Genomic DNA, 104,795 nt, shown 5'->3' on the forward strand with positions numbered 1-104,795 from the left:
ACATCAAGAATCCTTCCTTCTCTTGAAGATTTCACAAAGGTACTCTCTAAGAAGCTCCCAAATTCTGTTTTGTTCTTCATTTACTCTAGCTCATCATCATCCCTCAAAACAGCAGTAGTAATGGGATCTAGAAGATCCTCAAGGGACAAGGGAAAGAGGAGAGTTGTAGAAGAGTTTGATCTCACTCTTTTTGATTCCAAAAACCATGCTGAAAAATTTCTCTCCTTCGAACTAAGAAGCATCAATAAGGGAAAATACGTAGATCTGAATGAACTAAGAGATGTAGAGACTATCCATTGGTTTGCAAACCTAAATCTACTTCCCATTTTGCAGATCAACGAACCCATTTATCCTAGACTAGTTAGATTGTTTTACAACAACATGCAAATAGATGATGAAGAAAGGATATCAACCTATCTCTTAGGACAACACATCTCAATCACTGATAGATTCATTTGTGATATGATAGGTATTCCCATGAAAAGCATAGGACTTTACTTTAAAGGATCATGGGATGAAAAAACTATTGAAACATCCTACGTTGAAGCCTTAGGAACAATCCTTGCCAATCCTAACATAGAATCTATTCCTAAAAGTTGTGAACATCTAATGCCCTTTAACACTAAGATACTTCATCATATCATGACTAGTATAATTCTTCCTAAGCAATACCATCATGATGAAGTGAGTCAATTGGAATTAGGAATTATGTACCTAATCATGAAAGAACGTGACATTTGTCTTGGCTATCTGATCCAACAAAACATGTTGGAATTATCTACAAAAGATATGATGCTCCCATATGGTGGAATAATTACTAGAATAATGAAAGCTTACGACATTCAAATACCACTAGAAGAAGAAGTAATGAAATCAGATAGATTCAGCATAATAAACAAAAATCTACTTCACCGACTAAGATGTCACTATAGAAACGGTAACTGGGTTAGAATGCCTAGAAGAACTGATCCCCCTCAACCTGAACCTGAACCAGAGCCGGAAACCCCAGTCTTTAGGAGTACCCACTCTCCTCCGATCTGTCCCTTTGAGGAAACACATCCGGTTGAGCAAACTCACACATCATCCATCGAAGATATCGGGATTCGGATGGACCGATTTGAACAAAGACAAGAACGGCTTGAACTTCGACAAGATCAAATCCTAACCGAGCTGCAGCAAATCCATCGACAATTTGACTCTTTACTAAGGCACTTTAATCTTCCACCTCATGAATAAGCTTGTATGAACATATGATGTTTTTGATATGACATGTTGTAAACTCCTTATGTTATTCATGAAAGACTTTGTCTTTATGGTTACCTGATATGCTGTACATATGTTACCCTGATATGGTTATCCTTGTTTAAGCATATTTGCAAACATCTCTTGTTGTTTATCTCGGTTTTTGCACTGAAACTAAAAGGGTTTAAAAGCCTATGCCTTGAAAAATATGAAGCAACATACCAATGTAAGTTGATAAGTCAGTAGTATGACATTGATATGGTTGCTATTACTAATATGATTGCTATGTATCAAGATATCAAACAAAAATTTGCATCGTACGAGCTGATATCTTACCATGTGATACAATGCTACACTTGCTGAAATAAAAATCTTGCTATGCAATATGATACAATACTACACTTGCTAAAATAAAAATCTTGCTATGCAATATGATACAATGCTGAAATAAAAATCTTGTTATGCAATATGATAGAATACTGCACTTGAAATGATTGTGTTACTATATCAAAAGCTTAACACTCAAGAATCAAAGACATTGATATTAGACATCACTCTATACGAGATCATGTCACTAATCATGATGTAACCATAGAGTTTATTGATACCAAACATCAACTAGCTGATATCTTCACAAAACCCCTATGTGAAGAACAATTTGATTACATAAGAAGAGAATTAGGAATGTTGATGTGTCCGAATACTTAAACTAGTTAAAATCATCCTTCGGATGTTATTACTATTACATGCCTTGACAACGCTTGATCAAATAACATGTTGCAAATTATGTGACAAATATTTTTAACCAAATGCATGTAAGAAGTTCATTTTTCGGTTTGTATGCTAAAAATGGGATGTTCCTGTACACTCTTACAAAAATCTCTTTGTAAAATGACTTTCCTCCGTCAAGCAAACACAATAAAGAGATATATGTGTCATGACTTCCTTTATATACTTGATAATGCTATCATGATTTTTGTTGATGACAAAGGGGGAGAAACATATGAATTGATAAACACTATGCCATAGTTGAACTGTCATAATCATGTCTATGTCATAGTTGCAAATACTTGAGTGATGCTATAAACAATGTTATGCCATCCTTGCATCACCAAGAGATATGTGAACATGTGCTATAGTTTGCATCATATCTTAATTTGATATTTTATATTGTGAAGAAAATGCAAACTTGCTAGAAAATCTCAAATGTGTGCATCATGTAAAAAGTCCTTCGTAGCTTTATATGTTTACATGATGAACAGTTACAAACACAATCATACAAACTTGATGATGTATGTCATGCCTTGACATGATTTTTGAAGAGATACATCATGATGGGCATCATGATGGAAGCATTGATAAGTTTAACTGATCTAACTTATCAATACGTCACTTGAATTCTTCGGTCTTGAATTCAAGGTTGACTTATCTCAACTATGGCATTTAGATAGGGGGAGTTAAGGACAACTCCTTTATCAATTGATTGTCATCATCAAAAAGGGGGAGATTGTTGAATCTCGGGTTTTGATGATGAAGTCAATTGTCATTTGTTATCTAATCTATGTGTTGAGATAAGTGTGCAGGATTAACTACGATAAGAGTAAGACAAGCAGCAGGTGTTGCGCCGGAGTCAAGATCAGTATCACGTTGGGAGTTCGAGAGTTCGACGGAAGTTCGGACGGTCGTCGGAGGTTCAGCGTGAACAGATCCGAGAAGTCCAGAAGCTTGCCAAGCGAAGCTCGTCGGAACTCGCCAAGTGGATCATCGCAAGTCCAGGAGTATGCCGGATGTCCGCAGAAGGATCACCGAGGGTTATCGGTTGATCGACGGAAGTTGGCCGGAAACTCGCCGGAAGAAGCGATTGACGCATCGGAGCAAAGCTGCAGAAGTTGTCTTAGAGTTAATCGTAGTTAGCATGATGATTAAGCATGAAAATGGGAGGTGATCCCATTAGCTTAATCTTGGGGCAATTGGGCCCCTGAAAAGATTCAAAGTGGGCCGAATGGAGTGAACCATTCGGACCCTGATTGCACCAGGAGGTGCAACCGCCCCAGCCAGGAGGTGCAACCGCCTGGGCTGTGGGGTTGGGAGGTGCAACCGCCCCAGCCAGGAGGTGCAACCGCCAGGGCTGCGAGGCTGGGAGGTGCAACCGCCCCAGCCGAGAGGTGCAACCGCCCAGAGCTCAGTCTTCGAGCTAGACTGGGCGGTGCAACCTCCTCTGCCAAGAGGTAGCACCGCCAGAGCTCAAGTTTCGAGCTCTGCCAGGTGATGCAACCACCGAGCTCAGTCTTCGAGCTCTGGCAGAGAGGTGCATCAGCCTGAGCTCAGTCTCGAGCTCTGCCAGGTGATGCATTCACCGAGCTCAGTCTTCGAGCTCTGGCAGAGAGGTGCATCAGCCTGAGCTCAGCTTGGAGCTCTGCCAGGTGATGCAACCACCGAGCTCAGTTTCGAGCTCTGCCAGGTGATGCAATCACCAAGCTCAGTCTTCGAGCTCTGCCAGGTGATGCAACCATCGAGCTCAGTCTTCGAGCTCTGGCAGAGAGAAGCAATCGCCTGAGCTCAGTCTTCGAGCTCTGCCAGGCGGTGCCACCTCTCCAGTCAAGAGGTGCAACCGCCTGATCCCAGAATTCTGGGATTTGATCGATTTGATCGTTTTGAGCTCGAATTTTGAATTGGGTTGGGGCCTATAAATACCCCACCCATTCAGCACTGAAAAGATACAGACCTACACCGAAATCTTGATCTTTTCTGTGATTCTAAGAGCTCAAAAGTGTTGTAAAGCCTTTAAGTCTCCTCCTTCTGTTCTTCAAGTTTTCAGTTGTAAAGTGAGGAGAGAAAGGTCTGTAAAGGTTGTCTCCTGAGCCTGTCAAAAGGAGAGAAATTGTAAAAGGGAAGTTTGGCCTTCGCCCATTGAAGGAAGGCACCTAGTTGACGTCGGCAACCTCATCGGTGGAGGAAGCCAAAAGTGGAGTAGGTCAAGGCTGACCGAACCACTCTAAATCTCTGGTTTGCGTTTATTTTCGAGCACTTTATCATTACTGCAAACCTCCCTCATTACTACTGCTCTCTGCGCTTTCACGAACAAGTTCCAAGTGTTGTTCTTCCGAATCTGCATTCAGACGTAAATTCATATTTTCATACATTACAGTTTACGTTTACGTTTGATTCTGCAGAACTGTTTTTCGTGCTTTTACGAACGAGCTTCTTTGCAGTTTACACTTACACTTTAATCCTATTGATAACTGCAATCTGTCCTCTATGATTTTACGAATGATTTTCAGCATTTAGACGTAAAACTGCATTCAGACGTAAATCGGTTTTCCTCGCTCAATCATCAGATCTCAGTTCACATTTACATCTTGATTCCAACTGCATACTGCCTTCTGCAAGTATACAAACAAGTTTTTGAGTTTAGACGTAAATCTGCGTTTAGACGTAAAACTGCGTTTAGACGTAAATCTGCGTTTAGACGTAAAACAACGTTTAGACGTAAATCTGAGTTTAGACGTAAATCTGAGTTTAGACGTAAATCTGCGTTTGGACGTAAATCTGCATTTAGACGTAAACTGCGCTTAGACGCAAAACTACACTTAGACGCAATCTGCGCTTAGACGCAAACTGCACTTAGATACAAACTGAGAATTTGCTTTTGCATCATAACAGTTTTTAAACGAACGCAGCTTTTGGTTTTTAAATCATTGTAAGATTTCCGCTGCACTAATTCACCCCCCCCCTCTTAGTGCTCTCGATCCTAACAGAAGCAAATGCCACGATGACATCGGTGACATTCCTTCAATGTAGTTCTTATTGAGCCCATGACTTCAAACCATCGAGGAAACTGAACAGCTTATCCTTCTCGGACATGTCATGTATATCTAGTATTAGTACAAAAAATTACTTCAAGTAGTCTCGAATGGAAGTACTTTGGCAAAGTTGTCTTAGTTTCCTCCTTGCGACGAACTCTATATTCTCAGGTAGAAACTGAGTTCTCAACTCCTGCTTTAATTCCTCCCATATGTCCACCCGACATCGACTTTGTTGGATCTCCTCCCAATGGGTTCGCCACCAAAGGTTTGCATCCCCATTCAAATACATGGTTACTATTGAAACTTTGGTTTCCTCAAAATCAGGCATCGTAGCTCGAAAGTATTGTTTCATGTCGAACAGGAAATTCTCGAACTCTTTAGTATTCCTGACACCCCCATAACAATACGGCTCGGGTGTTCTCAAGTTTTGTGGCGGTCTAATGCGAGTGTTGCTTCCTCCCGCATTCAGTGCTCTTGTGAGCATGGTCACTCTGGAAGTGAGTTCTACCACGACTTCGTACAGATGTTGCACGAAGTCTTTGGTGTCGTTTGATAGTCGGTCAACTAGGGCCTCAACATTGTCGATCCGGGATTCAACTTCTTCTTGCGAGCTCTCTACCCCAAGAAGCCTTCGTTGGCCATAGTAGAGTTCCTCTAAACTCGCTTCAAGAACATCTAAGCAGATTTCCGCCACTATGAGTCTCTCCTTATGGCTCTTTTTCCTAGTTGGCACTCCAGATTGTGCCTCCTCTGCTCGCGGAGAGTAGCCAACTTTTTGCTCATCATGTTCGTTACCGCGCTCCTCTTGAGTGGCTCCAACAGCATGAGAGCGAGTATGCACTTGCAGGTCACCTGCGGTTGCTTGGGGCAAGGGTTCAGCTTGCCCTGTCTTGCTTGATTCATCACGATGCCATGGCAAGATTACGAAGTTCCTTCGCTACTTGCTCAAATTTTTTACCCGCTCTAATACCACAATGTCACAGACTTAACTAGAATTGCCTAAGTCGTGATGCACCCTTGCAGCAAAGACGCGAACTTAGCTTGAGTTGCCTAAGTCGCCAAACACCCTCGCGCCAACTTCTCGGACTTAGCAGGGATTGCCTAAGTCATGACATGCCCTTGCGATATGTGTCCGCAAAGGGTTAGCCAATTTGCAACCTTACTTAGGTCCCGAAGGACCTGTAAAAGAGAAAGTTGATTAGTTTGAAAACGAGCGACGGACAAGTCCCGATGTCTCGTGGAAAGAGAAACTTTATAAGCAATTCAGCGAGCACCTTGCGTGTATAAGAGAAAGAGGGTAAGGAGGAAAATAAGGACTTTAGAAGGTAGAACAAACAATTGTAATTCTATAAACAACTACTCACCTGGTGCTGGGCATGAAGGCAAGTTCCTGTCAAGAAAACGTGTGAACTTGTGAAGATTGTTCAATACTCGACAATATATCGAAGCTCTATCCAGCCCTATGCCACTCACGGGGTTCCAGGGTACTGAGATGGCTAACATTTTGGTGTGCAGCTGCAGCTTGCAGAAAACAAGTCGTGGCATGTAAAAACGGAGCCATTTTGGTATAGTTTGACCCGGTGCGATGAGCGGTTACACTACAGTGTTGCAACCTATTCGAACATATATTTTTATAAGCAAAAAAACATATAAAACCAAGGCAAAATAGGCTGTCATGTCTCTGTACAAGTATGCAAAAGCGATGAACGGTTCGTTGAACGAAGTTGTTGCGAATGCACGACAACCATTCGTGACATTATGCTCTTTAATTTGATAGGTGTATCTCTCCCCAACAAACTCGATTATTAAGAAATATGATTTTCTTTGACATCTTCATTTTTGAATTCAATCAAATATGTATAAGTTTAATTTACCATAAGATAGAGGTCATATAAATTATCGTATACATAATATATTTTGAAAAGTATGTTTCTAATGATATGATCGTCATGAGTTAAGAATGAGCTAAATATGAATATATATATTTTTTAAGTATAAAAATATATGAATTATAATGAAAATATATTATATATATATATGATGACATGCAGAGAGTATACCTATTTTTTATGATGTGCGATGTGGGAGTGCATGAATATATTACAACATACAATACACATATGTTATAACTTACAATGTGAGACTATACGTATATATCATAATATATATTATAACGTGCCGTATAGGAGTGCACATGTATATATTATGATATACGGTATGAGAATGCACATATATATATTATAATGACATATGATGTGAGAGTACATGCATATGTTTAATATAGGGCATAGAATTTAATAAATTTATCATTTTTTATATATGGATATAAGCATTTTGAGTTATTTCAAGATAGAAGCTTATCTCTTAATTTTGATAGTATGTTGTAGGATTATACCCGTTAAAAAAATCATAAGATGAGGTGTTTATTATTAATTATTTTATGACGATGATTTTAAAATATGATATACATAATATGATACATGCTTACTTGAATAAATCTTTAAAGGCTTATACTTAAGTGATTACTCACTATATATTATATTTTGTGTTAAAGGCTTATACTTAAGTGATTACTCACTATATATTATATTTTGTGAATAAGGATATTAGTATTCCACCCAAGTGATTAGGTAAGGAAGTGAATATATATAAGCTCGTACCAATGTAGATATGGATGATGACCTATGGATATTTTGTATGTATAAATTTTGGATATGTTATGCTTGAGTTTTCTTTTATTTAGACATTATAATTATGTACCTATGTCAAAAATATTGTATATGTGTACAGGGCGAAATCCTATCAATTTTGTTTAGTAAATTAACATATTTTAATTTTAATATTATATATTTTTATTATATTTATATTGATAATAGTAATAAAAATTAAAATATAAATCTTTTTTTTAATCATGCATGTAACGTATGGATGGAATTAGTAGTAAAATGATATAGGAAAAAACTACAAGTGACGAGCAAAATAAACATTATGTCTCTTGGATTGTATTGCTAATAAACATTATAATATTATATTTTTAAATTTATAGTTAATTTGATTGAGATTAAAAATCTATTTAGATAATTTATAGTGTCCTAAAGTAGGCTTTATTATATTTTCATTGTGATGAGCAAAATATTATAACAAACCAAAAACAATGTAAGAGACCAACATAGTGTAACAAATAAAAAAATTATTGAAGGATGGTTTAGATATTAAATTAGGTTGTTTGAGAAAATACAAAATGAGGGATATCAATTCGAAAATACCAAAAATATGAATATTTTTTAAGAAAATCACACAAACTAATATATATATATATATATATATATATATATATATATATATATATATATATATATATATATATATATATAATATTTAGACACAGTTTTATCGTCACAAACAAAAATATTGCTCTATAACTCAGATTCTAATAATTTTATTATGGCAGAAATAATTTCTAAATTTAAATTATTAAAAAATAATCTACTATATCCTTAAGTGACTTGAATAAAAAGGGACAAATAAATGACTTGAATTCATAAGTTGCTTTAATATCATGATAAATACTTTGATGATGTTGTTGATAATTCTAAAAACTTATGTTGGATTGTATTATCGCTTAAGCTTGTTCAATTCCCGCTGCATTTTTATACTGCTTTGGGAAGTGCTTTGTATCTTTTTGTCTTCTCAGTGAGACACAAAAGTGGGTCAGATACCTTTTGCCACTCTGCTCCATTGACATGCTGAATCTTATCACTTGATATGTTGACTACATGTCTCTTGTAGTTGTATTGACCATATGTCAATGTCAGCAATCCACATACTGTATGTAATTTACTTTTGGAATTACATATATTAAATTTTACTGGTAATATAATTTGAATTGACTTCCAATCTGTGGACTCATCATTTAATTTTTCATATAATATTATATATAATTTAATTTAAATAAAATTGAGTCTCGATTGTAACGAAGTATAAATCATATTTAACATTATAAATAAGAGTATAATCGTTCAGTCAATTTCAAACACATACGATCGAAATTGATATTAGCAATAAGTATATATCTTAAACAAATACAATAAAATTATCAGCCGCTTTACTTAGCATAATGATGACATATGCAGATTATTTTGAAGATGTCGGTGGAATGACGTACAGTACTGAATTGATAGCTCTCACATGATGCCACGACCCTTCTCTCTCTCTCTCTCTCTCTCTCGCTTGCATGGATTATACCATCCCAAATATATTACTCATTTATTTAACCGTGTCAGTGTGACCTCCACGAGTGTGTCTCCGCATGCCATGGCTGATTTGATGTGCCTCGGACTATGCCAGCCCATGCATGCCTTCTCTCCGCCAAACATGGCCATTTGGTTTGGAGCCGCAGCTAATGACCCGAATCACCCATCCATCTGCATATTGAGCCACCAAAAACCTTATTTTTGAATTATTTGTGATAATAAGTATGTGTTTATTTGTTAGGATTATGTCTATTCAGCTCATTATCCAATCACATTGCGCCACGTTTCACGTCGTTATTATCGAGTTCCAGATCTGAAAATGAAAACTCTATTCTTACCTCCTGGACTCTCACTTCGTCGCTCACCTACAGAGCCCCAACAGTTGGGTCCGAGTGGGACCCAACTAAGGTCTGCCAATGACCACAGGGGTAAATGATGTGGCTGATTCGCTGAACGTGGAACGTGTTTGCTGTGTGGTTAACCCCCGGGAGACGCTCTTAATCATATTGAACGACTTTTTCGGGTTCCAGAGCCCCAACAGTTGGGTCCGAGTGGGACCCAACTAAGGTCTGCCAATGACCACAGGGGTAAATGATGTGGCTGATTCGCTGAACGTGGAACGTGTTTGCTGTGTGGTTAACCCCCGGGAGACGCTCTTAATCATATTGAACGACTTTTTCGGGGCACAGAAAGGTAGGAAAATAAAGATAACATAAATACTTTTCTACCCACGTATTGGTTACCCGCCGTAGTACCGCCTTTTCATTGGAGAAAGCGTTGGCCATGTCGTTGTTTCTTCCAATTATAAGAAACTTAAGGAAGTGGGTATCTGTCGAACGGGTAGAGGAAAGTATTTTTTTTGGAAGAAAGGAACCTCACCTCACGTCATCATTCGGCAACCCCAAATCCATATATGTTTCACAGCCAAAAGCAAATCAATAGAATAATATATATACATTATATATATGTACGTATATATGAACTGCCATAAATAATAAACCAGCAATAGCACTCGGTTGACACTGAGTCAAGATCTTTCCAGTTTCCGCTCTTTCTCGCTTTCGACCCCTCTATCTCCACGATCGAGCGGCGATGAAGGGGAAGAGCCTCCCGATCATCACGTTCGAGCACAAGAGGTGAGTGATGAGCAGCGATCCATCTCTTTCTTGTTCTGATGATGGTCATGGGGCGATGGATCGCGCCCACGTGTTGATCACGTCGCGGGCTTATCCTCTCCGCGATGCGCGCTCTCGTTCCGCTCCGATTTGTTTTGTTATCTGGGTCTTTGAGATTAGAATTGGGTCAATGTAGTTCCCGATCTGGGCTTCTGCGCTCTGGATCTTTTGTGTCTTCGTGTTGGGTTTTCTGGATTTTCTCTTTTCTTAATTCGAGCGTGATCGTGAATTATTTGTTCGCGGATCGACATCCTAGATCCCCTTCTGGAATCTAGGGTTTTAGCTGGAGTGGTAGATTAGTCGATGGATGTTCTAATTGGAGCATTTTTATGGTGCCCTGTTTGCATTTAGGATTCCCTTTTCTATGGCAGTTGAGTTGAGGTAGAATTAGGTTAATTCTTCTGTTGACTCCTAATTTCTTGAATTTTTATGGGATAAGGCTTCAATTTTGAAGGATTTTTTTTATTTAATCTGTGTGTTGTTCTTAATTGCGGGAGATGAGAACAGGGATGCATATGGATTTGCAGTGCGGCCTCAACACTTGCAGAGGTACCGGGAATATGCGAATATTTACAAGGCAAGGGTTCCATCACCAATTTCTCCCGTTATATATATTTTTTTTTTGGCGGCATTGATGTCGTGGATCAATTTAGGACATCGTACCGTTCTTGATTCCAGGAGGAGGAAGAAGAGAGATCCGAGCGATGGAACAAGTTCCTTGAGAGGCTGGCTGAGTTTGAGAGTACGCCCAACAATGACTTGTCCACAGGGGAAAATAAAACTGAGGCACATTTGGAAGCGGCTGAAGTGCCCGAGAAGGACAGCAGCCCTGATGAGCTTAACGAGTGCGATGGCAAGGAGGAAGTTGGATCCGGGAAGGAGACAACAGAAAATCAGAGAGGAGTTCATCAGGCCCAAATTTGGGCCCAGATCAGGCCTTCCCTTAGTGCCATTGAGCAGATGATGAGTCATCGAGTAAAGAAGAAAAAGTTCATGGAAGGCAGTGAACAAGTTGCCCAGCGGAGTAGGACGAACCTTGCTCCTATCGAAGAGTCGAGAGCCTCCGAAGACTCAGATGATGAGTTTTATGATGTGGAGAGATCTGAGCCAGTCCATGAAGCTTCTTCTGGAGATGAGGGAAATTTTGATTCCAATATGAATATGGCTAGTCAAGGGATACCTGAAGAGACAAAGGAAGAATTGGAGTGCTTGGTCCGTGGGGGGCTTCCAATGGCTCTTAGAGGAGAGGTGTTTCCAGTTGTTATCTCTTCATTGCTTGTTGCTACCACTGGTTTTTGTGTCTCCACTAATCTATGTTTGTCATTTTCCTTGATTGTAGCTTTGGCAAGCTTTTGTTGGTGTTGGAGCTCGCAGGATAGATGGATATTATAGTAATTTGCTAGGTCTAGAATCTAAGACAGATGCCAAAGAAGTTGATGCTCCACTTAAAGCTGACAGTGAAAACAAACCAACACTACCTCTGGGAACTGAAAAATGGAAGGGACAGATCGAGAAGGTATCTGGCAACATGGTGTTCAATATCATTAGGTGATATGGCAATTTAATGCTGCTGAATTTCGTATGACTTGCTTATTTTCTCGTTACAGGATCTTCCCAGAACATTCCCTGGTCATCCTGCTCTAGATGAGGATGGGAGAAATGCTTTGAGGCGGCTACTCACTGCATATGCTCGACATAATCCATCTGTTGGTTATTGTCAGGTAATTTTGCTTCTTATTCTTGTTTTATACATTTGTTTGGTGTTATCATTCTCTTGTGAATAGTTTTGCCATGAGTTTTGCAACAAAGCCTAGGAGCTCTTATATAGTCTCGAGATTCTGTTTTTATGTTTTCACTCTGAGCTTTTTCTTCACATGTTAGCACGCTTTGAGTTTGATCAACCATTATTGTTCTGCAATTATGTGGATAAGAATCACCTCTCAGCTATTCCTTTATATTATTTCAGTGAGCTTCCAGTCATATTCCTTCGAACTCGGGTGTTGCATATCTAAATAGAGCATGTTTATTTTGTGCTCTGCAGGCGATGAATTTCTTTGCAGGATTACTACTTTTGCTGATGCCAGAGGAAAATGCATTTTGGTGGGTCTTAGGTTTTAATCAAGGATGTCCCTTGCATGTGCAGAAGAAAAATCATATGATTGATTTAAATAATTCAGCAGTGCAATTAATGATCTTGTTCTTTAGGTATATATAGCTTAGAAAAAGTACTGATCCTAAGTTTCTTGAAGTACCACAGGACTTTGATGGGTATCATTGATGACTATTTTGATGGTTACTACTCTGAGGAAATGATTGAATCTCAGGTGATATGCCATTGCAGTGTTTTTATCTTTTTATTTTTGGCTTTTAGTTCCTAACTTATTAGTCATTTTGCATGTTCTCTTTTGCATAATGGTGGGTTTTGTTGTTACATTATGACATGACAATACATACACATATGTACCAGGTGGACCAACTTGTTTTGGAGGACTTAGTTCGTGAAAGATTTCCAAAATTAGGTCCTAGCTCCTTGTACTTTTACTAATATCTTTACTGTCTTTAAAAGATTGTGCTGGAAAAATATCAACAAATGTAAATTCACAATTTGTAATTCACATATATTTTCTTTTACTATATTGCAGTGAATCATCTGGATTATCTTGGAGTGCAAGTTGCATGGGTTACAGGACCCTGGTTCCTTTCCATTTTCGTGAATATGCTTCCCTGGGAAAGTGGTCAGGTTTTATTTGATTTCATATGTTTTTCTTCTGTAGTTTGCAACTATTAGGTTATCTCTACATAATTTTCTCTATTACTATCTTTCTTTTTACCATTCTTGTTTCATATATTTCAGGATTGTGATATGTAATATGTTTATTAACATCTTGTTTGATGTTTGAAAATCACAGTTCTTCGTGTCTGGGATGTGCTATTGTTTGATGGGACTAGGGAGATGCTTTTTCGAACAGCACTAGCTTTGATGGAGTTATATGGTACTGGTTAATTTACTCACTTTTGTTACCTTTTTTACTATATGAGAACAACTTGTGGCATGGAATATGACCAAGCACTGTGTTTCTAATGCATATTTCTAGGTCCTGCAATTGTGACAACAAAGGATGCAGGAGATGCAGTTACATTATTGCAGTCACTTGCTGGTTCTACTTTTGACAGTAGCCAGCTTGTTTTGACAGCTTGCATGGGATATCAACCTATAAATGAGGTGAGACTACAAGATTTAAGGAACAAACATCGACCATCAGTGATTGCTGCCATGGAGGAAAGGTCCAAAGGACTTCGTGTTTGGAGAGACTCTAAAGGTCTTGCATCTAAACTATATAGTTTCAAGCGTGACAATGGACCACTAGTATCAGAAGCAAAATCAAAAGAAAATGTAGGTGAAATGAACACCAATGGAGATGTAGAGTCCATGGAGTCTGATTCAGCAAAATTGGATGGTATTCTTAGTACTCTGACAGTTGATGCAGAGTTGGATTCTCTACCTGATCTTAAAGAACAGGTATTGCTTCTATTTTTTCCTGTTATTATGTGTTTTTACTAATTTCAAGATTGAGATGATCAATAGTGCAACTTAGAGAAATAGATTAATGATGCAACTACTACTTCCAACACAGGATAGGCGGTGTGCACTTTTTATGGCATCTTCAGGACATTTAATACATAATAAAATTTAAAAGTGGTTACTGCTTAGAAAAATAAACTACTGTCAGTGCAAAAAGTGGTTACCTAAGCCTGAATGCTGGATCTGGTTCTCTGATGTGCTCATTCTGAAGCACAGTTTTAACTTCCAATTTGAGAAATTGTTGCTTTCTTTTAGTTTTTTCAAAAAAAAAAAAGATCTATGACAACTGTTGGATAGTGCGTTGTCTCATTTTCTTTATAAGTCTCTAACTTTGCTATCTTCTTATATATTTTGGAATAGACAGGTGTAACTGCCACATCTAGTGATGACTACCAAAATTCTTACTTTTGTATGATTGTCATTCTAAATCAATCAAATAATATACATGTCGAATAGGACAACAAAACATATGGTAATGTATTATCATATAATTAGGAGAATTACGAAAAATATAAATTGTACTAACTTGTGCTATGGGGAAAAAACACTAGAATCAAATTGAGGCAATCAGGTGTTATCTGCTAACAATGTCTTACCAAAATTATTTTTTTCTATAAAAATTATTAAAGCTTGTAATCTGTCTTTTAAATCTTATTTACGAAAGTTTAGAAAAAGAGTTTTCTTATTAGTCAACAAAAAAACATGCTACTTATTTTAATATTTTGTGGCTTCTTTCACTTAATATATCAAGTTTGAATTGTGTGATATTTAGCATCTCCAAATTTCACCAAGTTAGAGCAGTAAATAAGAGTGTAGGCCATCTACTTGGTTTACCTTGGTCGTCAACCGTGGCTAAGGCCCAAGGACTGAAAATAGACACATTGATTATCTTTAGAAACATGATCATCTGCCTAATTAGCTTTCAAGTAACTGAAATTAATTGGAAACGAAGACCAAGCTTGCCTACCATTGTAATTTCTTTTGTTGAAATGGGCACTTCATATGAATTATCTGTCAAGTGTAGTCAAAATATAACAAATAAAGAGCATATAAGGCTGAAGGTTTTAGAAGGCATTTTTCCTGATTCTTTTTGTGAAGTTGAACTGAAGGGTCTTGTGCCTTTAGCAGGCCTTATTATTTTGAGTAAAAAAGTTTAGAGGACCACTTGGAATCATTTGAATTTCTTCTGTATTCCTTTATTTTTAGGCCACATGGTTAAAGGTGGAACTGTGTAGATTGCTGGAGGAGAAAAGATCTGCTACCCTCAGGTTTGTGGTTTTTAACATCTTATTGATAATCATATTAGAAATCTAGGATTTAGAAATTTCATCTTAGCTATTATGTTAAAATGTAAGTGTTTGATACCTATTTTTTCTACTAGAGTGAATGATATTGATTTTATTTCATGATGAAATATGTTCCTATAACACTTAATCTGGAGCAATGATCCTCGTTTTTATCAATGACTACATTAATACATTTTTCAATTATATGGAATTAAAGTTCTTGTTCTTTTCCAAGAGCTGAGGAGTTGGAGACAGCATTGATGGAGATGGTGAAGCAGGATAATAGACGCATTTTAAGTGCAAAGGTAATGTGAAATATAATGTTGTGACGACTAAAATTGTCTCTTGCTCATGGCTAAAGTAGTTCATATTCTTATGGACTGTATATTTAAACAAATATATGCCCATGGATTCAAACTGAATAGTACACAGTTTACCAATGCATCAAAGAGCACTGACACTTCAAAAATATTACAATTTTTTCCTACAGTGCACCATTGGTACATGGCATTGCGATCATAGACTTGTCTGACCTGGTACTATACAATAATGTGGTGTGAACTGGTATTGAAATCTTTATTCATATATACTTGTACATATAATGAACTCATATATGCATATATGCATATATATGTTTGTTATGTTCCATAGATAGTTGCTGCCAGCCATCTGTTTGGCGGTAAAGCTTTTTTTTCTCTAGTTATTCTTGTGTTTATCACATATGCTGGGTATATCTTTTCAGTTTCTTGGAGACAATATAAAATAAGAACAAATGTTGGACCAAGAGAATCTAATTTTTGCTATTACTATATATAGTCCACTAACTGTATATTGTTGAGCTACCTATCTATAGGATTGTGACTCCAACCCTATCTCCTCAAAATCAATCATGGAGGCTCTAAATTGAAGATTGGCTCCCTTGAACATGATCCATGGCATTTAAAAGCCTAGATATGAAATATTATGTTATTTTTTAGTAAGGTTTAATAGCTCTATTTGCTATTGATTTAGGAACTATGTTAGGCTGGTCAATGTTTTTAAGGCGAGGCGAGGCCCGAGCGCCTCGCATAGGGTCTGGGCGACACGCTTCACTGAAGCGCTGCTTAGGCGCTTGACTGAGCCTAGGCGCCAGGCGCCTCGGGTGAGCACCCTATTGAATCCAACAAGTTGACTATTTTTGACTATGGTTCGATTCAATAGTGACTTAGTTGGTTCAATCGAACCAACTAAGTCCAACCTTAGGTTTTGCCACTACGTCCTCTGCAACCGACGGAAAGGTCCAATCTTCCACTTCCACTGTTGATAAGTCCTTCGCCAATTTAAAGGTCTAAATCTTCATCCTTCACCGTTGCTTTTTTCGTGTGCAGCTCCCTCTTCTGTTGAGGGATAGGTTGCAGCTTTCTCCGTCGCTATTGTCGTCATCTGCAGCTTCCTCCTCCGTTGTCATCGCTGCCATGGTCTGAAGGTTCCTCCATCACCTTTGCCCTCTCCTTCCCTATCTTTCACCATCGGTGACTCCTCTTCTCCCCCCCTACTGTGCACTGTTATAACCACTATTAACAATGGATTGTTAATCCTTAGAACTGATATTAAAACTATTGTTACCATATTTTATATTATATATTTTTGTATATTTTAATATTTTAGAGCACATCGTTTTGCTCTGGTGGGCACCTAAGCAAGCACCTAGCGTCTCGAGCGTTTTGGAACTTTGGTGCCTAGCGTTTTTAAAAACACTGAGGCTGGTACATACTTGTTGGTATGCCCAAAAACATTAAAGTTTTATTCTAATATTGAAATATGTTTGTATTATAATATACTAGTATACCATAGTTCGTGGTATGCCCAATACACTGCAAGATTCATAACCATGATTTGGAACATTCTCTGTGGTTATAACAGCATTGGATATATTATGAGTTATAAATATTTTATAGGAAATAACACAAGTTGAATTATTGTGTCTATTCATACAATAATGATATATAATTTATGCATCACTATATTTAGATTGTCTTCTCTGAGAAAAGAGTTGATATGCCTACAACAAGAAGCTCCAAGTATCTGGGGTCAGTTCTATAGATCTTCTCTATTTCTCGTTTGGGTATTGCTGATGGAGGATTGTGCTGAATTAGGGATCAGTAAAGCAATGACTAAGTTTTGCCCTTTTGCTGCTGTTGGCTGGTTTTGTTCGTCCTCTCTGGAGAGTTAAAGTTCCATTAGACATATCTAGACTAACGTAGCTGATCAACACTGAACCATTATTAAGAGTTTGCTCAGAAAGAAGCATGTTTCTGATAATGACCAAATTAATTAAACATGTAAATAATTTCTTAGCTCTGAGCCTGGTCATCTTCATTTGGGAAGGATTAACTTAGAAGGTGGAAGTCACCTTAAAGATCCCTTTTTGGTTCACTCGGTGGCCTGTTGCGGTTTAAATTGTGTGTGTGCCATGGAAAAGAGGCTGTCCCAAGCCAAGATAGCTGGTATCCTAAAACAGTTTTTTTTCCCACATTTCGGTCCAATTTCTTGCATTACATACATTTTATCTTTGCTATAAATGAAACGATCCCCCTTCAACCTATGGCAAAAGGGTTGGGCAGATAATCTTAAAGTATGAAATAATGGTTACATGCGCTGGCTATTCAACTTAAACATATTAGTTCAGAGTTCAGACATTAATTATCTCAACATTCTTGGTCTTTTGATGTTTAAACTGTTGATGCCTAAGTGGACCTTCTTAACACCAAACAAATTGCTATGCCGAACATCACCTACAGTCCTCACCTATTGCCCCCATTTAAGATCCGTATGCTCTGCTGTTAACGGCAGAGACTCCTTTGCCTCTTTGGAGGCACAATAATATACATCACATGCTTGTGATGTTTTGAAGTTCTGTGATATCATATTTCAGTTTGACTAGTTCCAACAAGAGTAAATCATGTCATGTTTCTACAGATCTTTGACTAACTAAAGTATTAGTATCTTCTTGGTATGTGTAATGCATCATATACTTGAATGATTGTACCATAAACTCTTAGGGTCTATGTAGACATAAGTTTTCTACATTCAGAAGATTGGACAGGAACAATTGTTGATTATGGGTTGTAGTGCATAGGAGGCTTATAATAGATAATCCCCTGGTAATCTTTTTCAGGAATAAAAGATCAGATTTCAAATCGACCAATTAGTAGTCCATAAAACCTTCTTTATTTGCTTTTACATGGTAAAGAACTGTACTATATCAGATATCTTATAAAGGTGCAATCACAAAGCCAAGCAGACTATTGAATCTGGCATAACTTACAATTGTATCATTTTCGTTTTATATCAAAACCTGATAAATTGAATTGCTACTGTTATCAGGTTGAGCAGTTGGAGCAAGAATTAACTGAGTTGCGACAGGCTCTAGCAGACAAGCAGGAACAAGAGCGTGTCATGCTTGAGGTGTGTCATACTCCATTTCTACCTGTGTATTGATCTATGATTCTCCTTTCGTGCTTTCTGTATTTATGGTTTTATAAACTAATGGTTTTTTACTTATGAAGGTATTGATGCGGGTTGAACAAGAACAGAAGGTCACAGAAGATGCTCGCCTCTTTGCTGAGCAAGAGGCTGCTAATCAGCGTCAAGCTGTCAATGCCCTCCAGGTTCTTTCTCATCTATGGTGTTTATGCATTTTGATCCAAATACTACTATCTCTACTTAATTTCTAGGTGGAAATAGATACGGTGACCATAAAAGGGCAGAATACCTTCACCCAATTTTGAATTGTCGAAACAAGAACTTTACGTGAGAGTAGAAGCCCCAAAAGGGGAATTAGGAATTTATTTGATAGGAGATAATAGTGTTTTCCCTTGGAGATGGAAAATTCGTCCACCCGGCTTCATAAATTTGCAAATTCTTCCTCAGCTAGTTAAAAGAATGAAATTGGTTGATATCATGACGATACTAGGTAGTATAGATATCAGTTATGGTGTTGTTTTCAGAATAAAAAATCCATGATGTATGCCAAGAAGTGCCAGTTTTGCTTGGAAATAGGATATAAAATATATGTAAATATCAAGATTGAAACTTGTACTAGGACAGTTTCTTATTTGGTGGTTTCTGTGGAAGTTGGGCATCTTAAAGGATGTAAAACTGATGTATGTTAGTTATGGCCATTTGGTAATTCTTTGCCATTGCTTGGTTCTGATTGAATATGCAATGATATTCACAGTGTTTTGTGCATCTTTCAGCTTGCTTGCTAAGGTTGTAAAGAAAAAGAAAAACGTCATGCTAAGGTATATCTGGCATGTGCTGGTCTGGGTTATAGAGATGGCCTGACTTGTCATATTATCGTCAGTTTTTGCATAGCATTTACATCTTTGTTCTTAGCATTCCTGCCACATTGGTTTGAACTTCAAGAATCTGTGAAACAAAATGTGATAGTCCTTTGAGATGTGCAATACGGATAATACTACAAACAAGGCTGGAACTGAAAGCTAAAGTGTAGTTAAAACTTGTATAATTGTTTTATCTAGCTAGAACTCTGAGCCCTATGGGAATATTGAGCTTCCTTCTACTAGTTGCCTGAAGAGTAAGCAAAGCAACCACAAGACTGACTCCTTAATTTTTGTTGTCAATCTTTTAACAGTTAGCTGACAAAGTATACATAATCTACTCTTTTCTACTACACCTAAGTTCGAACTTCTAACTTTTTGGTACCAACATACCTTTCGTACTACAACCAAGTTCTGACTTCTAATTCCTGCATTTGTAAATTCTTTGGCAATTGTTGCTGCCATCCTAAACCTTTATTGCATGAAAATTTTGGTTCTTCTAATTTACGTTTAGTTCTCTTTTATGTCAGAATTGTCATCTAAATCTGACTATTCTATTCTATCTCGACTTTCTGGTCTTTTTTACCCATTCATCGAGATATATGCAGGAAAAATATGAAGAAGCCATGTCATTACTTGCACAAATGGAGGACAGGGCAGTAATGGCAGAGACGATGCTAGAGGCTACATTGCAATACCAGTCCAGCCAGCTTAAAGCATTAAGCTCTCCAAGGTATGTGTGTTGAACCACTGGTAGCCAACTCTGCTTTTACTCCCAATACTTTCTAGATGAGCATCTCTTTCTGTTGACTTGTTATTACCCTTGTTTGTCAGTAAAGCTAGTCTATGATACTTGAAATTATCATGATCTTTTGATCTTTGTGTGGTCCTGTTCTTTTTTAATTTTTATTATCATTTTACAGCATGAGGGCATACATGCAGTGTCGTGCCAATCCTTGATGATACGTTTAGATCATTCACACTGCTTTCTCGGCTCAATTAACTATTTGATGTAAACACACTGTTCATGGACAGTTGTCTTTGTGATGTTCTTCTTGTCAGGACACCAACTGCGGATAATTCACCTGTTCGAACAAGTCAAGACACATCTCAGGATATCCCTCCTAGAAAAATAAGCTTGCTTGCTAGGCCATTTGTACTTGGTTGGCGCGACAAGAACAAGGTAAATCCTGTAATGTTTCACATCTCTGAAAGTTTCAATTTCACTTGATACATTTGCCTTCAGATACTTTGTTTATGATAGATCGAGTATGATCCATATATTTCCAGGGCAAACAGAATAATCCTGAGGACTCCACTGATGCAAAGCTCAACAATGACGGGGAACAGAATGTGCAAACTCCGAAGAGAGATATGAATGGGCATCAAGAGCCAGAGAAGTGAAACTTGGGAGACGGTGATTTCACCACCTGTTTAAGTTGCAGTCACATAATTCCTTTTCTATATTTATCATAATTATCAATTAGTTATGATTTAATTTCAATCATTTGCCCTAACCTGTTGTGCCCGCCAAGAAGGTGAGAGAGAGAGAGAGAGAGAGAGAGAGAGGGATTTGTGTGCTTTCTTAGACTTGTAGGTTATGTAATTCTTGTTGTAATTTACTGAAGAAATAGTATATATTATCCCATCCATTGATTGATCATGAACAATAAATTGTGAGCAAAGGAGATAAAAAGAGAAAAAAAAAAAAACATTGCATCTCTGCTCCAAGTTATGTGAGCCAAACTAGCCTAGCGAAGGCCGAAACTACTACGAAGTTCGACGGAGTTAATTATTGCTGGTTTGTAGCCTCTTTTAACTTTTTAAACAGAACAATGTTTAACTATGATGTGATGCTCCCTTGACTTGCTACAGGAATCTCCCTGGAGGATATTGAATTGGGAATTCCGATACTGCAATGCGTTGTGGTGTTAGTATGTTGACATGTGAAGCGGCGCCTCGAAGGATCGTGTCCCATCCCTGCAGGCCTTGTTGACACTTCAGGTTTGAACCATTCGATACCTCCGATACGAAATGCCAAGGTTTCAAAAGTTCTACCCATTATTGAGCACCCACTGTGCCAGGATATACTTTTTTTTTTTTTACCATTTGGAATTGTAAATTTTGAAGTTTAAATCTCAACAAAAAAAACAAATAAGTTCTTATTAGAAATTTTAGGAAACCGACGCGTAGTGTATCGTGAGAATATTTTCTAATACCTCCTTTCCCCGAGAATCCATTGCATCACTTTTCCTTTCCTCTGATCCTACATAGCCAGGGACAACAGTGTGCCTTGAAGTGTCCTGGCCGCCAAGCATGACTGCTTTGATCACGGAGATAAAATGGACATGGCTCGTGTTCTGTCTGACAGTGAGTCAACCAATTTAATTAGCTCGCAGAACAATGCACAAGAAGTATGTGCATCGTATCACCATCAATCACAGGATACAAGACTTTTTATCATCGTAGAAGCACAAGAAGTATGTGCATCGTTGGACGTTCAAAATACACATCAAGAAGAGCCACATTCAATCAAACTACCAATGTGACAAAAGAATGCCCCAGGAACAATTGAGTTTATTAGAAGATCAGCAACAAGCAAAGCACTTACTGGGCATATGTTGAGATGATGATATTACTGTGATTTGGAAAAGCAAAAGCCTCAGCAGGTCCTAAATGATAGGCATTACAAGGGGGATACATGAATCAACTACAGGTGCTGAAAACAACATCAGAGACAATCGTGTGAACCCCAATGCATTAATAGAAAGCTCCAACGGGGAAGAAGGGGGAGATCAGCAACTGGAACAGCTTCTTAGTCTTGACGTTGTACGCACAAAACCGAAACAAGCTAGAAACGTAACAGAAGCTGTAAGTCATGCTAACGACGATCCACCGTGCCATCGTCTTCCATAATGCCATTGTTTGCATGCCTGCATCAACAATGAGGGCAAAGCGTGTCAATTCCAAATGAGTTAGTACTTGCCAAAATCAACGATCCCAAGAAAATACTGCACAGAGATTTGTGTGAGATGATTTGCACATGAACAGCTTCAAAAATGTAAAATGAAACCATTAGGCTGGCTTTTTTATAGTCAGACCAACTAGGTTCAGTTTAATTAATTTTAAAAGAACAGTCACAATAATACATAGGAATATTCCTTTGCAAAGACAGCTCCAGCAAAGGCCTCAGCATGCACAAACAAAGAAGGCAATTATAAAGTTATTGCTGACAGGCAGTTGCATCGTGACCCACTAAAGTGACAAGAAAACTTCATGTGGTGAGACAATCAATAATGTTCAAACCTATATTCATGAACTTCAAGGTGCAAGAACAAACATGTAATACGGCAGAAAATGTCACAGGACACTAACCTCCAAGATGTTGTCAAATTCCGTGCTTTTCTGTCGAGCTGAATGTTTTCTAAAGCATTTGCAGCTCGCATTACATCTTCTGAGATCTCAGCATCATATCTCCACATGTAATCGTCCTTCCTAGTCGTAGGAACTGAGGAACTTGACTTTCGATCTGGAACCATAAAATGAAAGACAGGGTAAGCAGAAAAACGAGAGCACAAATATACAAAAACCTTTTAGTTACCTGATGACTGAGTAAGAGGGATGGGCCTAGCATCAACCATAAAAAAATCCCATCAGAAAGGTCCCAAAACAGAAGCTAACTAAAAGTTAAACTTACCTGTCCAAAGAAGGTAAGCCTCCGTGTGCAGCAGATGATGATGATGAAAATGGCCTTCGGACATTCCTGGCCTCCCCGCTAGATAGTGACTCTGTCTCTGAATTGATTAAACTCCCTCCTCCGGCCATCCTATTTTGGGTCAAATTCTGTGCAGCAATTATGATAAAGAAGCAATAATCATCATAAGAATCCCTAGATAACACACTTATTAATTCCACTGTAGACAGCACCAGACTAATGCTAATATCAATTGCATTCTACAAATAAACAGACACTCATACTGCCATATATATTCCAAATTTTAACATCCCGAGATTGAGACATTCAAGATGAAGACATGGAGGGCATGCAATGACCATAATAGTGTAGTAGGGTACATCAAGAGATACAACAGATGTTACCAGAATGTGGCTTTAGTCTAATTCAAGATCTTAAAATTTTAGCACTGTTCATTATCAATACGAAGGATTTGCCCTTTGCGACCTATGTGACCAAGATTCCAGTCACAAGAATAACCTCTCTAATTGTAGGGATAAAGCTGGCTATCTTGGCCTTCACTAGGATTGGCAGAGCCTCATGTAGTGTGTTTGCCCTTTTGCTCTTTCAACTTGCAGCCTAGCAGAAAGTCAAAATCACACATTGTTTTCCTGGAAGAGTCTAGAGATGCAGGTTATCAACTCCCTGCAGCTATCAGCAAGATGGAAGTGAACGAGGCAAATTTTCTTTAATAAGGATTCAACGTAGAATCATTTAGGAAATCTAGCTTCGAGTAGAGAAACAATTAAAGGTATTAAAATTTAAGAGGCTCCAGTTTTCACATGCACCCAACATTATGAAGGTTTAAATAATTTTGAGAGATCAGAATAAAACACCAAAAAATCACAAAAAGAAATAAAAGAAAATCCAAGCTGAGCTAGCATAAAATTATATAAATCTTTCATCCTGGGACCATTTTATGTCTCAAAGAGTTAATGCTTCTTGATGATAAAACATAAGTATTAGAAACCAAAATATTCATCTCCAGCTATCAGTGCAAAATATAAAGATGTTATACATTTGTTTAAGAACAAGTCTTTCTGCTTTTGCATTTCAACATTTGGAGTACAAATACTATTTCCATTGTTTTACAGGAAAAGCTTATACTACTCATCAAATGAAATGGGCTAACTTTATCAGGGTGATTCAGTCCATCTAAATAGCTGAATGTGATAATCTATCCGATGATACATACACCAATTAGTTGTTTAGTGCTCTTCCCGTTATGTACCAATTGGAGTATCTATCTCGCTTTTTGTTATACTGTTATCCAAGGTGATTTCCGCGCTGAAGGCTTTTGTGACAAAGCAAAGGTAGTCTTGGAACTTGTTTCGCAATGCACCTTCATGATATGCTTGAATAAATCTTAAAACATTTTTCTACAGAATTGGGAACTTCAAACTGCTTTATGCATCTACTAATACAGGTGGCTTAGATGTACATAACATAGAAAATGTCAAGTGTTTAATATCAGAGCTTTACAAGGTTGGGTATATCTTCTGGATGGCTGGATCATGAATACATCATCTTAAATGCCATTTCCACAACACTTGAAGCTGAAAATAACACTTGACAAATGACGGCCAATTGCAACCAAAACAGCTCAGGAGGGAATGATCAATTTATCTTATAATGATGAAAAAAATATGGCATAAAGTAGATCATAATTTGTAAGATATTTCATCCAATAATTGTTATCAAGATTCTTTTTAATTATAAAAGCAAAAGAAAAGAGTTGGCTAGGACTAGTATAAATACATTTTTACTTCAGGAAATCAACGTAATTCCAACGACAGTGTAACTCAAAAGGATCATGAAAAAGAATAAAAATCACATAGGGGCACCAAACCTCATATTTTAAGTATCCTTCAAGAACTTCTAAGAGCAGTGGACCACTATCACCATTCTTGTTCGAATCATACTGATTTTTGTTACTAAAATCTTTCAATTCTTCTTTCCAGAAGTCCTTTTGCTGAAGAGCAAGAATACCATGAACAAGAAGAAAAACAGTAAATCCATGATATCGACATGTGGAACTTCTTAAGACAACAACAAACCAAAGGGAAGTTTACATGATTACCAAATTACACTCGGGCAGATAAACTTTGAGTGTGTGGCCTAACTGGGCCCAGTCCAAATATTCGCAAATTAGTGCTGTTAATAACCTTCCTGCAAGCAACACAACTTTCACAATATCATCCATCTCACCACACCATTATGGGTTTAATTTCTTCAACATGATGCTAACAGTGGATTACAGAATTGTATACAACAAGACCTATTAGATGAATGTGGCAACTTCTGAAGAAAAAGGTCCTCGTGTTGCATGATGTCTGAGGAAAGCCTATATAAAGAGCATTTGTTGCTGGTTTAAATTTCCTGTTACTTTTTAGCAAGACTCACAATCGTACAAACAAAGAGTATGTGCACTTAGCTTAGTTAATTTTGGCTAAACAAATGACTGGCACTTATCAAACTATTCAACCAAAAATCCTTGTATGACTAACTAGGTTTAATAATTAATGAAATCTCCATAAATTAATCTCAAGCTCAAAGAGTAGTACTTGCAATCTAGATGAGATCAGTAAAGTACCTAATGGCCTACCAATAAATCTGTGTAAATTAAAATTATATAATTCATGTCTCGACCAGACAAAACTAATTTCAAATAGATAACAATGCAATACATCAAATCACCAATCAAGTATGTCAAGCCTTACATAAAAACGTATATCTAACATTACTTAATAACTAGAGTAGACGAGAAAATCATATATTAGTAATCAAAAAGAGAAAATTATAACCATTTGCCAATGCCTAGAAGCAATATACACCAAAATAATTCACTCCATGACCAAATAATGAGGAATCAACTGCCCTTACTTGTGGGAGCACTTACCAACTCCAAATTCATCCTATCTGTCTTGCTTATCCAGAAAATATTAATTACTTAAATTAGTTAATATGCTACTAAACAAAGGCTTTCGGTTCTTATTCTCAGCACATAGAAATATCATATTTGCAGAACAGATCCATGAATCAAATACTTATCCACACTTAGGACTGATGTTTCCTAGTAATTGCATGACAGAAAAATAACACGGAACGCAATCCTTTACCCACATGATTCCGTAAAAGAACATGTTTTCATGACAAAAAATTTCAAGGCATGACAAGAGACATAACTAGTTGCCAAAGAGTGGTTCACTTAGTAGAAAATTCAAAACCTGAAGGAGAGGTATGCAGTTGCTTTGCTCGGTCATTGCAGCTCCCTAGTAATGCAGGAGGAACATTGTCATCATTTTCAAGAACTTGATCCTCTTCTTCTATTGCCTCAAATACACTTGCTCTGAGCTCAGCCTAAAATTAAATTCAAATGTAAACCACAGAAACCTTGGCTATCTTAATATTTAAGCTAATCAACTAGAGGTGGTAAAGACTAACACTAATGTCAGACAGTTGAAAATGGAAACACAAAACAGAATTCCTGAAACAACTGACTAATAATGCCGTACTAGAGATGTGGCATTAACAGATGGTACTTTCAACAGTATTCAACTTGAACTTTCTTCAAACTTGCCACCATTAATATGGTCATTGAGGCTGAAATAAAGTAGACAACACAATGAAATGAGGCAAAACCCAGACGCTCCATCAAGGGCATATCCTAATCTTCGGCTTCCAAAAACCTCAACAACACCTAAAATATTCCATAAGTTTATTGCATAATATTCTGGAGCAGCAGATTCCCAAGAAAGGAGTTCTAATGCAAGCCTTAGGTATCAGATTACCAGCTCGAGAACATAAGAGGTGCCCTATCGTTCTAGTTTTCTATCCATACCACGTCCCGAGAACCCAAAGATCTGATGCAGATCTGCAACCAGAGCTTCTCACAACCGCTGGAAGATCTTTTCTACTCCGATCTCATCCCTCAAAGGATTCCCATGTAAATTAACACAAGTTATATTAACGGATGACTCCACGAAACCCCACAGCAACACTGCATTCAAGAGATCCACCTCACCATTTCACAAACAAGATCTAGGGGAATCAAAGACACAACGAAGCCCTAATTCTCACGGGAGAACAACGAGCACCAACCCCCTTCCATCCAGGGGATCGATCATGATCGCGGGGAAAGGGTGAGAGAGGGAGAGAGGGGGCAGAGATTTGACCCTGATCTTGGCGAGGACGCCTTTCTTCTCGAGGGTGCGAGTGACGAGGGTCTTGAGATCCATCATCTCCCTCGCGTAGTCGTCCATCTCGTCGCCCCTTCGCCCTCCCTCCCTACCCTTTTTCGTTGCCTCCTCCTTCCCTCTTTTAGCATGCGAAGGAAGGCGAAGACGCGAGAGGAAGAAACGAACTTATTGCAGGGCGTTTAAGAATGTGGGCTTCGGCCCTCTATATGGAGCTTCGGCTACGGCCGTCATATGCAATTGGGCTTCGCCATTTGGGTTGGGCTCGGATTGAGTCCGGCGACAACTCGTGCCCTCAACATCGGTCTCGTCATGATGACGTATCGGATCTATTTATTAAAAAATAATTTTTTTATTCAATATATCCTATCTTTATTACTCGTTATTTGGTAAAAGAAAGAAAAAATCAAGTGATATGATCAAATCAAACGGTGCAGATGTTGCATTGTTCAAAAGCCACGCTTTCTTATACAAACCATAAAAATAACACTATTAATATATAGGAGTTCATATTTCTAGAGACAAAATTATATTTGTCATAAATATCAGATTCCATATGATTGAAGACCGTCAAATTCTACTCCAATTATTTACTAGAATAAAATAATAACCAATAAATAAATCAATTAGTGGTACAAAATAATAATTTCTTTTTGGACACATAAATTTGAGATGATGTGCTATTCACATAACACAAATGTGTTAATTATGTGATGATAACTTATAACAAATAAAGTTTATGAAAATTCTACTCTAATTACTGGGTTGGATGAAAAAAAAAAACAAAGGAAAAAATCAATTAGTGGTACAAAAGATGATTTTTTTTTTGTTTTGTTTCTAGACACCCAAATTGAGATGATATTTTAGTGTGAAAAATAGTAAAACCTTGTTCTATATGGTATATTTTATATGAATAGTTATGGTGCTAAAGCTTACGGTTAGCATGCCAACCAACCCACCATCACTCCTACCAGAATGGTACCCGCTCAACCACCTTGTCTGTCAGTGGAAGCCGCAAGGTTTATCTCCGGGTCCCACTGTGAAACATCAAGTCTCCAGATCACAGGTGAGGTACATGAGCCGCGTTCATGAAGAGGAAGTATGGGAGTGTTTTATGAACTCTCCAGCCACCTACCCTGCCAGTGGAGTCAGCAACGTTTTTCCGCTGGGTCCCATAATGAAACATCGACGCTTCCAATCACAAGACAGGTACTCGAGTTGGGCAGCGTCAAAATAATGTAAGGGGCCGAGGAGGTTAAAATAGGCATAATGGAATATGAGGCGTCGGTTTGTTAATATAGGGAAATGTCGAGGGTAGTTTTGACATTTTAGTCGTGGTTGCCATTAGTTAAATACCCAAACCGAGTCGTCGCAATAAGATCGAAAGCGTCCTGCGGACAAACCAATCCATCCGCGAGAGAGAGAAGGGTTTCGCTCGTTCTCGACCACCCCTGCGTCCTCCACACCTCGGGCTTGGCCTTCGATCCTCTTCCGATCCTCCCAACCTCGCCTCCCCCAATGTAAGTGGTCTATTGTCGATCCATCCATCTGCTGTATTTCCTCGTCAAAGTATCTCCTCTTTGCTGATCTATTATGGTTCTTATGGAAACGATGACGCAGATTGGTCGCATGTGAAGTTTCTTCGCTTTTCTAGCTGGTTCTGGGTGTTTTGTTCGATCTGGGTGGTGGATTTTTGAGCTTCTAGGGTAGATTATGTGGTTTATCGTTATTGGATTCCATGTGATGGGAAAATTCAGTCAGATCTTTGATTTCGCTTCAATGGGGTTAACTGAATTGTGGGTTGTTCTTTTATTTTTGTGGGTTTTATTGTTTATGAAAGAGAAGATCTGAGAGATCGGTGGAGGAAAAAATAGGGTTTTGTAGGGTTTCTTTTTTGGTATAATGATATTGAGAACTTTCGGAGGCTTTGCAAAGTTAATTATTTGACCCCATGTGACATTTTTCAAGTGTTGGAAGTGATTTTTTTGGATGTTTTATTTTGTTATATTGATGCTTCGAGATTGGTACTTGAATACCTTTGCTTGTTTGAAGGACGACCATGAGTGACGACGGAGATAGGACCTGTCCTCTGTGCGCGGAGGAGATGGACCTGACTGATCAGCAGCTGAAGCCTTGCAAATGTGGGTATGAGGTACGCATGCCTGCTGACCAAGAAACGAGAGGAAATTGGGTTTTGATATTCAGGCACATGTTTGTCTTTTGATGAATTTATGCGATTGAATTTGCTACTATGTCACGTGAAGATGTACATATCCAAATTAAGTTTTGAAATTGAGGCATTTGATTTCCTTTCTATGAATTCTTAGAGACTGAATTTCACGTTTGGAAATCATTGTGACCTTTATCTTGTCCCCAGATTTGTGTTTGGTGCTGGCATCAAATAAATGACATGGCTGAGAAAGAAGAGACAGAAGGGCGGTGTCCAGCCTGCCGCACACCATATGACAAGGAAAGAATTGTCAGGATGGCTGCCAACTGTAAAAGGTCATTCATCTAATTGGTTTTTCTAAAGAAAAAGGAAAAGTATATCATTTCTGTAGTTTCTTAATATAATACGAGTATTTGTATTTTCTTGCTTTTGGATAGGTTGGTTGCCGAGATAAACGCTGAGAAAAAACAGAAATCTCAAAAGTCAAAGCTGAAAACATCTTTAGAAGCTAAGAAGCATCTTAGCGGTGTTAGAGTGGTCCAACGGAACCTTGTGTACATAATTGGCCTACCTGCTAATTTATGTGATAGAAGTGTGCGTGCTCTGTCTCTTGTGCTGTCAGGATTTGTTCTTTAATAAACATAAAGGGGTGTTTTTGATAACTTTTTTTAGGTTTTGCAGATTCTTGAACGTAAGGAATACTTTGGTCAGTATGGGAAAATCATAAAGGTATCAATTTCTCGTTCTGCAAGTGCCCCTTCCCATCAAGCATCAAGTAACAGCACTTTTAGCGTGTAAGTCTTATTTAACTTGATATTGGTATTATTCTCTAGTTGTTAAGTACAAGGGAATTTTTGTTTCTTGTCACTTGGATTTCTCATTAAACTCAGGAAGCTAATGGTTCTAAGCTTTACAAGTTGCGGTTATGTCATGGTGATTTTCTCGCCAGGCTCTAGTTTCTAGATGTCTTGTTTATTGAATTGACTAATTGGATAATATTATTTCTTCAACTTATGTTGCATATTTTTAGTTAATTACATGTCTCGCGCATAACTGGGTTATGAATTCTCGTTTATTGTGAAATGTATTCTTGTCTTTCTCAGTGGAGATCTGCTATCAAATAAGCATAATCACTTATGCATCTATTGGTGACTATTTTTAAGTGATTTGTAGTGTTCTAGATGCCTTCACATGTAGACAGTCACCTAAGTGTCTTTAATATTTAATACATGTTAAGTTTGGGGATTATATTGGTTTATGTGTTGGTGGTAGATGTTGTTTAATTTCTTTAGTTTTGTACTGTGTTGTTCTTTTATGATGCTTTGTATTGTTAACTTAACTACCTACCTATCTGTTTTTTAAATTTACTTAAGGTTTTCTTTTTCAGCTTCATTCCATGTTTACTTTTTTGGTGGATTGTTACAGGATTTTGGTGATAGTGGTTTGTTAAGTTCAGTGGGCCTAAACTTGTGTCAGACATTTAACAAATTATGTCTTTTCTCTTATCTTTCTTATTAGATTAGGCATGTTAAGACTTAAAAGTGCATGTGTATGACTTACTGTCCTAGGAGCCAAAGGCAATAGAGAAACTGAGGCAATAAACGATAGTATATGTGGAGTGTCCAACCCTTGCAAGTTTCTGCAAATGACTCCTACATGTTATCCTTGAAAATACCATAAAACTGCAAGTTCTACATGGTTACCTGATGCCGTCACTTTAGTTTGCCTATAGCATTTTGTGATATGATTAAGTGTTACAAAAAAAACTGAATGCATATTTAGTTTACCAACATACTGTCACGCACTTAGTTGGTTTTGCCTAAGCTGTGCGGTACTTTTGCGTGTCCGTCTGCAAAGGTCAGCCTTCCCGAAACCTCCTATGGTCCCTCAGGACCTACAAAAGAGAAAACAGGTTAGATAAAACGTCTCACTCGGGAACCACAAGCAATCATTTCGGTAAACACTTCATAGCCAATGCAAATTATAAACAGACTTCACAAGCTCTGAACGGTCACACAACATAGGGTCTGAAATGATCCACTACGGATCGAAATCCCTACAAGTGCCCACATGACACAACATTTGTTTGTAAGCCTAGGACGACCACCAAACTAAAGAAAATGGGGTTGCTAAGTCTACTTATGCAAAGCATGAAGAAAACTGAAAGACAGGGACATACATGAGCATTACATCAAATACCCCATTTATAGTTTTGTCCATGACTTTCTCCCCCACTTATTCCTTTGACGTCCTCATCGAAGCCTTTGCAGACGCTTGATCTCCTCGCCTTTGCTGAGTCTTCAATCTTCTGCTCTAGTTGCAATGCGTCTCTTGGCTCCCAACTGGACTCTGTTGTTATTGTTGAGCAGTCGAACTTTGATCCGTCATGCTGTTTCAATTCGTCAATGACTCTGACTCTGGTGTGGGGTCGGGTGAGTTGTGTTGATTCCTGTTGTTTCCTACAGATCCCTTAAATGAAGAAAAAGATCATCTTTAGTATGCGTCAGTCTCTCAAATGTTTCATGTCGCTTAAACTAGGTTGATGCTTGTTGGAGCTTTAACTAGCATCACCTCGCAAACTTTAAAGTTTTTGGGTCCTTCATAAAATTTGCCCATCGATTCTTTTTTCACTTGGTCATCACTTCCAAGTAGGTTCGTATCACTTCTGCTTTCGATTGGCATTCTGTTGGGAAATGAAACGGTAATATACTCTCAGTAGTACTGATCACTATTGGTGAGGATTTGACAACTATTGTATTCCATTCGGTTTCTTCGAAGGGTCTTTGAACCTGTACAGAGCTCCTTTGCTAGATAGATAAGAGAATTGGGGTACTCGGTTTCACCCATTCTTTTAAGAGTTCAGAAGGTAAAGGTTATTTGACTTCGTCAGTCTCATCGAGGGTTGTACTCTATGCATCGAGCTAGTTACTAGCTGTCGCTTGCTCTTTGCTCACACTTTTTAAGCACTCGAAGTGTTTGCACTCCTTGCATTGAGTTAGCTACTATGATTCACCTTCTTAATGCCATCGAACTTTTGTAATGTAAGAAGTTCTCACCCTAACTTGGAGCAAGTCTCTAGTAGTTTTGGTCACCTCTAGAATTGTACTGTCTTCTCCATAATCTTTGTCGTCTACTCCTCTGAGTTGCAAAGGTATAGCACCACGTACTGTCTACTTCGTTTCCTTGGTCGAGTACTCTTGTATCGACCCAAAGTCCTTTGCTTTCGGCTATCTTAATAAGAAGTTCGTTGACACCGATCTTACGAAGTTCCCTGGCCTCTGCCTTTTAGCCTTGTCTCGATATTTGAAGTTTGCCTCTGCATTCTACACCTCCTCAGCTCTTTTCACGACCAAGCACTCTCCCTCAATGAGAACAAGGGATCGATGACTTCACAGAATTCCTACCTTTGCGGTACAATGGCACTGTTATGCTCATGACCCTACTATCCATCGTCTTGCATCCGCGTCCCTTTCTTCATGATCAGTAGATCTACCTCTGTGGCACTGTGACACTCCTCCGAGTCCAACTCCATTATAACCGATGTTTGGTCTTGGGTAGCTAAGTCCCTCTGAACTCATCGTCGCTTCCTCACCCCTTTCGACCCCCTGCTTTAACACCTCTGTGTTCTCCGAGTAGTTCTCCTTGGTCGATGGAAAGATAGATTGCGACTCCTATGCATGGCCTCCGCCATTATGTTGCAAGGTTTGCACTGATTTTGTTCTCCTTAGCTTCCTTGGTAGCAACGTTCACTTACTCGGCCTTGTTCTCTGCTCCATGTTTCATCTTCTATGCTAACTCTCTTCAAGCGGCTTGGGTCATTCACCAAGTTACACTCAAGTTGCTCCGCTCCTCGATTTGCATTGAGTTGATAGTGGCTCTTGTGCCTACCATTCCATGGGTCGACCCTCCATTGAGTTCGATCTTTATATCGGCTCCAAGTATGCCTTCATTTTGTGTTGCCTCGAGTCGCTCCCCCACTTAATCTCGCAATGCATCCATTAATGCATTACCTGATACGAGATCATGCGATAACTCCTCGTCACTCGCTCGGTCTGTTGAGCTTTGTGGGGTTGTTATCTTGAGATACTTCTTAACATATGCAGTCCGTTGCACATGATTCTCCCTTTGGAGAATCGGGACTTATCCCTCCAAGGTATTTGTCCCATTGGAGCAATTTCTCTCTTCACATCCTTCCCTTTGGAAGTTTCGGAGACCATCATCCCTTTGGACTACTCCGCCTTGTTGAATAAACTGTGCATTGTTCTGCACCCGTAAATGCACTCGCTAGATTGAGACTCCTCGCCAATACAGCCCTTGCTGCACCCCCTCAAGGCCTAGCAACATGCTGAACTCACTGAACACTTCAACCTCATACGAATGCATCCTTCTCATGTCGAAGAGAGTTTCAATACTCCATGGCGTCGAGTTTCGATTGTCTTAGGATGGCCATGAACATTCCATCATCCACATACAATCCCTTTCATGAGTACCAAAATTTTCGAGTTAGCAATTCCCTTCACCTCTATAAGCTTTGCATAATTCTTTCGGTTGCTGAACAACTCATTCCACCTTGCATGGTCTCATCCTTTACCCAACGCCTCACTTGCCTAGAGCACCATCAAGTATGATTGCCAATGTCGAGCCGTAGCTTGAACTCAACCATCCCAACCTTTGTGCACTACGTATTCTTCCCAGCTTGCTTGTCCTCGTGGTGCTTCTTGCGCGAAGGGTTAGTCATTCTTCTGAATGACAATCTCAGATGTCTGCTCATCTGAGCGATTCCTTTTCCCTACATTTTCATGCATGTTTCCTCCAAACGGTTGCGCATGTTGACTGCCTTCAACGCAGCCTCGCTAGGTCCCCCACGTTTGCATGCCAAGTGTTTTTATGTGTGCTTGTCCCACTCTGATACCATATGCCACGCACTTAGTTAGTTTTGCTTAAGTTGTGCTGCACCCTTGCGTATCCGTCCATAAAGGTCAGCCTCCCCGAAACCTCCTATGGTCCCTTAGGACTTATAAAAGAGAAAACGAGTTAGAGAAAGCGTCTCACTTGGGATCCACAAGTAATCATTTTAATAAACACTTCATAGCTAATGCAAATTACAAATATACTTCATAAGCTCTGAACGGTCGCACAACAAAGGGTCTAAAATGGTCCACTAAAGATTAAAATATTCACAAGTGCCCACATGATACAACATTTGTTTGCAAGCTTAGGACGACCACCAAAACTAAAGAAAATGAGGCTGCTAAGCCTACTGCCAGCCCTTTACATGCTATGCAAAGCATGAACAAAATTAAAAGACATTGACATGCATGAGCATTACATCAAATATCCTATTTACAGTTTTGTCCGTGATAATACGGAACTCATGTTTTTGTTCAGAGTGAGTGTTTAACATTACCTATTGAACCTTGTTGGACTAGGTATGTAATGTATGCAAGAGAAGAAGAAGCCATTCGATGTATCCAAGCAGTACACAATTATATTCTGGAGGGTAAAACCTTAAAGTAAGCCTGTAACTTAGAGATTGTTATTTACTTGACCTTTTCATTTTCTTGTGATATTTCTCTAATGACACTGTAGTTTACTTTTGTAGGGCATGTTTTGGTACAACGAAATATTGCCATGCTTGGTTGAGAAATATGGTACGGAGAGTAGCCTATTATTATACTGCTGGTAGTTTCTATATTTGGTAAAATTTGTTTCTCTTTTTTCCTTTCATTCCAAGTAATTGACTTGGTTGTTCAGATCTGCAGCAATCCGGATTGTCTGTATTTGCATGATATAGGTAGCCAAGACGATAGTTTCACAAAGGATGAGGTTATTTCAGCTTATACAAGGTAAATGATAGTTCTTTGTATATTTAACTTTCATCCGAAGGTCAAACTATGTTTTGACCTATTGCACAGAAGCTAAGCTAATCAGTATTTCACACAATGTTTGCTCTCCCTTTTACTTAACATTTGTCTTGTTGTGGCCTTATAGGAGTAGGGTTCCACAAATTGCTTCAAATAGTTCTCAAAGGCGTTCAGGAATTGTTTTGCCTCCTCCAGCTGATGATTCTTCAAATAGTATAACTGCTTCAGCCAGAAATTACATCAAGAGCCCTTCAAATGTAAATCCTAACTATTAGTTTGATTGTCCAGTGAGGCTTAGAACTTGGTTTGAGTTGGGACTTGTTACTTTAGTGTGGAGTTAACCTTATTGATGCGGTTTATGCATTCTTTTTATCTGCTTTGATACATTACATTGACTGATTGTATATAAATGCAGATTGCTTCAACCCAGGTCAAAGGTTCTCCTCCTAGTAGCAGTGCTGGGAAGCTCACGGTTCTTCCTGCTGGTGCTTCATGGTATGATTCTTATTGTTCTTGTTTTTTCTTCTGGTCGAATCATTATCTAAATGTCAACTGTTTGCAGGGGGCTCCGAAGTTCAAACTGCCGGCCTCCAACTGCAAGTGCAGCATGCTCTCAAGTTCCCTATGCAAAACAAAAGGTAGAGACAGTTGGTAATTCGTGTTTGCCTCCTACATCGACTGAAAGCACAAATCATCCTTCTGCATGGAATGAAGTAGTTCCAACATCAAAGGTGCCTGAAGGCCAGATTTTGACAAATACTAAGTTGCCTTCTCTGTTAATGGAAAGCACAAAGCAGTATTGTTCATGGCATGATGACGTAGATATGGCATCAAAAGTGACTGAAAGCAGAGACTCTCCGCAAATTAGTGATGCATCTCAGCCTGATGAACCTTTGAGTCCATCACCAAGAGTAGTAACATCTAGTGATTGTTCCTCCAGATTTTCTTCATGGGATGATAGCATAAACATGACGTCCAAGGTTGGTGAAGAAAACCAAATGGTACATTCTGATGATGGGTTTAGACAACTAGAATATCTAACACCTGTTATTGAAATGCAGTGCCAAGCATCTGTCTCAGATGTATCAACTGTAGATGTCTCAGGTGTAACTCGTATTTCCCAGTTATCATCGAATTTCGTGCATTGCCTTCCAGTCAGTGCACCTGAAGACAAGGAAACATCCATTCATGTGAATGGTGACAACTCAAAGCCAACAAATAGTACAAGTTCTAAAGGTTTTGATAGACAATTTGGCAGGTCTGATTTTGATAGGGCTACACAAGGTTCTAGTACTATCAATGAGGCAACACATAGTTTATGCTCAAGTTTCTCTTCAGTTAGACTAGATAGCCATGATAGGCTGGGTCGATTAAATGTGAACCAGAACCTTATTTCAGATTCTGATAGCCTTACACCTGTAATACCTTTGTGTAATGTCTCAGATCCAGCTCCTTGGAGTAAAGCCTCTCAGTTGCTTGATAAACATGGTGGGAATGAGTCAAAGGATCAGAGTACCGAGCCACTGAAGGAAAAGCTGATTTCTGCAGTTAATAGTAAGGATAGAGTCATACTTCCTTGTGATGATAAAGTATTTCTAGGTAATGTTGATCGCCTGTCATCTTCACATTATGCAAATCATTCACACAATAGTGGCAATTGTTCAAGTTCTACTTCTTCAAACACAGATGCCCAAAATAAGCAAACCCCAAGAGCTGACAGAAATCTGGAGATGTGTTCGTTTCCTTTAGGAGAATATGCCTTGTCCAATGGTTGCGATGATCAAAGCAGTTCACCCAGGGAGAGTTTTAGGTGTCCTGAGATGAACTGCAATGAAGAAAAAGTGAAATCTTCAGGAAGAGTTGATGATATAGCCTATAATAACAAATATGCAACTGTAAATTTAAAGGGGGAGAGCAGCATCATTTCGGATATACTGTCACTAGATGTTGACCCATGGGATGACTCATCAAACACAGTTAACAGTTTTGCTAGTCTTCTTGGTGAAACTGAAAAACAGGAAAGGTCTTTTAAATTATTGAGTTCATGGAAATCCAACAACAGCAACCAATCTAGATTTTCATTTGCCAGGCAAGAGAGCCAAGGGAATATAGTGCAACCTATCAGAAGTGAGGTCTATGCACAGAAGTTTTGCTCCTCGTCACATGATTCATATGAAAGTGGGCTTCGAAATGGAATTTTGTTCAATACTTTTGAGGCACCCAACACTAACATCATGAGCAACCCTGTCATCTCACCAGATAAGGCTGCTAGTAAGTACTTGTTCAATATTAGTATATTTTAGTCAGAAAACAAATTTCTTTGCTTTTTTATTGTCAACTTTCTAATAGTATTGCTGCTCTGTTGCTGCTTTTAATATCTTTAAGGTGTTGCTGTTTTTTTCCTTTTCTCTGCTGCTTTATGGGTGCTTTTGTTTCGCTATTGAGATTGTTTCAATATTTTCGGAGCCTGAGTCCATTAGACATGGTTTCAAAAACAATTAATGTGGCCGCATATCTTGGTCTGGTCGGTGGCTTAACCACATATGTCGCCACATACGCAGAGCAGCCTCATATTTAGATCTGTGTCTTAACTGCATCATATACCTGTTATGTGACAGCATTATGCGTCTATGCTGCATAATTGCAATTCATAGCAACTGCATAAGGTGCATGTGTTGTATATGTGAACAAACTTGGACCCAACTCAAGGCTAAAACCGAAGCTGGTGTAATCTGTTAAAGGATTTTATGCACTAAATGATGCAAGGCTACAAGAGCCTTTTATCATTTCTCCAACACCACCGTTTCTTCTGCTTGAGCCATGGTTTGCCAACTCTTCTCTCTTTAATCCCACTCCTTGTCATCCTCAATTATCTCACCTTCTAGAAGAAGTGCAATTGGAGGAGTTCCATAATGTTTCTTTGTTTCTTCTGTTTGAGCCCTAGTCCATCATGATTGTGCCCTCCTGGTCTCTAATCAGTGGTGTTGCATGGGTGTCTGCAACTTCATTGTGAAATTTTCTGCTTCCCTTCATTTGCTTTGCTATTATCCTGTGAAAGAGGTAAGTTTGCAGCAATGGTTACTCAGAAGCCTTTACTCTTTTATTTTTATCAAGGAACTTTTGGTTTGTTATGGAATTCCCTTTCTGTATTTCTAATGTGGACTATGTTCCCAATCTCCTGCTCTTAAAAGTTTGAACTAATTTCATGTTTGTGCTTAGCATTTGAGTTCTGTTTGATTGCTATATTTTGTTTTTGTGGTATATTATATTGTAAATATTTTTAGTTTTATCAAGGATTGACTAGCTAATCTTAGGAAACATGAAAATGATGCAATTATGAGTAATTAAGCTCGTTATGCTATGTTTCAATGTACTGAGATATGCCATCATTATGGTTGTATTGATTGGAATATATTCTCTTACTCATTTGTTATGCATAATTTCATTTTGTTTTGGACTTATATTTTAGGCAGTTTGAAATCTAACTGCAGATGCCTGTGTATATATGCAGCACAGCATATGCACTATGTCATGATGCGGTCACCTGCATACTGCTTTCAGTTTAGACCTTGCCTATAGCCAACTTGTCACGTTGTGGCAAGTGAGCCTGACCCATGAATGGTGTTGTCCAATTATCATAGCTGATATATTTTCTTTTTTTTTTGTGACAGGTTTTGTCACTTATTATTAATGTTAGCAATGGATACATTACATGGATACAATACTTCAAATGTCCAATTATGTTTATTGAGCATGTAGTGCCAATATAATCTTGACTTAGAAGTATATACCGTCATATTATTATTTATTGTTGTTGTTATTATTATTATTATTATTATTATTTGTGTGTTTGTACTTTGTATGCGTTCTATATTGCTGATGATATTCATAGTTTTGTAATTGTTGCTCTCATAAATGGAAGGTACTTCAAGGTCTAAGATATCAGCACCACCTGGATTTTCAGCTCCAAACAGAGTTCCTCCTCCAGGTTTTTCTTCTCAAGATAGATTTTATGAAACACATGAGGCAGCGTTGTCAGGTTTGTGTATCAAATCTGACTAGTTTTCTTGTAGGGTCTTCAGTTCCCTAATGTGTTTCTGTTTTCTTGCAGAAAATCATCTGGTTGGTAGTCCAGCTGGAAATCGTTATCAGTCACATATAGCTGGAAATCCTGGTGATGTAGAACTTATTGATCCAGCAATTTTGGCTGTCGGCAAGGGACGAATGTCACTTGGAATAGATAATTTAGGTTTGGGCCTTAAATCTACATTTCCTGTGCAGAGTAGCCCTTCAGATAATGACCTGAGACTTCATTTATTTCAGCAGCAGTCTCTCTCTTCTTATCAGAACTTGAGCTTACCAGATTGTGTGGGAGATAGATTTTTGCCATTACGTGATGCATATATCACATCTCAACTTTCAGCAGAAAACCACTGTAGTCTTTCTCCAATGGTGCAGATGTCACTTCAACAACTGAGAAATTCACAATTGTTGAATAAACAGTGGGATGGCTTTAATGATTTATGGACTGGAAGTGATATGGGTATGAGTGAAGTCATGAGGAATGAAAGATTTGGGCTTAGCAACTTCTATTCTAGCAATGAGGACAAAAAACTTCATTTCCCAAATGGTGATCTATATAACAGGGAATTCAGGATGTAATGCTTAACTGTTTCTGTGAAACATTTGTCCATCTCCCATGTATGTCAGTGTATCTCTGAATAAGTAACAGTTGATTCTTTTGAGGAGATGTGGATGTTGATGGCACGTGCACTGCTACTCCCAAAGTTCGTCGTGCATCATAAAGGTGGGAGTTTATGTTCTGACCTTTTTCCATCTAAAGGTTAATATTGGTTTATCCTTCTGAATTAAATGTGAGAACACTAGGAGAACCATTGGTGAACAAAAAACATATTGCCTTTTTATAATTGGTGAGACTTAAAAAGGTTGGGTTTTCAGAGTGGTTTCTTGATTTCAGATATCATTAGGGGACAGAAGTTTGATAATGAAGAACTTTCCCATTGGGGTCTGTGTTAGGAATTGGAGCATTGCTTCCTAGGTTTTTGATATAATGCATGCCAGTTGAGCGGGCTAAGTTTGCATGTGCATTATTGGAGCAAACATACCAAATGATTCCTTCACTGTTGCTTGTTTACTGCTCTCTTGGTCAGTTGGTCTTAATATAGGCTGTGCATTTTTATTGTTTAGTGGAAGTTGCTGCATATAAGTGATTGTGTATTTTGACTAACAAGGCTCAATTTAAGACAAAGCTTGTGACTCATGTTGGAGAAATGTTGATAAGATCCATCGTCATTGCACAAGGATCCCTAGTGTGCTTGTGCTGAAGTTTGACTCATCAGTTGGTTTGAAATTCACACAGTATTGCCAGGTAGATTTATCATTGCTTGTTTGTTATGATCTTTTTACATTCTTTAATAACTGTTCTAGTTCTTCTGCATTTAAATTGCTTAAATTGTAATAGCATATTCTTTTATGCTTTACTTCTCAAAATTATGTGGTAATGCCATTCTGTTTTCTGTTGGATGTTAAAACTATATACTTATGGAGTTCTGATGATTGATGTCTACATATATTTAATTGCGTCAAGCTTAGAGCAAAGCACATATTGGCCATTGGCTAAGTAAATAATGTCTGCAATGGCTTTGATCTGATCATTGACATTTTTCTGGGAATAGCCACACTTGGAAATATCATTTATCCTTTGTTGTAGTTACTGTTTTTGCTTATCTGCAAAGAAAAGTTGTCATACATCTATCTCAATGGAGGCTGGTTGCAGGGTGCAGTAATATCGAAGCGTTCATATAGGGGAATTGGCAGGATTAGTGATGACTGAGCTTTCATCTTCATGCTTTTACATTTTGTATTTTCAGATTTTGGTAAATGACAATTCTGTTGTAAAACTCCACCAGTAGTTTCTTATTTTTGCATATGTTCGCCCCCGTTCCGACTGTTGTCAATTGAGAGCTTTGGACTATCTAGTTAGCGTTTCCGAGTTTGGCTTGATCTTTTTATAACCCATGCTTCGACATCAGACCAAGTTATTCGTACGGTAGATGTAGTTATTTCGGTTGTGGCGTAGATGTCTTGGAATTAATTTCTCTTGCTTTTTTTTCTTTAATTTTCCACAATAAAGATCATGATTCTCTTGGTTATATGTTTTATTAGGTCCTGTATTGGATTTTCTTGGTGCCAACGATTCGGACAACTAACTGTTGGTTGAATATATTTCTCACAATTATTTTTTGCATGATGGATGTAATGCTGATTTGTGTAGGTCTCAAGTTCACGATGCTTGAATCTGTGTGTGTATGATTGTGCCATATCTTAGTGTAGCTGAGACTATTTACATAAACCAATGAAACATCTATGGTTATGTAGTTTGTGAGATTCTATATTAGTATCTGACCCGACCCCCCATGAATCCTAACTTTAAATTCAACCAACTTTAGAAGTAGTGTCCATGGGTCAAGTACATGGTAATTTTGATAATTTTGTATAATTGGGTAGTTTTTCCTTAAATATCCATGCTTATTGATTGGTCCCCCTAAACTTGTTTGGATCATCTTATAATTTTGATAGATTTGAAGCTTACTTGTAGAGAATTTGTTAGATTATCATGAGGTCCTAAGATCTAAACTCGTCCTCACCATTTATACTATGCAAAACTAAGAAGTGGACATCTGAGTCGAATTGATGAGTTCATATATTTGGACCTGCGGACATTCGAATGTCAGGTTATTGTTAATTCGACACCAACTTAGATATCTTGTTATCTCAACACACGTGGTCGATATGATGGTACTACTAATTGTAACATTGGATCGACTGCCTTGTCAAACGAGTACTGTTTGATGGTTTCATTTTGTAAAATCATTCAAACTTAGTTTGGGATTGATTGAGTTTGCGACTCGACACCCCATGTCTCTTGGCACTAAGATTCATTTGACTTGACACCCCCAACTCAATTAAGAAGATTTTGACTCCGTGACCCGACACCCCTGGATAGATAGCAAAGGATATGGCATCGACTTGTATGAATTTTAATGTTACACAAGTATTGTTCAAATATAACTACTAAATAATATGAATTCCTTCATCCATGCAAAGACCAAAGAGATGACATGTTGTAGTGCTGTGGAGAGTCCAAAGCAGTACCGAGCACTCACATGTCACGCGCACTACGACGGGTGGTCGGGCAACAGCAGCAACGACTTAAATCGACCACTGTTCTTCTGGTGGCTGCCGCCGCTTCTGCCCCACTATGCCGAACCAAACCGCCCCCCCCTACTCCTACTGCGTGTACGCCGCCGAGAAGTCAAACAGAAGAGCACAACAGGCGCAGCTCCGCCCTTCCCTTCCCACCCAACGAAACAAATCCAATCCTGTGCTAAGTCTTACGAGAACGATTGCAGACACCATACATACCATGCAGCAGTAGCTGCTGCAGGTACTGCACACCCCCCACACCATCAGCGACCATGGCTAAAGTTGCTCTCCTTTTTTCTTTCTTGACTCGAGGGTGGTAGGACTGCAGGCACAGCAGCAGCAGCAGCTTCATCTGCTTCAGCCATGGGATGTGATGGTCCTGCTTTTCATGTGACCCTGTCTGCCCAAATCGATACAGCCGAGTCGCTTCCATCATGATTTATTTGCCCAGACAAGCTTCAAGTTTTCGCTACCCAACTCTGCGTCCTCATCATGCAAAGCTAACGACAGGTTGGTGGCGAACTCCGCTAGAGGCCAAACCCCCTCGGAGATGGCGGCCGCGCCCCGTCGATCGGCCATCTCTACTACGACTTCTTTTCCTTGCTGTGTTCCCACGTTATGTCACCATGTTCAGCTTAAATGATTACATTACAACCAACACCCTAATTCGACTTACCTCTCTGAATTCAGCTTAAATTTTGATCGTCAATTTGATATATATTGACTTTAACTAAATCGAAAAATGATGGCGCTATTGATGATCAAATTTGAAAATAATTTGGTTCCGTTTTCAATATCGAGGTATTATTATTATTATTATTATTATTATTATTATTATTATTATTATTATTATTATTATATAAATGATAAATAGTGAGAATCTTAACCCCATAAGCTAGCCGACATCACTAAAAAAATAAAAATAATATTTAAAGTGAGAAAAATAAGAAGACTTACATCCTACTAAAAAGGCATCCTATACATAGTGGTATAATCTTATATTAATAGGAAAGATCTATGGTTGATTTTAAAAAAATTATCTTATTGATGTTGATGTGGTGGATGAGTCAACTTATTTTTGGTGAGATTTGTCTAATGGAAAATATTCACCATATTAATGAATATTTTTGAGAAAAATAAATAATCCATTGCTATCGTATTTAAACAATAAAGAAAGAAAGAAAGAAGAAGGAAGAGAAAAACAATTTATTGCTATCTATACCCTAATTGTCAAATAATGAAATATACATGTAATTATTAACTTTATTATTATTATTATTATTATTATTATTATTATTATTATTATTATTATTATATATATATATATATATATATATATATATATATATATATATATAATGATATAATCGAAGAGTAACTCGAATTTGAGGGAAAAAAAGATAATGCCATAATACATGAGATAGTAAATGAGTTAGTTAGTAAATGATCGATTAGTAATTGAATCTTATACTATAAATAATATCAAAATCTAAAAAACATGACTGAGTTAGTGAATGATCAATTGTCTAAACTAAAATATGTACTAAGTTAGATCCATTAGGGAACTCCTACCACCATCTAATAAAGAAGCTATTGCAAGTCTCACAAGGAGAAGCTTCAATGTTCCAAGTATTCACCTTGGAAAATACATTGTGTATTGACTATATGAGTTACAAATACTAGCATTATGAATAAGAAGGTTAGCAAATTTTGGTGCGAGTAAACAACTCCAAAGCTATAGTAGTATTAAGTTAAACTAGAACAAATTGTACTACAAAAATATAATGGATATTTATCGATGAAACAACGATTAACCAAGTGCTCAATTAGATGGGTTGATTAGATAGATCACTTTCATGATATATAAATATATTAATTATCTAGCATATAATAATACTATTAGTCCACCGATGAAACCGGGGATTAGGAAGCACAATATCATCAAGTGTTTAATTATTATACGCATAATAAGTCCTAATATGATCCGTGTAACGTAATATACACCATGATAATAATAGAAAATATATGATTTAGACATGAGCATGAATCACACTGAATTAAGAGAGATTTACATCAGTTTTTCTTAGAATGCTAAGAACTATATTTTGGATAGATTATAAGAACTCATGATATTTACCATAAAATAGAAGTTAAATTCTCCATAGAATGAAGGGCAAAGCAAGTAGTATGGAGTATGGTAATCAACTTCATGCACTGAATTTTCCAATATTTCCTAGAAATTCATGAACAAGAAACAAAAAACAAAGAGTTGTAATTGCAACAAAAAAAGACATGCAACATGCTTTAGGGATTCTAAAGATCACTGAAATTAATGTGCACAACTCTCACCCCTCACCTCAAAAGAAGAGGAGAGAGAATGAGGAGATGGTAGACCACAATGCATATATGGCTCTCATCCTTCTCTCTTCTCCTAGGCTGTCTATGCATGTTTCACTATGGATATCGCCAACACCACAATTGCAACTGAGGAATCACTGTCCAAACTCAAAGAGAATCGATTCCATTCGTTTCTTTTGTTCTCAGCCACCAATTGCCACAATCAATAGTTTAGTTGTCACCTAAACCATCACCATCATCACTGTTGCTACTGTTCTAAACAAAGGTAGGAATAGGAAGTCATTCCTCGAGCTCAAATAGTTGGCTCTCTCCTATCATCTCCACTATACCCACCCTAAATCACCAACACCTATATATTAGGCTATTTGCCAATCGAAAAGGGTTTATATTTGACAAGCAAAAAGAGACAATGATGTTTGTGTTAGGTCCCAAAACAAGCACTTTTGATAGTAACATAAGACTAAAACAAAGGAAAATTTATATGCAACTCATTTCATGCTCATAGTGATAGTATGAGTGGGCAATTCATGATCTTAAGGAACTAGCAACGGTGATAAGAAAAAAATTGCAATGTAATAGTAGAGATGGTTTTGGCAATTCTAATGGTAAATGATGATAATAATGATTTTATGATAAATAATAGACAGAAAAAAAAGGAATAAAACCGCGGTAATATTATGACAAGAAAGAAGAATGAGAACAGCTCCTTCAAGCTTGCTTGATCACCATATTTATTTTGTGTTTAGGGTTTTATGATGTTAGAAAGGGAGAAAGAGTTCCAAAAGAGATGGAAGATGGTAGCAATGATTTTGTTTTTTGATAATTTGTATATAAAAGAATTAGTAGTATACACTCTAATAAAGGCTTATATTTCTCTTTCATATCCATATTTTATCTAAACAAAAAATGATTGTGACAAATATTTTGATTGGTATGTATATATATATATATATAAAATCTATGATCACAAATGATGGTAATAAAAAATTTTGGAAGCTTAAGATGTTAGGAAGGTATCTAAAAAAACATGGAGATTCTAACAAAGGATATGAATGACATACTATTTTGGAATATTTAAGCAAGAAAACATCTGCTTTTTCATGCACAAACAATAAATTTGACTTCTTTATGAAATAAAAACTAACAACAAAGTAAAGTAGAAAAATATTTGGTGTCTATTTGCTAAAGGATGCCTAATGCAGATGCTAACTACGCTTATGCGCTTGAAGACTATGACTATATATATATATATATATATATATATATTAGAGAGAGAGAGGACCACAAGATGAAGGGGTGAGTGAGAACCCAAGCATCGTTACCAGCAAGCACGCGTACAGTAACCTAACGAAGCCATGTGGTGGCACCAGAGACGGTGGGACCCGCGCGACGAAGCGTCACTATTGCGCTGCACGCCGCCGTGGGACCCGCACCCTTCTCCTTCCCTCCCCCCCCCCCCCCCCCCTCTCCTCTTCGTTCCCCCACCTCTCTCTCTCTCTCTCTCTCTTCATGAAGTTGTGGCAGGTGCGACTGGAATTTTCCAATGCTTTCTCAGCGTGCAAGCCATAACCACAGCGTTCCCTTTCGTACGTACACAGCCTAATCATTTCCTCCCCCACCCCCCCCCCCCCCCCCTCTCTCTCTCTCTCTCTCTCTCTCTCTCTCTCGCATTTGTTTCTCCGTTTGGCCCCTGCGGCAACTTGGCCTATCTATCTGTCGATCTCAGCTTGATTTCTCCGAGGTTCTCTTTTGCATGCATGGAAACTCCCAATGCCCGCAACCAGGTAATTGTGATCGCCACCCCCCTCACCACACCTTCTTTACCGGCGGAGTCCCCGAATTTGCCCTGCTGTTTTGGATTACAACGGATCTCCCTCTCGTTTCACTTCGATCGGCTTAGAATGATTTGCGGTTGATCATGCTGGATCAGATCAGATATATGTTGTTCCTGATCTTTTTTCATGCATGTCTTTCCCGGTTTAGCTGCTGCACAGTCTCACCGTCGTATGTATGTCGTCGATCTACTTATTGATGAGTTGTCTTGGTGTTCTTTCATGTGATTTTGTGACTGCAAGCTTGGATTTCCCCCAGTAACTCTCGAATCATCCTCGATCTCATGTCGAGGAAAGGATCTGTAGCATTCTTTTCGCGGAGGAGGCTATCTCATCTGGAGCATTAAAGCCATGTCTTGTTAGTTCCTCAGCTTCTTGTCTTGAAGTAAAGGCAATCAGTAAAGTTAACCTAGAAAAGAGTTTGATGGGTCTTTCATCGACATAAGATGTTTCTGGGTTGGATCTTTGCATGTTTACTTTAGATTCCTCCTTGTGTTCTTATCATGGAGCTTAGGTTACATCTCACTACATCTTTCTTCTTGCACCTTCTTCTGTGGGATTCTTCCTACGCTAAAGCTACCAAATCGACTTTGCTTCTTCGGTTCAGCGTTTGGGATGCTTATCTTGACATTATTTTCCACTGCACGTAGCTGCTTTTGCAAAGGCTGACATCTCACTGTAATGCTCTTTAACAGTCCTCCTCCGATGACGGCATATTAAGTCTGCATGTTAGATCCGAAAGAAAGAAGGTTTTTTTCTTGAAGATTGGTCGATCTTGTGGTGTTCTCGGAAGATCCGAGTTGACTTCCCTTCTATGTGTTCTTTTCTTGTTCATTTCCTCTCCTCGTGATTCCTTCTGCAGGCCATGGCTAGCCATCAGCTGGAAGGATTATTGTCATGCCCCAAGAACCAGCAGCAGCAGGAAAGGAAGCCAAGGCCTCACCCGGAACAGGCCCTCAAGTGCCCAAGGTGTGCCTCCACCAACACCAAGTTCTGCTACTACAACAATTACAGCCTCTCCCAGCCCAGATACTTCTGCAAGGGTTGCAGGAGGTACTGGACTCAAGGAGGCTCTCTCAGGAATGTCCCTGTGGGAGGTGGCTGCAGGAAGAACAAAAGATCATTCTCTTCCTCCTCTTCCAGAAAGGCACAGGACCAAGATCTCATCACTGCCACCAACTCCTTCAATCCACTCCCCTCCCCTACCTTCATCCCTCCACTCTCCAGTGACCTCACCTTAGCCTTCGCTGGCCTCCACAAGCAACCACCCAACCATGGCCACAGCCTTCTCCTAGGGCATCCTAACAATGAGTCCCTCCCTGCTGTCACAACAAACCATGGCTTTCTTGACATTCTAAGGAGCGACTCCATTGACAGTATCAACCCAAGTGGCTTAGACAACTACCTCTACTATGGATTTGGTGTCAGTGGGAATGTGGAGGTGGGAGGTGGTGCCAATGGAGAAGATGATGGGTTTCTGTCCTTCCATGGGGGACTGGGTGGTGCAACAGCAACAGCAGCAGCCAGCCAAGGTTCATGCAAGGACATGGATGAAGGGGAGACCAAAGTGTTGATGGGTGGTGATGGGAACTTGGCTGTGGACTCTGGAAGAGAGTGGACTGCTATGGGTTCTTCCTGGCATGGACTCATCAACAGCTCCTTGATGTCAGGAGCAGGAATAGATGTGTCCTCTACCCTCGGAGATGCCCATGCCTTCTTCTAAAATCCCTACATTCTCAGTTCTTTCATTGCATATTTTTGGCTTTTCTTTCTTTCCTTCCGTTCTCTATATATTGTGGGAGTGATGATCTGAAAGATATATATATATATATATATATATATATATATATATATATATATATATATATATATATATATATATATATATATATATATGTATGTTATACCGTAAAATTAGACTTTAGAGAGATTGGCTTGATAACTTAGAAGTGTGGAAATATATGATGATGACCACTCACATCTATCCAAGTCTAGCTAGCTTAGTTGCTCTCCGTGGAGGCAATAGGAGGAAGGAAGACAGAGATGCCTGATGATATAATACTCGATCTAGTGTAGGTTAGGAATGTGTGATGAGAATCTAGGCAGAGATTTGACTCCATGCGCAGCAACAACAAAATCTTAGTGGAGATATGGAGGATATCTTTTTGTCAAAGAAAAGCTTGTTGTTGGACCTGCCTGAGGTGGATTACTAGTGCATGCCTGCACATGCACAGAAGTCCTCACAGACCATGATGCTTGGCTGGAAGAAGACTTCCACTTGTATGTACTCTGCAGAAGATTGGATGCAATGCAGAACTGGAAATTAATAGCTCTGGGAGAAGGATTGTTGTGATGTTTGATGCTGTAGATTACTCTGATAGATTTACATTATTTATCCCAAGTTGGAAGACATTGACTGTGATGGTTAGAACTGCAGAGCTATGTTGTATTCTCTTGTTTGTCTTACCCACCTGTAATTGTCATGAACCACTGACAGACTTGCATGTCTGATGTTCTTTGAAGTTGCAAGACAATGATTGTGATAAATAGAACTGCAAAGCCCTCTCTCTGTCTCTCGTCCTACCAAGAATCCTTTATAATGATGACAATGGTGAGGTTTCCAAAGATAATTGATGGAGTGCAGTATTACATATGTTCACATTGGGAATTCTGCATCATTTTATTGATTTCTTACTTTGAGTTTTGTTTTGCCATGCAATTCTTTGAAACAAGAACACATTTTGATGCAAATTCTATCAAACAGGTTGAGATGAATATATGATAAATGCAGAGAGCTGAATCTTTTGGGACTGGAAACTAATTTAATTAATCAGGAATTTAACTGTCAAAATTAGGGTGACTAAGGCATTGAAAGAGATTGAATGACATGACATGATCCAACATGAATAAAGTTGAAATATAGGCACATCTTGTTTTTGGTATATGTCAAAAGTATTAAATATTACATTGAATGACAACAAAATCAGGCCTACAATTCTCTTATAAGCGAAAATTGCTTGTTGATGAGAACTAATTCTCAGAGAACTTAATTCATCAATTGGTCTTTGAAAAAAATGAGGTCGGAACATCGCCGGAGCGGCATCAAAATGATCTATAGAAGAACATGGCCGATTGGTAGTTGACACTTTCTTACCCTACTTGTTAGCTGCTCTTCACTGTTAAGATAAGACTGGTTGGTTGCAGGCAAATGAATCAGGTGCCGACAGATACAAGAATTGCTCACATAAGCTAACCAACCTCCAGCATAAATTAAGTCAACACGCCACCAACATATGGGAGGATGAAGAGCACACAACCGAGCATGGTTTCTTATGGCACTCACTTGCTCCGTTTCTTTGCTTCACTGTAAAGAATAACTCCAATTACTGTAACAGTGTAGCCGAGCATCCCAGTCACTGTCACAGGATTCTTGAATATTAAGATTGAGACGACAACAGCAACAGCACCTTTGGCATTTCCAAGAACCTGAGATCACCAAAAGTTTCTGGTCAACAATGTACAAAGCATAAGAAGCAGAAGTATAATGAAAACTGGAAATCATCACTTGGCACATTGTCCTTCCATGATGAAGCAAAATAATTTCAACATTGTGGTACTGTTCACCAAAAGAGTTTTAATTCATAAACAAGACCGAGGCTCTGTGGAGGGACTTGTTGCCAGTTAGGCACTTGCTAAATTGCTTTTTTATATTAATCAGACCAGAAAAAAAAAAAAAACAAGCTTTGATTTCTCAGTCCAATTGATATCCAGTCATCAAAGTCCTAAACTTGTCTACATGCATTAGAATAGCAACCATCACCTACAAGTCTGCATGTCCATGACATACATACTTCATGAGCATTAGTCCAAAAAAGTGACTTCAAAATCATGATATGCAATCAATGGTATTCTAATTTCCATATGAATAGTGAATACAATCTCTGTCAAGTGCCATTGCTAAAGTACAACTACAGATAGAAAGCCCAGCATATGATGACACCCTTGTTAACCTTTGCTGTTGCCGGTCATTCACCATGTTAGCATAAGTTGTTCATCTGCTTTATTTTTAACAAGTTTTAAGTGCTGGTGTTCATCTACATTACTTTTAACATGTACATACTTTGGTTTACTCGGTGCTTGAAGTCAAGTAGCACAATAGCAAATATCCCATCAAGTAAGAGGTAACAATGCAAATATTGTGCATACTTGCTTATCAACATCAGAAATATATAAAATTTCAAAGATGGGTAGATATGAATTAATTAACAACTAAGATATAAAAAATATGTTAATTATATATATACTAAGAGTAGACTATAAAGCATAAAACCTGGAGTAAATTAACCTTCTTAGAGCCAACCAAATTAACACAAAAGGAATAAGATGTAATGTCTTCTCTTGTGTACACTACGAAGAGAAAGAAGGAAATGTCATTGAGTGTGGAGGATACCTGGAGTGTCAAGGCGCTCGTATGCTTGGTCACCAAAAAGTTCGTCAAGTTCACAAAATATGCAAGAGTTGAATTAAACAATAGGTACCATATAAGTTTAAAATCTTCTCTAGCAAGTGCCATTGTAATGCCAACCACATTTTCCTCCATAACTAATGTCGCAGGAAGCAATAAAACAACTGCTATCGGAGCCATGTAGAGAAGTAGATTCATTGAATTCAGCTTTTCCCTGACAAGAATTATAAACAAACAAAGCGAAGGATGAAAAGTTGGCACTGAGATTATTGACGAAAAAGATACCTATCACCCTTTTCCAGGAAAGAAAAAAAACAGAAATTCTATAATTAATAGGGTAAAAACAGTGAAGCTCTGACCAGCAGAACTTATGAGAAAAGATACATTGATGCATGTGAAAATAAGATGTATTTGTTACCCCTCAGAAGACAACAATATCCCTTGCAGTACCGACTTCAGTGCCCGTGCAGCGGTTGCTCCAACACACATGATAAAACCAAATAGATGGAAACTAGGCTCCCCCTGCATTGTTAAACATAAGACTGTACAATTAGACTATAAATCTTCAGAAAAACAGTTCAATTAAAAAGAAGTTATATCTGGATCATGAAATGAACATCAGACATGGTAAAAAAAAGCAATAAATTGAGGACAAAAATGTCAAACATCACTTGGGGAATTGGCAGCATCTAGGCAACAAAAATATTCCTCCTTGACACCAGAAAGGCCAGTCACAAGTGATATCCCACTCAAGATCAAACATCTTTCTGACAATCTAACTTCTTTTAGAACCCAGCCATTACACGGTCAATGATCTTATTCCTCAAGACTCTCAAGCATTCAATTCGATAAGTCAAAAATAGGCAAGTAATCCAGATTGCATTTTGTGGAAACAAAGAACCCAGATTGCATTTCATTGTCAAAACTCCAAAGCATTCTCCTAAATTGCAGAAAAACTTTCACCAGTAGACACAAGATACATGCATTCCAACTGATCATGCTAGGTCCTTCCTTTGATTCACAGGTTCTTCACATATTTGCTCACATTGCTGGAAAAAGTGGCCTAAACAACTTCCTGAGAATTAATCAATTCTTAAACTCAACAAACTTTGGAAACTAGATATACTTAATTATTGAATGGTTTAGTTACTGTTTCGAGGATCCAAATATCTCCTTTTATCATCCAGCATGCAATTCAGTAAAACTGAAACTTGACTGAATCTATGCAATGCACTTGTTCTTGATCACGAGACCTAGATCAAAGTTCAAGACATATGATCAGGTTGAAATCTTAAAGGATGTAACTTTGGTAAATTATGTGACTCAGGTTACAGTTTGTCCTGTCCAAGATATCCACACAATGTTATTTTTTTGAGTCACCACAAAGGAATGAAGGGGAGAAGAGGAGCATACTACAAGTTTTATCCTACCTTGATGCTCGCCATTGCTGCAGCTTGCTGCTATTGCTTCTTGTCGTGTCTATGCTCCTCCTCAATACAGATACTATCAAGCTCTATGATCTTATTCCTCTTCGAAACCTCCTAATTTATCACTGTTTATTATGTTCAAAACCAATTACCTATAGAATATACTTCACTTGCAAAAGTAATAGTTTCATCTTTTCCTAATTTTCATATCATTAGTAAACACAAATTGATCTTCCTTATACTTCTAATATCATCTATAGTTCTACTATTTCCTTACCTATGTTTAGAAAGCCAATAGATGGCTTATTCCTCAATTTTGGTACCTGATTTGCCATAGAAACTATCATATGTGTTGTATTTGTGTATACTTGTAGTCTTTTTTTAGCTACAATATATCTTCTAAATTCTCAAAGTATTTAAACATGCTCTTTTGCATTAATTATTTTTTTGGATTTTCTTACACCACCACAAACTCTCCGTTCATGCAACACTCCTACTTTTGGACTTCCCAAGTGTCTCTTCTGTTATGGTCTTATTCTTACTAGTTATCCAAGGCCACATGGTTAATATCATTTTCTTATAGGTTCTAAACTTAGACTAACCAAAAGAAAAAAAAACCACCACCCACAACATTGATTTCTTGCAGTCACATTAACTAATAAGTAACTAGTTATTATCTTGTAATTGTTAAATTGGCCTCCTAGGTGTCTAGGATGTCTTCTTGGGCACTTGTGCTTTGGATCATCACTTAAAATGAATTTCAGAATGTTAAGACAATGTTTCTGACAAACACCTCTACTTTAAAGGTTGAATTTGATTTCAATATATATCAATGATTATCAAACTGAATATAGAGATGTATGCAAACGATGTACCTCTTATCATGAAAGACGAGGCTTCTTTGTAAATCTACCATATACAATCAAGAAGCTATCAGCTGTCTAATCAGAACATAAACAAATGAGTACCACAAGCAGAAAATTATACAAAACAATGAAATGAATGATCTCTGATCTGCGGAAAAATATGCCACGATGAATTGCAGATGAGAAGCAACTAATCAGAATTAGGTTATTCTAAGAAGATGGACTTTGCATCAGCTTAAAACACATCATTGTAACATCTATAATTGCCATCTATTTCCTGGATGTGTGCTTTATATCTTGACCACAAACACTTCAGGAAACCTCTCACCACCCGAGCTAGATCAATATTACAATAGCCTAGAACAACAGATCTCGAATCAAACCCGGCAACATAATCAACCGACTAAGAATTCTAAAATGGCTGCGCTCTTCAAGCTCTAAGTTCACCGGCCCAAATTCAGTGGTTTCTTCCTTTCACTTAATATGCAGCACAAAAGGTTCAACCAGTTACACATCAAACACATGGCGTTCATCACGATCCGTGATGAATACTGGATCTGCTAAATCTAAAAGAAGAAAGATTGGGACCCAACGTACCCCGCTGGCGATGATGACGCCGGTGACAACAGGGATGAGGGTGATATAAGTGATCCAGGCCTCCCGCTTGACGGTCATGAGATACGCGAACACCGCGGTGAAGAAGGGCGTGGTCGCCCCCACTGCCTGATTGAACGAAACCGGCAGGTACTTGAGCGAGACGTTGCCGCTGACCACCGAGCCGCAGAAGACGAGGCTGAGCGTGGTGATCTTCAAGAACTGCAGCCGCGACCGCACGGTCTGCATCGGCACCACCCTCAGCCAGGCGATGGCCACGTAGCTAAGCAGCGAGCACGCTGCCATGTGGCACATGGTGAGGAAGATCGGGTACTTGAATCCGTAGTTGCTGAGGAGGTACTTGTTGAGCAGAAGCACCCCAATATTGGAGGAGTACCACGACGCCACCAGCCCAAATGTGAACAACCGCCCGCTCACCGCCGGCGGGGACCAGTTGCCCTTAGTGCTCATCCTCCTCCGTCGCCGCCGTCGCTGCTGCAGCCTTCTTACCAGGATCTATTAACAGACAAACCGAGGCCAATTTCAGCGTATTCACGGCGATTTGCAGCAGCAGAGAGGTCGATCGGGGCGGGAGCAAAGCTAGGGTTTCGGATTAGGGGAAGAAGGGAACGGATCTGAGGAGAGATTGAGGGATTCGTCGGAAGGAGGAGACTGAGGAGAATGGGGACGAGTTCTTCTTCGTCGCCTTCTTCCGTGGATTTGGGTTATTTATTTATTTGTACTCATATAAATTAATGAAATTAAAATGATATTGTTAAGGAGTAATGGTATTGTTAATTGTTTATTTTAAAATTATTATATTATTATTATTATCATTATTATTATGAACGAATTTTTAAAAAACCCTGAGAATTTTTCGTAGAACCATCCAATTTTGAAAAATAATTTACAAACCATTTGGAAGGTGAAGAGATCGTTTTATCCTTGCCTTCGTCGAACCCATTGTTGCCTCCCACCCTGTATCTCCTCGTTCTTGTATTACCTCTGGTAACACTCATATTCTATTATTGTCGGATCTAAGGCATCATGAGCACAAGCGTGGGTGCCTGTGCCAACCCATAAGGAGGTTGACTTGCAAGGCTAACCCACGCATAAAGGGAGATAGTCGATCAGATCAACCCATGCACGGAGGCATAAGCAACCAGGAGAGTGACTAAGGGTGGAGAAGGGATGGCTGATAGGGTTAGCTCACACGTTGGGGTGCAACGACTAGAGGAGAAGAGGGGGCGATCGACGAAGCCAATCTATGTATGCATAAAAAAGGGGGATCGATGGGACGAAAAAAAAAGTGACGCTATCTAAGGATTTTTTTTAATTAGAGTTCTTTATCGTAAATTTTCAAACTTATGGATTTTTTTTTAGAATTCATCCTCTTATTATTCCTATTATTATTATTACTTTAAATGTTCAAAATCAAACTAATTTATAACTTAACTTGAAAACGTATCAAACAATTATAAGCACCGTCATAAATAAACATGCAATAATGTAAAATGCTTCCGGTTAGCTTACAACAATTCATACAAAATCTAATAGCTCAATCCTAATGTCACAAAAATTAAAAATGAATGTGTGATTGAATGAATTGATTAGTATATGATAAGTGGATTAAAAAAAGACAGGAACGTAAAAAGTTAATTAAAATCTTAATTTTGAGAAATTTGCATAAAGTGTCACTATTTTCAAAAAATCTGGTATAGCACCCGTTCTTTTATAAAAGATAATCCCACTTGTCACAGCCTTCGCCCATAGTCTATGCCTCCCTCTTCGTGCGCGAGTCCATAAATCTTTTATTACAATCAAGTTGGCATTAAGATATGGGGTAAATTAGTGTAGCGGTAAAACTAAGTTGAGCCGAAAATATTCGTACGATAAAAACTGATTTCGACGAAAACTGTTTGTTTTACTAGTATAAGTTTGCAGGTGAATAGAAAAGAGGGGATTGGATAATTTGCAATGCAGTAAACAGAATATGCAGTAAGGAAAGAACATACCAGAATTTATAGTGGTTCGATCATCGTAACCTACATTCACTCCCGATTCCTCTTCCGTCGAGGCCACCGGCTTCCACTACCGATCTTTTTTCAACGGACGAAGATCAACTACCCTTTTACACCCCTCTTCTTATTTTCAAGAGACAAGATTTTACAAGCACTCACTCATCCCTAAACAAAATTCTAAATTTTAAGACTAGATTAGGGGATTTCTCAAGTGATTACTACAACATTTTCTTACTTTTAAGTTCTCTGTACTTGTGTATGTTAACCAAAGATGAGAGGGGTATTTATAGGCTTCAAGTTGATTCAAACTTGAAGCCTAAAAGTGTCTCATCCCTGGTTTTTGGGTACTAGTGGTACCACCGCTTGCAGCACTAACACTGGGCGGTACCACCACCCACATTGACGGTACCACCACTCGACACAATCTCGGAGACTGTGCCACCGACGGTTCCACTAGTTTGGGTCACTGTTTGGGCCTTTCACTTGGCCCAGCATAGCCCAAACTTGGGCTCAACTGGTCCCTAATTGAGTTGGCCGAATTCCAATCCAATTACGCCTAAAACCTACTTCGATCTAGACAATTATTACAAAACTTAAATCAAATTTTGTCTGGCATGTCATTGGTTCATCGACACTTCATCCGATTCTTCAGCGCATCATCCTCTCTTGTGGCCTATTGCCCAATCGGCCAGTTGACCTCCGCAACTCCGATTTCCTAAGCATAATTTTTACTCTTCTTGGACCAATGCTCGAACTCATAGCCCGAAACTTTCTATCGATATGTCGACCGATCCTCCGGCTCGACGTCCAATCTTCTGACATGTTCCACTCTGACCCAATATGATTCTTCCTGCTTTTAATTGTCTCTCCTGATCGAAGCTTCCTACATCACTCAAAGTGCATATCAGATAAACACTATCAATTGGTTTCATCATCAAAATATGAGATTCAACAATCTCCCCCTTTTTTATGATTACAACCAATTGATGACGAAATTTAAACTAAACTCTCCCTATCAATATGTCATATTGATAGAACTTTTAAATTAAAAAATCCAAGCAACAAGTTATCATAAAATCATGCATAATCAAAATATCCAAAATATCCAAGTACATCATTCCATGCATGATTATCATATCATCGTATCTACTCCCCCTTTGTCATCATACAAAAAAAGAAGTGCAACTATCAAGTTTTAGAGATATGCAAGGCTTAGCTCTTTAGCAAATTTTTAATCACTTTAGAACATTCAAGCGAGTGAGTTTCTCTTCCTTTTGCAATGGGCAAGTTTCCAAATTTTGTATCTTGAGCTAGCAATTTTTGAAATGTACAAGATAGCATATTTTTGCATCTTCTTGAAATGTGTAGCTTAGCAAAAATTGCTTCTCTTGAGATTTGCAAGATAACACTTCTTATTTCTCTTTTAAGATGAGCAAGCTAGCAAGTTTTGCTCTATTTGCGATGTGCAAGCTAATAAGTTTTAGCTTCTTATATATACCATCATGCAAGCTAGTATATTGTCAAAAAGAATGGAAGAATTCAATTTTATAATTCTTTTTCCCTTTACAATAATTTTCAAAGCATGACAAAGATAAATAACAAATTTATATCAATATTTCAATCATAAAAAATGAAAGAAAGTCATGATTTTTGACATCTATTCTTTTGTATATAGAAAGAATGACAAGGAAATAATCTTGATTTAAAAAGAAGATTCAAGTCTAAAAATCGATAAATCAATATCATGATCCGAAAAATATATAAGAAGGATTTATGTATTTGAGAGATCTAACATGTCTAAGTTTATCATTCAAGCTAGTAAATTTGGTTTTCTTAATATGCTAGCTATTTTCTTTCCTCCTTTTATCGTTGTAAACAAAAAAGAAGAAGGGAATAACATAATGGTGTAAATGTTCAAGTCATCACAAAAAAAAAAAATTTTGGTAATGAGATATACAATTTATGAATACAAAGGAATATCAATAATAAATCATGACATGAAGGATATTAATATGAAAGATTAATTTGTGAATGATTCATCTTGACAAATCTCCTTTTTAGTAAATAACGAATAGAATCATAGAAGATTAAATAAGATATCTTGATTCAAATAAATCTTAAATTATTAATGTCAATAATCAAGATTTGTTTGGATAAATCTTCTCTTAGACAAGTAAATCATACATGAATCAAGAAAAAATATTTCATATAAAATATATCCCAAAGTCACAAACATCGATAAATGATTCGATTGGATATATCATCTTATTATTAAAATGAATCATACAAAAAGAAATTCAAAATCATCATCAAAATCACTTTTCAGAAAATTCAATGAAAGCTAGATAGATTCCTATAAGATTAAAGATAGCAAGTTCTTTTAATTCTAAATTTTGTAATTGATTTCATGTTCAAGTCTTTCATAAGACCCTGCTTCATTATTTATAATCGAAAAGCAATACAGAAATCATAGAAATTATCAAGCTCAATAAATTATAAATTAATTAAAAATCATCATTACTTCAAATTATCATACATAATTATAAATCGTCAAGTATGATACCAAAACCTTTTAACATTTCCATTACATCATTATACATCATTAAATCATCAAGTCATTAAACAAGAAGCATTTTTATTCAAAATTATTTTGTTTGTTATAGTAATGTATTTTTCTTTTTAAGTGAATCTAACTTTTCATGCTTAGTGCTAGGATTTAATATGTAATTATCATGATCAATTTTTTTATTTTTTTTAAACCACTAGAAAGAAAAGCATGATCTCCTTTTATTTAATTTTTACTAACTAATTTAAAAACAACTCATGAAAAGCATCAAGTAATTTCAAAATAAACTATGGGGGTTTCGGGTGAGTCATTTACCTTATCGTCGAGAGCCGTTAAGGCGTAGTTTGCCACCTTGCCTTTGTTGGTTTGTTTTTCATCTTCGAATGAACTTGATTCATCCCAAGCCACCTTGAGTATTTTCTTCTTCTTTTATAGCTTTTTCTTTTTAAGTTCATTTTTACTTTTTGATTCTTGTTTTAAGAACATTTTAAGCTTTATTGTGAGAAGTTCAAGGTCATCATCATCGTCACTTGAGTCATCACTCAAGTGGTATTCTATTGTTCGAAGTGTCAAATCATTCTTGTTCTTTGGAAGGTGGTTCTTATGTTCATCATGTTCAACACAAGTCATTTCATATGTCATCAAGGACCCAATAAGTTCTTCAATCAGAAAATAGTTCAAATTCTTGGCTTCTTGAATAGTCATTACTTTAAGGTCCCAACTCTTTAGAAGGGATCTCAATATTTTGTTAATGAGTTCAAAGTTAGAAAAACTTTTACCAAGCACTTTTAGATCGTTGACAACATCCGTAAACTGGGTGTACATTTCTCCAATCGTCTAACTTGGTTTCATCCGAAATAATTCAAAATCATGTATCAAAAAATTGATTTTTAAATCTTTAACTTTACTAGTGCCTTCGTGTATGATTTCAAGTGTATGTCAAATGTCAAAAGTCGTTTCGTAAATAGAAACTCGATTGAATTCAGTTTTATCTAAAGCGCAAAACAAGGCATTCATAGCCTTGGCATTTAAAGAGAAAGTCTTCTTCCCCAACTCATTCTAATCATTCATTGGAAGAGAAGACCTTTCAAATCCGTTTTCAATAATATTCTATAAATCATGGTTTAAGGAAAGCAAGAAAACTCTCATCCAAGTTTTATAATAAGTGTAGTCTATCCCATTGAACATAGGAGGACGAACGATAAAAAAACTCTCTTAAAAGTCGAAAATAGTCATTTCTCTTAGGTGTTAAACCAAATGAGAAAAACGTGCTCTGATACCAACTGTTAGAATCGAGTCAACACTAAGAGGGGGGGGGGGGAATTAGTGTAGTTGTAAAATTACGTTAAGTCAAAAATCTTTATACAATAAAAACTGATTTCGACGAAAACCGTTTGTTTGACTCATATAAGTTTGCAAGTGAATAGAGAAGAGGGGATCGGATGGGATCGGATAGTTTGTAATGCAGTAAACAGAATAAGCAGTAAGGAAAGAACACACTGGAATTTATAGTGGTTCGGTCGTCGTGACCTACATTCGGTCCTGATTCCTCTTCCGTCGAGGCCACCAGCTTCCACTACCGATCTTCTTTCAATGAGCGAAGATCAACTATCTTTTTACATCCCTCTTCTCCTTTTCACAGGTTTAGGAGACAACCTTTTACAAGCACTCACTCCTCCCTAAACAGAATTCTAACTTTTATGACTAGAGGAGGGGATTTCTCAAGTGATTGCTACAGCGTTTTCTCACTTTTAAGTTCTCTATGCTTATGTATGTTATAACCAGGGATGAGAGAGGTATTTATAGGCCTCATGTGGATTTAAACTTGGAGCCTAAAAGTATCTCAACCATGGTTTTCAATATACTAGCGATATCATTGCATGTGCTGCAGGTGGTGGTTGTGCTGGACGGTACCACCACCTATAGCACTGACACTAGGTGGTACCACCGTCTAATTTAACGGTACCACCACCTGGGAGACTGTGTCTGGGCGGTACCATTACCTAACATAGTCTCGGAGACTGTGCCACCGATGGTTCTACTAGTTTGGGTCATTATTTAGGCTTTTCACTTAGCCCAACATAGCCCAAACTTGAGCTCAACTAGTCCCTAATTGAGTTGGCCCAATTTCAACCCAATTACGCCTAAAACCTATTTCAATCTAGACAATTATTATAAAGCTTGAATCAAATATTTTTCGACATGTCATTGGTTCATCGACGCTTCGTCCGGTTTTTTGACGTATCGTCCTCTCTTGTGGCCTATTGCCCAATCAGCCAGTTGACCTCCACAACTCCGATTTTCTTGGCATAATTTTTGCTCTTCTTGGCCCGATACCCGAAGCCATGGCCCGAAGCCTTCTACCAATACGTCAACCGATCCTCCGACTCGACGTCCAATCTTCTAACATGTTCTACTCAGGCCCAACATGATTCTTCTTATTTTTAATTATCTCTCTCTGATCGAAGCTTCCTGTGTTACTCAAAGCGCAGATCAAAAAAACACTATCAATTGGTTTCATCATCAAAATCTGAGATTCAACATCTTTCGCTAGTGCGCTAGTTACGTCTGCCCCACTACCCCCATGCTCCATCAGTCGTCGCCTCGGCTCGTATCGTTGCCCTCACCTCTCCTCCCCTCTTCCTCTACCATCATTTTCATCCTCGCTCGTGCACCCTCACCTCGTCCTCACCCACGCTCCTCGTCCCTAGCTATTCTCACATGTAGTCTCCTCCGCCAATATCAACGATGAGGATGATGGAGATAACATGTAGAGGGTGAGAGATTTGCGTTGCCCTAGCTCTCATCTACACCTCCCTTGACCAAGGTGATGACAGGGATGCTAGGGTGGGGACTATGTGTAATAGTATGGGATTAGTGCAACAAAGACGATGGTCGATGGAGCCAAGGGCATAAGGCAAAATCATCTTTTAGGAAAAAAAAAATGTATTTAGTGAATTTTTTTTAAAAATGAAGGCAATATGCACAAATCAAAACTATAATCTTTTTCGAGCAATTTACTAATCAGTAAAAAGGGTTATGGATGTGTATAATTATATAAGATAACATCCTACTATATACTACATGAACATAATTCATGTTATTAAAATGCTAACACGTAGGAATACCATCATTCTTTGCATCAAGTAATTGGACTTCTAACCTCTAGTTTAACTTTTGCTAGTGTGGCAAAGAATCGTCTAATTCTATTTATAAAACGACTCTAACACTATATTATCATCAAATCATATGATTCGTTTTAAAACGAAGAATATTCATTGTGATCGTATAGATTTACAGGATATGTTGTTATTTTTTTGACACTATAAAGAATTGTATTATAGTAAGAGAGGACGAAGTTGAGTTCTTCTGAGACTCTCATTCAGGAGTGTGATCCAGTTCACAACTAGCAATGAAATCTGATTTAGATTTTAATCCTTAATATAAACACTTTTTAAAAATATTTTATATTTTATATTTTTAATTATCTTTATATTGTTTAAAAATATTTCTAGTTATCATTTACTTTTAAAAGTGGAGGCTAAGTCATCGGGGGAAGATCGACCATTCCACATGTGCAAGCTAAGAGCTAACATGCATATAGATGGATCACCAACCGTTCATGTAGCGATGTTCGAGAAGATGGTGGTCGATCGATGCACATGACATCAATGAAGTCATCAGGTGCCCGGGTACTTGCCTAGGTGGCCAAGCAAGGCATGGTTCGGGTGCCAACTTATTGGGTTAAATAGGTATCTTTACTCTGGCACGACCCAAGTGCCGAGCGATGCAAGCATACGCCTAATTCAACTCAGGCTTGCTTGAGCCTGAGTTGAACCAAACCTCTAACACCCACGTTAGTCATGCCCTAATGCTCTAAGCCTAAGTTGAACCAATTATCTGATACTACAAGCCTCCCAACACCTATGCGAGTCGTGCCCTAACGTAGAAATCTCTATTTCAAGCTACTTACATATTATTCCTTGTAGTTAGATCCTTTTAGTATCCCGATTCTTAGACTTAAAAAATTTACATTAAATCTCTATAGTTATTAAAGTAAAATATTTAATTTTATTTAAACTAGTGCCATTTGTTGAATCTCGGATTTTGATGATGAAATCAATTGTCATTTGTTGTCTAATCTATGTGTTGAGATAAGTGTGCAGGATTAACTACGATGAAAGTTAGACAAGCAGTAGGAGTTGCGCCGGAGTCAAGATCATGATCACGTTGGGAGTTCGAGAGTTCGACGGAAGTTCGGACGGTCGTCGGAGGTTCTGCGAGAACAGATCCGAGAAGTCCAGAAGCTTGCCAAGCGAAGCTCGTCGGAACTCGCCAAGTGGATCGTCGCAAAGTCTAGGAGTTTGCCAGAAGTCCGCAGAAGAATCACCGAGGGTTCATCGGATGATCGACGGAAGTTCGCCGGAAACTCGTCGAAAGAAGCGATTGACGCATCGGAGCAAAGCTGCAGAAATTGTCTTAGATTTAAACGTAGTTAGCATGTTGATTAAGTTGGAAAATGGGAGGTGATCCCATTAGCTTAATCTTGGGGCAATTGGGCCCCTGAAAAGATTGAAATTGGGCCGAATGGAGCTAACCATTCGGACCCTGATTGCACCAGGAGGTGCAACCGCTTAGGCCAGGAGGTGGCACCGCCTGGGCTAAGTCTCCTAGCGAGACTGGGCGGTGCAACCGCCCCAGCCAGGAGGTGCAACCGCCTGAGCTCAGTCTTCGAGCTAGACTAGGCGGTGCAACCTCCCTGACAGAGAGGTAGCACCGCCTGAGCTCGGTCTTCGAGCTCTGGCAGAGAGGTGCAACCGCCTCAGTCAAGAGGTGGCACCGCCTGGGGCTCAGTCTCCGAGCCAGACTCAGGCGGTGCAACCGCCCCTGACAGAGAGGTGCAACCGCCTGGGCTCAGTCTTCGAGCTCTGCCAGGCGGTGCAACCTCTCTAGTCAGGAGGTGCAACCGCCTGATCCTAGAATTCCGGGATTTGATCGTTTTGAGCTCCAAATTTGAACTGGGTTGGGGCCTATAAATACCCCACCCATTCAGCACAGAAATTATATAGAGACCTACACCGAAATCTTGATTCTTTCTGTGATTCTAAGAGCTCAAAATTGTTGTAAAGCCTTTAAGTCTCCTCCTTCTGTTCTTTAAGCTTCTGAATTGTAAAGTGAGGAGAGAAAGGTTCTGTAAGAGTTGTCTCCTGAGCCCATCAAAAGGAGTGAAACTGTAAAAGGGCAGTTGGCCTTCGCCCATTTAAGGAAGGCAGCTAGTTGACGTCGGTGACCTCGTCGGAGGAGGAAGCCAAAAGTGGAGTAGGTCAAGACTGACCGAACCACTCTAAATCTCTGGTTTGCTTTTATTTCGAGTACCTTATCATTACCGCAAACCTCCTACATAACTACTGCTCTCTGCGCCTTTACGAACAAGTTCTAAGTGCTGATCTTTTCGAATATGCATTCAGACGTAAATCTGTGTTTTTCGTACGATCAGCTTACATTTGTGTTTTGATTCTGCAAAACTGTCTTCTGCGCTTTTTATGAACTAGCTTCTCAGTTTAGATCTCTTTGAAACTGTTTTAGACGCAAACTACGTTTAGACGTAAAACTACGTTTAGACGCAAACTGCGTTTAGACGTAAAACTGCGTTTAAACGTAAACTGCACAAACTGTGTTTAAACATAAAACTGTGTTTTAGACGTAAACTTCTTTTAAACGTAAAACTACGTTTAGACGTAAAACTGCGTTTAGACGCAAACTGCGTTTAGACGTAAAACTGCGTTTAGACGTAAACTGAGTTTAGACGCAAAATTGTGTTTAGACGCAAACTATGTTTGGACATAAAACTATGTTTTAGACGTAAACTACTTTTAGACGCAAACTGCGTTTAGACGTAAAACTGCGTTTAGATGTAAACTGAGTTTAGACGCAAAACTACGTTTAGACGTAAAACTGTGTTTAGATGCAAAACTGCGTTTAGACGCAAACTGTATTTAGACGCAAACTCAGTTTAGACGTAAACTGTGCTTAGACGTAAACTGCGCTTAATCTTAAGTAATCTTAGAATCGGCTTTTACATCGAAATCATTTTTATCGGACGAACGCAGCTTTCGTTTTTAAATCGCTGAAAGATTTCCGCTGCACTAATTCACCCCCCCTCTTAGTGCTCTTGATCCTAACAATTGGTATCAGAGCAAGGTTAACTCTCTAACGGATTAAAACCCAAGAGAGATGGCATACGTCGGAAACCAAGAGGGGCATTCTATTACACGTCCACCCATGTTCAGTGGGACGGACTACACCTACTGGAAGACCCGAATGAGGATCTTTCTTATTTCTATGGATTTTGAACTGTGGAACCTTGTTGAAAACGGATTTTCAAAGTCTTCTCTTCCAATGATCGATTGGAATGAATTGGAAAAGAAGGCTTTCGCTCTTAATGCAAAGGCTATGAATGCTTTATTTTGCGCACTTGATAAAAACGAGTTTAATCGTGTTTCAACTTGCGAAACTGCATTTGATATTTGGCACACACTTGAAGTGACCCACGAGGGCACAAGTAGAGTGAAAGAGTCAAAAATCAATCTGTTGTTGCATTCTTTTGAACTTTTCCGAATTAAACCGAGTGAAACCATTGGCGACATGTTTACCCGTTTCACGGATGTCGTCAACGGTCTGAAAGGACTCGGAAAAAGTTTTTCGGATTTTGAACTCGTAAATAAGATACTAAGATCCCTTCCTAAGAGTTGGGATCCTAAAGTCACTGCTATTCAAGAGGCAAAAGATCTGCGCAACTTCCCTCTTGAAGAACTAATCGGGTCATTAATGACCTACGAAATGACTTGTAAAGCTCATGAAGAGCAAGAAGACATCCTTCCAAAGAACAGGAAGGATATTGCACTCAAAACTTCTGAATGCCACTTGAGAGAAAACTCAAGTGATGAGGACTATGATGATGACTTGGCACTTTTAACAAGAAAGTTTAAAAAGTTCTTTAAAAGAAACAAGTTTAAGAATGACGCGAAAAATAAACTTGAACCCAAGAAGGACCAAGTGATCTGCTATGAATGCAAAAAGCCGGGACACTACAAGAGTGATTGTCCCCAAGTCAAAAGAAGAACATCAAAGAAGAAGGCGCTTCAAGCAACATGGGACGACTCGAGCGCGTCCGAAGAAGAGGAGACCAACACCGAGCAAGTTGCTCATTACGCCCTAATGGCCATCGAAGACGAGGTAACAAATTCATTAGATGCAGATTTATCATTCGATGAATTATTAAATGCTTTCCATGAATTGTTTGATGAGTGTAAGACTATTAGTGGTAAATACAAATTGCTAAAAAAGGAGTATGATAGTCTTATTTACAAGTTTGATAAGTTAAATGATGAACATAGTGATAGTTTAAACTCATGCATAAAATGCCTTGATCTAGAAACTCTTCAAAAAGAAAACTTGCTACTTAAGGACACCTTGAAGAAATTCGAGGTTGGTAGCAAGTCATTAAACATGATCCTTACAAACAAGGGTCATGTTCCCAAAAGAAGTGGGATTGGATTTGTGAGGAGTCCTCACCAAAATCCAACTACCTTCGTAAAAGGCCTCATCTTACATGTTAGACATCAAAGCAAATGCAACTTTTGTTGCAAGTTTGGACACAGGACGCATTATTGTCCATTCAGGAAAATTAGTCCAAACAAATTGATTTGGGTTCCTAAAAGAATCATGACAAATTCTATGCAACATGATAGAAAATGTAGATCTATTTGTGAAGAACCCAAAAGCAAATGGGTACCTAAACATCATCCTTTCTTGTAGAAAACTAAACCATCGCAAGCTAGGAGCAAGAGATGGTACCTTGATAGTGGATGCTCAAGGCATATGACTGGAGATCCATCCCAATTCTCTAAGCTCACTAGCATAGACGAAGGATATATCACCTTCGGAGACAACAACAAGGGTAAAATCATTGGCAAAGGAACCATAGGTAACAAATCCAACTTCTCTATTGAAGATGTTTTGCTAGTTGATGGTCTAAAACATAACCTCTTGAGCATTAGTCAATTGTGTGATAAAGGATATATTATCAGATTTGAATCTAATGCTTGCATCATTGAAAAACCACACAAAAACATATCTATGATTGCATTAAAACAAAATAACATATACACTATTGACATCAATGATTTATGTAATGAAATATGTTTTTCTGCTTTAAATGAGAATGCTTGGATATGGCACAGAAGATTAGGTCATGCTAGCATGAAGCTAATCACTCAAATATCATCCAAAGAACTTGTAAGAGGAATTCCTCGTATCAAGTTCATCAAAGATAATGTATGTGATGCTTGCCAATTAGGTAAACAAATTAAGAGTAGCTTCAAATCTAAAAATCAAATAAGCACCTCTAGGCCCTTACAATTGATCCATATGGACTTGTTCGGACCCATCTCCACATCAAGCCTAGGAGATAGCAAATACGCTTTCGTCATCGTGGATGACTATAGCAGATACACATGGACTTACTTCTTAAAACAGAAAAGTGAATGCCTTAGATCTTTTACCAAGTTTTGCAAACTCGTTCAGAATGAGAAAGGTTCTATGATTTCGTCAATTAGAAGTGATCATGGTGGTGAATTTCAAAACCATGATTTCCAGGAATTTTGTGAACTCAATGGATACAACCATAATTTCTCTACTCCTAGAAACCCTCAACAAAATGGAGTTGTAGATGATAGATATTAAACGAAGAAGATAGAAAGATAGAAATTGTAGAAGAAACTATGAAATGTATAAGATATAATTGCCTAATTCATTTTGATAGTGAGCTCTTGATAGCCATTTATACACACTCAGTAGGGAGGTTATACACATTCAGCATGGAGGATTTTTCTCAACTGCTGAGAGATTTCCTCAACTGTCTTGAGGAAATCTTATCTGCTTATCATGCCCCCGCAAGATTGAGCTTCCATCAAGGATGCCGATCTTGGACCGATGAGATGAAAATAGTTTCCGGGCGAGAGGCTTTGTGAGTGAGTCGGCTAGTTGATCTGCTGTATGTACGTGAGAAACTCGGAGTTGATGTCTGACAACTTGATCTCGCACAAAATGGAAGTCGATGGCTATGTGTTTCATGCAGGAATGGAACACTGGATTGGCACATAAATAAGTAGCTCCAATATTATCACAATATATTGTAGGAATAACCGTGGAGTTGACGTTGAGTTCCTTGAGCAAATTTGTGACCCAATTGAGTTCAGCAGCGGCGGTGGCGACGACACGGTATTCAGCTTCAGTTGTAGATCGTGCAACCGTCTTTTGTTTTTTAGAACTCCAACTGATTGGAGTGGCTCCAAGGAAGACAATGTATCCGGACGTAGATGTTCTATCATCAAAGTTCCCTGCCCAATCAGCATCAGCAAAGGCATGGAGATGGAGTGAAGTATTTTTGCGAAGAAAAATGCCATGATTAAGAGTCCCTTTAAGATACCGCAAAATTCGTTTGACCGCAGACCAATGCGTAGTAGATGGTCGATGCATGAATTGCGATAACTTATTGACGGCAAATGAAATATCTGGACGGGTGAGAGCCAAGTATTGTAAGGAGCCAAGGACTTGTCGATACTGAGTCGAATCTGTAGCAGGACTTCCATCACATAATTTAAGTGATTCACTGGTAGAAAGAGGAGTTGTAACCTCTTTTGCATCCTGCATGTTTGCCTTTGATAATAAATCTTGAATATACTTTCTTTGTGATAGGAAGAGACCTGAAGATGTAAATGTTGCTTCCACTCCCAGAAAGTAGCTTAAAGTTCCTAAATCTTTGAGGGAGAATCGATCGGCCAAGTGCTTTAGAAATGCCTGAGTCTTCAAAGGATCATTTCCTGTGACAATAATATCATCCACATATACTAAAAGATATATTATGCTTCCATTGTGCTGGCAAATGAATAACGAGATATCAGACTTTGAATTGATGAAGCCAATTGAGGTCAAAAACGAGCCAAGCTCGTTATACCAAGCTCGTGGAGCTTGACGAAGTCCATAAATAGCTTTTTGAAGTTTGCAGACATGCCTCGGATATTGAGGATGAACGAAATCAGGAGGTTGTTGCATAAAGACATCTTCAGTAAGTGACCCCTGTAAAAAGGCATTGTTAACATCCAATTGTCGTATGTGCCAGCCCTTTGAGATAGCCAAACTCAAGATAAGACGGATTGTTGTGGGTTTAACAACGGGACTAAATGTCTCTGTGAAGTCGACACCAGGTCGTTGATGAAACCCTTTGGCGACTATACGTGCTTTGTATCTAGCAACGGATCCGTCTGGGTTCTGCTTAATTCGAAAGACCCATTTACACCCGATGATATTTTGTGTGTGATGAAAGGGTACTAAGGTCCATGTAGAGTTATGGAGGAGAGCATCATATTCGTCACACATGGCTTTACGCCAGTGAGAAGATTTTTGAGCTTGAGTGATTGTAGTGGGTTCACTGGCCTCAATGGAGGAATTTGTTATAGCATGTAAGTCAAGGACTTGACGTGGTTTGAAAATACCACTTTTTGTGCGTGTTGTCATTGGATGTCTAGGGGGGGTGGAAGTGGTAGATTGTGTTGGTGGTATAGCCGAGGGCGAGTCACTGTCATGGACCGGGCCAACCGTCGGCACAACAATGTCACTAGATCTAGGAGAAGGTAAAGCCAGTGGCAATGTTGCCGAGGGTATGACTTCATTAATAGGGGAAACTTGTGAGGAAGGGAGTGGAGGAATAGAGGGAGTGAGAAGCTGTTGAACTGGAGTAATAGTAGTATGTGAATCTTGAGAGTAAGGACTGGATGGTGTCATTGGAGGTTCGTGTGATGAGATCAGAGGGATATTCCAGTGATGTATGTTTATCGGAGTAGTTTGCATGGTAGGATTATTTTGAAAAGGAAAGACAGACTCCTCAAAGATAACATGACGTGATATAAAGACCTTTTTAGTTTGGGGTTCATAGCATCGAAAAGCATTATGTTCAAGAGAGTAGCCTATAAAAGTGCAAGGCTTAGATCGTGGTGTTAGCTTATGTGACGCATAGGGACGGAGCCATGGATAACATAAACAGCCAAAAACTCTGAGTTTATGAAGGTTTGGAAGTTTGTGGAATAATTTTTCAAATGGTGACTGGTATTGTAAGACTGGAGTGAGCATACGATTAATGAGATAAACTGCAGTTTGAAAAGCTACTGACCAAAAAGATGGTGGCATGGATGCTTGATGTAGAAGGGAGAGGCCAGTTTCAACGATATGCCGATGTTTGCGTTCGGCAGAACCAACCAATTGGGGAGTATGTGGGGGTGACTTGAGGTGTTGTATACCACAAGCAGAGAGACAGGATGTGAGGGCTTGATATTCGCCGCCACCATCAGAGTAAACTGTTTTAATGGAAGATTGAAAAAAATTCTCGACCAACTTTCGAAAGTTGGTAAATACTGTAGAAACATCAGACTTATGATGGAGAGGATATAACCATGTGTACTTAGTAAAATAGTCTACAAAAATGACATAAAAACGAAACTTGTCAAAAGAAGGAATTGGGGCAGGGCCCCACACGTCGGTATAAATGATTTCAAATGGTTTAGAGCAAGAAATGGAGGTTGTCCCAAAAGGCAGTTTATGACTTTTATTGCAAAGACAAGCATCACAATGATTAATAGTGCTATTGATTTTTAAGGTAGGAAGAGAATAACGAGAAAGTAATTTTTGCTGAATAAAAGGGGAGGGATGACCAAGACGACGATGCCATACATCAACCGGAGCTACGATTGAGGAGTGAGCAGTAGGAAGGGTAATTTGTGAAGTGGATGGCCACTCATAAATGTTGTCTTTGTTCTGGCCCTGGACCAAGGATGCCCCCGTGCTCAAATCCTTGACAAGAAAAAAGTTAGGAAAGAATTCAATTGATGTATTATTTTGTTTACAGAATTGAGAAACGGAAATGAGGTTTCTTTTAATGTTAGGTGCACACAGAACATCATCGAGTGTAAAGGTTGTGGTAAGTGAACTAAGCGTTGAGGAACCAGAATGAGTAATAGGAATTCTTTTACCGTCACCGATGATGATATCTTCATTTCCGTTATAGTTGTTATGGATGGACAAGTTTTGAAGATCAGAGGTGATGTGATGAGAGGCGCCCGGATCCACAATCCAATTAGGTTGAGTAGGAGTTGGAGTAGCCATGAAATTCGCCTGAGGCCACTGTGATGGAGTAGGGAGTCTGGGACGAGACCGACAGACTTTCGCGGAGTGTCCAACTTTATCACATAGTTGGCAAACAACTCGTTGGCGGCCTGTGAAGTCAGGACGCGACGGCTGAGTATTATGAAAGTTACCACCTTGATATGGATAAGGAGGGTTTGGTCTGGGCCCCATAAAGCTAGGAGGCAGCTTAGCCAAATCGTTGTTGACGTGCTTATTGTACTGGTTGCTCTTCCTCTTGGATTTTTGATTGACCTGAGCTGTAATAGGTGGTCCGGGCAACTTATCATCACGCTTCAAGTACGTCTCATAGTCGATCAACTTGTCATAAAGTTCTTCGAATGATATTGGTGAGTCACGTGCCCGAAGTGCTGCTGTCAGTTCTTTGTACTCGCCTCCTAGGCCATTGAGGTTATGGATTAGGACTTCTTCATCGCTGAGAGAATGACCTATCAAAGCTAAATCATCGATGATAACTTTGATATTTTGTAGATAATCAGCAATAGTACTTCCCTCTTGTTTCATTTTCATCAGATTGGAGAGAAGTCCGAGCATGCGAGTACGCGAGCGATTTGCCAAAGTTGTTTGTAATTTGCACCATGCTTCTGTAGCAGTCGTACATGAGGATATCAGCGGGGCAATGGATCCAGCAACGGAAGCTTGAATAGCTTGGAGGATGAGGCGATCTTGACGTAACCATAGTTGGTGGGCTGGATTTGGCACTGGATTGGGTTCGCCTGGGATGTTGATCATTTCAGGTGGACACTGGAGAGAGTCATCAACGTAACCTAGGAGATCATAGCCAAATAAAAGATTAGAAAGTTGTGCCCGCCAAGATGCGTAGTTGCCGCCTTTGGATAATTTGAAGGGAATGAGTGCTGCAGCATTGATGGTGATAAGACTTTGAGAAGTGCTCAGAGTCCCTGCAGAAATAGGGACAGGAATATCGGAAGAGGAAAATGAAGACATCCCAGATATTTTGTGGCGGGTCAAGTGATCTTTATAGAAGATGTAAAGATATAGGAGGAAGGGAGGAGGAGAAAAGCAGATCGATGCGCTGCAGCGCGATAAACTGCAGAGAAGGCTGTAGCGTGATGAACTGCAGTGATGGACGAGCAATCTACAGCAAGAAAGGCAGTGATGGCTGTGGCGGGAGGTAGATGATGAAGACGTCAGATGTAGAAGAGTAGCTGTATACAATGCCGAAGAGGGCTGCTGCTTCTTCCAGAGGCACTGGTAGGCTGCAGCGATTCAGAATGCAGGAGAGATTGTTGCAGCGAGGTGAAAGAAATCTCTGCAGCTTGCAGCGATTTCTGTAGCGATGCTGGAGAAATCTGCAAGGTTGGAGATAGTTGCAGTAATGCAGTATTGGAGTTTGGTGGCCGGAATAGCAGCGGAGTTTTCAGCGGAAGACTTCGGTTGGCAAGGGAGCAGCAGCCAGCGGTAGAAACAAAGGCTGTGACTGTGCTTCCTTTAGGAGCGTTGCCCACGAATCTGATATTAGCAGCCACAAGTGCTGCAGTAGGCTGCAGCGAATGGCTACGGTTGAGGGGCGGAGATGTCGCCACGAGAGGGATGGTCGAGAAGAGGGCTTGCTCTAGGCAAACTGCTCTGATACCATGATAGATATTAAACGAAGAAGATAGAAAGATAGAAATTGTAGAAGAAACTATGAAATGTATAAGATATAATTGCCTAATTCATTTTGATAGTGAGCTCTTGATAGCCATTTATACACACTCAGTAGGGAGGTTATACACATTCAGCATGGAGGATTTTTCTCAACTGCTGAGAGATTTCCTCAACTGTCTTGAGGAAATCTTATCTGCTTATCAGTAGAAAGAAAAAATCGAAATTTACAAGAAATGGCAAGAACCATGTTGAATGAACACAACCTACCCAAATATTTTTGGGTCGAAGCCGTAAATACTGCATGCTACATTTTAAATAGAGTTCTAGTGAGACCTCTACTAACCAAAACTCCCTATGAGTTATGGAACAATAAAAAACCCAACGTTTCATATTTTAAAGTCTTTGGGTGTAAGTGTTTTATCTTGAATGAAAAGACAACTTAGGAAAATTTGATGCTAAATCCGATGAAGGAATCTTTCTTGGTTATTCTACAGTTTCTAAAGCCTTTCGTATCTTCAATAAAAGAACTCTAATTATTGAAGAATCCATTCATGTTGTTTTCAATGAGATTTTCAAAATCACGAAAAATGATCTTGATGAAGATATTAATTTTGATTCCTTGAATTTAAATGAAACCCCTTCTCCAACTAACAACCTGGATGCATCCACTTCCGAAATATCCTTACCCAAGGATTGGAAGTATGTAGATGCTCACCCTAAGGAGCTAATCCTAGGAGACACGTCAAAGGGGGTTCAAACACGATCTTCTCTTAAAACCTTTTGTGTGAATGCCGCCTTTCTCTCCCAAATTGAACCCAAATGCATTGATGAAGCCATGAAAGATGATTCATGGATTATCGCAATGCAAGATGAATTAAATCAATTTGAGAGAAATGAAGTGTGGAAGCTTGTTCCTAGGCCAAATGACCATTTAGTTATTGGTACTAAATGGGTCTTCAGAAACAAGCAAAATGAAAATGGTATCGTGGTTAGAAACAAGGCTAGATTAGTGGCCAAAGGTTTCAACCAAGAAGAAGGTATCGATTACGAAGAAACCTTCGCTCCTGTGGCTCGATTTGAAGCCATAAGGATGCTCCTTGCCTACGCTAGCAGTAATAATTTTAAGTTGTTTCAAATGGATGTTAAAAGCGCTTTTCTAAATGGCTTTATCTCTGAAGAAGTTTATGTTGAACAACCTCCTGGTTTTAAAAATGATAGCCTCCCTAATCATGTGTTTAGATTAACTAAAGCTCTCTATGGTTTAAAACAAGCCCCAATGGCTTGGTATGAGAGACTTAGTTCTTTTCTTATCGAAAATAATTTCACAAAAGGCAAGGTTAATACTACATTATTTATCAAGAATTTTGAAAATAATTTTCTCATTGTTCAGATTTATGTTGATGATATTATCTTTGGCTCTACAAATGAATCTCTCTGTGAATCTTTTGCTAGAACCATGAGTCTTGAATTCGAAATAAGTTTAATGGGAGAATTAACATTCTTCTTAGGTTTACAAATCAAACAATTAAGCAACGGGATCTTTATTAGTCAAACAAAATATGCTATGAATTTATTAAAAAAGTTTAATATGAACAACTCAAAGGCTATTAACACCCCTATGAGCACCTCCACTAAGTTAGAAATTGATGAAAGTGGAGAAAGCTTTAATCAAAAGACTTATAGGGGTATGATAGAAAGTTTACTTTACCTCACTGCCACCAGACCAGACATCATGTTCAGTGTAGGACTTTGTGCTAGATTTCAATCAAACCCTAAGATATCTCATCTCAAAGCAGTCAAAAGAATACTTAGATATCTTAATGGAACCACAAATCTAGGATTATGGTACCCAAAATCAGAAAATTTTGAGTTAACAGCTTATGCTGATGCGGACTTCGCTGGCTGTAGACTAGATAGAAAAAGCACATCAGGATCATGTCAATTTTTAGGACATGCCCTTGTATCCTAGTCATCTAAGAAACAAAGCTCGGTTGCTCTATCAACAACCAAAGTTGAATATATTGCAGCAAGTGCATGCTGTGCATAAGTTGTATAGATGAAAAACACTTTAGAAGATTACAAAGTTAATCTTAAAGATATTCCCATTAAATGTGATAACACGAGTGCAATATGCTTAACTAAAAATCCTATACAACACTCAAGAACAAAACATATTGATATTATACATCACTTTATACGAGATCATGTCACTAATCATGACGTAACCATAGAGTTCATTGATACCAAACATCAACTGGCTGACATTTTTACAAAACCTCTAAGTGAAGAACAATTTGATTTCATTAAAAGAGAATTAGGAATGTTGATGTGTCCGAATAGATGAATTTGTTAAAATTATTTTTCGGACTATATTGAATGATCAGATCACTTGATTGCCATGTTTATATGTGAAAATCTGTAACAAAATCTTGTCCAAATGCATCTTATTTGTTCGAATGCTATAAAACAGATTTTCTCGTACACTTTCATGAAAAATAAGTTTCTGAAATAGATTTGATGAAGTGATTCATGTGTATGTATTCCATCCTGCAAAATCTTTACATAGACAATGGATTATAACAAAAAGGGGAAGACGTATTTAAAGCAATCTATGTAAAATTCCTCTATAAATTATTTTCCTGGTATCATAATTACTATGTTTTTTGTTGATGACAAAGGGGAAGATATATGAATTGATAAACACTGCCATGATTAGAAATACTATGAGTGATGCTATAAACACTGCTATGATTATGCCATCCTTGCATCACCAAACGATATATGAACATGTGCTAAAGTTTACATTATGCCCTGAGTTGATATCTTATCATGTGAAGAAAATGCAAAACTTGCTAGAATATTTCAAATGTGTGCATCATGTAATAGTGCTTCACAGCTTTATATGATAATGTTCAAACGATATATGAACATGTGCTAAAGTTTGCATTATGCCCTGAGTTGATATCTTATCATGTGAAGAAAATGCAAAACTTGCTAGAATATTTCAAATGTGTGCATCATGTAATAATGCTTCACAGCTTTATATGATAATGTTCAAACTACATGATGAATAGTTACAAACATAATCATACAAACTTGATGATGTATGTCAAGCCTTGACATCATTCTTGAAGAGATACATCATGATGGGTATCATGATGGGAGTATTGATAAGTTTAACTGATCTAACTTATCAATACGTCACTTGAATTCTTAGGTCTTGAATTCAAGGTTGACTTATCTCAACTATGGCATATAGACAGGGGGAGTTAAGGATAACTCCATTATCAATTGATTGTCATCATCAAAAAGGGGGAGATTGTTGAATCTCGGATTTTGATGATGAAGTCAATTGTCATTTGTTGTCTAATCTATGTGTTGAGATAAGTGTGCAGGATTAACTACGATGAAAGTTAGACAAGCAACAGAAGTTGCGCCGGAGTCAAGATCATGATCACGTTGGGAGTTCGAGAGTTCGACGGAAGTTCGGACGGTCGTCGGAGGTTCTGCGAGAACATATCCGAGAAGTCCAGAAGCTTGCCAAGCGAAGCTCGTCGGAACTCGCCAAGTGGATCGTCGCAAAGTCCAGGAGTTTGCCGGAAGTCCGCAGAAGAATCACCGAGGGTTCATCGGATGATCGACGGAAGTTCGCCGGAAACTCGCCGGAAGAAGCGATTGACGCATCGGAGCAAAGCTGCAGAAATTGTCTTAGATTTAATCGTAGTTAGCACGTTGATTAAGTTGGAAAATGGGAGGTGATCCCATTAGCTTAATCTTGGGGCAATTGGGCCCCTAAAAAGATTGAAATTGGGCCGAATAGAGCTAACCATTTGGACCCTGATTGCACCAAGAGGTGCAACCGCCTAGGCCAGGAGGTGGCACCGCCTGGGCTAAGTCTCCCAGCGAGACTGGGCGGTGCAACCGCCCCAGCCAGGAGGTGCAACCGCCTGAGCTCAGTCTTCGAGCTAGACTGGGCGGTGCAACCTCCCTGACAGAGAGGTAGCACCGCCTGAGCTCGGTCTTCGAGCTCTGGTAGAGAGGTGCAACCGCCTCAGTCAAGAGGTGGCACCGCCTGGGGCTCAGTCTCCGAGCCAGACTCAGGCGGTGCAACCGCCCCTGACAGAGAGGTGCAACCGCCTGGGCTCAGTCTCCGAGCTCTGCCAGGCGGTGCAACCTCTCCAGTCAGGAGGTGCAACCGCCTGATCCCAGAATTCTGGGATTTGATCGTTTTGAGCTCCAAATTTGAACTGGGTTGGGGCCTATAAATACCCCACCCATTCAGCACAGAAATTATATAGAGACCTACACCGAAATCTTGATTCTTTCTGTGATTCTAAGAGCTCAAAATTGTTGTAAAGCCTTTAAGTCTCCTCCTTCTGTTCTTTAAGCTTCTGAATTGTAAAGTGAGGAGAGAAAGGTTCTGTAAAGGTTGTCTCCTGAGCCCATCAAAAGGAGTGAAACTGTAAAAGGGCAGTTGGCCTTCGCCCATTGAAGGAAGGCAGCTAGTTGACGTCGGTGACCTCGTCGGAGGAGGAAGCCAAAAGTGGAGTAGGTCAAGACTGACCGAACCACTCTAAATCTCTGGTTTGCTTTTATTTCGAGTACCTTATCATTACTGCAAACCTCCTATATAACTACTGCTCTCTACGCCTTTACGAACAAGTTCTAAGTGTTGATCTTTTCGAATATGCATTCAGACGTAAATTTGTGTTTTTCGTACGATCAGCTTACGTTTGTGTTTTGATTCTGCAAAACTGTCTTCTGCGCTTTTTATGAACTAGCTTCTAAGTTTAGATCTCTTTGAAACTGTTTTAGACGCAAACTACATTTAGACGTAAAACTGCGTTTAGACGCAAATTGCGTTTAGACGTAAAACTGCGTTTAAACGTAAACTGCGCAAACTGTGTTTAAACATAAAACTGTGTTTTAGACGTAAACTTCTTTTAAATGTAAAACTATGTTTAGACGTAAAACTGCGTTTAGACGTAAACTGAGTTTAGACGCAAAACTGTGTTTAGACGCAAACTGCGCAAACTGTGTTTGGACATAAAACTGTGTTTTAGACGTAAACTACTTTTAGACGCAAACTGCGTTTAGACGTAAAACTGCGTTTAGATGTAAACTGAGTTTAGACGCAAAACTGCGTTTAGACGTAAAACTGTGTTTAGACGCAAAACTGCGTTTAGACGCAAACTGTATTTAGACGCAAACTCAGTTTAGACGTAAACTGTGCTTAGACGTAAACTGCGCTTAATCTTAAGTAATCTTAGAATCGGCTTTTACATCGAAATCATTTTTATCGGACGAACGCAGCTTTCGTTTTTAAATCGCTGAAAGATTTCCGCTGCACTTATTCACCCCCCCCCCTCTTAGTGCTCTTGATCCTAACACCATTGGCTTTATCGATGGAAGATACAACACGTGATAGCACGTAAATGATATAAAAATAATAAAAATAATAATTTTAACATCCTAGTTATTTTTTTTTTTTGTTATACTATAATTAAAATTTCTTAGTCAATTATTGTGATGGTGGTGAACGACGACACCATAAAGGGCTACAGGTGGCTATTGTGGTGGTGGTTGGCCTTACTGATGTTGATCCGAATATTAGCGATTAAGGCGAGGGGCAATGGTTGTGGCAACGATGGCAGTTTGATGATGATAATGGTGGATCTCAAGGATGTGAGAAGAAAGATAGAGAGAGCGATGACGAAAGGTGAGGTAAAAGGAGATGAGGAAAAGAACGAGGATGATAGTGTTGTGGGAGATTAGCATCGGCATGATCATCACCTCGTGATACTACTATTGTCTCACGAGGGAAAAGGAGGAAGAGGAGAGAGAGCGACGACGACACTATTTTTAGCTTTTGCGACTTCTAACGAGGGGGAAGAGAAAAAAGAGTAGAGATTCGATCATCAACTCAATATATGAAATGGCTATTTTATCCTTTAATTTATCGTCAACTCGACACATAATTTTTGATATCATATACAATAGATTCGATCAAATAAATAAATAATATTAAAAATAAAATCAAATGTATATAATTTATTAATGATTGAATCTCAATGCAATTTTTTTTGAAGGACATACATCCCATCCCATGTTAAATAGGCCAAGTATACAGGGAAATATATAATTAGCTTTTTCTAGATAAGAAATTGAGTTTAATTAATATTTAATTTTAATAAAATCATGAAAATTCATGATGTGAACTAACTTGTCATGGCCTAAGCCCTCAAGGTTTGATTCGGCCTCTTGAAAGTAAATTCAACGAACTCGGGTTTGACTCGAGTCGAATTGGTTCAATCGATCGACTCGTCCAAACCCAAGTCGACTCGATTTACTATTAAGAGAAAAGAATAAAAACCCGAGGCCGCGTGCAACAGCCAGGAGACGACCGACTAACCAGCCCTAGCCTTCCCTTCTCTGCTGCTGCTGCTGCTGCTGCTAACATCGCCGGCGAGCCACCTCCCGCTACTGTCGTCGCAGGACAAACCGCCTCCTCCCCCGCCGGTACTATTCTCACCATCTTCTCCTTCTCTCTCTATCTCTCTCGTCTTTGCTGTTCCCCTCTCTTCTCCTCCCATCTCCTACATCTCCTTATATGTACTCTCCGCCCCTCTCTTTCTCCTCCTGTCTCCTCCCCTCTTGTTTCTCCGTCCCCCTGTCTCGTCTCTTCTCTTCCTTTCTTCTTTTCTTCATCTCTCCTCCTCCCATCTCCTGTTCTCTCCTCTCCTCCCCATCTTGTGTTCTCCACTCTTCCTAGTTTTTTATTTAACCTCTACTCATCTCTCTTCTCCTCTGTTCTCCACCCTTCTCATATGATCTCCTTTCTTCCGCTCTCGTATTCTATCCTCTCCTACTCTATCTTATTTCTCTGGAATCTAGATTCATTTGTGGAGAAGAAAGTTATAATTATTCATCATGAACTTGAGACGTTTCTTTGCATTCAGATGTTCAATTTTGGCGTGGAACCATGCAAACTTCATTCAGTTGCATATTATTTCAGAAACTTAAAATCTTCTGTTGTTATCCTAATAGAATCTAAACTTATCCAGCGTGGTAAGAGAAGTGAGGACATGCAAGTGCATATGTTCTCCTTCTCTTTGCTTCTGTTCATATAGTTCATATACCGACACATGCGATTGATTAGGCTCTGATGTGTAGCTTATAACACTTCTTATTGCAAAATAAATTATCGTATGCCTTTTCTAAGTCATATATAGAAACCAAAAAGTGCGCATTTGGTTAAGATCACAATGTTTTTAATTATTACAGTCGAAAATTGAAATATCATGACCAATACATGTAATCATTTTTCATTCAATGAGTATCATTCTTGAGTTAAGATGCTTGAGTGGAGAATGGAGATGTCAATTGTTGTGAACATAATAAAATAAGACATAAAATAATAAATGTATTATTCATTCAAATAAGAGATTATGCATTCACTTTAATGAGATTGCAATTATTAACTTAAAAATATACAAGTGTTTTTAAGTGATAACAAAAAAATTTTAAAAGTATATAAAACCTTCATTCCATCACATTTATTCTAAAAGTATCTGTATTTTAAAATTATTTTTTAATAAATTATAAGATCTTTATTCGAGTTTGTGACCCTTTTACAAACTAGGTGGAAAAGCGAATTTGAAAACCTTCATTCAATCACATTTATTCTCTTCCTATAGCTCATTGTACATCACCAGAACTCTTTGAGCTCATACACCTACTTCTTGTCTAGTAATTTTTTTCATGCACGGATGCACCTAAATACCAAGTAGCAACATTTCGTTAAGAGTTACTGCCTATGCTTCCTTCTATGGTTTTTGTTTTTCTTTTTTCCACGGTCCATATTATAAGTCCAAATTTAAGCAATCAGATCTGCCTCCCATACAATGTTCTGTACTTTTTAGGTATTTCATGCCCAAGAAACTTGGTACTTGACCTATTTTCTTTGGAGAAGATGGTACAGTTCTGTGTTCGGGATAGAAATAATATCAAAGTCGAACAAATCATTTAGGATGGTCTCAACTCTCAAGGAGTCTTAAAGGAGACAAAAAGGATAATGATTTATTCTAAAGAATAAAGTTGCAAACAAGTCAATTGTCTTTCTTTCTGGTCTCTTGCCACGGTCTTATGGATTTGATTTTGAATAATTTACTGCCAAAGAGCACTGAGCATTTGCTGAACTGAATAGTTACAATTGTATATTGAAGAATTTTTAAGACCTCGCAACTACTTTTTATCTTGCACACCGTTCTATCTATACTTGATCATCTTTTACGGGTCTTGACACTGGAGAATTATCATTATCAGTTTATAATCTCTTTTACATTGCTTTGGGAATTTGACAGACTAACAGCAACCATGATTACCACTTATTTGTCAGGCTAGGTTCATTCTTTGTGTTGCTTTATATATGATATTTATATACAATATCAAATTACATGTGAATTAATAAAATACACCTGATATTGCCCTTTACAACTGCATTCTTGATGCAGCTTTAAGATGGACATTGGGATGTGCTATCTAGATGGAAATGCAGATGTAGTGGAGTTTTGCCCACACTATCCTTTCCACCATATTCTGGCTGCTGGCACATATACTTTGCAAGAGGGAACTCAACCTCACCGAGCAGGAAGCATATCGCTTTTTTCTACCGATCCTGTGGTTGGTCTTGAATTGCTCTGTCGTGTATCAACAGTTGGTGTTTTTGATATAAAATGGAGCCCAAGTGGAGAAACCATGCATCCTTTACTTGCTCAAGCTGATGCTGATGGCTGTATCGGTCTCTATAACTTGTCCAAGACAGAAACAGAAAATGAAGGTATTCTTTTTTAAGAAATAGAAAAAAGAACAGAAAATCATTCTTATGTCTGTACCTTACATTGATTCTCTTTTTTCCTAAATCAACTCATGAACTTCAATAAAGAGAGCTCTGGTTACATGATAAAATAGCTTCTTTGCAACTTGAATGATCAACATTTGAGTCATGAAAACAACCTCTGCTTGTAGTGTGGAATATGCATATTGATCTGCACCCATGATAGTGCGAGCATTGAACACTGGACTGCTCCACCCACCTTAGAAATTTATGCTTTGTATACATCATTCTGCAGTGCGGATTATGGTGTTGTTGCAGATGTTCCGTTCTTATCTTTAACTTTGGCATGGCACCCCACCTTATCAATGAATTCATCTGGTTATCATATCTAATAATTTGGTTGCATATGTGACATTTCTATAAATTATGCTGTAATGTTTGTTTATCTGTTTTTGCATTTGAATCCTGGCTTTAGAGGTTAAAACAATACTCTGTTTTCTCATGATCTGTACAAATGATTTTATTATATAAATCTCATTTACTTTAACCTTGTAGGCAGCATGTTGAAAGAAGTTTGCTCAGAAAAAGTCAGTTCCTCGATGTGTTTATGTGTGGACTGGAAGCCATCAGCTTGTTCTGTTTGCCTAGGCCTTTCGGATGGTTCGATATGTATGGTTACCGTCAGAGAGGCCCAATTGCAGATATCACAATCATGGTTAGGCCATGATTATGAAGTTTGGGCTACATCTTTCGATGCCCACCGGCCAAACTTGTTATACACTGGCTCAGATGACTGTTGTTTTAACTGTTGGGATTTGCGGGCCAGTCCATCAGAAATAGTGTTTCGGAATGCTAAGTCACATCAGATGGGTGTATGTTGCATCACTCAAAACCCTACAAATACCTACATGCTGCTCACAGGAAGCTATGATGAATTTCTCAGAGTTTGGGATGTAAGATCAACATCCAAGCCTGTTCATGAGAAATCACTTTGTTTGGGTGGGGGTGTCTGGAGAATCAAATACCACCCAAGTATATCCACTTGCATATTGGCAGCTTGTATGCACAATGGTTTTGCGGTTGTGAGCACAGAAGAAGAGGACATCCGAGTAGTTGAAACTTATTGCAAGCATGAGTCATTGGCATACGGAGCAGACTGGCAAAAGGGAGAAATCAGCACACAAGGAATGCTGAGGAAAGGGGGTTTAGTTGCTACCTGTTCATTCTACGATCGACATCTCCGCATATGGCAGCCAGAATTTCTTAGTTGAGTATGTCTTATGAACCCTTTTCACAGTACCTGCACCAGTTTCAAGAGAGGATTTAATACATTGCATACTCATCTGAGATAATGGTGATTTTCCAGAATGGTGTTTTGTAAGTGCCCTTTCTTGCTCTAAAGCTATGCTAACGTCTTTTTGTGAGTACATTGTTATGTGGCAGAACATCTATATCTATAGAAGCTTCTGACAAAGATAATTATTTTTGAAATATAACACATCTCTTAGATATCGTGAGTTTTTGTGCTTCATGCTTGTAGCATAAGTTATCACTGAATATGGGCAAGCGTCCTTTACTGATTATTTGTTCTTTTGCCCACTTTGCTTCAAGAGAGTTGCAAATTTCGAATGTGTAATATGTTGTGTATATGCTAATATCTTGCAAGAGAAACGTTTATCTCGGTGAAAACTTATTGAGTGGTTGATAGACGAAAAGGAGGGATAGTTAGTGCTTGATATGTTGTTTTGCTGATAACATAATAATACTCTTGCTAATTATTTTCCCATTAAGTTCTCTATGAAAGGCCTTTTCATACTGCCGCTGTGTTGGTTGCAGTTCTCCGAGAAGCCCCGGGAAACCATTGGAAGGTGCTTGTTTGACGGATGATGGCGTGTGAAGCCGGTGATCGCTTACTCCTGATGATAAAGAGAATAACTTGGACCCCAAGATGCGGCTTTTGTAGCCCATGCAGAATCTGAGAATGCGATCATATGGTGTCTTCTGTAACAAGTGGCCTATGATGCAGGTGATATTTGCTAGGAAGTGACTTCAATGGATTGTGGATTACTGTTGATGTTTGTGATGTCTTGGTTGCATGGGGAGATGAGATGTAATGCCAATTCATTTTATTCATTATTTATCTATTTCTTTCAAAATGGATTGTGGATTACTGTTGATGTTTGTGATGTCTTGGTTGCATGGGGAGATGAGATGTAATGCCAATTCATTTTATTCATTATTTATCTATTTCTTTCAAATCAGATGGACTGTCAACATGTAGGAAAATAAAAAAATCCATAAATACATGTACACGATTTAAATCAGTCTAAATAATATATTTTTTTAATTTTATAAGATGCATTCCTACAATGTCAATTTTTTTTTATTTTGCTTCTGTTGAAGAACCTGAAATAGTTTATTGTGTTTTTGTCTTCTAAGATACGAGAGAAATTTTAAGAAAAAATTAATATTCAAAAATTATATTGTTATTGAATAATCTCCCCAATCAGTATCATAATATTTTAAATTTAGATTTATTATTTGTTGAAAACAATAGTCCTAATTATTAAGATTTATTATTTGTTAAAAATAATAGTCCTAATTATTATAGAACTTAAATTATTGTAGCAAGATATAGATTTTTAGGTTATTATATAAATTGAGTGAGAAGATATTATCGAATCTTGGATTTTGATGATGAAATCAATTGATGAGTTTATGATCTAATTTGCGTTTTGAGTGACGTAGGACTAGTTTCGATCAAGGAGAGACAAATTGATTAAAGCAGGATGAATCAGACGTTAGGCCAAAGTTGAACATGTCAGGAGATTAGACGTCATGTCGGAGGATCAGTCGACGTGCCGGCAGAAGGATTTCATGTCTTGAATTCGGGCATCGGGCCGAAGGATCAGATATTGTGTTAAGGAGATTGGAAATTGCGGGAGCTAACATACCGATTGAGCAATACGCCGAAGGAGAGAACGATGCGTCGGAAGAACCAATGACATGCCGGGTAACATATGATTCGTGCTTTGTAATAATTTATGTAGATCGAGTTAGTTTAGGTCTAATCGAGTCGGTATTAGAGTGAAATAAATGCCAACTTAATTAGGGGCCAATTGGACTTGAATCAATGTTGAATTAAGTATGTTGTTTGGCCCATTCAGTGTCCTATAGCAAGGTCTATCAATGGTATCACTCAGACTAGGTTGTGGCACCGTCTAGACATAGTCTTCAAGACTATGTCAGGCGATGGTACCGTCCAAACACAATCTCCCAAAAATGTCAGGTGGTGGTACCATTATACTAAGCGATGGTACCACCTAGTGTTAAAAAGTATTAGCAGTCGTACCGCTAGTATTCTGAAAACCCAGGGATTTGAATTTTGGCTCCAAGTTTTGAAGTTATTTGGGGTCCATTAATACCCCACAAATTCTTGCTCGGAACACACACGAAAATAAAGTAAAAACTCTATGATTCCAAGGTTGTAAACTCTTTTAAGTATAAAGTCCCACATCCAAGAGTTTAGTAATAGTTCTAAGGGAAGTGTGCGAGGGAACACTTGTAAAAGAGGGGTATAAAGGTTCTCTCCTGAACCTATGAAAATGAGAAAGAGTATAAGGGTAGTTAATCTTTGCCCATTGGAAAGAAGATCAATAGTAGAAGCCGGTGGCATCGAGTGAAGAGGAATCGAGAGTGGACGTGGGTCATGACGACCGAACTACTATAAATCTGGTGTACTCGGTTTGCATTTTTATTCTATTTTTTATTCTCATATTGCAAACCGATTTACTTGCTCACTACTTTCACTATGCTTACGAATGTACTTTCAAGTTAAACTCATCTTTCCGATATGAGCTTTATCGAATAATATTTTTAAATTGATGTAATTTTTCATAAGCACTAATTCACCCCCCCTCTTAGTGCCAACTCGATCTTAACAGTTGGTATCAGAGTTAGTTTTTCTCGATGTGATTAACACCCGAGAGAGATGACTTATTTTGGTTTTCAAGAGGGTCTTTTTATCACTCGTCCTCCTATGTTCAATGAGAGAGACTACACCTATTTGAAAACTCGGATAGGAGGATTCTTGCTTTCTTTTAATTTTGATTTATGGAATATCACTGAACTTGGTTTTCAAATCCCATTTAAACCTTTGAATGAATGGAATGACTTTGAGAAAAAAAAAAACATTTTATTTAAATACGAAAGCTATGAATGTTTTATTTTGTGCTTTGGATAAAAATGAGTTTAATCGTATTTCGACTTATGAAATTGAACATGACATTTGGCACACTATTGAAGTCACACACGAAGGCACAAGTAGGGTTAAAGATTCTAAAGTTAATCTTTTAATGCATGATTTTGAATTGTTTCATATAAAACCAAGTGAAACTATTAGAGATATATACACCCATTTTACGGATGTCGTCACTAGTTTAAAAACACTTGGTAAAAGTTTTTCGAATCTTGAACTTATGAATAAAATTTTACATTCTCTTCTTAAAAACTGGAATTCAAATGTAACTATCATTCAAGAAACAAATGACCTAAATAATTTTCCGCTTGAAGAACTTATCGAGTCTTTAATGACTTATGAAATGAGTTGTATGGCATAAGTCGAACATAATAACAACCTTCCAAAGAACAGAAAAGATATGACACTAAAAACCAAAGAATACCACTTGTGATAACTAAGTGATGATGATGACATAGAACTTTTGACGAGAAAATTCAAAAAATTTATAAAACAAGAAGCCAAGAATAAAAATAAGCTCAAAATGAATATAATAATTTGCTATGAATGGAATCGGCCAAGGCACTTCAAAAATAAATGTCTACAACAAAAGAAGAAGAAGACGTTCAAGGTAACATGGGACGAATCGAGTACATCCGAAGATGAAAAACAAATTGACAAAGAAGATGTGGCAAACTATGACTTGTTGGCTTTCCACAACGAGACAAGTGACTTAACCAAAACTCCTTTACTTTACTATGAAATTACTTGATGTGAGTTGTTTTTAAATTAATATATAAAATATATAAAAAAAGAGGGAATCATGCTTCCTTTTTAGTGATTTAAAAAAAATAAAATTTGAGCATGACAATTGTACGTTAACTCCTAGCACTAAGAATCAAGAGTTAGATTCACTTAAAAATAAAAATATATTACTATAATAATTAAAATGATTTTGATTGAAAATATCTTATGTTCAATGAAATATGTTTTAATGATGTAATGAAAATATTAAAAGGTTTGGTATCGTGATGATTTTATATTATGCGTGAGGATTTGAAGTAATGATGATTTGAAATCATATGTTTTGGAATTATATGTTACACTTTTGATCTTGATAATTTTTATGATAAATCTTATTTTTCGGTTTTAAACATGATGTATGATTTTGACATTAAAAAAAACTTGGGCATATGCTTGTATGAAATCAATCATATAAATTGAAACAACTAAAAAAGAAATACATTTTAAAATTTTCTCTATCTCTATCTTATTGATTTTTCAATAAGAATTTGATAAATCTATTTATGTTATTTTGAATATCTTGAAAGTGATTTTGATGATTTGATGATTTGAATTTGGATGAGTTTTATCTAATCATGATTTTTATTTTGATTTCTCGATATTTATAACTTGATATTTATTCTATATGAATCAAGATCTTTTATCCTCTATGTTTTTTTTTTTGCTATCTACTATCCAAATGAATCATGATTGGTATCATTACTATTTTATCTCCTATATTTCTTTTTATCATTTACTAAATAGGAGAATTATCTATATGAATCATATTTTTTTTCTTAATTTCTCGAAACTTAACTTGAGAATTTATTTTATGAAACATGATTTTGATGACTTGAGAATTCTTATGCATGAATTGAGATCATTTATTATTTATTCTCGTACAATTCTTTTGTTGTTTACTAAAGATGATATTTATCCAAATTAACCATGATATGTCACTTGAGTTTTTAAGCTTTATAACTTGAGTTTTATTATGTATAATTCCTTTATATTCATGAATTATATATCTCATCACCAAATTAATTTTTCTTGATATTCTTCATGTGATGATTTGATAATTGATATAAGGGGAAATGAACTACAATATTATATTCTTTTATTCTTTTTTACAATAACAAAGGGGGAAGAAAGTATTGTTAGCTTACACATTTGAAGGAGAAAACTTACTAGCTTACACATTTCAAAGAGAAGAAAACTTGCTAGCTTATATGTTCTAAAATGATGTGAAATTTGCTAGCTTGCATGTTGTAAAATGATGTAAAATTTGTTAGTTTGCATAATGTAAAACTTGCTAAAATTACTAACTTGCTCATCTTAAAAGAGAAGCAAAGTTTGCTAGCTTGCACATTTCAAGAAAATGCAAAAATAAGCTATCTTGCACATATCAAAAAAATATAAAATTTTGCTAACTTTCATATGTGAAAAACTAGCTAGCTTGCATGTTCAAAACTTGCTATCTTACTAGCTTGCATATCTAAAATTTACTAGTTGCACTTCTCCTCTTTATTGATGACAAAGAAAGAGAAGGTACGATGATAATCAAGCATATTATGTCTAAAATAATATTTAAAATTTTGAATGGTGTATACAATGATGAATGTAATAACTTACTGCACATGATTATTTTAATATGATATGTTGAGGTTCTATTAATATGATATATTGATATTGGGAGTTTAGTTAAACTCCGTCATCTTGATTGTCATCAATCAAAAGGGGAAGATTGTTGAATCTCATATTTGATGATAAAATCAATTGATGAGTTTATGATCTAATCTGTGTTTTGAGTAATGCAGGACTAGCTTCGATCAATGAGAGGCAAATTGATTAAAGTACGAGGAATCGAACGTTAGGTCGAAATTAAATATGTTAGGAGATTTGACGTCAGGTAAGAGGATTGGTCGACGTGCCAGCAGAAGGACTTCATACCATGAGTTTGGGCATTGAGTCGAAGGATCAAACATTCGGCAAGGAGATCAAAAGTTGCGGGAGTCAACATGCTGATTGGGCAATACACCAAAGGAGATGACGATACACCAAAGGATCGGACGAAGCGTTGGAAGAACCAATGATATGCCAGACAATATATGATTCTTGCTTTGTAATAATTTATCTAGATCAAGTTAGTTTAACTCTAATTGAGTTAGTATTAGAGTGAAACAAATGTCAATTCGGTTAGGGGCCAATTGGGCCTGAATCAGGACTGAATTGAGCTTATTATTTGGTCTATTCAGTGTCCTATAGCAAGGTTTGGTGATGGTACCGCCCAGACTAGGTGGTGGTACCGCTAGACTGGGCGGTGGTACCACCAAAACATAATCTCCCAAAAGTGTCAAATGGTGGCACCGCCCAGTGTTAGAAAGTACTGGCGGTGGTATTGCTAGTACTCTGAAAATCTGGGGATTTAAATTTTGGCTCTAAGTTTTGAAGTCATTTGGGGTTTATAAATACCCCACAAATTTCTGCTTAAAACACACATGAAAATAGAGCAAAAACTCTATGATTCCAAGGTTGTAAACTCTTTTAAGTATAGAGTTCATCTTCTAAGAGCTCAATGATTGTCTTAAGGGAGGTGTGTGAAGGAACACTTGTAAAAAAGGGGTGTAAAGGTTCTCTCATAAACCTGCAAAAATAAAAAAGAGTATAAGGGTAATTGATCTTCACCTATTGGAAAGATCGGTAGTGGAAGCTGGTGGCCTCGAGTGAAGAGGAATCGGGAGTAGACATAGGTCACAACGGTCGAATGATATTTTTGAATTGACGTAATTTTTCGTAAGTACTAATTCATCCCTCTTTTAGTGCTGATTCGATTCTAACAGATATACTATGTGAGCTATATTGGGTCTTATGATTATAAAATAAATAAGTCGTCTAATAAGTCTTATATATTGTGATGAATGTTTGAGAGGTTCATCATTTAATGGAGTGAGCTTCAGGTTTTGTTAGGTAAATTGATCGGGGTAGCTTTAAGGAAAATCATATCATCAATATTTTTTATTATGAAATAAAAATATCTTATTTAGCATATGCTATTTTTATCGTCAAGAAATATTTTAATTTTTTAAGATCCTTAATTTAAAAATATTTATGGAAAAATTCTTTTAAAGTTATTGTGGCAATGGGGTAATTTCATATCATCTACATAAATTAATATGATGGTAAAAGAATTTTCATATACTCTGATAAAAGTGAATAGTATGTTATTAGTTGTTTAAAACTTTGAATACTAATTACAAAAAGCTTGTTTTAATCGATAAAGAGATTTGTTCAGTTCATAGATCGTTAAGATCATTCTGAAGAAAAATATTTTTAAACATCAAGTTCTATATAGCCCTTAGCAACTAGTCTAGTTTTATAGTATTTAATAAAGATATCTGATTTGAACATCATGGGTTTATAAGTCAAAAGTAACAAATTGGTCATGTAATGGTAATAGTAAAACTTGTGAGGAGTTACTATCATTTGGTTTCACAATTAAGAAAGAAAATATGTATACATGAAAAGTAACTATCTCAACTTGTGAATATTTGTTTAGTCTTCAAATCATAGATTTTATAAACTTTTTTGACTCGAGGGATATCCAATAAAAATATATTTTCAAACATGTTGATTAAATTTATTTTTAAATTGAACATTTATGATATAACATAAATAATCAAATATACGTAAATAATCATAAGTATACGATCGATTATGAAGGACTTCAAATGATACCTTCTTAGAGAGAAAGGATATACATAAAAAGTCAATAAGGTAAGTAGTTGCTAGTAAACTCTCCCCCTATCAAAAGATTTAATAACTAAGACTCCATTCAAGATATGATGATATCTACGTTGTACAAACTCTATTTTGTTGAGAGTGAATAGATTGATAAAAAAAATTATAATTATTATAAATAATTTGCATGTACTCATCATCAATCCAAATTCTTCTAACCTTTTAACTGAATTAGTTTTCAACAAAGACAAAAAAAAAAGATTTCAAAAGGATTTATGTTTCAAACTTAAATGCATGAGATATATCCATGCATTCCTAGAAAAATAATCCACAATAGTAAAAGAAAAAAAAAAGAGCATTCTAATGAGAAGGAACTTGAAAAGCCCCCCTTAACGATCATGGTGAAGCAATTCAAATGGTCCAGTAATAGAAATATCATGAACTTAGACTAAAAGGAAGTCTAGTTTGTTTAGCCAAAGGACAAATATCATGAACTTTATTAGAGTAAACCAAATTTTATTAGAGTAAACCAAGACATCTATACCATAGATCAGATGTATTGTTGGCTTTTGAGATATAGTAGATACCACTATGCTATACTTCCCCAAACCAATCATCTTCTTCGTTGCCAAACAGGTAAAAATCAAGGAAAAAAAAAAAAAGAAAGATGATTGAACAATTCAATGATCTAGTCATCTTGTTGACTGATAATAAATTAACATAAAATGAGGGCACATAAAAAAAAACATCTGAAAGAATAAGTTGATGACCAAGCTTGATGGAACCAATTGAAGCTACTTGTACCTTTATAATGTGAAGAGATATTTGGTTTAGGCAATAGACTAGGGGATGAAGCAATGTGATCTATAGCACCACTATACTATAGTATATATACTATATAGTGTAGTATAGCACCACTATACTAGTATACTATAAGCAAGGATAGTCTTGGTTAGCATGTCATTGAATGGTGATAACTATGACACTTGGAGTTGTTCAATGAGTATAGTTCTTAGTGCCAAAAATGTATACTACGTATACTACATACCATAGTATTTACTATAGGACACTATAGCTTCATCCATCAATATGATCTATAGTTAGAATATACTATATTATCCTATAATTACCGATATGGTATAGTATATCAATGTGACATATAACTATACATTATAATGTATGTGGAACATATGCATTACATGAATTGTAACTTACAGTTCATGTAATGTATAATGTATCAAGATGCATTATAATATAATATATTGTATAGTTATACCATATAACTATATTAACTATATATACATAGTTATAGATATAGTAATTGTTGTATGTTAATGTAACTATATAAACTAATAGTTATAAATATAGTTTAAACTATAGTTATAACTATTACATTAACTATATGGCAATGTATATAGAAATCCAATATTAGTATATAGAAACGTAATACATATAGTGTGTATATTACAATATACTATAATATAGACACTATAGTGTACTAGTGTATATTGTTAGTTATAGGTGTCTTGCAAGTCAATTACATGAGTGATGACATGTGTGACATACTTCTATTTAATTATTATTATTATTATTATTATTATATTTTTCTCACTTTATATTGAATGATGAATATATTGTGATGTAATACATATTATGTAACACTATAGTGTATATAGAAATATAATATTAGTATATAAAAACATAACATAGATACTATAATATATTAGTGTATATTAGCATATAGTAATATTAATATATAGAAATGTAATACAGTAGTCTTGGTTGTCCACATAGACCGAGAGGGCCAACCCCAATAACCTTCGTTGTCATTGCTCGTGGAGGGTGACTCGGCCCTCATCGTCCACGTCAAATGCTTTCGTGGCGATCAAATAATAGAATGAGATTAGTTTTGAGAATATTCCTTATCAAATCTCAATCATATAATCCCTAATGATCCTTAATAAGAAAATATTATCGCAAGCTTATTATTTCAACCACTCTGCCTCTAGTGGCGTTATGGTCTCTTAAACCTTTAACAACCATTATGGTGTCAATCACACGAGCAACCTTTGCAAACAATTTCATACCCTATTTTTATAAGAATATTTTTGGAGTTGAAGTTGTCGGTGGCAATTGGAAGCTCCTTAAATGTTGAATACCAAAGCACACATAAGAAAGATTATCTCAAGAGTGTGCATGAACATACAAAACCAACTTACCAATCGTGGCTATATAGCTATCTCAAAGCCACAAATTCACACAAGAAGTTTTCATATAACATCCCGAATGACAAATAAGAAAGCTCGATCAGACAATGCTCGAAGTCCCGCGAAATGAATCATCGGAATGTTTACATCGATCGGTTCCTCATCTTTTGATCTAAATTTTCTTTTCTGAATATTTAATGAATTACTCAAATTATACTCCTGTATAAGCAATCTGAGTTGATAAATCAATCCAGCGACACGGATAATCGAGATAGGGAACTCTAGTTTAGTCACTCGCGAGAAGAGAAGAAGAGAAGAAGAGAATGGAATACAAGACTAAACGGGTTTGGTTTATTATCATTAACTCGGGCATAGGCATTTTTAACCACTTTGGTCTTTGGATGATCAATGATTTTTCGATCAAGTCGGATTGTGACAATTAGTATTATAAGTAGCAAGTCTTACTATAGATTGAATGAGGCTATATACATCTCCCAAAGATTCACAACATGTTAAGATTCACAAGATGCTCGATGGCATATGATTTATCATCTATTTATCAATCATGTATCCATCTCCCTCACCGTTTACCGTTTATCATATTTTGATGCATATAGGGTTAGAATATAATGTATTGTATGTCTGATTATTCGATTACCTCATAAGGGTTATTGTCTTTGTTTTAAGTTGTTAAAAGGGTTTGGATGTTTCATTATGAGATTTATTTGCCCTTTTATTGGGATGCTTAATGGTCAGATTTAATTATATTTTTACGAAGAAAGTTTCATATATAAATTTGATTATGTTATTATTTAGGGATTATTTTATAGTCATTTATAGTTAGGTTCGGTTGCATCATTGTCAAAAGATGTTTCATTATTAGATTTGATTGTGTCATCATTGAATGATGCTTCGTGATCTGATTTGGTCACGTCATCGTTGAAATCTCTAAACCCTAGATTTATAATATTTTTAGATTTATGAGTATTTAGGGTTTAGGGTTTTGGTAGAGCCATGCTATACTAAATTCGGGATGTACGACAATCATGATGTAATTGATACGAATATGGGATGATACCATATCGATCTTGAAATATCGAGGATGCTACGTCGATGTGTCAACCAAGCAACAACGAGGTGTCGATCACGTCACATTTAGGTGTTAACCACATAACACATAAATCTCGACCAAATAACATCAATGTGTTGACCATGTAATGCCAAGATGGCGACTACATAACATCGCGAGGTCAATCATGTAATGTCAAGTTGACGATCAAGTAACTTCGAGGCATCAACCATGTGATCACTAAAGTATTAACCATGTTATTATTTTCTTATTAAGGTTATAAAAATTACTCTTCATTACAATCAAATTGTATTAAAATGAAGAATATTCCTTTCGATCATATAGGTTTAAAGGAATTTGTTCAACGATATATTATTATTTTTAAAAATCATCTTCTCTTGTAGTAGGATTGGATGGAGATAAATTGTTGGTGTAATCCAATTGACAATTAGCATCAACATTAACATTAGATTTAGGTTTTAGGTTTTAATATAGACACCTTTTAAAGCATTTTAAATGTTCAATTTTCAATTATATTTATATTTTTCAAAAAAAATATTTTTAGTTACAATTTATTTTTAATTTTTATTGAAGCCGTTTCCAGTTTTGGTAAGCGGAAATAAAGGCTCCATTTATGACGTCCTACAAATATGCTTCATTTTTTTTCCACAAATATATTGGTTTTAGTATTTTGGTTTTGCCATCTTTTATCATATTTTATTTTATTTTTTATTATTTCCAGATATGGTAAGTAGTGCCCACCAAGCGCAAGAAAGAGGACCCCATCGCCTCAACGTAGTCGACCCCGCGGCCACCCACGCGACCAACACACCCCACCTTTGCCATCGGATCCGACGGTGAGTTCTCCCCCGTCTCCATTATCCTCGCGCACGCCTCCCTTCCTCCACACGCCCTTCTTCTTCTTCTTCTTCTTCTTCTTCGTCTCTCCCTTGCCTCTCTCTCTCTCCCTAAACTGACCTGCAAGTCAAACAACAACAGCAATCATGATGTTGCAACAGGCGGCCACGCCCATGTCCGCCCCCATCCCTCCCCACCTTCAATTCCACCCCTCCCCTAAACCCTTCAACCCCATCCCCCTTGCTTCTCCCAAGCTCCGAGCCCACCTCGCCTCCAACTCCTTCCCCTCCTCGCTGCCCGTGGACGGGAGCTGCGCCCACGACGCCGCGCTGCTCTCCCTCCTCCGCCAGCGGCGGACCGACGAGGCCTACCAGGCCTACGCCCGCAGCCCCCTCCTTCCCGGACCCACCTGCCTCAGCCGCCTTCTCGCCCAGCTCTCCTACCAGCGCACTCCCACCGCCCTCGCCCGCGCCCGCGCCCTTGTCCGTCGCCTCCGCGACGAGGGCCAGCTCCACCGCCTCGACGCCAACTCCCTCGGCCTCCTCGCCGTTGCCACCGCCAGGTCCGGCGCCACCTCCTACGCCCTCGCTGTCCTCCGCACCATGCTCCGCTCCGGGTACCTCCCCCACGTCAAGGCCTGGAGCGCCGTCGTCAGCCGTCTCTCCTCTTCCCCCGACGACGGTGGCCCGGCCGAGGCCCTCCGCCTCTTTGACTCCGTCCTCCGCCGCGTGCGCCGCGTCGCCGTCGCCACCGATGCCCGCCCCGACGTCGCGGCGTTCAACGCCGCCCTCAACGCCTGCGCCAACCTGGGGGACGTTCGCAGGTTCGCGCAGCTGTTCGACGAAATGCCGGAGTTCGGCGTCGAGCCTGATGTCTTGACCCACAATGTCCTGATCAAGATGTGCGCGAGGGCGGAGCGCAAGGACCTTCTGATCTTCGTTCTCGAGCGACTCATCACATCGGGACTCGTCCCTTGCATCACGACCTTGCACTCCCTTGTGGCAGCCTATGTAGGTCTCGATGATCTGGAGACAGCTGAGAAATTAGTACAGGCAATGCGGGAAGGCCGACAGGACCTTTGCTTGATACTCAGGCAATCAAATGACGGCACTACGATCGATCGAATTGATGAGGAATCTCATGCACTTCTAGAAAAGCTAGTAATGTATCGCCATTTAACCGAGTGCCATGGTAATGGCAATGAGCCACCGCTGCTGCCTAAGGCTTATTTCCCTGATTCCAGAATGTACACTACTTTGATGAAGGGATACGTGAAAGAAGGCCGAGTGGAGGATGTAATCCGCATGACCCGAGCAATGCAGCTGGAAGCAGATCCTGCCAGCCACCCAGACCATGTGACATACACCACTGTCATCTCCGCGCTCATCAAAGTTGGGGCAATGGACCGAGCTCGCAGTGTCCTCGCAGATATGGGCAATGCTGGTGTTCCAGCCAACCGAGTCACCTACAATGTCCTTCTCAAAGGCTACTGCCAGCAGCTCCAGCTAGACGAGGCAAAGGTGCTTGTTCGTGATATGTCCAAGCATGCAGGTATAGAGCCCAATGTTGTCTCGTATAACATCTTGATCGATGGGTGCATACTTGTTGATGACAGCGCTGGAGCGCTGGCCTACTTCAACGAGATGCGTGAGCATGGAATCACACCGTCCAAGGTCAGCTACACCACTCTGATGAAGGCGTTTGCTTTGTCAGACCAACCGAAGCTGGCTCATAAGGTGTTTGATGAGATGGAGAAGGACCCAAGGGTTAAGGTAGATAGGGTAGCCTACAACATGCTGATTGAAGGGTACTGCAGATTGGGTTTGATAGAAGAAGCTAAGAAAATTGTGGAGAAGATGAAGCAGAATGGATTCCAGCCTGACGTCGCGACCTATGGAAGCCTTGCCAATGGAATAGCATTGGCCAGGAAGCCAGGGGAGGCACTTCTGTTGTGGAATGAGGTTAAAGAAAGGTGTGCTGCATCGCCACCTCTTCGGCCTGATGAAGGATTGCTTGATGCTCTAGCTGATGTGTGTGTGAGGGCGGCATTCTTCAGAAAGGCGCTGGAGATTGTGGCTTGCATGGAGGAGAATGGAATTTCGCCGAACAAGACAAAGTACAAGAGGATCTATGTGGAGATGCATTCGCGGATGTTTACAAGTAAGCATGCCTCCCAGGCGAGACAGGACAGGAGGAAGGAGAGGAAGAGGGCAGCTGAGGCATTTAAGTTCTGGCTTGGACTTCCGAACTCATACTATGGCAGCGAGTGGAGGCTTGAGCCTATTGATGTAGATGAACATGGAGCTATCTAGTTTGCTTAAGGTTCCACAGTTATGATACCTCCATCAGAGAATGCTGATCATATTGAAAGCTGGTTCTGGTTTCCAATATCTCAAAGGAAAATGCATCATGAGCAGGACCTGCATGTGTCAAATGGGTTCCTTATATGAACAGCCTGGCTGTGGTACAAACATTTGCAAGTGAGAAGAAAAATGAGATAGCGACCCAAACATCTAGATGCAGGAGAATTGGACTCATAATTACATAGGCGGATCACCATAGTCAAACACAATGACCTTTCTAAATATGTGATTCAGTTATTTCTGAGCATATATCAGTTGGCAGAAGTGCCGTATGTGCAGTCTCTTAAGTCTGAGTCCTGCTTTATGCTTGTATTTGTGAGCAAAACGACATTTGAAATAAAAAGGAGATAATATTGTATTCAGTTACCTCCATATTTGAAACCAGGCAAATTCTTATGTTGGCATGCCTCCGATAGCCAAGGTATGGTTCCCCATACATGATTTATTTATACCATAAAATCATTGTGAGTTCCATATTGATGACAACAACTTACTTTTATGTCAGTTGTAGAAGAAATTAGCCATATCCATAATATATTTGTGGACTTTAATGTACTGTTATTTCTTATAAATAAAAATGAAGGAAGTCTCTTGGTTCTTTGTTTGAGGCATAGTCGGCAAATCGAGCTGAGTGATAGTAACAGATTAAACTTGAATCGGGAAAAGGTCCTGGTTATTCAACAAGGATTCAGATTCTGATACACTAGTAGTTGTCATCAAGAAGGTCATAAATGTTATTTTTTCCCTTAAACTGGACCAAATGATTTGTGCAAAATTTTTCTATTGTTAATGATTAAATTAAGTACATAAATGTACTTTTCGTCACTTCTAATATGATATACTTCAATTCTTGTAGCTCCAGTGACACTGTTATCAAATATGTCAGTTTTTCTTCCTTACAAAAACTGCATTCATGTTGCTTCTAAATTTCTCTATCATTGGAAGAAAATTCTGAAATATCTTATCATTTGCTTATGCTTGGTAAATAGGTGGTTTTACTGGTGGCCAGTCATGACTTCTGCATGAGTTATTACAAATATACATGAAATGGAAATTTTGAACTTATGTTTGAATTAGAGGCAATTTAACTATATATCACCCTTATATGTGCCAGATTGCATAATGATTTTATTCCCAGTGTATAATAATATGCAACAATAGAGCTGTCCTCTTTCTTCCTGGAAACTCCTTTTTACAATTTAACTGTTTGATTGCTACTGCATGCAGAGATCAAACTCCAACAAAAGCATGATAAGTGGCATTCACCAGATGGCAAATCAGCTGTTGACTTGATCTTGTTGGTTAGCTATGAGAGTATTCTGAAGACAGAATCTGCTGCTGCAAAAAAATAAATGTTCCTCGATTAAAATGAACATTCACGATCTCATATTTGTTGAGAAAAATGAATTTATACAGGTGATTTCAAGATCTCCAGATCTTTAATCCTATGTTTCCCCACTTGGTCAATGATAACCACATGATGGTGCAATGTCGTCAGCATGAACCCGGTTCGCTGTTGGTGGTGCTCCGATCCGACCGGGCCAAATCGGATGACGTCACGAGGGATATCTTGACGTCAGCTAATGAATGAGGCGGGTCGGGTGGTGACGAGAACGCAGAACGCTGACGGAGGGAAGACAGCGAACTCCACTCGGTCCGTTCGATCCCCAGCAGAACCAGTCAACGAGCATATACTCGTATCATACACCAGAAGCCATCGTGGCGACGACAACCATCGCCCCGACGTGAACGACCGCCTCAACAAAGGAGGCCTAAACACGGGCGACACCTTAGTTTAGATACGCACAGAGAGAGGATCCTTAAAACGGAGAACAAGTGACAGCTCGAAGGAGGAAGAGGAGCGGTGGAGGAGGGAGGGAGAGGGGGAAGCTGCTGCGGCTTCAATAAGGACGCCATCCGCACCCCAACCCCCCCGGCACCCCGCCATTCGTCCAGGAACAAGCACCGGACTCCCGCTGCTTCGCCGCCGCGCACGAGGTGATGGCTCTGGATTCTGGAAAGCTTCTCTCGTTCCTCTGCTCCCAATTTGATCTTCTGCTGCCGTCGCCCCTCCTCTCACTTCCGCTGTGATTCGTTCTTCTCTTTCCCGGAGCTGAAATCTAATTCAAATATGATATATATATATATATATGCTCTCACAGGATTTGATATATTGCTGTTCGTGCATGAAGGTTTGCGGACAAGAGTCACCTAACAAAAGGATATAGTAGACCGAGAGGAGGAGAAAGCAAGAACATGGAGGGGAGGAGGAAGTGGACTTCTGCCCTCAAGAAAGCGTTGATCCCCAGCTGCTGTCGAGACTATGGTAAGTCCAAGCGTTCATCTCGGGCTGCAACGGAGGTCGGTCGGTCGACAATAAGTGAGGCGACCGCTGCCACCAAGATCCAGGCTGCTTTCCGAGGATTCCTGGTATGTGTTCTTGTGTCTCTTGGCTCGAGAGTTCGTCGTCTTCATCTCTTTTGTTGCACATTGTGTCAAGGCGAGGAGAGCAATGGGAACTCTGAAAAGACTGATCAGGCTAAAGAACTTAATCGATGGAAGCGCCGTCGGGTCTCAGACCGCAAACATGGTGCGCCGGTTGCAAGCCATGGCGGTGGTTCAGGCACAGGTACGTTCGAGGAGGATGAGGATGGCCGAGGAACACCAGGCTCTGCTGCGGCAGCTGCAACTCAAACAAGAAAGAGAGCAGCAGAAAGCGAAGGTTTCCATGCACCATCGTTTTCATCAACTCTGTGGCTTCCTCTTCTGCATTCGTGTTGCTCACCTGCTGGATTTTGGTGCACAGATCGGAGAGTGGAATGATAGTCCTCGATCCAAAGAGCAAATCGAGGCAAAGCTACTCGACAGGCAGGAGGCTGCCACGAGAAGAGAGAGGGCATTAACCTACGCATTTGCCCGCCAGGTACTACTACTGCGCATTCGATTTCATCTGGGGTGCGGTGCTCATCTTTTGATGCGATGCGTTGGGTCCGTGACAGGGAAAGAGCTCTTCCAAATCCCCGACTCCGATGTTTATCGACTTGAACAATCTGCAATGGGGTTGGAGCTTGTCGGAGCGATTGACGGCGGCAGGGCCGCAGGAGAAGCACGGCCACGACGCTGTGAAGCCGAAGAGGATCCTGTCGGCAGCTCAAAGACCAAGCCAGGCGCCGGTAACCCCGCGTTCTAACCCGGCATCAAAAGCATCAGTGAACCCAAGCAAGAGTAAGCCGAGTCCCAGAAACGAGTCGCCCGTGACGCCACGCTCCAAGCTGGCGTCGGTGGCGAGCAAGAAGACACCGGTGAGCCCGGGAACCGGCGCGTGGTCCGCGGACGACGGGTCGAGTATCAGGAGCAGGCACCGGGTCACGAGGTCATCGGTGAGCGACGACAGCAGCCTGTCGAGCGCGCTGTCTGTTGCGAGCTACACCCCGTCGACGGCGTCGACGAAAGCCAGGTCTCGGTTCCACAGCCCGCAAAGCGACGTCGCTGAAGGTTCTCAGAAGGGGTCTGTCGGCTCGGGGAAGAAGCGTCTCCCTTCTCCTGCGGCAGGGAAGAACAAGAAGAACAACGGATCGTCTCATGCAAGGAGGACCAAGTGAGGTCTTGATCGTAATGCACTGGTGCAGCGAAGCCGCAACTTGCACTAGCTATTGAATCCAAGCAAGGGGTTGTTCTCGACAGAGAGACAGCGAGGTTGCTTTAAAGTACAAAGAATTGTTGTTTGTTTCATTCCAAGTTGTTTTTGTTACTAGTAGCAGAATGTTACTCGGTGAGAAACTCAAAAATGACCCCTAACTCCTAATTCCAAACATAATCTCGGTTTCGGAATCGATGATTTCGACTTATGATTTCAGTCTATAAATTTTGAGAATCGAAATCGAACTTTGCAAAGCGTTGGGTGTAAAATTGGAATCGGAATAACTAATATGAATAATTAAAAATAATTTAATTTTTATAGCCAATTTTAATTAAAAATTAAAAATTATTGTTTTTAATTTTATTTTTATATTTTTTTAAAAAAAATTAAAAATTACTTTTCAAAAAAATAAAAATTAATTTTTAGAAATTAATTTATCTGTAATTAGTTACTCTTCTTAACATTCTGATCTCTATATTTTTAAAAATTATATTAAGATTTTTATATTAAATATTTGGTCTGTTACTCTAATAAATTTTTGTATTTTAAATATTATAAAATTATCTTTTAAATATTTTAATTTTATAAATATAAGAATACTAATATAATTTTTAAAACTATAAAATAATAAAATAACTAACTAGAGAAATAATTAGCCAACATATTATGCCAACCAAACAAAATTCGTTCAAAGAACGAAAGCAATCAGATATCAGATCACCACCAACATGATTGATTCCATTGTTTGGCAACTATGCAACCCTAATCCCCTCATCTCTCTTTTCAAAGGCGAGATTGGTCACGCGATCAATCCGAGAACCAAATCTATTGGTCAAAACCCTCATTTTCTGAGGGAAGATACAAAGGGATCGACGAGAGAGAGAGAGAAAGAGAGAGAGAGATTAGGGACCTGTAGAAGACATGCCGCCTTTGGGAGGAGGAGATGATGTCGCTGCTGCCGTAGAAGACATGCGGTTGCGAGGAGGCGGAAGAGACGATGTTGCCGTTGTCGTCTTGCTTCGTGCTTTGTCGAGATTTATGTTGTAATTTCACTTTATTTTCTTGTTATTTGTTGAAATATTTTTTTAGTTATCTTTGTTTGAGAAAAGGTCGTCACGAGAGGTACGGCGCGGTGGCTTTACACGTCTTTTGTCGTCTCTTTTTTATTGTTACTATTATTATTTCTTATTTAATTAATTAATTTATGATTAAATATTATAGCATATCTAAATTTATTAGTGTGTATGTCGAAATTTTTTAAATATTTTTAAAATATTGATAGATTTAATTGAGATAGGATTTAATAATTTAATAGGATAAAATTATAGTCGATGGGATTTCATGTCATTCTTATCTTTCTATAAGAAATCATTATATACATATATATATATATATATATATATATATATATATATATATATATATATATATATATATATATATATTAATAACACTTACATTTAAAATGATATGTATATAATATATATTTAAAATTGTATTAATATATAATCTCTAAGCATTTAGCTCAAAATGCTAACTTCTCTGCTGTAGTTACTCATGATTCCGGCATCCAAAGCTTATAGAGGCTTTTTTGACATCCTCTAGGGAATCTCTATGACCATTGCAGCATGCATTTGCAGGCTCCATATATATATATATATTGAGATGATCATTTCTTCTCATAATGTTTTTAGAACAAATAGCCAAGACTTCATGTGAACTTAAAGTAATTGAAAGCATTTGTCTCGTGTGTGTGTGTATATATATATATATATATATATATGTATGTGTGAATACATGTTATTTAGCTTGACCTACAAAATGATAGAAGAATATACTTTGTGTGAAACTATGATGAATGGAAAAGTCCAAATGTATCCAAAAAGTTTGACACACACTTCACGGTCACATATTCTTGACTATTAGTTTGTGACCTAACTCCAATCGAGCTGAAACAAAATCCAATGCAGTGAGTGTACTGTGCCATCTTTGAGTGTTTAGCTTTCAGATGCACTCATGGAAGCTGCCCTACAATAAGAACACAGTTACTTGTCTGCCATGTTGTGGATATCCTCTCCTCCTGCACTCCCAAAGGATCTGGTAATGATTTGAATCCGAAGACAGTATCTTTGAAGAGATCCATGGAGCATTAGATGTAGATGATGCTGTTGCTGTTTGCCTGTGTGTGCATGTAGGAAAAGGCGGATGGATATGAACTTCCAAAGCCACTGAGCCAGCAAAGAAGCCTTTTTTCTTGGTGGTTTCTCATCCAACTTTGCTTGGTTCTATCAGAGAAGATGGCAACTTTTTGTCACTAGTTTTGCTGTTTGTTCTTTCTGCTGCATGATGCATCTTGTTCTTGAAGATGACAGATTGGAGCTTTGGCGCCACACAACGCACAACCGAACCACATCATGCTGATATGAACAGGACCAGCAAGACGATCGCACGGTGCTCCAGTTATTGATCTCACGAAACCCTAACCTTCATGGAGAGGTTGTGACACTGCTGCCATGGAGGAAGATGGAAGTGCCCAAGGAAAAGCTTCTGCAGTCATCGAATCCATTCACAACCACAACTCCATGCGCATCAATCACACACAAACACGTCGACACCCTTTGTCGAGCCTTTTTCGCATCTACCCCACCCCACTTCTCATCAGCGGCCATACTCCACTAAGGACAAGGCCGTCACTCTCAGCTGGAATATGCCGCCAGCGTGACGAGTGAGATGACAATAATAATGGTGAGAGTCGATGCCGAATGCCTCAACTTGTAGAAATCTGAAGCAAAATAATGTAGCATCTTCTTCTGACATTGGGATCTGTTTTGTGCTCTAAAGATTCGATGCTCAGGGATCAAAATGCAGCATTCATCATCTGAATCAAGCTCACTCTAAATTATTTCTGTCACAGGGATTAGTGGATCTTGCACTCACGCCACTCGAACACTGTGACCCAAACAGGAGTAGCACCCGATGACTTGTTGTTGAGTGCTTTCATCACGTATCATTCTACCAACTAAAAGAAATACTTGGGCTTTTCTATAAAAAAAACACATCCACTGTCTTAGGTATTGTTGGATTAGTAATTATTATTAATTGCCTCAAGTATAAGGAATTAAAGCATAAAACAAGACTTCTATAGATTGATAGAGAAATAATTGAGTGGTGGAATCTTTTTAAGCTTTATGTGAGATGGTATATAAGAAAATTTAAAATTAAGATTGGATAAACTAAAAAAAATTATTTTCTTTCTTCGTAGATATTGACCATAAAAGTATCGTCTCTTGTTATGAAACTTAACGTCATTGCAGAGAAGTCAGCATGCCTAGGTTCCGTCCCAAAGGTGCAGGATTGCCCACATGAGAATTCGATGATGTCAGAGAGTACCTCATCGGTTGAGCTGAGGTGAGCCTTCGGTTGTTGCTCCTCTATGCAAAGAAAAGTCAATGTCGGGAGGAAAATTTCTGACTTGACTCATCCGTAGTTTAAATTAGCTCGAGGTGGTATTTATGTGTTCTCTTTTTACGACGGTCATCCATACGAGGCTCGTTAATGATCTATGATATTTCGAGAGGTCAATCCATACTTTCCGCGCGGCATGGCTCCATGTTGTGCAGCACTGCATTGTGTCATTGCGGATGGTTTGAGGTAGGATAGTGCTGCCTTGTATAAATCCAAACGACAGGGGTATGGCTTCCGTCGCTCTCAGTTCTGAAGTGAGGTGGCTGCCGTCCATTGCCACGCAAGTCATACAAGCTTATTTTTATATTAAAATTCATGCAAAAAAAAAAAACAGTTGATAGGCAAGTTCCATCTCTTGATATAGGACACATTACACAACCCTCCAAACTGCAATGGTCTAGCTTTTGGATGATTAATGAAGCTAAGAAGTCCACTTCTTGTGCCGAATACATTTAAGGCATTCATCTTGACTTGGCAACTATCAGGAATAGTTGGTAATAGTCAATGAGCAATAAGAAAGAGAAGTGCAATAGTTGGTTAAAGATCAATTAGTCCACATCTCATGCTGTACCTCACATCCTATACCAATAAAAAAACAGATATGATGTTTTTGTCTTTGTTTTTTGTGGGGGTTTTTGTTGGACAAATAAGTGGTGGAGGGATCGGAGATTGCTTGACAGCCACGGCTCCGATGGAGGCTACATATCAAACCGACGATACATTGAAAAGATCAAAGGTAGATAA

At 38.3% G+C, this 104,795-nt stretch overlaps 8 protein-coding genes and 1 long non-coding RNA gene across 17 annotated transcripts; 6 read left to right on the forward strand and 3 right to left on the reverse strand.

Annotated features, from left to right (window-relative positions):
• Nucleotides 1–10,283: 10,283 nt before the first annotated feature.
• LOC135624447 (uncharacterized) lies at nt 10,284–21,319 on the forward strand. Of its 2 annotated transcripts, XM_065128066.1 has the most exons (18): nt 10,284–10,437; nt 10,984–11,053; nt 11,155–11,724; nt 11,816–11,992; nt 12,084–12,197; nt 12,518–12,576; nt 12,734–12,800; nt 12,944–12,995; nt 13,119–13,211; nt 13,386–13,469; nt 13,572–13,996; nt 15,266–15,327; nt 15,581–15,650; nt 18,712–18,792; nt 18,894–18,995; nt 20,276–20,400; nt 20,730–20,850; nt 20,958–21,319. In XM_065128066.1, exons 1-18 carry the CDS (start codon nt 10,394–10,396, stop codon nt 21,069–21,071), a joined length of 2,430 nt encoding a protein of 809 aa, XP_064984138.1. In that variant the 5' UTR covers nt 10,284–10,393; the 3' UTR covers nt 21,072–21,319. The 2 variants fall into 2 exon arrangements, 1 of the variants encoding a protein (XP_064984138.1); XR_010491688.1 differs by lacking the exons at nt 20,276–20,400; nt 20,730–20,850; nt 20,958–21,319 and adding an exon at nt 16,713–16,810 and having other exon boundaries at nt 18,894–18,996.
• An 894-nt stretch (nt 21,320–22,213) lies between these two features.
• LOC135624448 (protein TONNEAU 1a-like) lies at nt 22,214–27,736 on the reverse strand. Its single transcript, XM_065128067.1, has 8 exons — nt 27,576–27,736; nt 26,628–26,760; nt 25,481–25,569; nt 25,250–25,372; nt 23,365–23,510; nt 23,269–23,294; nt 23,043–23,196; nt 22,214–22,600 (listed from the first exon to the last, which is right to left on the reverse strand). Exons 1-8 carry the CDS (start codon nt 27,660–27,662, stop codon nt 22,549–22,551), a joined length of 810 nt encoding a protein of 269 aa, XP_064984139.1. The 5' UTR covers nt 27,663–27,736; the 3' UTR covers nt 22,214–22,548.
• Nucleotides 27,737–28,979: 1,243 nt separating this feature from the next.
• LOC104000119 (uncharacterized) lies at nt 28,980–41,167 on the forward strand. Of its 4 annotated transcripts, none has more exons than XM_065128068.1 (14): nt 28,980–29,116; nt 29,649–29,748; nt 29,974–30,101; nt 30,204–30,360; nt 30,448–30,560; nt 35,196–35,279; nt 35,369–35,417; nt 35,521–35,612; nt 35,758–35,887; nt 36,046–36,125; nt 36,193–37,229; nt 37,317–37,901; nt 39,553–39,669; nt 39,742–41,167. In XM_065128068.1, coding segments are annotated over exons 1-14 (3,225 nt in total). In that variant the 5' UTR covers nt 28,980–29,114; the 3' UTR covers nt 40,293–41,167. The 4 variants fall into 4 exon arrangements, with proteins under 4 accessions (XP_064984140.1, XP_018675401.2, XP_009420347.2 ...); XM_018819856.2 differs by having other exon boundaries at nt 36,193–36,610; nt 36,692–37,901; XM_009422072.3 differs by having other exon boundaries at nt 36,193–37,901.
• A 5,539-nt stretch (nt 41,168–46,706) lies between these two features.
• On the forward strand, nt 46,707–48,827 carry LOC104000120 (dof zinc finger protein DOF3.2). 5 transcript variants are annotated; one of them, XM_018819892.2, is made up of 3 exons: nt 46,712–46,801; nt 47,743–47,796; nt 47,910–48,827. In XM_018819892.2, the coding sequence occupies exon 3, from the start codon at nt 47,913–47,915 to the stop codon at nt 48,768–48,770; it is 858 nt and encodes a 285-aa protein (XP_018675437.1). In that variant the 5' UTR covers nt 46,712–46,801; nt 47,743–47,796; nt 47,910–47,912; the 3' UTR covers nt 48,771–48,827. The 5 variants fall into 5 exon arrangements, with proteins under 5 accessions (XP_009420352.1, XP_018675437.1, XP_009420351.1 ...); XM_009422075.3 differs by lacking the exon at nt 46,712–46,801 and adding an exon at nt 46,892–46,999; XM_009422077.3 differs by lacking the exon at nt 47,743–47,796 and having other exon boundaries at nt 46,707–46,801.
• Nucleotides 48,828–49,950: 1,123 nt separating this feature from the next.
• On the reverse strand, nt 49,951–55,118 carry LOC104000121 (probable sugar phosphate/phosphate translocator At3g11320). Its single transcript, XM_009422078.3, has 4 exons — nt 54,403–55,118; nt 51,931–52,034; nt 51,498–51,726; nt 49,951–50,533 (listed from the first exon to the last, which is right to left on the reverse strand). The coding sequence occupies exons 1-4, from the start codon at nt 54,868–54,870 to the stop codon at nt 50,387–50,389; spliced, it is 948 nt and encodes a 315-aa protein (XP_009420353.2). The 5' UTR covers nt 54,871–55,118; the 3' UTR covers nt 49,951–50,386.
• Nucleotides 55,119–79,230: 24,112 nt separating this feature from the next.
• LOC104000122 (uncharacterized) lies at nt 79,231–83,858 on the forward strand. Its single transcript, XM_009422079.3, has 4 exons — nt 79,231–79,374; nt 81,369–81,694; nt 82,247–83,068; nt 83,528–83,858. Exons 2-3 carry the CDS (start codon nt 81,376–81,378, stop codon nt 82,960–82,962), a joined length of 1,035 nt encoding a protein of 344 aa, XP_009420354.2. The 5' UTR covers nt 79,231–79,374; nt 81,369–81,375; the 3' UTR covers nt 82,963–83,068; nt 83,528–83,858.
• A 10,693-nt stretch (nt 83,859–94,551) lies between these two features.
• Nucleotides 94,552–97,308, forward strand: LOC104000123 (pentatricopeptide repeat-containing protein At3g09650, chloroplastic). The gene has a single exon (XM_009422080.3). The coding sequence runs from the start codon at nt 94,730–94,732 to the stop codon at nt 96,893–96,895; it is 2,166 nt and encodes a 721-aa protein (XP_009420355.2). The 5' UTR covers nt 94,552–94,729; the 3' UTR covers nt 96,896–97,308.
• A 1,001-nt stretch (nt 97,309–98,309) lies between these two features.
• On the reverse strand, nt 98,310–101,615 carry LOC135624452 (uncharacterized). The gene is made up of 2 exons (XR_010491692.1): nt 101,497–101,615; nt 98,310–100,489 (listed from the first exon to the last, which is right to left on the reverse strand). It is a non-coding gene; the product is annotated as an uncharacterized LOC135624452 (long non-coding RNA).
• LOC135624451 (protein IQ-DOMAIN 2-like) lies at nt 99,203–100,794 on the forward strand. The gene is made up of 4 exons (XM_065128072.1): nt 99,203–99,376; nt 99,447–99,668; nt 99,753–99,869; nt 99,946–100,794. The coding sequence occupies exons 1-4, from the start codon at nt 99,203–99,205 to the stop codon at nt 100,546–100,548; spliced, it is 1,116 nt and encodes a 371-aa protein (XP_064984144.1). The 3' UTR covers nt 100,549–100,794.
• Nucleotides 101,616–104,795: the final 3,180 nt, after the last annotated feature.

The sequence above is a fragment of the Musa acuminata genome, chromosome BXJ2-10 (assembly GCF_036884655.1).
Source record: "Musa acuminata AAA Group cultivar baxijiao chromosome BXJ2-10, Cavendish_Baxijiao_AAA, whole genome shotgun sequence".
Classification (NCBI taxonomy): Eukaryota; Viridiplantae; Streptophyta; class Magnoliopsida; order Zingiberales; family Musaceae; genus Musa; species Musa acuminata.

What these genes read in the sequence shown, in the direction of transcription:
- LOC104000121 (XM_009422078.3), bottom strand. Translation starts at nt 54,870, where the DNA reads ATGAGCACTAAGGGCAACTGGTCCCCGCCGGCGGTGAGCGGGCGGTTG. An exon ending in GCGTCATCATCGCCAGCGGG is followed by an intron (nt 52,035 to 54,402) that starts GTACGTTGGGTC and finishes TTAACAATGCAG; the next exon opens with GGGGAGCCTAGTTTCCATCT. An exon ending in ATATTGTTGTCTTCTGAGGG is followed by an intron (nt 51,727 to 51,930) that starts GTAACAAATACA and finishes AATTCTTGTCAG; the next exon opens with GGAAAAGCTGAATTCAATGA.
- LOC135624448 (XM_065128067.1), bottom strand. Translation starts at nt 27,662, where the DNA reads ATGGACGACTACGCGAGGGAGATGATGGATCTCAAGACCCTCGTCACT. An exon ending in GCGTCCTCGCCAAGATCAGG is followed by an intron (nt 26,761 to 27,575) that starts GTCAAATCTCTG and finishes ATTTAATTTTAG; the next exon opens with GCTGAGCTCAGAGCAAGTGT. An exon ending in GGCTTACCTTCTTTGGACAG is followed by an intron (nt 23,295 to 23,364) that starts GTAAGTTTAACT and finishes GGTTGATGCTAG; the next exon opens with GCCCATCCCTCTTACTCAGT.
- LOC104000120 (XM_065128070.1), top strand. Translation starts at nt 47,134, where the DNA reads ATGCTGGATCAGATCAGATATATGTTGTTCCTGATCTTTTTTCATGCA. An exon ending in GCACAGTCTCACCGTCGTAT is followed by an intron (nt 47,224 to 47,909) that starts GTATGTCGTCGA and finishes TTCCTTCTGCAG; the next exon opens with GCCATGGCTAGCCATCAGCT.
- LOC104000122 (XM_009422079.3), top strand. Translation starts at nt 81,376, where the DNA reads ATGGACATTGGGATGTGCTATCTAGATGGAAATGCAGATGTAGTGGAG. An exon ending in GACAGAAACAGAAAATGAAG is followed by an intron (nt 81,695 to 82,246) that starts GTATTCTTTTTT and finishes TTAACCTTGTAG; the next exon opens with GCAGCATGTTGAAAGAAGTT.
- LOC104000123 (XM_009422080.3), top strand. Translation starts at nt 94,730, where the DNA reads ATGATGTTGCAACAGGCGGCCACGCCCATGTCCGCCCCCATCCCTCCC.
- LOC135624451 (XM_065128072.1), top strand. Translation starts at nt 99,203, where the DNA reads ATGGAGGGGAGGAGGAAGTGGACTTCTGCCCTCAAGAAAGCGTTGATC. An exon ending in CTGCTTTCCGAGGATTCCTG is followed by an intron (nt 99,377 to 99,446) that starts GTATGTGTTCTT and finishes CATTGTGTCAAG; the next exon opens with GCGAGGAGAGCAATGGGAAC. An exon ending in CCTACGCATTTGCCCGCCAG is followed by an intron (nt 99,870 to 99,945) that starts GTACTACTACTG and finishes GGTCCGTGACAG; the next exon opens with GGAAAGAGCTCTTCCAAATC.
- LOC135624447 (XM_065128066.1), top strand. Translation starts at nt 10,394, where the DNA reads ATGAAGGGGAAGAGCCTCCCGATCATCACGTTCGAGCACAAGAG. An exon ending in CAATGGCTCTTAGAGGAGAG is followed by an intron (nt 11,725 to 11,815) that starts GTGTTTCCAGTT and finishes CCTTGATTGTAG; the next exon opens with CTTTGGCAAGCTTTTGTTGG. An exon ending in TGAAAGATTTCCAAAATTAG is followed by an intron (nt 12,996 to 13,118) that starts GTCCTAGCTCCT and finishes ACTATATTGCAG; the next exon opens with TGAATCATCTGGATTATCTT.
- LOC104000119 (XM_009422072.3), top strand. An exon ending in CTGGAGGGTAAAACCTTAAA is followed by an intron (nt 35,280 to 35,368) that starts GTAAGCCTGTAA and finishes TTACTTTTGTAG; the next exon opens with GGCATGTTTTGGTACAACGA. An exon ending in GTTATTTCAGCTTATACAAG is followed by an intron (nt 35,613 to 35,757) that starts GTAAATGATAGT and finishes GTGGCCTTATAG; the next exon opens with GAGTAGGGTTCCACAAATTG.